Source organism: Taudactylus pleione, unplaced genomic scaffold, assembly GCF_031769625.1.
Source record: "Taudactylus pleione unplaced genomic scaffold, aTauple2 ptg000609l, whole genome shotgun sequence".
NCBI lineage: Eukaryota > Metazoa > Chordata > Amphibia > Anura > Myobatrachidae > Taudactylus > Taudactylus pleione.
The window spans coordinates 8,814,445-8,955,971 of record NW_028285011.1 but is presented as its reverse complement, the minus strand read 5'-3'; the positions used below and the strand labels follow the sequence as shown (position 1 = coordinate 8,955,971).

At 44.6% G+C, this 141,527-nt stretch overlaps 1 protein-coding gene across 4 annotated transcripts; it reads right to left on the bottom strand.

Moving 5' to 3' along the window:
• Positions 1-21,962: 21,962 nt before the first annotated feature.
• FHL2 (four and a half LIM domains 2) lies at positions 21,963-117,190 on the bottom strand. Of its 4 annotated transcripts, none has more exons than XM_088454159.1 (6): positions 117,167-117,190; positions 78,933-79,111; positions 52,407-52,581; positions 49,479-49,648; positions 35,150-35,336; positions 21,963-27,429 (listed from the first exon to the last, which is right to left on the bottom strand). In XM_088454159.1, exons 2-6 carry the CDS (start codon positions 79,086-79,088, stop codon positions 27,278-27,280), a joined length of 840 nt encoding a protein of 279 aa, XP_088310285.1. In that variant the 5' UTR covers positions 79,089-79,111; positions 117,167-117,190; the 3' UTR covers positions 21,963-27,277. The 4 variants fall into 4 exon arrangements, with proteins under 4 accessions (XP_088310285.1, XP_088310284.1, XP_088310283.1 ...); XM_088454158.1 differs by lacking the exon at positions 117,167-117,190 and adding an exon at positions 110,460-110,529; XM_088454157.1 differs by lacking the exon at positions 117,167-117,190 and adding an exon at positions 109,804-109,930.
• Positions 117,191-141,527: the final 24,337 nt, after the last annotated feature.

Here is a 141,527-nt window from a genome sequence, read left to right as displayed (position 1 = left end):
CTGGGTTAGAACATTCAGAGGTTTATTTATCAAGCAGTGACAAAGCAGACCAGTGGAGAAGTTGCCCGTGGCAACCAATAAGCTTCTACCTATTATTTTATAGACTGTACTTAATAAATGTTACTTCAAAGCTGATTGGTTGCCATGGGCAACTTCTCCACTGGTCCGCTTCACTCAGTTTTTCACTGCTTGATAAATAAACCCCTCAGTGATGAGAATGTCAGATTGTACTTCAAAATGTACTGTATTGCAGTTTGTGAGTTACCCTATAGGCCTGTGGTTCTCCATTATCATGAGCTTGAGGTGTAATCCAGTATTGGCAATAATTTACCTTATTCGTATTTGGATGTGAATGTAAAATGCATGTGGGGAAAAAGTCATATGTTGCCACCTATTCTGAGTTGTCTGCAGATGCGAAATGCAACCAACTCTGCAAATGTAGCACATGCGCCTCCTACCCCATGCAAGTGATTGGAGCAGATGTGCCAGGAATACAATAAGATTTGTGGCTGGACTTTCAGTGCAAAAGATGCTGAAAATCGCAGTACAGAACGCATACACATTACAGTAGCTGACCGGAGAGTGCAAATAACATATCCAAATTAACACCACTAATAAACAGCAGCATTCCCCTTCTCAGACAGTAGTATAATATGCTGTTAAATCAGTTGCAAAACTTTACCTTCATTTGCATTAATTGGTGTGACTTAGGGCCACATATATCTCTGGGTGAAAAGACTGGAGAAGTGGAGCAGTGGAGAAGTTGCCAATAGCAACCAATCAGCATTGAAGTATCATTTATTAAGTACATTCTATAAAATGATAGGTAGTAGCTGATTGGTTGCTATGGACAAATTCTACACTGGTCCATTTCTCCACTCTTTTCACTGCTTGATACATCTGCTCTTTAGGCACAGTCCACAAACCAGACATGGCCTGCTGCTGCCTTCATCATCATCATCATCATCATCATTTTGCAACTATCACCAGGGTTTGCGTACCCGCAGGTCATATTATTTTATTTATTTATTTATTAACAGTTTCTTATATAGCGCAGCATATTCCGTTGCGCTTTAAAATTGTAAGCATTAATAGAACAAAACTGGGTAATAACAGACAGATATATAGGTAGGAAGGCCCTGCTCGCAAGCTTACAATCTATAGGGAAATAGGCAGTGATACACAAGGATAGGTGATGTATATTGCATTTTGGTCCAGCCAGAATGCACAGTTTCTTGGTTGGCTGCATGATCCAGTTACACAGGAATATCTCTCCAAATAGATTTTTGCCATCTGGGTTGCAATTTGCATTAGCCCTTACAATTCTTATTCCATTTTTACATGCCCCCTCTAACTCCTGACCAGGACCCCTTGTCATAGGCCACCAAAAATGCTAATTCCCTGGAAAAAAAGATATGCATTAGCACAAAATAAAACAGCAAGTAAATGTAATAAAAATGCTGCAACTAGTACTTATGTACAACTCTGGGATGTAGAAACTTAACTGCTCTTATAACTTTTATAACGTAAGTGGGAGCCAGTGGTGTCTTCGGGAGACATAAGTCGGCACTCAAACATCTGTCACCTCCAGTTAGAAGGAGTTACAGTACATGTCATATACTTGTCAACCAAGAAAAAGACAATTGCTTTGTCAAGAAGACCTTATTCTGTATCCATTAACAGACTGAGGTTTCCAAATCAATTTACTTTTAATTCCTTTCCATCACAGGCAATTTGTTTTCTGAGCTTCGATCTGAACACTCTGTACTCTTGTGCATTCCAGAGGCAAAGTTAACCTCAATAAATTAGTTTACAATAAAGATAAATCATTAAGAATGCTGGCAGCAGTAATGAAGACATTTAGAACACTGAGCATAGCTTTTCTAACGAGCCACCTTTTATTGCAGAGAAATGCAATTCTGCCTGAGTTATTTTCTAATTTGATTGAATATACTCTAATACTAAAACAAAGGGTGTGGAGGGTCCAGGTATAAAATGCTTGTAACCTAAAAGGCAATTGCATCACTAGGGGGAGTGCGGACTACACCGAGTGTCACTCTGCTAGGGGGTGACACCAAAATGCCGGCTCCTACTCAGTGACTGGAAGCTAGGCGCTGCACTGTGATGTTAGTGTGCATTGCTCAGATCCCCGTCTATGAGGTTGAGGTGTCTGTGTGGTGAGAGTCTCTGGGGGCAGCCCGGCATCTCCGAGAATGCTGGTCACGGCCCCAGAGTGATGAAACCAGGGAGGTGCCACGAGGCCACTCCTCATTTTCAGATGCAGGGGGTCTATTCGCCGCACTTAGTGTCACCAACCCCAGTGACGTCACTGCTAAAAGGAGAATGGGCTAAGACCTACTGAAAGTGTGACCAGAATATGGAGATTGATTAGCAAATGTCATAGTTGGTAATAGTGTTTCTGAACTAAGATGAGCCAGTGTAAACCTCTATGAAAAAGGCGAGTATTTAATGACTGCTTTCAAGTTGCAAAACTGGAGGAGACTCTCATTTAGTCAGGTAGGGTATTCCAAAGAAGAGGTGCGATTTTTGAGAAGTCGGAGAAGGTAATTGCAGAACACTATAATATGCTCCAGAGGTTTTGAATACTATCGGGTCTTCTCTTTACTTACCTTTGTGGCATGGTATATACAGCATAAATATATAAATATGTACATGGATAAAAAGAAAAGGAGATGCACAATGGTGAATTACATTTAAAAACATTTACAACCCAATTCTTTACTGAAAACAATTTAGAACCACTCTTGGAAATATTACAAACAGCGCATAAAGAAATAGAACCTCCGGTCATCTCACATCAGCTGGCACCCCTGTTGTCCTCTCCAATCCAACAGTGCATCCTGGACTGATGACGTAATGGAGGAAGTCCTTCGGGATGAAACATGTTTGGGCTTGGCTTATGACGGAGACGATGTGACGTCATCAATGCAGGAAGTGCTCCTAAGGGGGTGAAAAGGGCTAAAATGTTTCCTTCCCCTATGCAATGTCCTGACTAACTGACTCATCGTGGCTGCAGCAAAGTTCAGTATTCAAACACCAACTTTCATCCCAAGTGCTGCCAAACACCACTGGCAGTTGGTGTGGCTCCTCTATTTGAACAGTTAAGGTGCGTACACACGTAACGATTTTTTGACCGATTTATCGTTAACGACGTCGTTATCGTTAAGTCGTTCAAAAAATCATTCAGTTTCAGGGCCAAAACAGTGAACGATAACTACCAATGCACGCTCCCGTTTGTAGTTTGTAGTTATCGTTCATCGTCCATTCTGACTGTCCAACATAATGATCTCAGCCAAGCACAGCCATCTTCATTGCTTAAATAGTTGACAAAATTGTTCATTTCATAACCCAAAATTGTTCTATTTTTCAAGGGAAAATCTGTATGTAAATCTTTAATGAAAATCGTTGCATACACAAATCGTTACGTGTGTATGCACCTTAAGGGAAGGGAATGTGTTACTATACAAGTATGGACAGGAATGTGTTACTACACAGGTGAGAGAGGGGAATGTCAAATGTGTTACTACAGAGTGAAGGAAGGGAATGTGTTACTACAGGGGTGAGTGGGGGTAATGTGTTATTACAGAGGTGAGGGAGGGGAATGTGTTAAAATAGAGGTGAGTAAAGGGAATGTGTTGCAACACAGGTGAGGGAGGGAAATGTGTTACTACACAGGTGAGGGAGGGGAATGTAAAATGTGCTACTATGGGGTGAAGAAAGGGAATATGTTACTACAGGGGTGAGTGGGAGTAATGTGTTACTACAGGGGTGAGCAGGGGTAATGTGTTACTACAAGGGTGAGCAGGGGTAATGTGTTACTACAGAGGTGAGGAAGGGGAATGAGATACTTGAGAGGTGAGGAAGGGTACTCTACAGGTGTAAGGGAGGGATTGTATTTCAACACAGGTGAGGGAGGGGAATGTCGAGTGGTAAAACGTGGGCAAGGCAGGGAAATGTGTTGCTACAGAGGTGAGGGAGTGGAATGTGTTAGTATAAAGGTGATGGAGGGTAATGTCTTACTGTAGCAGTGATGCATTACTATAGAGGTGTTAAGCTGGGTACACACTAATTGACGTATTTACCCACCAATGCAATACACAACCCCCCCGCTGATTGGCCAACATATCAGGCGGTCCATACACACTGGGCAATCCGGTGCCTGACCACCCGATATGCCGACCGATATGCCGACCCACGCTGCATAGCGCTGCAAGGGATCATCAGCCGCATTGCCTGATTTGGCTGCATGTACAAAAAAAACAGCCGATACAGCTGACGACCACGGGAGCACGCACTACACAATGTAGTGCATACACACTGCGGAATGAGTATGTCATACCAGCAGTCGGGTTGCCTCCTGTCAAAATACCGACAGCGGCATCCCGATAGTCAATATCCCAACATGGGTCGGGTAAGTATACTAATCCTTCCCCCTTCTCCCCCTCCCTCCCTTCTTGTAGCCTAACACTAACCCTCCCCACCCCGCACCCTAACCCTTCCTGTTAGTGCCTAAACCCAAGCCTCCCCCCTTTGTGCCTAAACCTAACCCTAACACCCCCCCGGTGATGCCTAACACCCCTAGGGGTGCCTAACTCAAACCTCCCCCCCAAAAAACCTAACCCTAACCCCGCTATGCTGCCTAAACCTAACACTCTCCCCCCCATGGCGAACAGCTAAACGCCCTTGGCTTACCTCATTTGTGATGGCGTCTGTCTGTATTCCGGAGTCGGGATTAAGATAGGCATTGGTTTTTTGACATCTATCTTAAGTCCTGTGCCAGGCTTCCACTGTCGGGATTTAGACTGCCCACAATAACATTTATTTCCACTAATTTCCAGACAATTTTGACCACCTCACAGCTCGCTATATTGTTTTCATCCAGTTTAGGCCCAAAATTTGCACCAAGCAGCTGGCTGACTAAGCTAATCGGCAGCAGTGGCAGTTCAACTTCCAACATGGCACATCAAGAAACAAATGTTTTTATTATTCAAGAGAGGCCTGAGGGAGTTGGAGTATGTATGTAGTTGAAAGTAGGGACAGAAAGGGTTGATTGGTAGTAAATTTTATTTCATTTTTTTATTCCAAAGTAAATTTATGAGGAAGAAGGGGAGGGGAGGCATTTATAAAAAAATATTTTACTCATTCTCATCAGTCCTTGTCCCAGAAGAATCCTTGAGCACCATGCCTGCTGCTGCTGCTGGGAATGGATTTTCTCATCCCAGAAGGGGACCATTATAGTAGTGCTTTCCAAAACAATTGACTTTTAAACAATCCTTTGCAAAGCTTTCACATGAAAAAGCATTTCCCAACCTGTACAGGGACATTAATAAAGACATAGTTAGTTAGTGGCCTCCAAACTGCCATTTAACCAGCACAGATATATGGACAAGCGTAATATTTAAGATTAAGGGGTAAATTTAATTTTCTAAAGTGAGAGTTTTTATAAGTGAGTTTTAGAAGTGATGTTACCGATAGCAACCAATCAGATTCTACTTAACATTGACCTAGCACTTTCTAGAAGATAATAGCTTGAATCTGATTGGTTGCTATGGGCAAGCAACATCACTTCTAAGACTCACTTCTAAAAACTCTCACTTAAGTAAATTAATTTGACCCCTTAAGGTCTTACATTGTGTCTTTCTTGAGAATCCTGGGCCTGCTTCTGCTACTAGGAGTGGATTTTCATCCCAGAAGGGGACCAGGAAGAGTGCTACTGCCTTCCAAAACAATTCACTGCCCTAGTATGGAGTGGACAACAGCCAGCCAGACAGCCCCTATGACAAGTGTGACAACAGCCAGCCCCTATGCAGCAGCCAGCCCCTGACAAGTGACAACAGTAGCCAGCCCCTTAAACACAGTCAGCAACAGCACAGCACAGCCCCCTCCTTCCTCTTCACTCTCCACAGCCAGAATGAAAATGGCGGCGATCGCGGGAATTTTTATACAATCCAAAATCCACGAGAATCCGACAGCGGAAAGATGAAGTTTTGCCTCGTTTTGAGATCCCAGTCAGGCGGGAAAACCTGAGCCAACTCGGATCTGCTTCGTATCTCCTAAGTTCAAGTCGGTTCGGGTCTCTGAAATCCGAACCCGCTCATCTCTAATATATATAAATAAATATATATATATATATCTATATCTATATATCTATATATATATATATCTATATATATATATATATATAATCTTGTAGTGACAACATATCTGCACACCACAATAATATTGCTTTTGAGAAATTGACTAGAGAAGCTCCAAGTGATATTTGCAAATATCTTGGAATGTTCATGGAATGCTGCTGGGAGTAGAGAGTATATACAGATGGAGCACATTTCTGTGAGATGAAGTGCCTGTCATTAAGTGCTTTGATGATGCCTTTTATCTTCGCCATAATACACTGGAGTGAAGAAACTTAGTATATTGTGTCTTCCATAGTTTTAGGGATGTGGGATGCAACAGTTGCTCTGAATAAACATTTCCCATCTGTGTATAGCTCTTTGGTTAAAGTATGCATTTTTTATTTTATTCAGAAATGTAGATGAAGCAAGAATGGTAGAGGCCGCAGTTGGTGAATGGTAGAGGCCTGTACATCCTCCGAGTACAACTACAGTGTCACCCTCCTGTGCCAGCAGTGCATCTGGATGCCTTGCCCGCATACTCTGTACATCATCCGAGTACAACTACAGTGGCACTCTCCTGTGCCAGCGGTGCGTCTGATACCTTACCACAACACTCAGTACAATATCCAAGTACAGAATCCTCGCTAGTGCTTCTTTCAGAAGTACACTCTCCTGGGCCTCATCGGTGTTATCTCCTTCCATTTCCCAACTGTGGGCCATATTCAACTTTACGCTGATTTCTTTGTCGCGGGCCCCGTTTTCGCAGATTTGAAATTGAATACAGGGAATCGCGGGGACGAGCACCAAATTGAATACGGGGATAAGTGAGAATAGCGAAAATGACGTCGTCAGCGACAAAGTATCGCTGATAACGCGTTTTCACTCCAAATTGAATATGGCTCTGTATCAGATACCTGACCAAAGGGCCACGACCTGCTTACTGGGTGCAGCTTAAACCCATATCCCGCTTGGAGGGGTCACTGGTGAACACCTCCCAGCAGGTTAGATTTCACGCCTTTGGTCAGGTCTCGCCAACACCCGATACTTGTGGATGAGGAGGACATACATCCAGGCCCCTCGCCTCCGATTCCTTCCACAACCCGGGACCTCAGCTTTCAGCTCCTCAGTAGGAGATCCTCCTGAACCATTCGTGACAGATAGTTGTGGAAGGTTACAATAGTTAAAGCTAATATGTACAAGAAAAGGGTGAGCTTTAGAGATGTGTTAGGGCAAATGAAAAGTTATTCATTGTTTGGAATTCAAGTTAACATCATAGACAATTATCACCTACTGTCAGCAAGCCAGGATGGTGAATTTGATTATGTAAAAATTAAATTTGGAACATTATAAGGGACCTGGAGGTAGCTGTATTGGGTGTTGGATGATCGATCGACCGCCAATACATAGACAGTCTATTGTGCGACACTGTTAGTTAGACAGAAAATAGCCAGAAATCTACTCAAGACCGACAAATAAAACATAGACAAATGTAACATAATGACAAGAAAAACACCGAAAACACCAACAGTACGATACACATCATTGCGAAGTAATTATGTCCAATGTTTATATGTGAGACATGGAATTAGTCCGACACATATATTAATGACAAACAAAATATCGACATGAAAAAGTCAGACAACATAACAGGTAGACATAAATTACATCGACAAGCTAATGATAGACAAACATATGTTAGACACTTAAAAAGTTTGACATACATATTATTAACAAATAAAATATAGACAATAAAAAGTCAGACAACATAACAGGTAGACATAAATTACATCAACAAGTTAATGATAGACAGACATATGGTAGACACTTAAAAAGTCCGACATACATATTATGCACAAATAAAATATTGACAATAAAAAGTCCAACAACATAATAGGTTGACATAAACTACATCGAAAAGCTTATATGATATATACTGAGAGATTGATAAATAAATGATACTATATTTGAAATTAATGTCAGCCACAATACTGCCTTAAAGAAAGTTCTTAATGGAATTGTGAACAATTGTTCCCCTAGGTTAATAAACAACACATAGATAAACTGTGCTCACATTTATATTTGTGTTTACCGGCGTCAGACTGCCATACTTTTTTTTGGTCTTGGGTGTGTGTATTAATACCCCCCCCCCTTCCCCGCATCCCTACTCACACACGTCTAAATGATAGCAATGTATTTTAACTGCACTATGTCGATTTATATAAAAAACGTCCACATCCAGATCACCCATTTCCCTGATGTCCATCACTACCTAGGTTCCCCAAACCACACCCCTCTCCTCCTTGCCCTAACTGCTTTTGGAGGACTACAGGTCCAAGCAGTCACCTATACCTTCACCCTTTCCTCCCATCATCCCAAAGTTCATTCCCCCAATCACATGAAGCAGGAGTACAATAAACCGTCCACATCCAGACCCCCCCATGTCCCCAATGTCAGTCACTGCCTAAGCACCCCAAACCACACCCCTCTCCTTCTTGCTCTAACTGCTTTTGGAGGACTACAGGGCCAAGCAGTCACCTAAAAGTCTATCCAAGTACCAGTAAGGAAGTTTAATCAATCTTTTGTCAACTAGGACACTTATGTTTTACGGATGTCCCTTGTAGTTCTTCTCCCTGGATGCTTCACCAACGCTGGTATAATTAATGGGTTCGCGGCCAGTCCCGGCCTGGACACTTCCCCACTGCTGGTATTTGCTATTACTAGGGTCGCGATCAGTCCAGCCCTGGGCGCATCCACACTGCTGGGAGTCCAGGGCTGGACTGGCCGCAACCCTAATAATAGCTAATAGCATGCAGTGGGGAAGCGTACAGGGCTGGACAGGCCTTGGCCCTAGTAATAGGTAATAGCAGGAATGGGGAAGTTTCCAGGGCTGTACTGGCTGTGTCCTAATACGATTGACAGTAATTTCATTACACTTTATTATTGCTACCCGGCTAGACTTTTACCTATCTATACTACTAATGTCTACGTTCTATATATGTCCTGTCGATTTTATTCAGGTCTATATATGTTATGTCGGACTTTTACAGTATGTGTCTATCTTTTATTAATGTCTATATATGTGCTGTCGGACTTTTAAGTGTTATTCATGTCTATGTAAGCAATGTCGATCTATATGCTTTCTATATTTTATATTGTCGATCTCCTAATTGTCTAATATTAGTTCCGTCAAACTAAAACTATACGGACTTCTATTAAGTCTGACTAATATATTTCTTTATTTGTGTATGATTACTGTCTAATATTTGCCGATAAAACAAATTTGTCTAACTAGCCGTGTCGGACTGTTACATGTTGAAGTAGACACTGTCTAACCATCGAGACAGGTGCGCAATGTAGTCTATGTGAGAGCTGAAAAATGTCTAATGAGCTGCTACACTAAGTGGGAACTGCAACCCACCGAAACATGTCACAGATATAAAAGAAAAAGGTAGCGCTGATAGGCAAATATAGACAATTTATTACAACACAATGTGCAATAAAACAAATAAAACAATTAGAATCTAATGTTGCAATGCAATAATCTGTAACAGTGCAATAATATGCTCCATTAATACCCCTCTGTGTTCTGGATGCTATATACATTGATTTCCAATGTTTCTCTGTTCTTATGAAGATACATTGCTATGTTCCTGTGTACTGGTCTGGGCGCTCTATACCCTGACTTCCCATTTTGCTGTGTTCTTATGAAACTTCATTGCTATGTTCCTGAGTTTGCCGTTAATGCTCCTGTGTACAGGGCCGGTGCAAGGTGTCTCGGCATCCTAGGCAAACCTTCAGCCTACTGAACTGCCCCCACCCTTTCCCCACCACCACCAAGACACACTTTCCAGCACCTCAGGTGAAAGTGAGGAGGTGGTGACTTAGAAGTTCCACAGCCAACACCTGCATTTAGTACAACAAGACTTTCTCTCTCAGACACATCCTTAATATTGTGATAGGCAGACTCAATGGCACCCACCGATCCCGGCGCTCTTGGCAACTTCCTAATGGTACAGCCGGCCCTGCATGTGTAGGGAGTTCTTGCACTAGCTGTACGTTGCTGGAATAAAAGCCTATTTGTCTTGTAGCATCTCTCCAGTGGTCGCCTGAATCTATCTGCTTACGTTTTAAACATCTCTATAGTTAGTCAAATGTTGTATAGTACTTATTGCTAAAATGGCGTGTAAGGAGGGTGCTGAGGAGTGCATTCATTATTTTGGGGTATTGTCTCAGCAGATAGCGTTAGGTGATACAGAAGCCAAAAACAACATTTTCAGTTTTTGCAGTTGACCAATATAAATGTTGCAAAATATGTTTACACTTATTTACTGTACCATTCAAAGTTACCATCTGCAGGCACTTTTTTGGTACAGTGATTAGCATTGGTGCCCCACAGGGATGGGGTCATGGGTTCAATTCCTGTGAGGGCACCATCTGTATAGAGTTTGTATGTTCTACCCATGCTAGTGTGGGCATCCAGTTGCTACTCCAGATTCCTACCAAGGACTTGGGCATTCACACAGGCAGAATTTTTAGACCTGTAATGGTAGGTATATACAGAATCATCACCGGGTCTGGTGACACCCAGTGCGCACTCTATATCCCCACTGCCGTGTGTGCCCAAAGATGGGTGGTGGCCAAACATAAAGGGGGCGTGGCCTGTAATGTGACAGGAGTGCTGCAGGAGAATGTCACACTGCAGCAAGCAGCTCCTGTCACTGAGGAGGAGCTGCCATTTTGGTGTTACCCCCTGCACCCCTATAGCGATGCCACTGGGTATATAATTGTATATAATAAAATTTTATGTATTTGTGCTATGTAACCATATGGTAATTCTGCTAGATGAAACTATATTTATGTGGACACCACAGTTGGACAATTAGAACACCTGCTGCGGTATGGTATTTTATCATGTGGAAATTCTTATGATTGCCATATAATCAGAAAGGTATGTATAAGCTTGCGAACAGGACCTTCTTATTTCTTTGCCTGCCTGTTATTGTTCAAACTTGTTTTTTTCTGTTTTGTTCCCAATTGTAATTAATATTTACTTGTGTATATAAGTACCGTATACACTCGAGTATAAGTCGACCCGAATATAAGCCGAGGTACCTACTTTTACCCAAAAAAACTGGGAAAACTTACTAACTCGAGTATAAGCCTAGTGTGGGAAATGGCAGCAGCTGGTAGTGCCCCCAGTAGTAATTCCCCCTGGTTGTGCCCCCAGTAGTAATCCCTCCTGGTAGTGCCCCCAGTGGTAAACCCCCCTTTCAGTGCCTCCAGTAGTAATCTCCCCCTGGTAGTACCCCCAGTAGTAATCCCCCCTTTTAGTGCCCCCTGTAGTAATCCCCCACTGGTAGTGCCCCCTGTAGTAATCCTCCCCTGGTAGTTCCCCCAGTGGTAATCCCCCCTTTTAGTGCCCCCTGTAGTAATCCCCCCTTTTAGTGCCCCCTGTAGTAATCCCCCCCTGTAGTAATCCCCCCCGGTAGTGCCCCCTGTAGTAATCCCCCCCTGGTAGTTCCCCCAGTGGTAATCCCCCCTTTTAGTGCCCCCTGTAGTAATCGCCCCCTGATAATGCCCCTTGGTAGTGCCCCCTGTAGTAATCACCCCCTGGTAGTGCCCCCTGATAATGCCCCCTGGTAGTGCCCCCTGTAGTCATCGCCCCCTGGTAGTGCCCCCTGTAGTCCCCCCCCCCCTAGTAGAGAGAGACATGAAAAGAATAAAAAAAAATAAACACTTACCTTAAACTCCCGCTCCTGGTCCCGCCGCTGTCCGCTCCTCCGCTCCCGCCGCTGGCCGCTTTGCATGGGAGAGACGTCGTCATGACGACGTGTCTCCCATCACCCACTGCGGGAGCCGGAAGATGGCTCCCGCAGTGGGAGCAGCAGTAGCTGCTGAGAGTCTGACAGACTCTCAGCGGCTGCTGATTACACCAAACACGCAGCTGCCGAACTCCGTCCGGTCAGCGCTACACTTGACTCGAGTATAAGCCGAGGGGGTACTTTTTCAGCACATTTTTTGTGCTGAAAAACTTGGCTTATACTCGAGTATATACGGTAAATGTAAATAAAATGTTAATAAAATAAATACAAATATAAATCACTGTACCACAATTTACATGGCAACACACGGTTATTGAACTCTCACCAAAGGGTGGACGGCGCCATACGCAGGAGAGGATGCACTGCCAGCTGGGAGTAAACTCAAAGTAGGAAGCCAAGTGGTGAAGCTTGAGGTGAATTCACCACAAGTAAAATAATCAGCCAGGCGGTTATTTTACTCCTCGTTTATGCACACGGACCATATCGCTTATCGGGAAAATGGTGCATAGCGGGATGAAGCGAGCGGCTGAAGCTTGATTTGAATTCACCACAGGTAGTATAAATTACAATAGGTGATTATTCTGCTCCTCATTGTGCAAGCTGACTGTAACGCCCTGTGGGCCGGCTGTGAGGGAGCGCGTGAACGTAGCTCACTGAAAATCGTTCACCAATCGAAATTCTCTAGAAACTGCTAAGCGTTTTCTTAGATAGGTGCTAAGCAGTCTCTGGAAATGGTCGATAATGTGCTGCTAGTGGAAGGGCCGGTTGGTTTGGCCAGGTATATCATGTTTAAAAAGTATGGTGCGTACGCTACGGCGTACTGTGACATATGGGTCAAGATGACCAAGAAATGTAGAACACCTTTTCCTAAGATTGGTAGCTTTGATCCGGAGGTACTGAATAATGTTAGAGACAGTATATGTTTAGTGAAATCTCTAAAGAAAAGGATAAAGTTTAATGATTGTTTGACGTTGTGGCAGCATGAGGGGAGCATGTGGCTTGGTGGTGTGCACGTGATGCAAACTAGTGTCGTGCGCACGATGCAAGGGAGCATGCATGCAATGCTAAATAGCATTGTGTGTACTTGCAAGAGTGCGCGCACATGCACAGCAAGGTGGCGTTTGCAGAAGGTAATGTTAGTAGCGCATGCGCACCACCGCTGCCCTATGCGGATGGGGGTGAAGGTACAGTCGATCTCAAAAATCATAAAAATGTAACAAGTAACTTGCACCCTCTCCTAAGTTACTATAGGGAACATGTTTATGATGCAGATGATGAACCTGTTGTAATGTCAGCTCTTTCCTATGTTGCCCAAATGTTAAATGTACCATCACAGCAAGCACAGGTAACTGCCTCACTAGTACCAGAAATGGAGGTAGCCCCACCTGTGCAGGAAGTATTAATACCACTGTAACAGTAGCAGAGGTTTTTAATACCATACGTAGTAGCAATAGACTGAACCCTCAACCAGGTAGCAAGGCCAAAGGTAGCAGTGTGGCAGGCTACCATCCCATCCGGACAAGAACTGTTGCCAATGGGAATCCGGACTCAAATGAAATAGTGACCACAAGGGATGTAGCGATGCATTGTCCATGGACGAGAGCGGGGCTACATTCTATAATACAGATTTCTCTCACCCTAGGATAGAATTAGCAAAGTGCCAGAGATTTGTAAAGGATTTAGGTAATACTCATGAGCCAACTAACAAAGATTGGCGAATGGTATTACGGGCATGTCTGCCTGTGTATTGGATGGAGATAGTCCCATAACTGATGAAGGTAATCAGGACAACATAACCCACATTGTCACCCAATTGGCTGTATTTTTCCCATTAATAGTTAACTGGAGTAAAATCTTCACAATTAAGCAGAAAGAGAGTGAAACTGCAGCAGATTATTTCACTAGAGCGCTGCAGACTATTACCCAATACACAGGTATAGAAAATATAAAAGACAACACACATCACAGGGAAATGACCATAACGGTGCTCATGGATGGTCTAAGATACACTCTAAAGACCAGGTTTCAGACCTCACTTCCTGGATGGAGGGGAGTTACAGTAGACACACTCAGGGAATCTGCAATTGAACATGATAAAAACATCTCTAGGAAGAGAGAAATGCAGAGCGAGAAACTAATGGCTGTTAGTATTCAAGTTCTGGAAGGAATGCAAGTATCACCGCAGCACTCTTATCACACACAGCCCCAATACACCCGTCCCTCACAACATCCAAACCCATATCCCCATACACAACCACAATCTTTCCACACTCCCCAACCCACACGACAACAACCTTTCAATACACGTCAATCACGAAGGTGTTACATTTGTAACCAGGAGGGATTCATAAGTAGATTTTGTAAAGCTAGAAAGTGGGAAACGCCAAACCAGGGAACACCGACCTACCCACAGAATGGGCACCCACAACAGTTAGGACAGTTCCAGCAAATACCTGCTCACATCGAGGCAGTAAATGCTTTACTGGATGAAGACAGCCAGCTCTAGGGGTCAGGTCACACCTGTAGTAGTGTGGGTGTATGTGACCCTGGGCGCTCCCTGATTGTAAGCAGGCCTAGTAGGTAATGAGTTTTTCTAGTAGGAAAACTGAAGTCAATAGCAAAAAAATGGGTCTTACCTACTGTGGGCGGTAATCAGTTCTAAACCATATGGGAGCATATGAGAGGTATTCAGTTTTAAATGAAACATATATGACATTTATTCATCATAATAGAAAACATGTGATAATAAAAAACACGTGAAGACGTATGAAAACATGAAACATTTAACATACAAAATCATGAATGGGGGGATCCCAAAGATTATGGGTTAGGTCCAAGAATTCATGGGTTTGGGAATCATGGGCAAATGCCCTGACAAAGCGAGTAGATCCAATCAGATTTACCAGCATGTGGATTGAAGCTGGATGGGTGAGTGGGATGGACAAGGGGAATGTCCAGAGTATTCCTTGGGATTGGTGATAGTATAAAAAAATGTCCCACAGGATGGGTAAGTATAAATTTAAATTTTCAGTAAAAAGATGAAACTTGATAACAGGCAGCCTTAAGGAAGAGACCACAAGTCTTGAAACGCGTTGGCTATCTACACCTGTGTCATCACCTGGACCAGAAGGACAACAAACAAAGATCCCCGGACAATTTGGGTACAAACAAGTGGAGCCATTGCAGGGCCACCCGGAATCCCTGCAAACCAACACCCGCTGGCTCCCCACCTCTCCTCCGGTACGACTTTACTTAAATACTTCATGTTATCATTTTACACGGATGGGATTTGTCATAGACAAACTGACGCTGGAGAGCTATGTACAAGTTATGCTGTTATAAATTACGAAGACATCAAAGAAGCCGAACCCCTTGGTCCACCTCGCTCGGCCCAAGTTGCGGAGCTGGTGGCACTAAGAAGAGCGTGTGAATTAGGAAAAGGTAAATCTGCTAATATCTACACTGACTCCAGGTATGCCTTCGGGGTAGTACATGATTTTGGTGCTCTATGGTGTCTTAAGAAATTTTATGACAGCAGCAGGCACACCAGTCGCACACCCAAAACATATAAAAGGACTATTGACAGCAATCCAAATGCCAAAGGCAGTGGCCGTCATTAAGTGTAAAGCCCATACATGTGAGGACAATCCGGTGTCACTGGGCAATAACAGGGCAGACGAAGCTGCCAAATGGGCAGCAGGTTTAAGAGTGAACATACCAATTCAAATGATGGTTTTTCAAATGACTGATATGCAGAAATTAATTGAGATGCAAAATTTGTGTTCCATTCAGGAAAAGGCAGTCTGGAGATCAAAGGGTGTGGACAAGAGTCCTCTGGACTCTGGAGAGATGGACAAGGTAAGCCGGTAGCACCCAAAGCATACTACCCAAGCTTGGCTGAGGCAGCACACTGTCTGACTCACCTGGGAAAGTAAGGTATGTGCAAGTTGGTCAGGTTGTATTGGTGTGCACCAGGTTTCTCTTCGAAAGCTGAAAAGAGGGCAATGTCCTGCTTGACGTGCTTTAGGAAGAACGTTGGAAAAACGATACCAACCGAGCCATCTCACATCCCTCTGACAGACGGACCTTTTCAGGTAATACAAATTGATTTCATCCAATTACCACCCTGCAGGAATCACAAATATGTATTAGTTTGCACAGATGTGTTTTCTAATTGGGTTGAGGCTTATCCAGCTGCCACTAATACTGCTGCGTTTACTGCTAAGAAGATTGTTCAGGAATTTGTATGCAGATACGGTATCCCAGAAAGTGATAGGGGTACTCATTTCACAGGAGATGTCTTCCAGAACATGTGTAAGTTGATGGGTATTAAAAGTAGACTTCACACCCCTTACCGACCGCAAGCCAGCGCCAAGGTGGAGTAAGATCATGGCAGAAACTGGACTAGGATGGCCAGAAGCCTTACCGCTAGTCCTTCATAGGATCAGGACAACTCCCAGACCCTCTCTTAATCTGTCCCTCTTTGAAGTACTGTTTGGTAGACAGCCTCATTTGATTATAAGTCCGCAGGAAGATTTGAAGAGTAACAATGAGGTAACTGTAAAGTATCTTATAACAATGAGTAAACAGTTGAAGCAGCAGCAACAGAAATTTAAATTGTTGTCACCTGATATGCCTGAAACAAACTGTCATGATGTTGAACCTGGAGAATTTCAGGTTGTCTGACAGATAGGTGGGAAGGCCCATATCAAGTGTTGCTGACGAGTACAACTTCCTTGAAAGTGGCAGAGAGAGATACCTGGGTCCATTCCACTCACTGCAAAAAGGTCAACCAACCGGTGGAGATACGAGGCGGAGTCGAGACAGATAACGTAGATCTGTCAATTGCGAGCTTGTTCCAGGAGAGTTAAAAGGTGCAGTGAGACACCTGAGCTAAAAAGAAATTTGTAGATCACTGTTCCAGCAATGGAGTGGTGCGTTGGGGTTATGTCTGTGTCTTCTTCCAGAGTTTTTATCATCCTAGTTTGTTTCGGGATTTCTGGTTTCTGTGAAGGAGGACAGATGATGGAGAGGAGAGCTGATGATGATATCGATGGAGTGGAGTTGGGAGGAGTGCTAAACTAAGCGGGGGAGTATCTGACCAAACTCAGTACAGTAATTGCAAAGAGCTCTGTTAGCCTGGAAACTCGGAGACAGTGTGAAGGTTTATCATCTGAGGAATATTGTATTTGTGAGTTTAGTGGGTCCCTAATTGATGAGAGATGCACACAACGGTGCCAACCTAAGTGTAATCAGTATTGGGGTGGGTATCCTTTAGAGGATTATCATACCATGGTGGGCAAAGTTTTAAACCAAACTGACTGTTGGGTGTGCTCTCACGTGCCTCAGGGACAACATAATGTAGTGTTAGTGCCTTTTCCATTAAATGTCTCTGAGGTCTTTGAATTAAAAACTAGGGAAGATGCTGGATTGAAAATTTCTTATGTCCAAACCATCTCATTTTAAACTCCACCAGTATCAAGTTGATAGATCACTTTTGTGTTTGAACATCACCAACCTCAACAAACCAGGAAGTTGGGAGGTGACTGGGAATAACCAGACGATGACCTTCTCACTAATAGCTGATAATGAACCTATAAATTTTGAACTTTTACTCACAATTAGATTAGGTAGGAGACACTTCCGGTATCGGTATACACGTAGTGACATAAAATAAATGGTTGGTAGGGTACCAGAAAGGTACTATGCCAGGGTTATACAACCAGAAACGTGTGTTAGTCAGATGGGAGAACCTGAGAGAAAAACATTTGCTAGGGAAATGTGTTTAATGATTATGATGCATTCTATCCCTTACGTTCTCCCCGATGATGTGTATTTTATGTGGAAGGAAAGTGTATAAGTGGCTCTCTCCGAGTTCCAAAGGTTTATGTTACCTGGGAAGGGTACTCCCAGAAGTTATGACCCTTACACATGGTGAATTGCTGGGTATTCATAAAAACACACCATCACCATATCTTCACACACAGTATGAACACAGACAAAAGAAATATGATACCTGGTGATGTGCATAAAGCCACACAATTGATTAGCGAAACAACTGGCTTTCAAGTTTTAGTAGCATTGGATCCCACCAGGATCGCTCGGGGTACTTTAAATTTTAGATACAACCAAGATCTTGCTAAATTAATAGATAATATCACCGAGATGTATGATGACACATTCAGATATACAGGTAAAGAGTTACAGGCTTATAAGAAAGAACTGGTGTAACATAGACTAGTATTAAATTATTTAACAGCTGTCACTGGAGGGTACTGTGTGACTTTAGCCACCCAATTTGGTGTAAATTGTTGCACGTACATCACAAATAACACTAATGACCCCAAAAGGTGATAGACCGGTAGATGGACGACATTCTGAAGTGGGAATTTCGGAAGAACCATAATGTTTCAGTGGCTGAAGTAGAGGAAAAGGTAGAAGAGTGGTTCTCTTGGTTGAACCCTGTAAAATGGTTCTCCGGTCTAGGAGAGTGGGTCCAGGAAATGGTTGCTAGTGTAGGTAAACTTCTGATCCTCATATTGGTTGTCATCTTAGTAATTGGCTTATGTGTCAGATGTATTCCTGCTGTGTTGAAGTGTGGAAAATGTAATTCTAAGGTAAACCGTGAGAATGAAATCATGATGGTGATAAGCAATGATAGTATGAATACCAAGATAAATGAAGAACTGCATTACAACCCTGAACTAGAATGTACCATCAGATGATGTATAGATTTAGCCATGCATGAAATGTATTATTAAATGTTATTTTAAACATCCTAAATAATGTAAGTCCCTATCCCCTTCAAGACTTCCTTTATAGGTTAGGTGCATCCCCACATCTTTCCCATGATCTTCCTAGATCCGTGGTGTGCGTATAAGGGTAGTTTTATGCCCCTCTCAGAGACACATTATTGATGGTTTAATGACCGCATTGTGCCATCCCATAAAATAACATTAAATAATATTTCATAGTGTAAGCCTGAATAAACTTCAAGATTAGAGTATGATAGCGTATTGTTTGCTATCAAAGGGTGGACTGTCGAAGCCGGATGGTTGGCTGAGACCTAAATTGTAACAATAATATCTTCACAACGCCATTTTGCATTGTCCGCACGATGCCATTTTGCATTGTCTACACAATACCCCGTGTACAGCGCTATGTTATGATTATTAGCGTTGTGCATCTGCCACTGACCCAGGTTAAAAGTCCTCATTATACAAATATGTAAATTTATTAATACACATAATATGAACAACCCCGCAAAGCACGTACCATGGTGTACTTCACAAACATGTAGACGCACAATGCATACTAGCGTCTTTTCTTAAATATCCCCACACCGACACATTGCATACTTACACTGTAAGGTTCCCTAGCATTAAGGTTAATATTAGAGGTTTTATTCATTATCAATTATGTTGTGAAATGCAGGTATTTGATATCTAGGGTTTAGTACATGATAAGCAGACAATGTTTGGTGACATTCTAAACCACTGTTTATTTGCAGATCTCCGGTTCCATCGGCATGGAGATCGCAACATGCGTCTGCAAGTTATGAATTATAGAGAGTTAGGTATTGAAATGTACTCTGTAATGTAATGTTTATTAGCCAGTTTAGACTTGTTCTTCGGCGGGAAAACACACACAAAGAGCCATTGGAGGGCTGAACCATTACTGTACAAATTGACCTATGAACTACATCGTAACAGAAGAACCAAGAGGAAGAACCAATGGGATTATGCCAACTCATTCCTATTGTATTGCCTACTTTCTGTAAGGGTATATGACGCTCTATTTCAAGTAGTCAGTTATCTTATTCTTTCTTTTGACGGAGGCTTCACCTTTGATGCCGAGAAATCTGGATCCAGAGCGACTGCGTATTTATCAACTGTACCTTGTGATTGTATAACCTTTTGAGCTAATTATATTATAGATCAAGGCATGTAACTATATGCTTTTATGTGAATAATATCTTTTTGTGCTTTGGAACCATACTCAAAGTCTGGAAAGCAATTATTTCTTGTGCGACTTACAACGCTAAATAGCGACATTTGGGTATAAAGACAATTAGGTATTCATAATAAGTATGTGAGCACTACTTAGGGCTGTTATATAAGCATGTGAGCACTACTTAGGGCTGGTATATAATCATGTGAGCACTACTTAGGACTGGTATATAAGCATGAGAGCACTACTTATGGCTGGTATATAAGCATGTGAGCACTACTTAGGGCTGGTATATAAGAATGTGAGCACTACTTAGGGCTGGTATATAAGCATGAGAGCACTACTTAGGTTTTGTATATAAGCATGTGAGCACTACTTAGGGCTGGTATATAATCATGTGAGCACTACTTAGGTTTTGTATATAAGCATGTGAGCACTACTTAGGGCTGGTATATAAGCATGTCAGCACTACTTAGGTTTGGTATATAAGCATGTGAGCACTACTTAGGTTTGGTATATAAACATGTGAGCACTACTTAGGGCTGGTATATAATCATGTGAGCACTACTTAGGTTTGGTATATAATCATTTGAGCACTATAGGTTTGGTATATAAGCATGAGAGCACTACTTAGGGCTGTTATATAAGCATGTGAGCACTACTTAGGGCTGGTATATAATCATGTGAGCACTACTTAGGACTGGTATATAAGCATGAGAGCACTACTTATGGCTGGTATATAAGCATGTGAGCACTACTTAGGGCTGGTATATAAGAATGTGAGCACTACTTAGGGCTGGTATATAAGCATGAGAGCACTACTTAGGTTTTGTATATAAGCATGTGAGCACTACTTAGGGCTGGTATATAATCATGTGAGCACTGCTTAGGTTTTGTATATAAGCATGTGAGCACTACTTAGGGCTGGTATATAAGCATGTCAGCACTACTTAGGTTTGGTATATAAGCATGTGAGCACTACTTAGGTTTGGTATATAAACATGTGAGCACTACTTAGGGCTGGTATATAATCATGTGAGCACTACTTAGGTTTGGTATATAATCATTTGAGCACTATAGGTTTGGTATATAAGCATGAGAGCACTACTTAGGGCTGGTATATAAGCATGTGAGCACTACTTAGAGCTGGTATATAAGCATGTGAGCACTACTTAGGTTTGGTATATAATCATGTGAGCACTACTTAGGTTTGGTATATAAGCATGTGAGCACTACTTAGGGCTGGTATATAAGCATGTGAGCACTTCTTAGAGCTGGTATATAATCATGTGAGCACTACTTAGGTTTGGTATATAAGCATGTGAGCACTACTTAGGTTTGGTATATAAACATGTGAGCACTACTTAGGGCTGGTATATAATCATGTGAGCACGACTTAGGTTTGGTATATAAGCATGTGAGCACTACTTAGGGCTGGTATATAAGCATGTGAGTACTACTTAGGGCTGGTATATAAGCATGTGAGTACTACTTAGGGCTGGTATATAAGCATGTGAGTACTACTTAGGGCTGGTATATAATCATGTGAGCACTACTTAGGGCTGGTATATAAGCATGTGAGTACTACTTAGGGCTGGTATATAAGCATGTGAGTACTACTTAGGGCTGGTATATAAGCATGTGAGTACTACTTAGGGCTGGTATATAAGCATGTGAGCACTACTTAGGGCTGGTATATAAGCATGTGAGCACTACTTAGGGCTGGTATATAATCATGTGAGCACTACTTAGGGCTGGTGTATAAGCATGTGAGTACTTAGGGCTGGTATAAAAGCATGTGTGCCTTTGATTGTTTATTGATCAAGTTACAACCAGCTCTAGAGATTGAAGAGGGGCTCAGAACTACATTCCTTAACACAAGATTTGAAATTAATCTTGCTATATGTGATGAAGCATAATAACTTGCACAAGAACTGTGCAAAAATATGCATGCGATAGAATGGAATTCTTTCTTTCCTTATATAGTCTTCAGCAGGCTTATTATTTACGTTTGGTTCATGTAGAAACATAAATAGACAACCTATTTCTTTTGAATGTTTTTATTTTTCACAGGAATATAATGTAGTGCAATGTAATTACAACTGATATAATACTGACTTTGTGCCTTTTCATATGTTGCACATCACGCCATCTATTAAATCATGCAAAAAAAAAGTAGCAACAAAGAAAACATTTATTGCGAGAGCCAAAACGATTTAATTTAATATACTGTATGCTTATATAATCTATTTCTCTTCTTCTACAGTGATATAAAGCACTCTTTGCCTCTACATTTCACAAGTAAAAAGTATATTTTCAGCTTGACAAAAATTCCCTTATATGTAGCATATTAAGCGTTAATAATTTCACTAAATACGTTACATAGCTCACAATAAAAGTCCTCTAGAGTTTATTAATATTTTACTACCCAGGTAAATCCTGAAAACATGGCCTGTTGGTGCTTGAGGAGAGGATTGTGAAACTCAACACATCTTTTGAAATAACAATGCTATAGGGGTTGCTAAATCCTATTTAAAACCCGGAGCACAACCTACAAGCAGGAAAGCACATTGACACTTGTACTATAGGCAAATACACTGACTAGATTCCTTTAATCTGGTGACATTTTAAAACTTTAGGAAGAATGTGGTACTCTGCCATCAAAAGTGCACCCAAAGTAATCAGTTGGTTGTGTGTAAATATTTAGGTGAATATTCTGTATAATATGTAAAAGTATATTAATACACATAATAAAGCAATGCACAATACAATATCAACCAATCAGATTATGTCAATCATTTTCTAGAATGCAATAGAGAAATGATAGACAGAATATGATTGGTTGCTATGGACAACACCACCACTTCTCTGTTTTAGTAAGCTGTAGTAAATCTAGCCTCTGCAGTGTTTAATATCAGCCTTTGTCTAAATATAGAGTAATGCAATTGTACCTGTCACTATTCCTACCAGCAAAAGTACAGAAGATGCACAAGCTTTCTAACTGAGTCAAGCTGCTGTGCACTTGCATATTCCGCTACCACACTGAAGGGGGCTTTGTGTAGTTTTGGGTTGTAAATACCCCAACAGGGCTTACAACTGAATATCTGTACAACAGGAGGAGAGGGGGGCAGAAGCATTAGAGAAAAATGTTTGGACGGTCAACTTGTTCTTTGATAAGACACACAGTTTTATTTAATCTTAAAAAAATCTAATGCTGGGCATACATTGTCAGATAAAACGTGTGTCACACCGGCAGACATTTTATCTGACAAGCTGACACCTGCAGATATTCTGGCCATACACTGTGAGATATGTCACAATGCATGGCCGGCGGTTCAAATCCCGACAGCAGCTGCTCGGCAAGGGTGAAAATCCCGATCATAAATTAAGGTACATATCGCTTAACTTTCTAACCCCTCTAACCCTAACCCTTCCTTAGGTGTGCCTAACCCCCCTCTAAGTGCCTAAACCTAACCCCCCCTTCCCCGCAGCCTAACCCTAAGTCTCCTGGGGGGGGTGCCTAACCCTAACCTCCCCCCGGGGGTGCCTAACCCTAAACCCCCCTTCCCCTAGCCTAACCCTCCTGGCGAGGGTGCTTAACCCTAAGTCCCCCCTGGGAGCCCCTAACCTAACCCTCCCCACCGCAGCTGTCCATGCCCGGCGCCTGGCTTACCTTCGATTGGGATGCCGGGCTCCTGGCGTAGGTAAAATGACAGGCATCTGGATTTCGACACCTGTCATTAGACCCTTGCCGGGATTAGACAGTCGGGATGCCGACGGTCGGCATTCAGACCGTCGGCATCCTGACTGCAAACCGTATGCATGGCCACGATATCTGCTATCCTACCCTCGGGAGGAGACATTTCCCCAGGGAATATGTCGGGCGGGCGGGGGGGCGGCCATGGCAGTGCATACAATGCAAGATGCGGCAAACTGATGACTGGATCAGTCGGGCATGTTGGAGGATTTTTCATGCCCGACCGTCAAATCATTTCTTATTAGTCACAAATATACACTATGCGCTTATCAGACTGATCCTCCGATAATCTGCAGGATGGGGTGATAATTGCATAATGTATACCTATCTTTAGTCATACCTTTTCTATGAAATCATGATTTAAACTTTTTTTCTCTGAATCATTAGCTACTGTGTCAAATTGCCTTAAAAAATGCAGCATTCTGGGATAGAGTTCAGATCTATGATCTCCTTACAGTAGTAACATAGCAAAAAAGACAGCAGCTGTCACCAGGGGCGCTGAGAAGGTGTGGGAGCGCGTACTACTTACCCGGGCTGGAGGGAGGTAGCACATCGGGCAGGGGTAGAGGAGACTGCTGCTGCTCAGCATTGTACTGATCACCTTCCATGGATCTGCCCCTTGGCAAATTTGCCCCCTTCACCATGCCTCCATGATCTGGGCAGACCCCATACCCCAGGACCCGGGTCCGTCACCGCTCTAGATGGCCCTGGCTATAGCGATCGCAAGAAGGCATGAGTCTAAAGCACAACGGAATACTGTATGCTGCGCTATATAAGAAACTGTTAATAAATAAATGTAAAAAATAAATACATGAGTCTATGTAGTGAGTAGAGATAATAATGCTGTGATTGAAGTTTTGTTACACGTATTATGTTCAGATAACTCCTAGGGTAACCTACAGGAACAATACTGCATCTGGTGAGATGTGAAATGTAGAAATGAATTATGCCCAGTTAAAGTGTCCAGTTTCTGAGTGTGTAGTGGGAGAGGTAGGGATCACCCGGAGTCCGTTACATGGTAGTCCAGCTGCAGTGGGTAAAAGAAACGCCAAAGAGTGGGATAATTGAATGAATAGGTAAAAAGGTGTAGTTTAAGCTACAGCTGTTGTATTGTATGTGGAAAACAAGGCGTAGTGATGGAGTAATGATTTTCAGTGGTACTGGTTTCGGTGGTAATAAATATTTTTAATGCTCAGGGCTCAAGAACTTCGGTTTACTGTATTTCAATAAAAATTCCGTTTCTGTCTCTCCTAGAAATGATGAGTTACAGGATTGAAGGAATAACATTTTGAATATTTAAAACCAGTGGTGTAACAGGGCTTTATGCTGCCCTGTACCTGCTCAGTCCCCTGAACCCATGGTGTCATGTCTGGGGTGCGGGGCCCCTGGCTTTGGTAAGTAGAGCACTGGCTGGAGGAGCACCCTACGACACTCCAGGCAGCTCCACAGATGCACCTGAGCACTACTAAAAATGAGGGGGCTGATGCAGCGTGAGTATTACACCAGTTAGTGTGGCATTGTTTTGTATATTTTTGCACTGCACATATTGCATCACATAAAGTGAATATACACAAATTCGGGATTGGAGAAAGGAAGCATTATGGACCAATCGCTTCTTTTGGTGGAAGCAGTGTTCTCATGTAGGTAAAGTTCAGCAAGGGAATCTTATATTAGGATCATAAGCGTCGGAACGGTGGGGCAAGGGGTTGGCTCACCCCACCAAACATTTGAATGGTACCAGTGGAGCAGGTTCCGCAGGCGGTCAGGGTCTGTGCTCTATAGCAATAGGCTGCACGGCCCCTGCAATGCTCGGAGGAGGTTGTGTAATGTACGGTCTTTAAGTTAAAAGGCCACACATTACACCTCCTCCTCCATGCAGTGCAGGGGCCTATTGCTATCAAGCACAGCCCCTGACCATCCTCGGACGTCGCTCCAGTCTCTACCTCCTGCTGCTCCAATGCCTATGCGCGGCCCAGCAACAGGTAAGTTGGAGGGGGTGGGTGGGGAGCCAAAATTAAATTATATTTTGCCCCCTCCCCCATAAAATCATTCCAACACCCCTGGTTAGGAGGTGTATCCTTTGTGTCTGCTATAGGGCAGGTGCAAATACGTGCTGATAATGATGACTTATTGCTAACTAGGCACCTATGCATATACAGATGTATCCCAAGATATGTAGGCCTCTGCATATCATAGTTGCCGACATTCAGCTCCCTCCTTCCGGGAGGGAGTTGAATGCCTGCACACAGCGGGGGGCATGGTCGGGCACTGATTCTGCATGGGGGCGGGGCCAGGGCATGTCCGAGCAATAGCGTCATCGTGGCCCTGTCCCCTCTTCACAATGACGAAAATAAAGGCATTGTGAAGCAGGTGGCGGGGCTACGATGACGCGATTTGGCGCAAATTGCGTCATCGGGGCCCCCCGCTGCGGGGGGTTTCTAGTTGTAGTCGGGGATTAGGCGGCAGTCGGGAGGCTCGCCTGCCTTTCCGGGGGGTCAGGAGCAGCACCCAATATTCGGAAGGCTCTATGTGTACAAATACAGACAAATTGTGGCATGAATTATTTTTCTTTTCCTTTAGTAATTTACACATATTTTCCTACCAAATCTGTATATCTCTACGATCATAATTAGCTGAGAATAGACAACCTAAAACTGCCGTTAGAAGTTTGAAAGATGGGAAATACAGAATAAACCTGCCAGCGTTCTGGTTGCAGTAATGCTTTCACAGCCAGGGGGCGTTAAGATTACCTAGACCCGGGCTCTGTCGGGGCCTGGGAGTGCAGTGTAGGAGTAACCATCATGTCCACCAATGCAAGCACCACAGTCATATTAAGGGTACGTAGCTGCACCCCTCCATCTGTCATCATACCCCCCAACATCCAGGTCCACCCCTATACTCTGAAGCCCTGTTTACAACCCAATAGCACCCTAAGCAACTGCTAGAGTTCTAGCAAAGAAGCATAGTATAGCACAGACAGCCAAGTCCAGGTACTGCATTTCATTTCTCATGTAGTAATAAGTAATAATTATTTTGGAATATGTTTGCAAGTTTCCAGATATGATCATTTGAAACCTTCTAAGCCTTTACAAACGTCAAAATAAATACAATGAAATATGTGATGAAAGTAACAGGATAGCTTAAGGTGTTGTACAAAAGCCACTAATAATTTATAAATGTTGTAAGAAAATATACTGATTTTAAAATAATAAGCTTACAACATTATGTTTAGAAAGCTACTGTATGATAACAATGTAACGTCAACTAACAATCTGTTCAGATGCTTGCAAACAGTGCTTTCTTTCTAGGAAACAAGTTACCAGCTCTCTCCTGAAGTTACAAATTGATATAAGATGTATGGTAACTTCTATACTCTAGACAAAACCTCAAATTCATATTTTATTCATTTCTCAAATTATTTTCACTCTGTTTACGAAACTAGGTATACAGTAAGAATTCAAATTTACCTTGAGTACAATCAGAAAAAAGCACTGCTTGTAAATATCCATGGACTAACATATCTATAGCTTGTTTAACAGAGCACAACTGAAATGTATTTAATACGTGAATAATATATGTTTTCTTGCTGCTTTTGTCTAATTGTTTGACTTTTATATATCTTTTCCACATTCAGGACACAGGATGTCATCCCTTTCTGTAAGAAATCCTCGACCCACCAAGGAGATTGCACACTTCTTACAATTAAAGCAATCACTGTGCCACTGACGTTCTTCAAAGGATATGTATTTGGTTCCTCCCAGTCCTGAAAAAGATTACAATAATTTATTTTGAATAATAAGCACAGAAATGTTAGCTATAATTAATTTTAATACAGATTAAAGCATTTTTCTAATGACATTTGTCGTTTATAATTGTGGCTAAATATATAATTATATAATAGAGCTCCAGAGATCTCCTGAATACCAATTATAAGTGAATAAAACAATATGGGCCCAATTCAATTAGCTGCAGTAATTTACCGCGTGAAGAAAAGGGTAGTAGTGCCCCTATGCAATACCCATGGTAGTAGTGCCCCCTATACATTGTCCATAGTAGTAGTGCCCTTTTTACATTGCCCACAGTAGTAGTGTCCCTTGTAGTAGTGACCCCTATACATTGCCCACAACAGTAGTACTGCCCCTATACATTGCCCACAGTAGTAGTGCCTCTTGTAGTAGTGCCCCCCTTTACATTGCTCACAATAGTAGCAGGGTGCCCCTATACATTGCCCACAATAATAGTGCCCCCTATATATTGCCCACAGTAGTAGTGCCCCTTGTAATAGTGCCCCCTATACATTGCCCACAGTAGTAGTGCCCCTCATAGTAGTTCCCCCTATTCATTGCCCACAAGAGTAATAGTGCCCCCAATACATTGGCCACACTAATAGTGCCCTTTGTAGTAGTGCTCACAGTAGTAGTAGTAGTACCCCTTGTAGTAGTGCCCCTGGTAGCAGTGCCCACAGTAGTAGTAGTGGTGCCCCTTTTCATACACATAAAGACACACAGACAGACACACAAACATACTTACCTGAAGCTCTGCACTGTGGGAGAAGGGAGAAACGTCATGACGTCTCTCCCAACACCCACTGCGGGAGCCAGGAGGCGGAGCTCAGGAGTGAGCTCCATCCTCCCGCTGCAAGGATAGAGCCACCGGGCGCCCGCTGGTAACATAATCTCAGCGGGTGCAGCAGCGGCTGGCTGGCAACTTTTAGCCTGGGGGACAAATGCATGCAGGTGGCCCTGGCAGAGGAGTAGCGTGTAGCCAGGGTGCCCGAAGAACGTGCGTGCTATGGTGCCCCCCCTCAAGTGTTCCAGGGAGGAGGCGGGTCTATATGGGACTAATGTAACGTAAAAATAAAGATTAGGGGCAGCCCCCTGACGTAGTGCCCATATGCAGTGCCCCCCTGTGCCCCAGGAGAGGACCCCCTTATGCAGGCCTCCAGTAGTGCCCCAGTAGTGATCCCCCCTATGCAGTGCCCCCATGTGCCCCCAGTAGTAAGCCCCTTATATAGTGCCCCCAGTAGTGGTCCCCCCTGTGCAGTGCCCCTTGTGCCCCCAAGTAGTAAGCCCCTTATATAGTGACCCCAATAGTAGTACCCCCTATGCAGTGCCCCTTATATAGTGCCCCCAGTTGCAGTCCACCCCATGCAGTGCCCCCAATAGTGGTAACCCTTATGCAGTGCCCCTTAAATAGTGACCCCAGTTGTAGTCTCCCCCCTATGCAGTACCCCCAGTATTGCCCTTTATATGGAGCCCCCAGCAGTGGTCCCTCGATGCAGTGCCCCCTGTGGTAGTCCCCTCCCCCCTATGTAGTGCCCCTAGTAGTAGTCCCCTCCCCTCTATGCAGTGCCCCTAGTAGTAGTAGTCCCCCCCTTTGTAGTGCCCCCAGTAGTGGTCTCCCCCTAGTAGTGCCCCCAGTAGTAGTAGCCCCCCCTTGTAGTGCCCCCAGTAGTAGTAGTGACCAGTAGTAGTAGTCCCCCCTCCTTGTAGTGCCAGTAGTAGTAGTCCCCCCCTTGTACTGCCCCCAGTAGTAGTAGTCACCCCCTTGTAGTGTCCCCAGTAGTAGTAGTCCCCTCCTTGTAGTGCTCCCAGTAATAGTAGTCCCCCCCCTTGTAGTGCCCCCAGTAATAGTAGTCCCCTCCTTGTAGTGCCCCCAGTAATAGTAGTCCCCCCTTGTAGTGCCCCCAGTAATAGTAGTTCCCCCCTTGTAGTGCCCCCAGTAGTGGTCTCCCCCTCAGAGCCGGCCCTAGGCATAGGCATTCTAAGCAAATGCCTAGGGGCGACTTAAATGCCTAGGCGCATTCAGCTCTGCAGCTCCCTCCCTCGTTCAGAAGGTCCTGTCCACTTCTGCTAACCTCCCTTCCAGTCCCCCTTTCTGCTAACCACCGTTCAGACCCCCTATCCGGTGCTAACCACCGTCCAGTCCCCGCATGGCCACTCATATGAATTGCGTCATGCCGAGCCCAGTGGCGGGCTGTGCCAGGGGGCAAGGTGACATCTGCCCCCTGGGCCGCTACAATTGTAAAGTTAGGGGCCGCCACCTGCATCACATGGCCGGAGGCTGGGAGTCAGAGAGAAGATGCTCCCCGACTGCTCCATTTATGTTATTCATACAGTCAGAGCGGCCGGGGAGCTTCTTCTCTCTGTCTCCCGGCCGCCTGTCACATGCTCTCCTCCTGTGGGCCGGCTCACACTGCTGCTGGGCTGAATGATGGCTGCCGCGATCGAAGCTCAAATGAGCTCCAATCCGGAAGCGGTACAGGGCCGCTCAGTTTGTACCTAAGGTACAATGAATGGCCGCGGGAGGGCTACTGCGCATGCAAAACTGCAGCAGCAGCTCCTCCCATGGCATTTGCGTCGCTCCGAGTGCTCCGGCATCATGTGATCCCCTCCCACCAAGTTCTCCTTCCCATTAATCTCCTCCTCTCTCTTTGCTGTGTCTGACCCCCTCGCAAGTCCCTGGCTTCCTCCTTTATCTATCCTGGCAGCTCCGCCTCCTGAGTCCTGCTTGTGGAAGAAGAAATGTGGACTGTTGTGCAGACAGGAGCGCTTGCCCTGGAACTTGTCATCTTTGTCAATCCACCCCCAGCAAAAAGTAAGTTACATGAGTACTTAAAGATATATAGGGGGGTGATTTGCAAAATACATATATATGAAATGGGAGGTGGTCAGTATAAAATATATAAGGGAAGGAAGATAGGTATAAAATATATAAGGGTAAGGAGGGAATGGGGTGTGGGAGGTGGGCACAAAAGATATATAAAGGGGGTATACAGTGTTATAAAATATATAAGGGAAGGGGTATATGAGGTACAAAATTATGAAATATATATAGGGGAAGGGGTGAGGGACATTTATTACATTAAATGTGTAACATACTAGCGTGTGCCACTATAGTCAAGGAAAGAAACACAATGGGCACTCACTGGATTTCATGAAAAGGATATATAAAGAAAACTTGGGGGTCTATTCATGAAGCAGTAAAGTGTCCTGTTTAGCTGAAAACAGGACACTTACTATATATTCTTGGGGAGAAATGGGCACTCTAAGTAAAATAACAACAGTGGGTGCCAAGATATAAAAGTAGAAAATATAGTAGCAAAGTTGTGGCACTCTTTTGTGTAATTCTCATGTAAAGATGCACCGGTGCCCTCCTTAGTGGTTCTCAGCGTCTTAATGTAAATTCTGTAAGTTTTAATCCAATGCTTTGGGCCGCAGCCCATCATCAGGGATCTAACGCTGCAGGCGTCCGGTACTCATCAATGAAAAATATTAATAAATCTGATATTTCTAATGACACTGCCTTGACCAAGCAGCTTTGTTACCTGGTTATATAAAACCCCTGGGTGCCACCTCTCCCCCTTATCGAGATATATATATATATATATATATATATATTTTATTTATTTTTTTTCTTTTCTGGTAGGATTATCTGCTAGGGACCACCATCCAAAATTTTGCCTAGGGCACCAAATTGGCTAGGGTCGGCTCTGCTCCCCCTTGTAGTGCCAGTCCCCCCCCCCCCCAGTAGACACACATAGTAAAAAGTATAAAAAAAAACCCCACTTAACTGAATCCCCGCTCCCGCCGCAGCCATCTGCTCCTCCGTCTGTCCTCCCAGGCCGGGCCGCTCTGCATTATGGGAGAGACGTCATATGACGTCATGACGCCTTTCCCATTACCCACTGCGGGAGCCGGAAGATGGAGCGGCTCCTGCAGTGGGCGCAGCAGCAGCTAATGAGAGTCTGTCAGAGCTGATCAAAACAAACACACAGCTGCCGGAGCCAGCGGCTGTGTGTTAGTCAGTGTAGCGCTGACCGAACTCCATCCAGTCAGCGCTACACACGCGGTGCAGCCTGTGTCACAGAGACACAGACTGCCCGCGGCCCGCATGGTGCTGCGGCCCGGGGGGCACATGGCACCCTGCCCCCGGTCCAGCCCGCCACTGGATGCCAGTCATATGGAGAAAGCAGCGTCGTTGCCTTCTCCATATGCCTCTCGGCGGCGGGCGGCTCAGTGCTGGAAGTGCCGGTATACCATACCTGGTTCAATTACAACCCCTTTCTTTGCATGGTAAAATTGTGACAGAAATCCGCAGTAAGTGCCTATATCACGGATGCCGCAGATGCATTAACACATAGGCTTCAGGATAGGCTCTCAGGCTCGAACAGAAATCTGAGTTAAGTGCAGTCTGTGGACTTATCGCAGGCTGTATTTTAATAGCCCAGGATGACCAATTAGCCTACGGTTAATTACCGCGGCTACCTGAATCCAGCCCAAGTTGATTAATCCTGAATTGTTTAAGCAATGATGATCACTTGATAGAGAAGCTATACTATACTCCCATTACCTACCATTGGCTCACCCAGGCATCTTAGCCTACTAAGCCTGGCTTTCACAAAGTTTGGTGCTCCTGGCAGACCTACCTCAGCCATGTGAAGCATATCCTGAGCACCCTCTCAATTTCCACTTACAATCTTTTGAGGTTGCAGAAATGTGTAAGATATTCAGAAACAACTGATGTTGTTTCTCATCTGATGTGTCCATTATGCAAAAAGGAGTTCCTACCCTAGGGCAAAACTCCAGAACTATACTGTCAGATGGTCAGATGGGACTATAGGCCCTATTCATCATCGGGGGCTGGATAATGATTATCACCAGAGCAATTTAGCATTGCTCCAGTGCGGGGATAGCCGTCGTGCCAACATCTCAGTTTACAGCACAGAGCAGTTGAACGGGGGTCACAGAGCAGGATTCCAGCAATCAGCTGACCTGTCACAGCAGAGCTGACCGGATCACCGTGCAGGTGTTATAGTAGCTTAGCGGGGGAGAGGTCGGGGGAACGCATGCATGGGGCCAGGGCGGGGGAAGGGGGAGGCAGTGTATTCAAATATCGCATTGCGAATAAGGTGGAATTCATCACATCCCATCAGCATCTGAGATCTGGATTATGATAAATATGCCCCTTATATTGGTGGAAAATTGTTGAAATGTTTTGCTAACAACATTGTTGTAGCGGGTAAGTTCAGACAACCAGGTGCGCCAGCCGGGTGAAGGGGACATGGCCTAATCGCAAGAGGCATGGCCACGCCCCCTTAGAAGAAAAAAATGCCCTCACAGGCATAGGAGATTGCTGCGGCTTCTGTTTAGCAGCTCCGAGCAGTCTCCCAGTGCAGCCCAGCACACAGCAGCGTGTGCTGGGCTGCTGTTATATAAGAGGGAGGGGAGGGGGGACGGCGCCGGACCCCTCCAGCAAGCCTGGGCCCGGGTAATTAGTACCCACTCTTGGCACCCCTGCAGACGACCAATAGGAGAGTAAGCACAGTATTCCCGGCACAGTCATGGTTCAGACGGTCCAGCATAGAGAGAGCTGCTAAAGGTGCAATCTCTCCTTCACATTTCCACTAACTAAACTTTCCAGGTTTTTATACCTTAGCTGGTCTTAATTGAGGTAAGGGTGTGATTCCTCCCTGGATACAGGTAGGTTAACCCTTTCCTCAGAATGTGGGGGAGACCCACTCTGTCACAAGTCCTGAACAGTGGCTCTCCTGAGACCTCTTTACTGAATCTCATCAGGATTCATAAACAGTTTCAGTAACTATAAAATAAAAAATGGGAAATTACAAGTGTTAGATATAGCTTCACAGCCCTCAAAGTTTCTTCCATTAAATGTTAGCTATGATGTTGTTAAAGTGGGTAGGAACGGGGCAGAACTGCGTTCCGTCACTTTTATTTGGAGACGGAACCAGTTCCACCTCCTCCTGCCCACCTCAGCCCGGCGCCACAGGGAGGCTTAATTTGACGGGCACCCGCTGAGATTTTATAACCAGCGGGCACCCGGCTCCCTTCCCGCATCACTCCTGAGCTCCGGCTAACATCACTATGATGTCTCTCCCATAGTTCAGAGGAGCAACCAGACAGACCAGACGGCAGCAGAAGCAGGAGCAGGGCTTAAGGTAAGTATTAGGTTTTTTTTTGTTTTTAAGCGGCTTCAGTATAGAGGGCATTGCTGCTTAGGGGGCACTACTACTGGGGGCATTACTCAGAGGGCATTACTATTGGGGCACTGCTACTGGGGGCATTACTCAGGGGGCACTACTACTGGGGGCATTACTCAGGGGACTTTACTATTGGGGGCATTACTCAGGGGGCAATACTACTGGGGGTATTACTCAGGAGGCATCACTCGGGGCACTACTCCTGGGGGCACTACTACTGGGGGCATTACTCAGGGGGTACATCTACTGGGACATTACTCAGGGGACATTACTCAGGGGGCATTATTCAGGGGGCACTACTACTGGGGGCATTACTATTGGGGGCATTACTATTGGGGGCATTATTCAGGGGGCACTACTACTGGGGGCATTACTATTGGCGGCATTACTCAGGGGGCACTACTACTGGGGGCATTACTTAGGGAACATTACTATTGGGGGCACTACTACTGGCAGCATTACTGTTGGGGGCATTACTCAGGTGGCACTACTATTGGGGGCACTACTACTGGGGGCACTTCTATTGGGAGCACTATTACAGGAGGATTACTAATGGGGGCATTGCATAGGGGGCACTGCATAAGTGGCACCACTCCTGGGGGCACTGCATTAGGGGGGCTCTGCATAAGGGGCACCACTACTATGGGCTCTGCATAAGGGGCACTACCACTTTGGGCACTGCGTAAGGAGCACTACCACTACTGGGGCACTACCACTACTGGGGGCACTGCATAAGGGGCACTACTGTAGGCGGCACTATCACAGGCAGAGTAAAAATGGGGGCATTGTGCAGGGGGCATTGCATTAGGGGCACCACTCCGGGGGGCACTGCATAAGGGGGGCACTGCATAAGGGGCACGACCACTACTGTGGGCTCTGCATATGTGGCACTACTACTGTGGGCTCTGCATAAGGGGCACTACCACTGTGGGCACTGCATAAGGGGCACTACCACTACTGGGGGGCACTGCATAAGGGGCACCACTACTGTGGGCATTGCATAAGGGGCACCACTACAGTGGGCATTATGTGTAAGGGGCACTACTCCTGTGGGCATTGTATAAGGGGCACTACTACTGTGGGCATTGTGTAAAAGGGGCACTGCTGTGTGTCATACATGAATAAGGGACACTACTATGTGGTGTAATGTGAATGAAGATTGTGCTACTATGTGGCGTAATTTGAATTGGAAATACTATTGTGTGACCACGCCACTTTCTTTTGAGACCATGCCCCTTTTTTGCTGTGGTCTCAAAAGCTGTCCCTTTATTGAAAAAGCACCGAGACGGGGGGGGGAGAGGACCACTTTAAGCACTGATGGTACTATAAATCATGTATATTTCCTATCTGGGAGTCCATGGCTTACACTATGCTTTAAGGCTTCTTGTTTTTGTATGTTGCACCTTACTTCCATGTAATATATTTAAGTGCCTTCAAATGATATTTAATGGTTGCATTTAAAAAAAAAAATTAGATTATATACCGCTTATGGGGGTGGTGCATCCAGCGCATTTCTTGGCATACAAGTTGCAAAAGCAATTGAGGCAATAGGCAAACTCATCTCTAGAAGTAAATCGTTGCCCAGACAATGGTTTCTTGCATCCAGTACAAATAAAACACTCCTTGTGCCAGGGCTGATCCCGGTAGGTGACACCTCCTGTAGTGATGGCCTAAAAGAAAAAGATGTATGAATGTATATATTTATCTGCAGTAATTGTTAATTACAATAAATCTTTTAGACATAAACTATAAAGGTTATGAGCATAATCTATGTACAAATATTTAGTATATGTATCTTTATGAGGTGACTCTTGTATTTTGCTTTGCTCTGCATTAATATGAATCGTTCAGTTTTGCAGGCTGAACCAATATTCAACTTGTGAATTCACTAAGAACTTGTGACATCGCTGAGTCAACAAGACAACAAGAGCCTTATGTATCAGTGACTTGTGACATCGCTCAGACAACAAGAGCCTTATGTATCAGTGACTCATTGCTAGGATGAATATTGGTCCCACAACATGATTGTCTGCACTGTGTGGTTCATTTTAAGTGATTAAAGGCCTGATTCAGAGATGGACGCAATCACAATATTTTCGCAATTTTCCGATATAATTACTGCTCATGTGTCAGAGTCACTGTTTGACAGTCAGGGATCATTTTTTGAGGGCACCAAAGGGGGTGGATATATCTCCAACGCAGGCGTATATTTGGGGCATGTCTCAGCCTGCGATGGCTATCACAGATGCAGTTGTAAAGGCTCTAGCTTCTCAGTTTCGATGGCCATTCTGAGTAACTCAGAAGTTTGATAAAGGACTGATATGCATCTGACGGTAAGTCTTTGTACGCAAAGACGCTGGTAAATGTCTCAATACAGATCTAGGCGGCTGTGACATTTGCATATTTTCGCACAATTTTTGTGTACAAAGACGCAGCCGCAACATAATATGGGATCATATCTGAATCAGGCCCTAAGTACAGCAAGTCATGGAATGAAGTGATGACACAGCAGGACCGGTGGAGCACGTTTAGGCAGCCCATGGTTTGCTAGAAACTACAGATGTTGCACTTATTGACTTGTCATCTAACCCAGGGTGATTTCATTCATATTTCACTTTCTGCCACTTTAAGGTAACACATTGCATTGTGTCACATGTTTTTTTCCCAATGTGTAATACTGATGTTCCCGGCAGTAATTGTTTTCTGCCACCAGAGGATACTTCGGGCAAAATGTAATACGTTGCAGGGATTTTTGGGGTTTGAAGTGTTGCAAGATTCCGGCGACTTTGGCCTCAAATTCGCCATATGTAATAGAGGGCAATTTTGGGCCTCATTCTGAGTCAGTCAGATCTGCGGCAACTTTTTCGTCTGGCTATACTGTGCCATACAGTCAGGCGTCTAAACGCAGAAGGCCTGGAACGGCACTGTTCGCACCAATGGGACTTACACCAGCGCTAGGTGCAGAAGATTCAGCAGACTATTGCGTCCAATGTCTGTGATTCTGGTTTCTGGATGCCCACAACACTCCCATGACACTCCAATAAGATGTCCATTAGACAGAGCAGAACTGTGCGTCCGCATGGTCTCCTCCAACAATGCACAATACATTCCAAATTCCAACCGCCAGTCACTCCTGCGTACCTGTATGGCCACACCGTGGGACGCATGTGCAGGACAACATTAAGTACTTTGACACATGTGAAGATGCAAAATATCGATTGATATGTCAACATTGCTGGGTGCATCCAAATCAGAATCAGACCCTTTTTGGTGTACTAAGAAAATCGTCGGCGACATTTACAAACTTTTGGCAGGTAAAAAGAAAGTTTGCCAGAAAATGGCTCTGGCCAGAGAGATGGCTCACACTACATGGATTCTGATCTGTCTGACCAGACAGCACTGGCGTCACTAGGGGGGTGCGGGGCGCACCGGGTGACACCAAAATAGCAGAGCTTCTCTACTGTTTTGGTGTTATCCTGTCAGATGGTGTCACTGAGTAGCCGCAACTTAGCGAGAGGCAGGAGAGAGGCTGTGTACTTCCGCAGCAGCTGCCAGAGCGCTGGGAAAATCCACTGTGCGCTGAGAACGAGGGAGTGACATCGGCACACACACACCTTCGCAGAGCCGGCCCTAGCCAAATTAGTGCCCTAGGCAAGATTTTAGGTGGTACCCCAACCAGTCAGATCCTGAAAAGGGGTGTGGCCTCACTGTGCGGTAGCCCCTTCCCCCATTGTACTGTGCTCCCAGCACACCTCTACCAGCACAGATCACAGCACCAAGCACAGCACTCCTCTCACAGCACAGATCACAGCACCCATCACCCCTATCCCAGCACAGCACCTTACACCTAGCACAGCACCCCTCACCCAGCACAGCACCCCCTCTCCCAGCACAGTGTCAGCACCCATCCTCACCCAGCAATGAGTACAACACCCCTATCCCAACAGAGCACCCCTCTCCCATCAGTGAGCACAACAGCACCCCAGTCCTCTCCCAGTGCCAGACTTACTTTACTTGAGTGCAGCCTGCAGAGCTGCCTGACTTGAGGTACGGCAAGCTGCAGACGGCAGACTTACTTTTCCCTGCTCAGGCTGGCAGGCCGCAGCTGTGTGTGATGATTGCTGGAGGCAGAGCCCGAAGCCGTCAGATGTGACTCACTACTCCAAGCTCCACAGAGGCCCATTGGAGGAGCTGCTGTGGATACAGCAGCCCTCCCGCGGCCATTTACTTATAGTTGTGAATGAGTCACTGCCAATGCAAAGAAGCTCATTCTGATCGCAACCACCACCGGCCGCCATTTCGGTGTGTGCCGCCCCAGAGCTGGTCAATGCTAACCACTAGCCGTCTCCAGGTGCCCCGTCCTCACAAACCACTGCTGCCCGCTCACTGCTGCTCCCGAGCTTGATCGGAGCTGTCAGCTGAGCTCCGATTGTGGATGCTGTGCAGTCGCAGTAGCAGCTGCCAGAATCTCTGCCCACCCAGCAGCAGGTGCCCCGGCTGTGCCTACCCCAAACCTCCACTGGCCTTGGCGGGCCTGGATGCCCCATGGCATTCCAAATGCCCTAGGCATTTGTTTAGTTCGCTTATGCCTAGGGCCAGCTCTGTGCCTTCAGTGCGCACAAGAATTACCATCAGCCGCACCGAATGTCATATAAGTGATGCCACTGCCGGACAGAACATAATAAAGAACTACATTACACATACTGTATATATTTCTTTGTCACTAATTATTTAATACACATATTGATGAGCCATAAGTATTTAAATGATAATATTTACAAATAATATTTACATTTATGTGCACAAAAATACTTTTATGTTAAGTGAGGCCACATAAAATAATGATAGAAAGCGGCACTACAGGGATGAAGTATCCAGTATAGATGTTCTTCTATCATGAATTAAGATGGCCTCAATTAACATAAAATATAATTGACTTCATCATTTAAAATGTTCTTATTTTGTTATCATTATTGCCCCAATACTAAAATAATTAAATAATTTTGGCCCATCAAAATATTATTTTTGGGGGGGTTCCTTAATCAGTGAGAAGGGCTTACCGGTCCTGTGCTGACCCTGTCCCTTGAATGCATGATGTCAAGTGTGGGGGCAGGTCCACTGGCAGGAGAAAGTGTACAGCTGCCTGACGCTCCAGGTGGTTCTACACACTGCAGGGTGCGTGCCAGGGTCCAAGCAGCACTAAGGAAGAGATACTGGCCCTGATTCAGAGCCGGTCGCTCTGACAGAGTGCTCGCTCTGAATTAGGGCCGGTCTTTTGTTTTTTAGAACGGCCTCCTGGCCGCTCGCATAGCTGTGGGTGACCAACCACAGCTATAGCGAGCGGCCATGATGATGGTCGCGATGGTCAAGACCATCGCGACCATCGGGCTTGTGACAAGACTCTTGTGGTAGGGTCTCGTTGCCACAAGCCCCATAACATGCATGCAATTTGAGCAATTTTGCCAGCCAGGGGCACCTATTAAATGTTAATAATAGTTAAATGTTTAATATTATTAATAGTTTAATAGTTAAATGTTAAGTAGAATCTGATTGGTTGCTATGGGCAACATCTCCAGTTCTAAAAATTCTCATCTTAGTAAATTTACATCCAATCTGGGGTCTAATCTTATTAATGGGGGGGAGGGGGCTATGGGTGTCTGATTGTAGGAGCACCAGTGCATTGTTTTTCCCAGGGCCTACAATGCTGTTAAGATGGCCCTGTCCCCCTCCATGAATGAGAAAATAGAAAAAAAATAGAAAATACTTATATATTTTTTTTGATCACAGGGCAAATTTCCTGATCAAAGTGGTTAGGGTAAAAAAAAAACATCCATTCTGTGGTACTGTAGTTCCACTAATGTGTGCTGCCTGTAAGAAGTGACTTCCCTCTCTACTAGGGATGTGCGCCGACCCCGTGTTTTGGTTTTGGATCTGGATTGGTTTTGCCAAACCTTACCTCCGTGTTTTGTTTTCATGTTTTGGTTTTGGATCTGGATTTTTTCTTAAAAAATAAAAAAAACAGCTAAAATCACATAAAATGGGTCTTTTTTTGTTCCTACAGTATTAATAACCTCAATATAATTTATTTCCCGTCATTTCCAATCAATTTTGACCACCTCACAATATTATTTTTTTCATCTAGTTAAGGCCAAAAGGTTGCATCCAGCTAGCTGGCTGACTAAGCTAAGTGCCACAGTGGGCGGCACTAACATATGGCAGTTCAGCTTCCAATTTCCAACACAGATCAGTGTGTTATACAGTGTGGGTTGGATACACCAATAGTGCACTTACTGTGACAGCAGTGTCGGCAGAGCGGGATTATTGACGGTGTCCTCAGTACATGGAATGGCAGTGCTGGCAGTGTCCTCAGTGCAGGGTATTGGCGGTGTCAGTAGAGCGGGGGTGCCAGCGGTGTCTTCAGTGCAGGTTTGCTAGTTGTGTCGGCAGTGCAGGCATTGCTGACGGTGTCCTCAGTACATGGAATGGCAGTGCTGTGGTGCTGGCAGTGTCCTCACTGAAGGGTACCGGCGATGTCGGCAGTGCCAGTGGTGTCTTTAGTGCAGGTTTGCTGACTGTGTCGGCAGTGCAGGCGTGTTCTCAATGCAGGGTGCCGGCAATGTCGGCAGAGCGGGGGTGCCAGCGGTGTCCTCAGTGCAGGTTTCCTGACTGTGTCGGCAGTGCAGGGATGTTCTCAATGCAGGTTGCCGGTGGTGTCGGCAGAGCGGGGGTGTCAGCGGTGTCCTCTGTGCATGTGTGCTGACAGTGCTGGCAGTGCAGGGGTGTTGGTGGTGTCCTCAGTGTGGGAGTGCCGGCAGTGTGGGGGTTGCTGAAGGTGTCCTCAGCACGTGGGGCAGCAGTGCAGGGGTGCCGGCGGTGTCGGCAGCGGGGAATGCTGCCAGTGGGGGTGCTGGCGGTGTCAGGCAGCGTGGGATGGCGGGCGAAATCTTCTTTTGCAACTGTGCATATTAAATGGACTTAACGCTGATTGGCTGAGAGCCGTGACAGATGGCTCTCTCAGCCAATCAGCATTAAGCCTGCTCAATACAAAACCTCGCGACCCGACAGCGGGATCGCAAGGTTTTCCCTCGGGTGAGGGATCCGGGGCAGGCAGGGAGATCCGAGCTTGGCTCAGATCGCCCCGGATCCCCGAAATTCGGGTGGGTTTGGATCTCTACTCTCTACCTCATTTTCTGTGTATCCTAGAAGATGGCTCAGGGACTGAGGAGCGGAAAGAAGCAATAACTCTGTAGTTGTAAAAAGTGCAATTTTATTTGTTTTGACATGGAGGAATTAAGTAGAATAAAGGAAATCATTGCTTTAATGATATTTAGTGCTCTTGCTGCTGCCAAACTACTCTCCCACTATTAAAACATTGACATCTGTGGATTTTAAAATATTAACACCCCACTCAAACGAATATTAAAGAGGGTAATTTAAAAAATATTATCCTTTCTATTTATAAACAGTAGGAAAGCATGTAAAAAATAAGTAGCTGAATGTGGTGATACACACTGTATACTAGTTATCAGAATGGATATATTGTACTTCATGTCGAGCAGGATAGGGTAACGTGTGGGGTAGGAGATAGGGGGATGGGGGTCCCGCAAATGGGTGTGAGGAGTTTGGAGCTGTGAGAGGGTAGAGAGAGCAGCAAGGGGTAACCAGTGTGGGGTACGGGAAGATTTTGGAGTGCTGATGATGAGGGGGGGGGCTTGGAGCTATGTGATGGGAGAGAGAGAAGGAGAGCGGAGCAGGTGTGGAGGGAGGTGGGGGGGTTAGGAGTGCCGTGAATGGGGGAGAGTTTGGAGCTGTGAGGGGAGAGATAGCAGCAAGGCGTAACCTGTGTAAGGTAGGAGGGAGGTTTGGTTTGGGGGGTCACAAATGGGGGGGAGGAGTTTGGAAATGTGTGAGGGGAAAGAGAGCAAGAGAGGGGAACAGGTGTAAGGTAGGGGGGGTTTGGAAGAGCCGTGAATGGGAGGGGAGTTTGGAGCTGTGTGAGAGGAGAGAGCAGGAGAAGGGAACAGGTACAAATGGGGGGGTTGAGCCAGGACTGGCTCTTGGGGTGTTCGACAAGTGCAGTCGGCCCCACCCCATAGAGGACGCACCCCTCCCAACATCCCGATTTCTGCGGGACAGCACTGTCCCACATGTGGGCCGATGTGTCCCGCGGGTGGTCTGGTCGGGAGGTTGGGCACCCCCACCACCGCAGCTGTGTGACAGACACCGAAGTAGCTGAACGGATGCCACGCACATGCGCACGGCATCAATTCAGTGCTGGGAGAGTGCTTGGGGAAGCCCAGCTAGTGATGGATGCTGGACTCACCCCTAGCCTGATGTTACACGGGAGGTGTGCCATGTGGGCACTCCCCCAAATAACGTCACTTAGGGGGCGTGCCCTATGGTAATTAGGTCACGCCTAATTTTCGGTCGCGTTATACCCATCCGGCACAGGGCGCGGTTACCCCTGGAGCCAGCCCTGGGTTGAGCTGTGAGAGGGGAGAGAGAGCAGCAAGGGGTAACCTGTGTGTGTGGAGGGGGGAGGGGTTGGTTGTTGCCACGAATGGGGGGAGGAGTTTGGAGCTGGGTGAGGGGAAAGAGATCAGGAGAGGAAGGATGCGGGCGCTCCGCTAGTAACATCAGAGCAGTGGGTGCACGGCAAATGTAGCTTGTTGTGGCTGCCAGTTCCGTCAGTTATACTTAATACAGATGGAGCTGCGGAACATATTAGACGCCACCTCTGCACTTTCACCTGAGGGAATGGGTGGTGGATTTTGATGGGGAGTAGTAGGGTGAAGTTTTGCCTAGGGTGGCAAGAAACTGGTCCTGTCTTTAGTTTATACATTTTACTGGTAGTATGTCACTGCCAACACCACACTTTTTGTTGTTGTGGCAGGCTATGCAGGATAGCCCTTTTATCCTGGACCTCTGGGTAACTGGTCTAGTTCTGTGCATTTGAAGAGATCAGGATTTCGGTTTGGTATGCTGAATACTAAACTAAAGCTTGATTCAGTGTGTGCTTCTATATTTAATATAATTTAAGAAAATTGATATGGAATAATCACAATTAAAAAAAAAATGTGATGTTACTTAGCAGGAGATTACCAAATTGTTGTGTATCATACAATTCCAAATTATCCCCCAGTTAGTACATAAATTTCTTTAAAGTTTACAGGAATTTCTATAATTTTAAATTCATTTCCTTGAATATTGGGGCTAATTCAGAGATGTGCGCTAACCAATGGTTAGCGCACATCTTCGATTGTGCTGTTTTGCACCGGCGCAAGACTCATAATGCGCATGTGCAGTACGGGTCCTGCGTGATCGCACGCAGAGTGACAGCAGACTGTAGGCATGTTTCTGCCATTGGGGGGAGGGAAGAGGCCAGGATCTCCGTTGGCTGGCCTCTTTTGAGCAACTGCGCTCGCCAGCTTGGGTGACCCCATGGCTCAATCAGCCAGCAGAAGATCACACAGATGTTCCGATGCTACATCCATGGAAGGGATCAGTATGAATGACCGACGGACCTGTGGCTGGCGGTTCAAATCCCGATGCTCAAAGACCGGCACCAATGAAAATCCCGATCAGTAAGTACTCTTACTATACCTAACCCTTCCCCCCCAACCCTCCCTTAGGGGTGCCTAACCCTAACCTCCCCCCTAGTACCTAACCCCCCACATAAGTGCCTAAACCTATCCCCTCCGTCCCCGTAGCCTAAACCTAACCCTGCCGGGGTGGTGCCTAACCCTAACCTCCCCCAGGGGTGCCTAACCCTAACCCTCCTGGGGGGATGCATAACCCTAAGTGCCCCTACGGAGCCCCTAACCGAACCCTCCCCCCCACGGCTGTCCGCGCCTGCCGCCCGGTTTACCTTCGTTCGGTATGCCTGGTGTCGGTTGGGAAGCCGGAGGTCGGCATTTCGACCGTCAGCTTCCCGACTGCATACCCCATGGACACAACCCATGGAGGGTGATTGGAGGGGGATGCGGTTAAGATGCCTGAGGACGGGGTGCCGGACGTAGAAGCCGAAAACCCTCCCAGGGTGGGCTAGGGTTAAGCACCACAGGGGAAGTTTACTTTAGTACTTACCAGCCCCTGTCAGGATATTGAAGATCGGGATGCCGCTGTCGGTCTTCTGACCGCCCCCATCCCGTCTGTCGGTATATCATACCGATTCTGATTGGAGGCGGGTTTAGTGCTAGACATGTGGTTAGCTATGGTATTGCAATTAAAGCTTATCAATTATTTGGTGTATATTGTGCTGTATGGACAATATGAGACAGCAGATTATCACAATGTTTAAAGACAATGGGGCTGATTCTGATTTGCACGCAAGTCACAATTCATGCAGCTCTTAGAGATTTTTCCATACTGTGCACAGGGGCAAAGGATTTTTAAGGGGGGATTTCCATACATTAATTATTTAATAACATTCCACGGGAATATAAACTTCTATCACTTTCTTTTAGGTGAGATGCATTGATTTAAATTGTTACCTGCACAATAAAACCCATGTTTATCCTCATGTATAAATTACACTCATTACAAAGTCATACACAGTTTCCAGTTGTCCTCTTATATGCATACTTACACACCGTATACACACACACTCATACGGTCACACACAAGCAAACTTACACAGAGCTTATATACACACACACATAGACACACAGCATATATACAGTACATACATACATACATACATAGAGACACAGCATACTGTACATACATAGTAGTATGTGTGTATAGTCTGCGCTGCGGCAGCTTCGGGAATGTCATTATGAATGTGATCCTGGTTGTCAGTGTACCCAATGCTTCTGCAGCCCTTCTACCGCTACCGCCGGGGCCCAGGGTGTTTGCCATCATATGATCATGCAGTACCCACTGCCTGCCCATGCCCTGCAGCGACCGCCGGTTCACGCCGCTACCATGGCCGCAGGGGGTGTGTGCACTACCTCTGCCATTTCCCAATTACCTACATCTACCTCACAGCCGCTGTAGTCCATGTGAGCGGAGCTGCTGCTTGCCGTGCGTAGCACCACCCTCTGCCATATCCTGTGCAGAGAGCCAATCAGAGCTCTCTGTCTGAGGAGCAGCAGCCGGCGGCTCCGTCGCGCCCGCAAGCAAGTGGCCCGCGGCCATTACAAACAAACTTGGTCCGTCAGGGGGGGTTTCTGGGTACTCAGAAACCCCCCCTGCGTGCGCGTGTGCTGCATGTACCAAAGAAATGAATTTGCCTATGCACATGCGCTGGATCAGGTATACGCACACATTCCGAGATCACTAGTGCATATAGGGCCTGATTCAGAGCCGGACGCTCTGACCAGAGAGCTCGCTCTGAATCATGGCCTTCCTCCATTAAAAAGGAGCGTCCTCCTGGACGCTCGTATAGCTGTGGGTCACCACCCACAGCATATACGAGCGTCCAAAAAGATGGTCGCGATGGTCTTGACCATCGCGACCATCGGACTTGCGAGGGAAACCCTGCGGTCGGGTTTCCCAGCCACAAGCCCTGGAGTGATTTTGGCTCTATCAGAGCCAAAATCACTCCCACTGACATCACTAGTGATGTCAGTGGGGCCGGCTTCAGACGGTAGGCGTTCCCATGGGAACGCCTCCGTCTGGCAGGCACGCCCCCTGGCACGCCCACCAAATGGGGCGTGCTGTCAATCAACATCGACAGCAATCCCCCTTTGGTGCGAGACCCCGAGCGATGGAAAGCCCGTCACTCGCCGGGTCTCGCGCATGTGCACGACGGAGCTCCCTCCGTCCTGCACATGCGCAGTGGGGAACATCGACCCACTTGCGAGCGTACTGCCGCTCGCGAGTGGGTCTGAATGACCCCCATAGATTGATCTGTATGTTGATGGACTGCACTAACCATGAAATGGGCATTTCTGGGTAGTAACTAGACAGCAACCATACGATCGCAATGAACTCTTCCGTCTTGGTGGAGTGTCATGGGAGCGACCTGGGTGTTTCTTCCAATTTCCGCGCTCAATCACAGAGTGCGGACGGAAATGCGGACGATATTTTGCATCCTGCATGGGGCTGGTGTAAATCTAGATAAAACCCCAAAGAACAAAAAAGTGTTGTCCTGTTTGGCGCACTAATTAATAAAATGTAACCTTTATTAAATACAATTAAAATATGTAAGCTAAATCAGTGAAATATTTAAAAACAACGGTAAGTGTATAAAAAGGTGAATAAAGTGATAAAAAAACAGATTGACCCACTGTGTGTTTATTTGTTGTTGTACATTAGCAGCATCTGTTTTATATTTGGGGTTGATTAATTCAATGCTGGTAATCCAGTTCAATAATAGTATGTTGATATATTACACCCAATAAAGATTGTTATTCATATGAGGGCTGGCTACATTACACGACATACTATTGTAGCAGATTCTCCTCCAGCAAATTTCACAGTATAGGGCCGTATTCAATTAGTTTCGCACTTGCAATACTTTTTCGCATGCCGCACTTTTCGCCAACTTTGCGTGGTTTAGCTGTGGAAACTTATCATGCGCGCCCCCGCTATTCGCCGTATTCAATTTCATAGAACGTGAAAACGCATCCCGGCAAAACTGTAACAGACGAAAAGTGTTCGCAGAATTGGGTAATTCAGCCTGACACCCCCCAAAAGATGCACTAACATTGGGAATCAACGTAGATGTCCCCGATTAGTCTTACTGAAGCTATTTGGGGTACTTAAGTGCTGTCAATTGCTCCCAAATAGCGGCTTTGCACAAGTGTTGAAGAATAACATTAAGCATTTTTTTGGGGGGGTGAAAATAAGTAGTCCTGTCAAATTTGGGGTAGTTGAAAATGGGTGCAAGCATATTTAAAAATCGCTAAAGTCAAGTTTTAAGTGCTGCAAAAAACGCACCTTCAGCAAACACCTGCAATAAAAAAAACACCTCCCCCATATTATAAGACTCCCCCCAAAAGTATATTTTGCTAGTTTTTGCGTTCGTGCCCCACTTTGTACTTTTTCGCCCTCATTTACAATGTGCTTTTTTGTTGTGCTCCTCTTTTTTTCTTTTTTTTGCCGCAGTTATCCTTTTGGGGGTCTGTCCAAAGGGTGCAGAGTGGTTTCCGCACCCTTGCACCCCAAAACCGCAATTCTGCACTCTTTTCCAGCGGCTATTAAGAGGCGAAATTTTTTCACCGGCTACATTGTATTGACTTTCCGCACTGGCGAAAAGACAAGAATTGAATAGGCAGAAACGTTCCTTCTCGCAAAATGACATCACTCGCGATACTTTACCGCGGTGTCGAAGCTGGATAATTGGCTGAGACAGAATCTGCTAAAATTAAAATCTGCACAATGCCATTTTGCAAATGGCAACAAGACGCCATTTTGCGAATGGCCGCCCAGTGCCATTTTAGCGAAACTCACACATTATAAGTACATACGGCGATGCTATTATTTAGCGATGTGTGATTCCCACGCAATAGAACATTGGGCCTGATTCAGACCCACTCGCGAGCGGCTGTCCGCTCGCAAGTGGGTCGATGTTATGCACTGAGCATGCGCACGACGGAGGGAGCTCCGTCGTGCGCATGCGCCAGACGCGACGAGCGAAGGAAAGTCCTTTGCTCGTTGTGTCCGATCAAAGGGGGCGTGCTGTCAATGTTGATTGACAGCACGCCCCCTTTGGTGGGCGTGCCGGGGGCGTGCCTCCCTGACGGGGGCGTTCCCACGGGAACGCCTCCCGTCAGAAGCCGGCCCACTGACATCACTAGTGATGTCAGTGGGAGTGATTTTGGCTCTGATAGAGCCAAAATCACTCCGGAGCTTGCGGTTGAAAACCTCAACCGCAGGCTCCGGCTCGCAATTTCGATGGTCGCGATGGTCTCGACCATCGCGGCCATCAAAAAGCACGCTCGTATAGCCTGTGGGTGGTGACCCACAGCTATACGAGCGTCCAGGAGGACGCTCCATGAAAATGGAGCCCGGCCCTCATTCAGAGCGTGCGCTCTGCTCAGAGCGTACGGCTCTGAATGAGGGCCATTGTTAAAAGTCTGCATTATATAAATACATACATTTACTAAAACATATAAAATATCCAACCCAGCAAAACACGTACCACGGTGTACTTCACAAACACGTAGACGCACAACGCTAACTAGCGGCTTTTCTTAATATCCTTACACTTACACACTGCACACTTACATTAAAAGGTTTCCTAGCATTAAGGTTTATATTCAAGGTTTTATTTATTAAGTATGTAATAAAGTGACTGTATTTAAGATCTCAGGTTTAGTACATGATAAGCAGACCGTGTTTGGTGAAAATCTGAACCACTGTTTATTTGCAGATTCCGGTTCCATCGGCAAGGAAATCGCAACATGTGTCTAAATGTACTCTGTTCATGTAATGTAATTAGCCAGTTTAGACTTGTTCTTCGGCGGGAAAACGAACACAAAGAGGCTGAACTATTACAATACAAACTGACCTATGAACAGTATCGTAACAGGAGAACCAGGAAGAAGAACCAATGGGATTATGCTAACTTGTTCTATTGTATTGCCTATCTCTCCAAGGGTTTATATGCAACCACCCTGAATCTGCTGGTCAGTCATCTTTTCTTTGCTGTTGACGGAGGTTTCATAGTTGATGCCGGGAATCTGGATTCAGAGCGCATGGGTATGTATTCTACTGTACCTTGTGATTGTATAATCTGTTTGCGCTAATTGTATTGTAACTATCTGCTTTTTGGTGAATAATATCTTTTTGTGCTTTGGAAACACAATCAAAGTCTGGAAAGCAATTATTTCTTGTGCGACTTATAACACTAAATAGCGACATTTAGGGTGTATAGATAGGTAGGAATTCATAGGGGATTCAGACTTTTTGCCTGGAATTGAATACGGGTGTATGTGTCATATGTGTATTAAATTCAGATAATAATGACTACTGCGGCAGCAAGAATGGGTGGAACAGACTAGGGTGGAGGCTGCAGCTCTGAGGCGGCGGGAAGGGGGGGTCAGGGGTTTGGGTGGGACAGACGGAGAGGTTGGCCAGGGTGGGTGGGTCCTCTCTCTTCTCTTTTCTCCTGCTGCTTCACTTTACAGTCTCTTTGCAGCCTGTCTGCGAACTGCGCATGTGAGTCCTAGAAGACCAAAGCAGCAGGAGAAAAGTGCCCTATTCCGAAAAGCTGTCTCTGCAAAAAGAGCAGCTTTTCGGAGCGAGTTCAATCCTTAATTATCACTGGGCATATCTTTATCATAATGAATAGGGCCCTAAATTTTATCATAGGGGCCTATTCATTATTGATAAATGGCCCGGTAACTATGCGGAAATGCTATTTACCGGGCCATACACCAGCAGGGGTCCGGTAGGACCACCTGAAATTCAGCAAACTCCAAAAACTGAAAGTTTGCTCCCGAAGGGGGCAGCCAGGATGTCGGTAAGTATAGAGTTTTTAGAAGTGGAGATGTTGCCCATAGCAACCAATCAGATTCTAGCTATTATCTTATAGAAGGTGCTAATTAAATGTTAAGTAGAATCTGATTGGTTGCTATGGGCAACATCTCCACTTCTAAAAACTCTCACTTTAGTAAATTTACTCCACTGTGTCTCTCTGGCTCAAGGTTAAAGTATAACCCACAGCTGGAAACATCACTATGTAGTCTCTGGTGTGGTATATTATGTAGACATTAAGCATGTCGACACTGATGTAATGTCGATATTGTTGAAATGTCAACAATGTGTTTTTTCAGTAGTTCTATTTCTAACGTTAACTCTAATTACTGTAAATACGCCCCAGATCTCCCCATTGTGTTACTCATACCATGGCTGCCACCTACCTTCTTGCACTGGATGCAGTGCATCGCAAACTGCTTCTCATGACATGGAATACAAAAGCTCTGGTTGTCTTTGGGGATAAAGCTTTTTGTTCCAATTGGCTGCTGGCAGCGGGAACAGATGAAGCAGGTCTCATGCCAGCTGTTTCCCTTATATTCCATCTTGCGTGTTCCTGTATGGCAGTAAAACATTATAACAGTTACAGTAGGTCCTCACTGCAAGGTGTATCACTGTAGTTTCTTTGTTATCCCCCATAGTGCGCTGCAAAGTGCTTTGTCTCTCTGTGATCCATGTTATTAACAACAATGTGACTACAGAATAGAGATTGCACAAAACAGATGTGATGTATGAAAAGGATTTGTATAGGGATCCGGGCGCACACAATGCCGGTGCTCAGAATCCAGATGCCGGAACACCGACTGGTTTCAAATACCGACACCTGTAGGTAAGTACTCTAACCTTACTCCTAACCCTACCCCTAAACCTGCTCCTACCCCCCACAGCCTAAACCTAACCCTCCCAAAGCGTAAACCTAACCCTATCCCCCGCAGCCTAACCTTAACCCTCTCCTCACAGCCTAAACCTAACCCTCCCCTCACAGCCTAAACTAACCCTCCCTCACAGCCTAAACCTAACTCCTCTCACAGCCTAAACCTAACCATCCCAAAGCCTAAACCTAACCCTCTCCTCACAGCCTAAACCTAACCCCCCACAGCAGCCTAACCTTAACCCTCCCCTCACAACCTTAAACATAACCCTCCCCTCACAACCTAAACCTAACCCTCCCCTCACAACCTAAACCTAACCCTCCCCTCACAGCCTAAACCTAACCCCCCACAGCAGCCTAACCTTAACCCTCCCCTCACAACCTTAAACATAACCCTCCCCTCACAACCGAAACCTAACCCTCCCCTCACAACCTAAACCTAACCCTCCCCTCACAACCTAAACCTAACCCTCCCCTCACAGCCTAAACCTAACCCTCCCCTCACAACCTAAAGCTAACCCTCCCCTCACAGCCTAAACCTAACCCTCCCCTCACAGCCTAAACCTAACCCTCCCCGCAGCCTAACCTTAACCCTCCCCGCACAGCCTACACCTAACCCTCCCCTCACAGCCTAAACCTAACCCTCCCCTCACAACCTAAAGCTAACCATCCCCTCACAGCCTAAACCTAACCCTCCCATCACAACCTAAAGCTAACCCTCCCCTCACAGCCTAAAACTAACCCTCCCCTCACAGCCTAAACCTAAGCCTCCCCGCAGCCTAACCTTAACCCTCCCCTCACAGCCTACACCTAACCCTCCCCTCACAGCCTAAACCTAACCCTCCCCTCACAGCCTAAACCTAACCCTCCCCGCAGCCTAACCTTAACCCTCCCCTCACAGCCTACACCTAACCCTCCCCTCACAGCCTAAACCTAACCCTCCCCGCAGCCTAACCTTAACCCTCCCCTCACAGCCTAAATCTAACCTTCTCCCCCACAGCCTAAACCTAACCCTCCCCTCACAGCCTAAACCTAACCCCCCCCGCAGCCTAACCTTAACCCTCTCCTCACAGCCAAACCTAACTGCCCACCCCCGCAGCCTAACCTTAACCCTCCCCTCCCCTGCTGACTAACGTTAACCCTCTTCCTAGTGCCTAACTCTAACCCTGCCCCTATTACTTACCATCATTATCCCTGAGCCAGGATTCTGACTGTTGTTGGAATGCATTCTGAGCGCCGGCATCCTGACCGTCGGGATACCAACTATATCCCGAAAATCTTTTCTTTGTTTCGGATGTCTTCCAAACAGCTCGCAGGACATAACATCAGCATTTCTGGCAATTCTTTACCCTTTATACTTTATATGAAGAAAGAATTGACAGACATTTTGCAAACAACTTTTTTCCTTTGAAATGTATATTTTTGCCATCCTTAAATATTACCTTTCTCTGATCTAGGACTTCTATCTATCCTACTTTTCCCATAACAGTTCCCCATTTGCACTACAATAGGCCAAGAAAGAATGAGCAAATAGAAAGAATTGTATTTAATAAAGTGGTGAACAAGGATTTGGGGAATTATTTTACTTTTGTTGTAATGGCTACCATTCTTTAATCACAGGGGTGGTAAAGTTTCCACAGAGGACTCTTTTCAGGCTCTGGTTGAGGTGGAACTCTTCTTTTTGTGCCCTTTCATATAGAAGCAACAGCCCTACACTATGTAGCCTGGGGCTGGCTCTCACTATAGTAGTTATAGCGGAAAGCTGCCCAGGCTGTTTAGTGCTGGGCTGGCCGAGGTTTTATTATTATTTTTAAATGTATTTATTACTATTTTTTTACACAGGGCTCTGAACATGGGGAATGCGCCAAACGGGTTCCATTAATGGTAAAGACTTGAACGACTCTGAGCACTGTCATAAAACGTTTTGTGTACACAAAATTGAAATATGTAATAAGAATAGTCCTGATGTCCCCTCACTCTTTTCCTTTACACCAGGTTAAACTAGGTATGTTACGAGAACAACACAAACATTCTTTCAATTGAATGATATTAAAGGGGTAGGAGATTGGATTTGATGTGATGTTTATAATGATGTCCACCTAGAGGCGCAATGTCAGCTTGACGAGGCTGAATGGGGTGTGGACCTAGGAACTAGGGTGTACTGGCTTTCTAAAATAGGTCTTCAGTTTAGTCTCTGGTTCTATGTTTATAGCAAGGTATTTCCTGTTATGTACATTCAATAAAATGTACTCATTATAATACTTAATAATTTGTATGCATGAGTGCTCAGTTCCATCAAATGTATAACAGACTATGCAGCACTAAAAAGGACAATGCTAACAACCAGTTATGGCAGAATTTCCATGTCTCCTGTATGATAGGTTACGCCCTAGTGATGGTGTATCTGCATATCCCCCCCTCCTGATTTCCAGCTGCCTCTAACCTGGCATGATTGTTTTCTTGCACGCATTGCATTTGGAAGAATATTCATTAGAGTAACATTCAGTACATATGAGGTGTTCATCCTTTGCGGCAAATGGCTTGTCCACCAATGAGCGCTTGCACTGGAAGCAGAGAAAGCAGGATTCATGCCAGTGACGATCCTTGTACGAGAGGTCCTGAAAAAGAGAATACTTTACTGAGCAGGACACATTGCTGTGCACAGGAATGAGTTGTAGCTGACAACTAAGTAAGAATACAGTATGTCTATCTGTGATATTTTAATGCATGGAAAAACAAGCTCTATGGAACAAGTATAGGAGAATGTATATTGAAAGTTCAAAGCCCTAACAACTTTCATTAGAACATAGAAGCCGCATGCACACTATCATTATCAGCTTCACTTGTTTCTATCATGACTTTTAATGAGTAACAAAAATGTCATTAAGACCTGAAGTGCGCACAAAACAATGCTGTCTCATGGGCCGGACTGCCCATCTTGCACTTCTGGCAAATGCCAGAAGGTCCGAGAGCCGCCAGATGGGCCGGTCCGGCGTCAAACCCCGGCCGAGCAGTTCTGCCTCCCGACTCTCTGCTCGGCTGGGGATACTGAAAGACGGAGGCTTGCCGCGGGCAGCCCCAGTCCGTCCCTGGTTATTGGTGTGGCAGTAAGCACAGCTGCTTTCGCAAACGCAGATCTGCAGCCACAGAGGCCATGTTTAGTTGGAGCTGAAATGGAGACACAGCACCGGCCAAAGGCTGGTGAAAGTGTCAATGGCTGGTGCGTGCCAATGGTGGTTGGAGCCACAGGCAGATATGAATTGTACACAGGCAATGAAAGTGGGCATCTCAGGGCTTGCAGTGTCCGGTACATGCTAATACACAAGGGGGAGGCTGAAACTAGCATTTGCATATTACCGCCACTAAAACTCTGCAAAAAAAAAAAGCAACTGCAGAGGAATTAGCTTCCACCTCTGAATCAGGCCTTAAGTCTCATCCATAGACTTTTACCTATGATCCAATAATGCTTGTGTGCTGCACTCTGTGGGGCTGATGCAGAGCACTGCCGTGACTAGGGGGGTGTGGGCCGCACCTGGTGACACCATCCAATGGGGTGCCATCAAAATAGCAGAGCTGCTCTGCTATACTGGTGTCACCCCATCGGTTGGTGACACAGAGCGCTGGGTAAGCCCGCTGTGTGCCGAGAACGGGAGGCAAGATATGCGGTTACGCCCCCAAGATTGACACACATAAGGTGGCGTGGCTTAGCAGAGCAAGGCCACGCCCCCTTGTACGCGCAGATTCATACCACAGCCGCACCGGGTGTCACCAATGTAAGTGACGCCGCTGATGAATAGTTTGAGCTCTGAAGTAAAATGGGAATCAAATTGCCTATTTCCCCACATATGCAGAGCTGTACATATCTCGAGATTTGTATGCCTATATATCAGCAACATGTACTCATTTATGGCAAGTCATAATCATTAGTCTAGTTGGTGTAAGAAGTACACCAACTATATAGCATACTTGTGTATTTTTTAATTGCCCCTCTGGGCGGTGCAGGCTAGTAGGTGGCATGGAGGGGGGTTTGTGTGCAGACTAGCGACCAGCATGGGGGGGGGGAAGGGGCTTTCTGAGCATGTGCAGAGCAACCTACAGTACACTAAGCAAACTGGCTTAGTACTAAATCTGCATCAATCCCTGTGCTTCTATTGATTGCTCTCTGCCAATCTATTCACGTCTCAGCTCTGTTCATCTTCATCATTTCATTTGTAAAAAGCAATGGACCTCAGGTGGTAAAAAGTTTGGGTGTAGAATAGCATGTATATATTTTGTATAAAGTATTACACCTACTTGATACCCTCCAATTACCTGCTATGCTGTTACATTACACTATATCAAGTATGTACTTTAGGGGTCTATTTATCAATTAATATAAAAAAATCCCCTGATGTCTGCTGCGGTCACCAGTTTTCGGTCCCCCGGTAGCTAACGCCATCTCCATATTGCGCAGTGTTCATCAAGGAATTTCTATTTAGTTTTAGTCTTAGTTGTGTATTTAAAATTTTACTTGGATTAAAGTTACATTTTCCTCTTTTTTTTTTGCTTCGTTTTAATCAAAATTTAGTCAGCTGAACTTACATTTTAGTCTAATTTTGGTAAATGTTTTAGGGGCCTATTCATCATAACTAAAAAATCGATAGAGGTAATTAGGTTTAGAACTCGCATGGAGTTCTACCTAATTACCGGAGGAATTCATCATTCCTCCTCTCCATCAGTATCTATTCTGAAAAGCTGTAATTTTTTGTGATGACAGCTTTTCAACAAGTAGATACTTTTCCCTATCTACTGTAACTTACCGCAACTGGAATCAGTGCTGCGCATGCGCCGTTACATCCACAAAATCGGGGCATACGCAGCACTGCCTACAGATGGGGTAATGCTATGTCACCACCTAGCGATGATTCATTTCTTATAGCCGCGTATAGTGGTGATAACAAATTATAATTATCTTGTCTAGGACCTGATAATTGATAAATATGCCTCTTAAGGTGCATACACATGTTCAGATCAGGCAACGATAAAGATATCATTGTCTGATGGTCCTGCATGTGCTGGATGATCGTTATCGAACATCCAGCACTGCACCTAACCCCCAAACGACTAAATGATCGTGGGTCCCTATAGTAACCTGGTCGATATCGACTAGGTTGGATTGCATGCACAGGCGAGGGTCGTTATCGACCATCCGTGCACGCACATCGTCCGTCGTTTGGGGTTTGAAAGGGGCCATAAAATGGACGATACTAATGATATAATGATAAACGATATTGTTATCGTTTATATACCGGTAGTCCTAAAATATCTGACCATGTGTATGAACGATTAGAGAGCAAGTAAAAGACAAACATTCTAATCTATCTTGCTAAAAAAATTAAGCATGTCTATAAAATAAATCTGTTTTTTGGTATAATTCAGCAAGGGCTGCCAGGTCACATGATCAAAATAAATCGGTCACATTATACGTTTCATACAGACTCTGAAGAAAACTTGGCAAGCTTAGCACTAAAACTAGAACGTCCATAAATAATAGTGAGTAACACAGGATATTTCTCAATTTGGTGCGATGTCTAATAGCCCGGTGGAGAGTATACAGTAATTCTGGAAGTATTAAGGTGCCTATTCATCATCACCAGTAGGCCCGTTACACAAGCATAAACGCTAGTGTCTGCATGTTTTTTGTAATGGGCCCATTCATTATTAGGAACCTGATGGGGCTGCCTGGTTTTTAGCAAACTCCAGAAACTGTACGTTTTCGGCATTTGCTTGCGCGAACCATCGCCATCTTCTGATGGCATTGATTCTTGGAGCCCCACACAGGAAGGAGGTCCGGAGTTGTTCCCTTCACCACCTTCCAACTCTTATCCTGAGATCTTGGGCATGTTTGTGAACTCAGGTCACGCATGGGCAGCCATAACAGGTAACAATGCTACTTCAGTAGCAGTGTTAGGGTACGAGAGGACAGCTGCTTTTCCGATTGAATTGCTCCGGTATTTAAGTATCTACCGCCATAACTCGTGATGAGTTGGTTACTTAATGGGGCTACCCGACCATATTAATGAATAGGCCCCTGAGAATGAATTATACCTGTACTCTCTAATGCAAAAATAACTAAAAATAAACCATATGTAAAGTATGCTAGCAGCTAGCAGGGGTTTTACATTCTGCATTTATATATTTATATTATTGTACAATGTACATTGTAGATCAGTTTAATCAGCTATTTCAAATTGTGAATTTGACCTCGTTGGGGAGGCGTCTTCAGTTTAAGCCCCGACACATTTGCCTCAATTATATAATAACTGTAAGTTCAAATAAAGCTCAAAAGTAAAACATTCAGGAAGACACACAGGGTCTGATTCAGAGATGGACGCAGTGGCAATGTGTTTTGTACTGCGTATGCGTCTAAGTTGCACCACACATGCATCCTGATTGCGCTAACAGGGGTGTTGAAGCCAGTGTGGGCTTGCCACGGGCAGGTACTGTAGCTGAAAAGATGGATCTTGCTAGTGTTAATGAATAGGATGGACTAGGTTCTTACAACTGTTTTATAACCCACAGCAAGTATAAAGTGACTGTTATGCCCGAGAGAGAGAACAGCCTTTCAGTGAAGCGACCATTTCTGGAATGAGGGGGTTTTCTGCTATGTGCTCCCTTGAGGTGCCCCAAACTCCTTGCACTATAGACTACAGTCTGATATGCCTTTTGGTTGATCAGGTGCTGGTAGCTTCTTACATGTGCTGCTCCCGCTGGTGGCTGATCCATATTTGTAATTGTCTGCGGCTATGATGCGTGTCTATGTTGTAGTAGCCCAGCATCACATGCTGAAGAATTGAAGAAGCCACCCCACCCCAGCTCCACACTAGGTAAAAAGTGTGAGGTAAGGTGATGGCAATAGGTAGGGGAGTGGTTGGGTCAGTGCCTGGAGGAAGGGGGGGGGCAACCTTGGGATCCCACAATCCATGCACCAGTCCTGAGTGCCAGTATTTGTAATCAGTACCTCCAATGTGACAAAGTGGAAAAATGGTGCAGATTTTGCATTACCAGTGTCCATAATATGAAGATTAATTTTTTTGACTAGAAGCCTGCAAGCCTATCACTCAGGCTTGGCTGAGGCCATGGTATCTCCAGTGCTTTCTTATTCTTGCTGCACATTGATCTACTATCACAGAATTTGGAATAGCCAGCTACTTCTTAAAGGAGTGTATGTACAGTATAATTCAGGCATCATATTGGTAAAACTGTAATTAGGTGACTGTGGCATTGTGTAATGCGTTGGGATGGTGCAGATATCAATGAGCTGGATTAGGATATTACTGCAACAAAAGTCCATTTTTTTTTGCTAAGGAGACTCTATTCTTCACTGTGCAACACAGAATGGCTTGGTGCCGTACTACAGACATCTGCATGGTCTCATTAAGGTTCAGATTTCAAACAGATTAAATTCATTTAAGAGGAAGGACGTTTGTACTGCATGAGCCCTGAACCTCTGAGAACAAACAAGCCTGGCCAAAAACAGTTTAAAATGAATATTTTGATACAAACAATTCATCCTCTGTTCAGAAACCACTGTCCAGAATAATATTTATCTTTCAACTCAAATAAATTAAATGGAAGCTTACAGTGTCCCAGTTCTCATATATGTCTTGTACTGAACTTTTTACATCCACTTTTACCCCGCTTAATGTAATCCAAATCATAGTTTATATGGCTACAAACTGCAAATATGAACAAACAACAACTAATAGGATTAGGCTTGTAATATGCTACTGCCAAAAATGTCAAACTGATAAAACATATGGTGTTTTTATGGAGTGATGATCCCCTTTTTCGTATACATACAGCTATAAATTCTACCATGGACCTCACACAGCAAATCCCCAAATAGAGCTCAAAACATACATGCAATTATTCTCACATTACAAAGTGTCAATACTGTACCTAAGCGGTAATATTTTGTAAGTATTTTACCTGGATAGAACTGAATAGCTTTTTATATTTTAGGTGACTTAGGACACTATTCATTATGTTAATTATTGGGTTTCTGAGCAGACCCAAGATAGTTAACATTCCAACTCGCTGCAAGCGCCGAAACAATTCATCATTGCTCCGGCACAGAGACATCTTATCCGAAAATCAGTTGTCTCCCTGAATATTCTCACTGCTCCTTTCAGAGCAGTGAGACTTAGTACTGCCAAGTCTGACTCGGTAGTGCTAGTGCGCCTGCGTGACCTAGAGTTTATGCAGGCGCACAAAAGCCCCGGTGTCCGGCAGAAAGAACTGGACAGGGGCAGAGGGATCCGTGACTCCATCCCATCGGGGTGTGCGCCGTGAGTGGGAGCAAAAGCCATCTGAAGATGGGAATGCTCCCGCAGTTAAGCTCCATAAATATTGTACTTTAGGAGCTTGATGAATTTCTGTTCCCATTCTAGTGTATAGGGACAGCGGGCCATATCGTGAGAGAAAGGTAGGCAGGAAATATATCTGTGATATCTCCTGCATTATCTTTTTGATGAATGGCCCCAAAGCTTAATTTCTATAAAATCAGTTGAAAATTTCTGCAAAAGCAGGTGAAAATTAAAATTAAGTGATAATGAATGGACCCCTAAGATACATTTATATCAAATGGAGAAGAATTAAAGTGAAATAGATTTTAAAGCATCAGACTTCACATGTAACTACTACTTCTGGAGGTAATGATCCATTTGTAAAGTTTTAGACATGAAGAAGATCCAGAGGGATAAAACAACTGGTAAGGCACCATATTTGAGAGAGAAAGAGAGGGGGGGGGTGAATATGACGTACCATGACCCCAGGCCAGCCAAAGAGGCACAACCATGCTCCCACTTGGGGTCTGATTCAGATGTGGATGCAAATGCCATCGCAGCTGAGATCTTTTACGGATTTGCCATTGTGAAAATATGCTGATGAGCCACTCGCCATCCAGTGTTTAGAGACACCCACTGAGAGTATCTCACACCTGCCACTCACACACAAAAGCGGAAACATTGAACGCAAAGCAGGCAGCCATCACCCTTATGAGTAAGTCTAAGTCGTCAAAGACATAGGGGGGCTCCTGACACACTGAGGGCTTTCCTACTGCAAGCAAGAACGCAGTGGTTAATGGACACCCAGCCCAACATGCCTGTGTTTCTCTAACCACCTCTAGTTAACTTCCCCAAGTGCTAACTACCTGTCACTCACTTTGTGGGTGAATCCTCTGTGTGAGAATAATCACAATTCAATTGCTGCATGCGTGCAGTGCGGCTTACATGCATGACCAATGGCTAACAGTCGCTCAGTCTGCGTTAATATCTGCATTGTGTCCACATCTGCATCAGGCCCATAGTGTTGCCACACCCCCTTTGGCGGCAAAGCATCTACTGATGGGACCCAAAATTCACAATGCAGCAGGACCATACCCTCTTCATACATTTGTCATGGCATCCCTGTTCTCATATCTCTCAGTACCATCACTTTACCATAAAACATGATATTCCAAATAAGATAATGTTTAATATTGCTTTCTTAGCTGTGATTTCAATTTCACACTTTCATAACTATAGTTATAAAGCTAGACAGGATTTTGGTGCGTATATATAGTTAATAAGGTTGGCACAAACTGTGTGAAATTTTCACAATTCAAATGACATGGGTATTATAATGGGAATTATAATGTTTATAGCAGTCTATGCAGAAAAGGAATTCATCTCTCTGCAGTGTTCAGTCACAATGTTTGACTGTCAACATCCAGTGACGTCAGTGGCGATTTTATGTTCTTCCCAGTGCCATTCTGATATCACCAAGCATTAAATTCCCCCAATAATTGTAGCAGATGTAAAGGAGCAATATATAGTGCTATTTTTTTATAAGTATACACTTTTGTGTGGCTATGGTCAGGTCATTAAAAATTGAAAGCAGACACACACTTTATATAATGCATTTTTTTTTAAGGCTAGTATATTATTGCCATAACTATTAAAGTCAGTAGCAGGAGGCCCAGAAAAACTGCCATTAATAACTTAAACATATAATTAAATAGGTCAATAAAAACCCTGAATCAAAGCTGCAGAAAATTAATTTCCAGACAAACGAATAATATAGTCCAGAGGTTCCCAAACACGGTCATCAAGGCTCCCCAACTGTTCAGGTTTCAGAGACAAACCCGATGGTTGAGCACAGGTGGTTATAGTCAGTGTCTGTGTACACAGTATCTTATGATAACTAATGGTGCATACTGCATACACACGGTCAGATTTGTTGCCAGATATGAACGATAACGATTCTAAAAATCGTTCAATCGTTCATATCTGAAAGAAACTCTGACATGTGGGCCTGCAACGATGAATGATGCGCGTTCCCGCATGTCAGATAAACATATCTGACATCGTCTGTGTTTGCAGTCAGATTTTGACAATTTCATTCACTTTAATATTGTCTGAAATCGTTTAATCGTTTAAATCGTTGGTAAAATCGTTCAATCGTTCATCTGACAGATCTGACTGTGTGTATGCACCATAAAGAAGCGTAACTTGTATTGCTCTGGCTGGATTTTACAGTATCAATAGAATACACATTGAATAATATTGTTAAAATATACAAAGTGTCAAATGGAGCAAAGAATTGATTCAATATTATAATATCTAGGGCCTCATTTATTAATGAGTTTTATCACCAAAACGAGTGATAAATGTCACTGTGAGTGTGTATGATAAATGGTGCTCCAGCCAATCAGCTCCCAACTGTCAACTGTTAGAAAAATGACAGTTGGGAGCTGATTGGCTGGAGCATCATTTCTGCTTGCTTTTTGTAATGAGCCAATTCATTATTAGGGACCTGATGGGGTTGAAAGATTTTGGAGTTTGCCGGTGAGAACCAACACCAACTTCAGATGGCGTTGATTCATGTAGCCTTGCTCCTACCTATGGGAAGGAGGTCTGTGGTTGCGAAGCCACCTCCACACTGTGAGACCAGCGACCTGTGCATGCATGAATTCAGGTCACGGATGTGCAGTTGGCCTGGTTGCAGTGGTAATTATCACTTCTGTAGCCGTGTTAGGGATCATGAGGACAGATGCTTTTCGGAGAAGCTGTCGCAGTAATTAAGTATCAACTGCTGCAACTCACCTCAATTTGCCCCCGATGAATAGGCCCCTAGGACTGCTCACACTTTCATTTACATTTTCTTTTAGAAGAAGCATTACATTCGCAAAATGGAAATTTGGCCATCTTTGCAAATGCTTAGACAACAAAGCTGATCACGAAGATGGCGATATTGGTAGATACACTTTTCGAACTTTTATATACAATAGGTGGCACGGGGGAAGTTCAATAGACATTACTTACTGCTTGGATATATTATGACAATTGCAGAAAACAGGCAACATCAGTATGTTTGATATTTGAGCTCAAAGCACAAATGAATAGAACTGGAAGTGTCTGGGAAAAGTCAGGGAAATTCCTTCATGTGCATCCGTCACATAGATTTTGACAGTACTGAGGTGCTCATGGGTGTGTGTAATAGGTTGTCCTTTCCTCTAACTTCAACTCAGTTTTCAACTTATTATTTCTTGGTAGGTAATCATATCAACATGTCATTTATTTCCTTTGACGTCCTACACCCAGTGAGGGAAATTCCGTGAATATGGACATGTCTATCCGACCCTCAGCAAGTGACACTCTGGTCATAAAGATTTGTGTTTCCAGGAATCCACAGGAAAGACTATTGTGGACAGGGTACAACTCTTCTGGGGTGGGTGACAGGGCTTAGGCTTTGACAAGCTGAGATTCCTTTTCTTTACCTTGGGGATGTGCAGTTAGTTGTATAAATGTAAATCCTGCAAACATACAGATTCCAGGACTGAGTGCATTTTTCTCTAATTTGTCCCAGATCATTTTACCACGAAATATGCAAGCATTTGTAATCTACTCACTGCTTTCACAAACAATAACTTGAAATGATTACATGTAATGTGGTGGCCTTGTTCCAACTATGTTATTACTACCACATGCAGTTGCTAACAGCTAAGGGACAGCAAGATGACTTAATAAGCTATTCTACATTTTATTTAAAAATGTTCCCAATCTTACAAGGTAAATCAACTTCATTGTATTATTATTGAGTCAAACATCAGTATCAGACAGTTATGTGGGTGTATTTGTCTGGAAAACAGCTTATGTCTCAGGCACATTATACTGGCTGGCAGCAGGGCTGGATTAAGGTCTGTGGGGGCCCCTGCAGGGGCCCCCGAGAGGGGGGGGAGCAGGTACAGATTACAGGGCCCGGGCTTCCTGAGGGGCCCGGGTCCGTTGCCGCTCCCCCTCCCTCACAGCAGCCCAGCACACAGCGTGTGCTGAGATGCAGTGGAGACTGCTCGTGGCTGCAGAGCAGCAGCCACAGCAGTCTCCTAAGCCTGTGGGGGGGAGCGATTACACTGATCGCGCCCCCCCTGGCTTTGAGAGGGCTGAGGGGGCCCAGAGCACCCCCCCTCCCCAGCGCTGCAAATCTTTTTTTTTCTTCTCGGGAAGGGGGCGTGGCCACGCCTCCCGCAATTAGGCCACGCCCCCTATTACCCGGGCCCACCACGGCTCTCAGCGGGCCTAGGCCCCTGGGCAACATGGGAGGACCCCTATTAAATGTGGACAAACTGGGGGTATGCGCAATGGGGACCTCCTGCAGAGCCCCCAGTAGTGCCCCGTATGCAGAGCCTACAGTAGTGGTGCCCTCTATGCAGTGTCCCCAGGAGTGGTTCCTCTTATGCAATACCCCCATTAGTAGTGCTCCCAGTAGTCATGCCCCCTGTAGTCATGTCCCCAGTAGTAATGCCCCCTGTTGTATTGCCCCAGTAGTAATGCCCACCAGCAGTAATGCCCCTAGTGCCCCCAATAGTAATGGTCCCTGTAGTAGTGCCTCAGTAGTAAAGCCCCAAGTAGTAATGTCCCCCAGTAGAAGTGCCCCCAATAGTAATGCCCCCCCCAGTAGTCATGCCCCCTGTGGTAGTGCCCCCAATTGTAATGCCCCCTCTAGTAGTGCCCCCTGTATAAATGTCCCCAGTAGTAATGCCCCCGAGTATTGCCCCTGCTAGTAGTGCCCCTGCATAAATGCCTCCAGTAGTAATGCCCCCTGAGTACTGCCCCCAGTACTAGTGCCCCCTGTATAAATGCCCCAGCAGTAATGCCCCCTGAGTGTTGCCCCCAGTACTAGTGCCCCCTGTATAAATGCCCCAGTAGTAAACTTTATTTTTCTTTTCTGCAAGCGGCTTTACTACTGGGGGCAATACTCGGGGGGAGTATTGCCGCCAGTAGTAAAGCCACTTGCAGAAAAGAAAAAGAATATCTAATACTTTCCTTGAGCCCCGCTCCAGCTGCCGTCTGGTCTGCTCGGCTGCCCACCATATAGTACAGAGTGTTGCAGTGATCACCATATAATACACAGAATACCACAGTCACCGCCATATAATACAGAGAGTGCTGCAGTGCCAACCATATAATGCAGAGAGTGTCGCAGTCACCTCCATGTAATACAGAGTGCCGCAGTCACTGCCATATAATATAGAGAGTGCCGTAATGACCACCATATATTTACAGAGTGCCGCAATGACTGCCATACAGGGGCTGGCTGGCAACTTTTAGCCTGGGGGGCAAATGCATGCAGGCGGCCCTGGCAGAGGAGTAGCGTGTAGCCAGGGTGCCCGGAGCATGTGCGTGGTACGGCGCAACCCCCCCTCAAGTGTTCCAAGGTGGAGGCAGGTCCATATGGGATTAATGTAAAGTAAAAATAAAGATTAGGGGCAGCCCTCTGTAGTGGTGCCCATATGCAGTGCCCCCCTGTGCCCCAGGAGAGGACCCCCTTATGCAGGCATCCAGTGGTGCCCCCAGTAGTGATCCCCCATATGCAGTGCCCCCAGTAGTGATCCCCCCTGTGCAGTGTCCCTTGTTCCCCCAGTAGTAAGCCCCTTATATAGTGCCCCCAGTAGTGGTCCCCCTGTGCAGTGCCGCTTGTGCCCCCAGTAGTAAGCCCCTTATATAGTGCCCCAGTAGTGGTACCCCCTATGCAGTGCCCCCAGTAGTGGTACCCCCTATGCAGTGCCCCTTATACAGTGCCCTCAATAGTGGTCCCCCCTGTGCAGTGCCCCTTGTGCCCCCAGTAGTAAGCCCCTTATAGAGTGCCCCCAGTAGTGGTACCCCCTATGCAGTGCCCCCAGTAGTGGTACCCCCTATGCAGTGCCCCTTATATAGTGCCCCCAGTAGCAGTCCACCCCCCCATGCATTGCCCCCAATAGAGGTAACCCTTATGCAGTGCCCCTTAAATAGTGGCCCCAGTTGTAGTCTCCCCCCTATGCAGTACCCCCAGTATTGCCCTTTATATAGAGCCCCCAGCAGAGGTCCCCCGATGCAGTGCCCCCAGTGGTAGTCCCCTCCCCCCTATGCAGTGCCCCCACTGGTAGTCCCCTCCCCCTATGCAGTGCCCCTAGTAGTAGTCCCCTCCCCCCCAATGCAGTGCCCCTAGTAGTAGTCCCCTCCCCTTGTAGTGCCCCTAGTAGTAATCCCCCCTTGTAGTGCCCCCGAGTAGTACCCCCCTTGTAGTGCCCCCAGTAGTAGTCCCCCACCTTGTAGTGCCCCCAGTAGTGGTTTCCCCCCTTGCAGTGCCCCCCCCGGTAGACACAGGTAATTAAAAAAAAAAAAAACACTTACCTGAAACCCCGCTCTCGCCGCCGCCATCCGCTCCTCCGTCTGTCATCCCAGGCCGGCCCGCTCTGCATTATGGGAGAGACGTCTCTCCCATTATCCACTGCAGGAGCTGGAAGATGGAGCGGCTCCGGCAGTGGGCGCAGCAGCAGTCTGTGAGAGTCTGACAGACTCTCATTGGCTGCTACTTAAAACAAACACACAGCTACGGGGCCGGCGTCTGTGTGTTTGTCAGTCACTGTGTAGCGCTGACCGAACTCCATCCGGTCAGCGCTTCATGCGCGGTGCAGGCAGCTGTGTCACAGAGACACAGACTGCCTGCGGCCCGGGGGGCACATGGCACCCTGTCCCCCGGCCCAGCCCGCCACTGCTGCCATATAATACAAAGGGTGCCGCAGTTACCGCCATATAGTAGAGAGTGTTGCAGTACCTACCATATACTGTAGATAGTGTTGCAGTGGTCGCTATATAATACAGAGTGTCGTAGTTCAAGTGATATAATACAGAGAGCATCAGTGACCCACATATAACACAAATATGAATACACCCTTTACACACAAACAATATTAATACACCCCACTCAGACACACACATACATTAATACACTGTCATAAACAATATTAAAACACAGCATCCCCAAGAAAAAAACTAATCCTCCCATCCCCCCCATATACCAACCAGCTTAGATAACACTAAAACATTTTTCACACCACCAGTCACACTTACCTGCCCAGTGGGAGGACGTGTCTCTCAGTATTGGATGGACCTGGCTCCTCTGCTCTGTGTATGTGTGCAGTGACTTGTGAGCACCTGCAGCAGCCTCGGCTCCTCTCCTACTGCTGATTGACATCACGGGGGTATATGGTTAGAACCGGGTTTACCTGGAAAGTGTGCGGAGCTTCAGCAGCCCGCGGGTGGGTGGAGCTTCATTGGGCATGGGCGGTGCTTCAGACTGCCGGGGGCGAATAGGCAAGGTCTGGAGCTTCACTCGCCCATTGTTAGGCCCTGATGGCAGCGTATCCCCCCTCGTTCACGGCCCGCTAAGCCCCGCTCCCTCACTGAAAGGGGCATGGCCACAATGTACTGGGACCAACCAAGGAATTACCCAAATCCCCGGCACCCCAGGTCCAAGCCTGAGCATGACCGTGGCGAACATTACGCGAATTTGAACCCAGAACATACATTACGTACAGAAAATGCTTTGCTAGATAATGGCTAGATCATATGTTACTACGACGGAATCGGGTAATAAAAGATGTGTGTGAAACATAACCGGCTAAGCCACGCCCTTTTATGGTTTTTTTATTATAACATTTTGCCAGTTTGTAAGTGCGATTATATATTTGGCCATGGACTCTGAAGAAAAAATTCCCTTATACTGTAGATGCAAAATTATAATGCACTGCTACTCCACCTCACCGTCTCCCAGCCTCCCGCCAATCAGCAGCTGCCGGCAGCTCTCGTGGAAAGCAGAGAAATGAGGCGTTGCTTTCAAGGTGCAAATCGGCGCTGATTGGCTGGGAGTTCCAGCCTGGAATCGGCGTGTTTATAGATTTGGTCATGGACCGTTTCCAGGAGGTATTGCAAGCTGAGCCCTTATAGATGCAAATGATAATGCACTGTTACTCCTCCTCAGCGTCTCCCAGCGTCAAGCCAATCTCATGGAAAACAGAGAAAAGAGGCATTGCTTTCAAGGCGAAAACCCGGTGCTGATAGGCTGGGAGTTGTAAGCCTGTAATCGACGTGTTGGAGAAAGTAGGTGAGAGTAGAGTGCCCCCCTACTGAAGCAACCTCACGTGTTGTGCCACTCACGCGCCCTCCCTCATCATGTAATAGCAGCCAGACGACAAATCAGGAGCAGCGGGTCCATGTGAGAGCACAGACCACCAGTAGTGCATGAGAACAGCAGCCAGCGGCAGTCACCCCTTTCCCGCTTTCCCATGGTCACTGTGCCAGCTCTGTGTTCTGGTAGTTTTCGCAACATTTTCAAGTTAGCGATACCAAAGCATTTATTATGGTTTTTGTTTATATTTTTCATAACATTTTATACAGTTTTATTCCAAATTCTGTAATTTATTACTGATTGAAATCCGTTGCAAAAGAATAACATTAATATCTTAATTAGTCATTGAGATATTCAAATTCAACGAGCATTCCGGACAAAGGGACTAAGCAAATTATATATAATTATAAGATATATATATTAATGCCAGCATGTATGCAATGAGTAGCGAGATGCATTGCATGCAAAATGTGATGCTTGATATTAAAAAGAAAAATAGACATATAAAATGGTAATAATTAGATTGTAAAAAAAATGCATTTTATCAATCAAAAAAAGGTTTATGTTACTAACAAAGCATTTTTACCTTCATCTGTCCTTTCAGGATCTAAGGCATACTTGCCAACTCTCGCTGAAGACTCCCTGAAATAGTAGCAATCGCCCTGACTCCCTGAAGAGTCTAGCAATCTCGGTGATTGCACCTTACCCCCCTTATGTAACTGTTATATACTTGGGAAAATAAATATCATAGATACAGTATATACATTCAAATGTTAAATCAGTGCCATTTCCCTGCTTTGGTTTTAAGGCACAATGATCACTACGGCTACACACATTTTCAGATAAGGTTTCTCTTGGCCATTTATATGGAACCCATTGTAATTCACAATACATGAGCAAGCCCTGAAAAGTATCAGTCTGTTTTCATCATCGAGTAGAGCTTACTAACTGCTTACGTTTGAATGGAAGTTAGTTTTATGATACGCTTCTCAGATGTAGCAGTACATATCCACTTTACCGCTACGCTCATAGGTGTTGCTTTCATGGTGTTGCTCACAAACCAATGTGTGCAATGCCGTTTGAAAATGCATACGAATCGCTAACATTTGGGAACGGGTGATCGCAGAAATGAGCCGTTTCATGGGTATGTTATGGGTGTCACAAACCGTGCTAGAGACCTCCGGATGAGACCCCTGCATCTCCCCTTGCGCTTATGTCATTGCGGCTTGCTGAGTCGCCGGCCGCCTCTGTCAGTGGAATCCAGAGTGGGGCTGTTTCCTAGGTGTCCCAGCCGCACTTCCATGCACTTCAGCGTGTCAGACCTACGGATCATGGGCGCAGCCATCTTGGATCAAGTCAGGTGGTCCAGACCCATCCAGTCAGCAGTGCTCTCCTGTTGTTCCAGCCAATCACCATCCGACCAGGGATATAAAAGCCCTTCCCTGACTCTGTCTCATTGCCAGTACAATAGTGCTCTTTGCTACAGCAAGACCTATGTTCCTGTGCTCCGCTGTTCCTGCTCCAGTTTGTTTGTTCCTAGTTCCTGTGTACTCCAGTCGGGAGTACTCCTGTTCCCAATCCAACACACTCCATCCCGCAGTCCTATTCAAAGTGCTTCACCCAATCCAGTATACTCCATCCCGGAGTCTGACTCAAGTTAATTTCCCAGTCCTGCATACTCCATCCAGGAGTCATTCAATTTCCCTCCAGTATTATACGTAGCTTCAAGTTCTACAGCATTCAACCTTACAGTTCTTCTCCGCAGTACCCCCTGAACCTCAGAGACTTTTTACCTTTGTTTTACAGTGTCTACAGTTGTGCATCCCTGCACTAAGGACTATATTTTCCATCTCTCATTAGTTCTCATTTAACTGTATGCAATGGAATTATATTAAACCATCTAAATTCCAACTCTCTCCTGGTCCTGGTGTCTCTGTACCACATCCCAGTTCGGGTTCACCCCTTCCAATACTTCGAGCCGTGACAATGGGATTGTCACAGGCGTGTAGAGGAGAGTAGCTAGACTAGTCCCTAGGCTACTACAAATATCCATGGTGTGACCGATGCTGCTCAATGTTTGTGTGTTTACAATCTCCATCTCTATAGAACAGACCACGTACCCTGAAAGTGGGAGTCTCACCACTCGTAGACTCCATCGCACCATCCAGCACAAAGGGAAGATAGAGATTAGTATTTGCATATTCCCGTAACCACTACTGCAACTGTGGCTGCATTACCAACCTCCTCTGTGAATCAGGCCCATATACCATACTTGCCAACATTCTGGTTGCCCCTTCTGGGAGGGAACAGCCAGATTGGCATAGCAGGGGGGCGTGGCCAGCATAGGGGGAGCGGGCGGCCATCTTACCTGACATTTGTGAGTGGAATGGGGGCGTGGCCACATGAATGCATCATTTTGGGCCCACCCCCGCTACACAATGCCAAGATTACCGGCATTGTGAAGCAGGGGGCGGGGCCAAAATGATGCAATTTTGTGTGAATCGCGACATTGGCTACTTTTCCGGGGGCCAGGTGCGGCACCTGATTTTCGGGAGGCTCCCGGCCCAATCGGGAGAGTAGGCAAGTATCTGACTGACAGCTGCACAAAGCACCCTCCTCTGTTAGGTCGGCCTTGCAGTGAAGATGTCTTCCAGGATCAGCAGGAGCTGAATTATATACTCATTATAATTTTCATTTGCATTTTATCTATTAGTAATACAAGGGAAACCTGGAGCAATCTGTGATAAACTGGAAAAACATATTTCAGTGTCATTTTCTGATTTTGTAAAAGTAACTATAAAAAAGAATCAATAGAAAAGTAAAATTGTTTTTTAAATTTTTGCCTGTTTTACCCTAACTAACTGAAGTAAAATAAAAAGACATCTAGTTTCATATGCTACAAAGAGAAAATCCCTATATTTCACAAAAATAAATATAAAATTTGCTTGGGTATAATCAGAGGTTAAAACGTAAATACCAATTAACCTCTTTGGGCTATATTTGCAAAGCCAACACTTCTCTGCAGGTTTCCCAGCATCAGCCCAGCATCCTTTACACTGAATGTTAGTTATGCTTACATTTTTCAGCTCCAACCTGTAGAGAAGCGGAAGCTTACAAACGCCGCTACTCCATAAATATAGCCCCTTGTCTGTTTGTTATTTACTAGCCTTGTTTTACTACACTGTTTGTCCCCAACTGTAAAGTGACACAGAACAGTCTCAAAGAAGCAGAAAAATCAATCTGTTCTTTAGCAAGCTGCAGTTCTTAAGAGTTATACAGAAGTGAGGTAGTAAGTATGCATACCTCCCAACTGTCCCGCATTCAGCAGGACAGTCCCATTTTTCTGGGACTGTCGCGCTTCCCACCCGTGGGCCGCAGTGTCCGCGGTGAGGGGGAAGCAGAGCAAGAGCGAGAATAGATGCCGTGCGCATTCGACCAGCATCTATTCACAGTGCAGGGGGAGCCCGGGGGGCAGCCCAGCATCTCGGAGATGCTGGGCACGCCCCTTAGTGATGCAAATGGGGGCGTGCCATCAGGCCACACCCACTTTACTATCAGGTCATACCCCCTTTTCGGGCGTGCTCCTCCGGCCCGTGGAAGTCCCAATTCATCTGGGACAAATGTTGGGAGGTATGGGTAAGGTTGTTTTGATGTTAACGCTTATTTGTTGTTTTTTATTTTATTTGTCAGTTGGTAAGGTTTTATATTAGACTAAAAAACATTTATTTACAACAGTCAGGGCCTGATTCAGAGATGGACGGAGGAGCCGGACACCTCCTCCCTGTTTGTGCAATCCCAGCACTGCGACCAACGCAATGGTTGTTCCTTTGGTCAGGCTGTGGTAGCTGAAGCTTCCCGCAGCCTGTCCGGTGCCTGGTCACACGAGGCTAGGAATCTGTGTCCGTTGACCCTGGCCTCGCCCCCCCTGTAAAACGGGTAGACACGCCCCCGTTTCCTGAACAGTGACTAGGCACGCTTTCGTTTCGCTCTCCAAACGCTGCAGTATGTCAATCATATTGTGGCTTGGGGGATCTGCGGGCAAGATCGCAGAACACGTTCTGCCCATGGGGAAAACGGATCCTACACAGGAGCAGGACTCTAAACATCGGAGATGTACATTCATCATCAGATGAATTTTGACTCAGGCCCTTAGTTCATTTGAAAATTGTACGTAAAGGATATATAATTATGACACAATTTTAAACATTTATTGTATTATTTTCTTTTATATGAAATTATCAGTATATAAGAATACTTACTGTACACAATTGTCCCCTACAAAAAAATCATTTGATTAAGTTTAGATTTGAAGAATAAATGTTATTTTATTACAAGGGTAGTTTTCTGGCAAGAGAAATAATTATTAAAGAAATTCATCTGTTATTTGGAGTATGTATCAAACAGCTGCCAATGTTATTTCTTCCAATTTGTGGGAAAAGCAATCCTTAATATTGCAGCCTTTTATAGGTTACAAAGTTATGTCAGATGCATGATATGTGATCATGCTAGAAAGGAGTAAGTTGTATTGGGGAGGAGTGAGTTGTATAGGGGGGAGTGAGTTGTATTAGGAGTAGTGAGCTATATGGGAAGGAGTGAGTTGTATGGAGAGGAGTGAGTTATATGAAAAGGAGTTGTATGGGGGGGGAGTGAGTTGAATGGAGAGAAGTGAATTGCATTGGGAAGAGTGAGTTGTATGACATTACAGACTCTCCATTAATCTGACTGCGTACTAAGCGCACATTCTTATATATGATGTGTACAGATTAGCCAATAAATAAAAACCTTCCCATGTTAATCAAGTCCTCTTTTAGGATATGACTTGATAATATTTGGTGTTAGGCATAAGTAATTATCATCCAAAAACTCAGTAGGATGTAGTTATCCTCAGTGGCGTATTAGAAGGGAATCAGTATGTAATGCCACCGGATCTATGCCTGGCAGATTAAATACCGACACCGGAAGGCCGAAGCATGAAGATCCCAACTGGGGCAGGTAAGGACCCTAACCCTCCCCTCCCCCCCCTAACCCTCCCTTAGTGGTGCCCAACCCTAAAACTCCCGGGGTGGTGCCTAACCCTAAGACCACCTGGGGTTGCCTAAACCTAACCCCCCTCCCCACACCCTAATCCTAACTTTCCCGGGGCAGTGCCTAACCCTAACCTCCCCTGGTGGTGCCTGTGCCTAACTCTAACCCCCCTCCCCCTAGCCTAACCCTAAACCTCCATGGCGGGTGCCTAACCCTAAATCACCCCGGGGGTGCCTAAACCTAACCTTTCCCTCCCGTGGCTACATGCTACGATTCCACGCTTACCTTCGTTCGGTATGCCGGCTGTCGGGATTTCGGCACCTGGGTAAAGATAGACGTCGGGATTTAGACGCCTATCTTTAGCACCAGGTCGGGTTGCCAGCGTCGGGATTCCGTCAGCCGGCATTCCGGACACCGGTAATTCAACTGCATCCCACTAGAAGGCCCCAGAGCAAAAGTTTGTAAGGGCCAGCATTTACCACCCAATGATAAAAATGTCTACAACAAATGTAACTTTGACAAGGAAGATGGACCACCCTCAGCTCTGGGCCCAACAGCATCTGCACCCCTCACCAACACAGCACTGCACACAGTAACAGAATAGGGATAAGAAAATCCTAATACCAGTTTGTAATGACCAACTGGCTTCCAAAGACCTTTCTTTCCATATAGGGAGCTCTTATATTTATTATAAAAGTATTGTGTAATTAGTAATACATATAAATGATTTTATAGTGACCAATAGCCTCTCATCTATAGTAGTCCTCATGTAAGTGTCGGCTTTTGTGAGGTTTGTTGGAAAGAACTTTAGGAGCTCTTGAGAAGTGGCAATAGTCATCTGGCAACAGTATCATCATGACTTTGTTTGAGAAACATAGAAACATAGAATTGATGGCAGATAAGAACCAATTGGCCCATCTAGTCTGCCCTTTTTGAGATGAGGCAGAAGTTTCGCTTGCTGAGGCAGAGAGACACCAATGGCTTCTGACATCTTACCACCTTGTTCTATCGTTCTATCCTTACAGAGTAATGAACTGTAGCGTAAGATGCAATTAATTCTTCAATGAGCAGAAACACAAAAAAATACTAGTGTCACACTTAAAACGTTATCAAACTTCATCTATATCATTAGCAAGATGTATGTCACATATTTCATGTTGTCTTTATTCTAAGGTTTTTGTACAGTATGCTACTAGGAAGGCTTGAGCCAAGTTAATGATCGTACTGTGAATGTGCATTAAAGTTTCTGATAGGCAAGAGCAAATTACTACATATAACCTGGGCTCAACTAGCGTAATTTTCAAGACTCTTGTGTACGAGCCCTATCGAAGCTCAGCTTTCTTTCTCTGCATTTATATTTGATCAGATTTCTATGTTTGTCCTTATCTCCAGACAGGCAGGTACTCGGTAAAGCAGTGGCTTTTAATGGCAGCAAACATTGCACCTTAGCATACGTGAGCATAGGCCTGGATACACACAGGCACATAACAGAAAATAAGCAAATAAACATAAAAGTAAATGTTCCAGCAATATCTGTGGACTTTCCAGGTCCTGGCACCCTAATGCTAACCACCACCCATGGCCTTTCGCCTGGCCAGCTTGTCCGGCATCAAGAGCAAGGAGCATCATGTGTGTGAGAGTTTTAAACCCTTCCTGTGCTACTGACTTCCTGCAGGCTCTGGGCGACCGTTCCATATCTCCACTTTGAGCTGTGCATCCCAGAAAACCCGGAATTCCAAACTTCTATTGCAGCTGCAGAATGTGCCGGTCTTGTTTTCCTCTTCCTTGGAGGGAGCTGACCCCACCAGAATGTGGGCAATTCAGGTGAGAGACCACCCCTCTCACCACAGGACTAATTTAAACAGCACAAGAGCAGTATAAGCTAAAAAGTTACGTGAACGAGATGTAATATAATATTGCCTACTTTTTGGGCATCTTTATCTGCATCTTTTTGCATTGATATACTGTTAATTTAAAGGAAAAGTACTAAAAAGTAATTCATGTTCTTGAAATGAATATACAAAACATCTTGGGCCACTTAATAGGACTGACAAATAAGGGATACAATAGAGCTATATATTTTTTATTGTCAAATGTACACTAACTAATTCCTCTAGTTGTCATTTTATAGCCTCATTAAATAATCTGATAACTAGGAATCTTTTTCTCTAAATAGATTTTGGAAATACTATTTTATTGTATGAAATAACAAATCCATAAATTTGAGTTTAAAAGTTCATAATGATTCATTCCTAAATATTTTCTGACCCTTTTGTATTTACTTCCTTCCAACTTTAGAAATTTCTAATGTCCCTTGAATGAAAAATGGGACACAGCTCTAGAGCTTAATTTATTGCTTCTTTTTACGGAGGAATAAAAGATGTAAGAGATGGCTGCTATAAAAATTCATATTCAACTATTATTTCAAAATGATGGTTTGTTGATAAAAAAAACCTATATGAAATAAACGCACAGTTTGGTGTCACAGTACAACTGATATAAAACATAAGTCATTTTCTAGATTTCTGCAGCAGGTTGATAACTCGCCATTTACTTGGACATGCCAACAAAAAGAGAACGCAGTGTTTTTTCTTTCACTAGGCCTAATTCTCAGTCGAATGCAGCTGCATTGTCGGACGCAGTGGAGCAATGTTTTCATCTGTGCACGCGTCTGAGTCGCACCTTGCATGTGTCCCGATTATTGTGCATGCGGCATAGCAGTACATATTTACAGGACCGCCAAGAGCTGTGGCGGGCCCCGGTAATAGGTGGCGCGGCCTAATCGCGGGAGGCGTGGCCACGCCCCCTTGCTGACCAAAAAAAAAAAAGATTTGCAGCGCCGAGGGGGGGGTGCTCTGAGCCCCCTCAGCCCGGCGCAAAGCCAGGGGGGGCGTGATCAGTGTGATCGCTCCCCCGCACAGGCATAGGAGACTGCTGTGGCTAGCCCGGGCAATCTGTACCCGCTCCCCCCCCCCCTCTCGGCGCCCCTGCATATTTAGACACACTGCAGCAGAAGTGTTTTGGAAATGTATGAGACGTTCCTGGGCAGTTACTTGGTGGTAATAGGGGGGTGGCTAATCAGACATACAGAGATTTGCACCTGATGTGAGTGTAACACACGTGTTGCTGATAGTGGTTGCATACAGATTTGCTGAATCATTTGCATAGGAAGACCACATTCACACGGTTAAACTGCACCTGCTATAGGACTGTTGCAAGTCTCTATGGTGCTTCCTATTGTGAGACTAAAGATGCACCAAGCATAATTACCGTGTGAGAAGATACTCAAAGTGCACATTAGGATGCACGGTTGGACACAAAGGAAGGGCTCTGTAGCAACCTCAGATGCAACTTTGGCAAAAGACGTACTTATTGAAGTGTGACAACATTCTTACAATACAATAGCATGGTGGTAGGTATTCTATGCTATTCATATTGGATGGGAATGGACACTTTTGGACAACCTCTCTTATTTTTACCAGCCATCTGTATAACAAATAGGTGTCCCCCCATGATCGCCAGGGGCGCCGAGAGGGGGAAGGGGAGCGGGTACAGATTACCCTGGCCGGGCTTCCTGAGGGGCCAAGCGCCGCCCCCCCCTCCCTCACATCAGCCCAGCACACAGCGTGTGATCGCGACCCCCCTGGCTTTGCGCCGGGCTGAGGGGGCTCAGAGTGCCTCCCACGATTAAGCCACGCCCCCTGCTACCCGGGCCCTCTGTGGCTCTTGGCGGGCCTGATGATCGCACACATAAACTGAAGCTGGGACAGCTGAGTAGTGAAATTCCTCTAGTGATCTTCACTAGAGCTCCAGTTTGTGCCATGGCGCTATTGGTGTCGCGGCTTTAGATGAATGGGTACTGCAGGTCAGAGCCATAACTAGACTTTTTGGTGCCAGAGAGAGCATTGGTGCCCCCCTATTTTTTAAATGGGAAATAGCACACCCGAAAAAGGGACATGGCCTTATGGGGTAGGGCCAGGGAAGAGATAGGGAGGCCAGGGGATGCTGGGGATAAAATAAGAGGAAGCTACAAGTGAGAATGCTAATAAACAGAAAAGTGTCAGGCCCAAACAGCGCCCCTGCCCTGCGGTGCCCTGTGCCATGTCACAGGCTGCACTATCCTAGTTACGGCCCTGCTTCAGGTAGCATCCCCTATATTCTACATGTTGAATCCAAGATTAATGTGGGTTGTGCAAAGAGTCTATTTTTATTTGCAAACATAATATATTTTGATATAAGATAAAGAAACTGAACCATAGGGTACATGTTTCATATACTCTCTAGTATGTTATATCTAAGGAAAACATTGATATAAGAATCTGGGATATTGCTGCAACATACTGTAGATACGTTGGGTCTATTTTGCACATTTAAAAAAAAGTCTCCGTTAGGGCTCTCACCATTCCTAGCATCCTGCATTCCGTAGCTTATTTGTATGGTATAATTTTGGCCTGAAAGCACGTAGGAGGAGATGAACCATAGTGGCTGATATAACTCTTCCTACTTCGCCTCTTATCAAGGCGTAGCAGGGGAAGCAATAACGTTGAAATGTATTTATATCTCTGTTGCTGGAGTGGGGGAGAGAAAACTGCCCCCTCCGGCAATTCGTGTAAGACCTGCAGCTCATCAGCCTAGTGCTGATACTATGGGGTATATTTACTAAGTGTGGGTTTTTAGAAGTGGAGATGTTGCCAATAGCAACCAATCAGATTCTAGCTATTATCTTCTAGAAGGTGCTAGATAACTGTTAAGTAAAATCTGATTGGTTGCTATGGGCAACATCTCCACTTCTAAAAACCAGCACTTTAGTAAATATATCCCTCGAGAGCTCAGACACAGTCAGACCCATGGATGCTGCTGCACCACTGTGGCCACGCCATTCTTCGCTGGTGCGCGGCTTAGCCGCGCATACTCTGTCCCTCCCTGCATCGGTTGTCACCGCAGGAAGGGGCGCAACTGGCTTCCGCTGTTAAGTTCGTGCAAGAAGAGAGAGGACTGACTGCTGCTGCAGCAGCCTCTCTCCCCAGCCCAGCACACATGCTGCTGTCATGCTGTTTGCTGGGCTAGTGAGAGAGGCTGTTGCAGCAGCAGTAGGTTCTCTCTCTCACTGCATTATATGCTGGACGGGGGTGCGAATGCACCCCCACCCCCGGACACCTCTGCCCCCAGTGTGGCGCGCGTGCATATTGATTTTTGCTTTTGTAAGGGGAGGGTTTGGCCACACCTCCTCATTTGTCCACGCCCCCTCCCTGTACCTGGGCCCGGCAGAGCTGTCGGCAGACCTGGCCACTACGGGGGAGATAGGACAAACTTAAGAGAGGAGGACCAGCCACTGGGGTAAGTATGAGAGTGGGAGTGTTGTGACTGGAGCTTCTTGCGGGAGGAGCGATGGTGGAGGATTGGGACAGAGGGCCTGATTCAGAGCCGCTCGTAAGCGGCCGCTCGTTCGCTCCGAGCAATGTTCGCACAACTGCGCATGCGTATGGGTTGTAATACGCATGCGCGAACCAGTCATTGCGGTTGGAAATTGTGTGCTCGCAAAATGGCGAATGCCTGCTAATTTGAATGGCAGAATGAGGCGTTTGTGGGTGGTAACAGGGGAAGGTGCTTGAAAACGGGGAGTGGAGATCCGAATGCAGGCGTGCCAAACGGTCAAAATGGGCGTTTTAAGGGTGTGCATAATTAACAAAGCAGCGTCATCGACCACGTCACTTGGTTGTCTCTTAACCTGAACTGCTCGCATGATTGCGGTAGGAAAATCCTACCACAAGCACTGCGACCAGTTCAGACGCCTTTCGATGTACTCGATTAATCTAATAAATAGCAGAGATGACGTAGGATGCGAGCGGCCAGGGGGTGTTTTTTAAAAAATAGCGAGCGCATGTTTCGTTCGCTCGTTCAGACATAGAGGCGTCAGACCGCAAAGAGCGAGTCCTCTATTTAAATATCCGGCCCCTTTTTCAGAACGAGCGAGAGCAAATAGCGTCCGGCTCTGAATCAGGCCCAGAGCTGCTATGGGAGGAGAGGGGGGGCAGCCATGGAGGGAGCAGGGCCGAGCAGGGGTTGGAGACTGCGATGAATATGCAGAACGGGTCCTGAGTGATAGAAGGGGCTGCGTGCTATGCCTCTGCCTGACTGACAGGCACAGAGGATCAGCACAGAGGGGCCTATTCATCAACACTAAAATAACGTTTTTAAGGACATTTTCCTTAATTAACATTATTGTAGTATTCATGAAGATACTTAGCACAGGAGATAACACTGATATCTCATTGCTAAGTCCCCCTGCGTTAATTTCCACACTCCCCATACATTAGTATGGGGATATGGAAATTATGGTATTCATCAAATTCCGAAAATTATGTATTTTCGATATTTGATGTAGTTACTATTCGCCACTGTGAGGTGGCGAATAGCAGGTAACACTTACCTGTGTCAGCGTGTGCAGGTTCCCTGACATCTCCCTCCGGCGCTCTGGTGCGTCCTCTGGCTCCGTCTGCTATGCGGTCATGTGTTCTACCAGCAGAACACAATAAAGTTTTGAAAAAAATATATATATTTTTTTTTTTTCTAAACAGTACTGTGTGCTGCTGGGGGACCACATGACCGCATAGCAGACGGAGCCGGAGGCTGCTGCACGAGCAGTTAAGTGATGAAAGGGGAGAAGGTGAGCTTGGGCAGGTGAGCGGAGGGGGAGACACAAACTTACCGCATCTGTAGGCAGTGCTGCGCATGCGATGGTTTTACAGATGTAACCGCGCATGCTCAGCACTGCCTACAGCTGTGATAAGTTAGAGCAAGCTGGGATAACTATCTATTTCCCGAAAGCTGTCATCGCAAAAATGACAGCTTTTCGGAATAGATAGTTATATGGAGGAGGAATGATGAATTCCTCCGGTAATTAGGTAGAACTCCATGCGAGTTCTAAACCTAATTACCTCCAGGGAAAGTTTAGTTATGATGAATAGGCCCCCGAGACACTTAAACATCTGTAAAATCTGTATCTCATGTGCCTATGACGGTGACAAGCACTATATTATGTTGCTGTATGGGTATTTTATCTTTTGTTTTGTATTGTTTGCCTTTGCACCAGCTGTACTTGAAAAGTGTTATATGTGTTTTTGAAACTTAATGGCAAATGTATATTTTGCAGTTACAACAAATAGTTAAAACCAGAATGTAATTGTATGTAACGTATGCCTGATGTAAAATGGGCATATATGCTTCTGGGGCAGAAAAGCATGCATCATGTGACAATTGTTTAAGTTTAGATTTTCTGTGGCCAGTTCATCAAAATTGTCAGCCACAGGTCCAGTATGACTACAGTATAGTAGTGCTTTGCAGTGACTGTAGCAACAACATACTGTACTATGAAAACATGATACTAATTCTGAAGCAACTACTAGTACATCTATTTGGAATTAAAAGACACTGCATACTGGCAGCAGCAGATAAACCAGTAAACTCAGCATACCTTGCCATCACAGCCAATGGGTTTCTTGCATTCTTCACAAGAGTTGGAGTAGAGACTCTCATAGCACTTTACACAATATGGATTCTCCTCCCTCAGTAGGTACTTTTTGCCGAACAGAGACTCCTTGCAGTAATGACAGTCAAATCGCTCAGTCATTTTCAATGTTGCCCGGTCCTAGCCTATAAGAAATGAAACCTTTTATTATTTTGTTTATTGCTTAAAAATTACTTTTTGTTATTAAAAACTATAGAATACTAAGTGGCTCATACGGAGTATGAATGAATCAGTGTGCAGGAGGCAGACACATAGGATCAGAGGTGGATGTGATGGGCATCGCCGCTGTGTCTTTGGGCCTGATTCAGAGATGGACACTAATGCAATCGCAGCTGCGATTTTGTACGCAATGCAGCTGGGAAAATATGCCAAAGCACATCAGCATTAAGACGCCCACTGCTGCCTTCTTACATGCCTACAACGTTGCTTACCTGTGTAACTAGGTATCAGGACTATATATAGACATTAAAAAGGTCGACAATTTCTAGATAGACACCAACACCGGGATGTACTAAAGTGGAAAATCTGGTAAAACCCCAGAAACTAATAGAAGCATATGGGCTTCCTACCGGGACGCTTACCCTGAAAGGGATCCCTCCCATCACCCCCCACATGCGCAGAAGGATGCCAGAGGGACTTCTGGATGTTAAACACAGAAGTCCCTCTGTCTGGGGGCATCGCAAAGGACAGCTCTATCGAGAGAGCTGTCCTTTGCGATGTAAATCACATTTCTAGGTAAATACCACGGTAATTAACCACGGTATGTACCTGAAGACAAGCAGGATGCGATGCTTAGTACATCCTACCCTTAATGTTAAACAGGTAATATGTTGACAGGGACAAAATGTTGACGGGTACAAATTATAGACAGTGTCAAAAGGTCGACACAAAAATGGTTGACATTAGGGTCAAGCACCTACCCTGTTGGTTAGGGTTAGGCACCAGGAGGGAGGGTTAGGTTTAGGCACTTAGGGTAGGGTTAGAAAACAAAAAACAAATGTGTCGACCATTTGTATGTCAACCATTTTTGTGTCGACCTTTTGACCACGTTGACCATTTTTATGTCGACCTTCTTGTGTAAATATCTGTAACATCGAAGCGCATTGAGCGGTTATCGTTCCCTTGCAGAAGGACTGACATGCCTCAGACACGGCTGGTCTCCGGACATCGGGCGGCCATCAGACATCTGAGTAACCCTCAGGTTACTCAGGATGTCCGGCAAACAACACTGCCGGGGCCAGTGTGACCATTGAAACAGCGTCCATCTTAGGCCCAAAATGCATGCATTAAACAATAAACAATTATATATATATGCTAACCTGGAAAAAAGCCATTCAAGTCAAGGAGGTGGACATAATGGCACAGGATGGGGCTTAGCAATGTGGGGGTGGGGCTAGGCTCTGTGGGCCTTTGTGTCAATAAAAAAACAAAAACATTGGCGCCCTGTATACCATAGATTGCTGTGAACTTTCAGCTTCAGAGGAAAAGCATCATCATCATCATTAGCATGCTTTTGGATTAAGCATGCAAGTGATACAGCTGCTGACAGGAGTATCTCTGCTCAGTCTAGGATGGTCATTGATGCTTTATGAATCCACACCATCAATGTTTGTTTCAATGGTTGTGTTTTATTATTTAATGGCGGTTTTCTGATGGTCCCCACCATCAAATGGTGTTAAAATACAGCTGAATTCAACCAGTATGCTGACTTTTAACATCAAGCACTGCTGCAGGTCACTACTGCGCATACACAAACTAGTCTTCTTGCTCATTTGCAAACCATCGCAATGTTTCCTCTATCAAATTCTTTTGATGCAAAGGCTAGTTACAATCGTATTACAAGATTCTATGGAAGAAGCCCAGCCATCATTTGATGGCAAATATCCAATGCCAATCTCTATCTCAGTTTAAGTCAAACAAACACACCCTCACTGTACTGGTTCCGCCCCTGCCCTCCCCTGTCCAGCCTCTCTAATCATAATGAAGTGCTAGTCAGTAGTTCTGCATATGGATGTTGGAGTACACTTTTTTTGTGAATATACAAATAATCAATATTGGTTCATTATTAGCAGAGGTATACACCAACTCATCATCAGTCCCTTATGGTAGACCTCTATATCTGGGAGAGGGATGGCTAGAGAGTGTACCCAGTATATTCCTTTCAGGATAAACCAATCTCCAGCCCTTCCCTGATAACCTTCTGCTTCACACCAGCACTTTCACTTATCTAGAGTGCTGGCATAAAGCAGACAAGTATCAGTGGCTGCAATAATCACATTATACATCCTGATTACCATGCCATTGGTCTGACCCAGCATTTCAATATGCTGTATTTAATAAAAGAGGACCTGTAACACAATGGACTATTGGTAGCATGTGATTAGCTGGCACTGATACTGATTTTCATTCCAAACTTCCAGCCAGATCACCAGAAATAAAGCTTAGACATTTTATCAAGTACATCACTGGAGGCCATGGCAAAATATAAAATAATTGGTGATGTAATATCAACAAATACCTAGGAAAGGGACATTGCAGCAGGGCCATAACCACTCTCACACCAACGCTACCTCACGGTCCCTGCATCTGGCTGGCGGGGTGCCTGGAATGGCACCCTGCAGTCAGTGTCACTGCTGGAATGTCCATTGGACACTCCAGACATGCAGTCGGTAGTCTGTACAGCACCCCCTTACAAACATGATCTCATGACATCATTCAGTCAGGGGGCGTGGCTGGAACATGGTGCCGAAAAGCCATTACAGGTCTGCCGATATGAAGGTTGGCAATAAAAAATTATGTACCGCCAGGATGTAACAAAAAACAGAGATATATTTACAGGTACTCCCAGGATTTTCTTTTTTAATAGGAGGATTTATGGTAGAAGGGAACACACATTGAAAATGAAGGAAGACTGAAACGTAACATAAGGATGAACCTTTTTTACTGAAAGGGTAAACAACACGTGAATTAGTTTCCCATACCATTAGTCTGTGGTTGAGTTGCACTAAAATAATTCAAGAATGCATGAGGGGAACATATGACTTGCTAAAATTTAAGCCGCACATCCACTACCCGACTCTGGAACGACAGTACGATTACGACATCATAATCGTACATTCGTTCCTGATCCCCTGTAGTGCCTACACTGAATGATATGTCATTCAGTGTAGGCACCCTCCCTCATCCCCGACCATGGCCAATCTGTCGTTATCGGAAGATTGACAGGCATGTTCAGGTGATGGTTGATGTCGGAAACGACCAGCGGGAGAGCGCATCACTGGTCGTTTCCAACATTTTAGTGCCCGATTCATGCACGATTAATGAACGTTATCATTATCATTCAATCAGTCATTAAAATTGGCAAGTGGATACGCAGCTTTAGATGTGAAATCTAAAAAATAAAACTCTTAAAAACAAAAATGAACACATTTGGGGCAAAAAACAGAAACTATGGGGCCTGATTCAGCAAGGATCGCAACTACTAAAGCGTATGCAGATGGTCGAGTGTTGCGTACTGCGCATGCGTATACATTGCAGTGCGAGTGCATCACTGTGATCGGGACTGCGATCGCAGTGAGTACGAGGAGCCATTGCAGAGTGATTGACAGGAAGCACCATTTGGGGGAGGTGACGGGGGGTGGTCGGAGAAATGCAGGTGTGCCAGTGTGTTTGAACGCTGTTGCGGGGGCGTGCATAAATTACCCACTGCAATGGCATATGCAGCTTGAGCTATCACTGCGTGCAAGAAAGTTAACAATTTAGTGGTAGGGTCAGACCTGCCTTAAATGTGCGAGTGGCTCCGATGTACTTCGATGTTACCAATGTGTTAGCTGGATTGCAAGGTGTTACGGATGTGCGAGAGGGGAAGTGGGCGTCTGCCTGTTGTCCGTGCGAGTGCTTTGCAGTAGCAATTATTAGCATACTTTCGCAGCGTGCACGATTGCAGCCATGATCGGATCAGCGATTCTTGCTGAATCAGGACCATGGTACACTAGCTGGAACTGCTGCTTTATGCAATACAATTCTAAGTTTCTATGGGGTCTATTCATCATCACTTGATTGCTACAAAAGCAAATGAACATTTTCACCTGCAATTGTAGAAATTAAGTGTCCGGGCCATTCATCAAGAAGGTAAAGCAGGAGATATCACAGATCATTTTATACAATATTTTTAATAATTTTACGTATCAAAAAAAGTTTGTGTACTTACATACTGTACATGAAATTCATTTATGTTTCATATACACCTTTATAATTTTGTGCCTGAAACAAAGTCTGTGTACATTGAACCATAAGAAAGCAAAGATTTCACTATCTCAGTCATGCTAAACATATTCCGTATTTCAGAATATTTGGATATGGGAGACGCAACCTGTAATATAAAATATTGCATCACTGCTAGGACAGATAAGCAAAGCAGAATTAAAGTTGAATTATAGTGTTACAAATCCTGGTGTTTTACCTTGACATTTCAACTTGTATAGAATAAACTTTCTTTGTTATTTAATTAGTTGTGGTCAGCTTGAAAAATGCTATTCAAGACAAATTGGTACCAAGCCAAAGCAAAGTTGAGGGGCTGGCAATTCCAAGGACACCAATGCGAACATTAACATTACGGTATATGTGTGGCATTTGTACTTTATAAAGGTGGGTACACACCTGACACATACAGTATATCTGCAGATGGAATGATCTGCAGATATTATAAAGGTTTGGTGGTGATAGTGCGCTACTTAGGAATGAGGTGAATGGGTTACGTGGACTAATGTTGCAGCTATAGACACTGGTGGTTTCCCGATATCACCAAGAGAGAAATGAGAGATGTGGTAGTGTGTCTATTTGTCAGCGCAATATATAATGATTCGATAAAGTGAATAAAGTTATACATTGTTTAATACAGTTTAAACTAAAACATGTCACATATGGAAAAAATACATGTTAATATGAAAAATTTACAGAAACGTAAAATACAGTATATACAATACAATGGAGCTATTTCAGTTGTATTGAACAGATGTCTGTCTATAGGACAATAACAAAATGGAGTATTAAGATGGGACAAATTAAAAAATAGAGTTAAAAGTGAAAATAATAAAAAACAGAAAAATAGAAAGTCAGCTGAAATGGTGCAGAACTTTGGTTCAAACGGTAATCATATTTACTTCTGTAGCCATATGTATTGGTTCATGTCTATGTTAAGAATACAGTAACAGCTGATGATGGTTGCTGTGTTTGATTCACTGTAGCAGATTCTGTGAAAAAAGTCTTTAGGTACATGCACCTCCTACCTCTTCCTGCTGTGCGGATAGCTTCTTTAGTGTTTGTTTGGCACAATCGTGTGCCGCTATGAGTATGTAGCCTCCTGGTCCTTGTCTGCGCTCCGGTTCCCCTTGGGCGCAGTAGCCGCTGATACAGATGATGGTCGTTCATACACACTGAATGGTCATCATTTGCTTCTGCCCTCGGGTCCCGGCAGCCGGGGGGCGTGACCTGGAGGGAGGTGGGTGGGTCGGGGGCATGTCCCGCCCCCTCCTCTCGGCTGCCGCTGTGTGTGTACGGGCAGTCTCCCGACCGCTCTTACACACCTGCCGATGGACAGATATGTCTGCAGACATATTGCATTGGCTGTGCTGCACAGCTGATGAACAGATATGTCGGCGAACGACGACATTCACCGACATATCGCGGGTACACACTGGCCGACGTGCAGCAGATATATTGGCCGATCAATTGATCGCCCAATGTATCTGTCAGTGTGTACCCAGCTTTAGTCATTATATTATAAGAGAATATATTAAGAACTTAGAAATATTATTTGATTTAAAAAAACAGGCATAGATGGCTTCTATTTAACATTTAGCTGATGCAATCATTATGGAATGTTAACAAGCAGGTTTATTTCTGCAACAAATTAAAATATTATCTTTTCTGATGCAGCTACTGAATTGTTATTGTTAGCACGCGGGTGTCTGCCAAGGATTTTCTCAACCACAAGATGATAATACCCAAGGCTGAGAACAACTAGCGTTGGCACTAAGGATAAACAAATTAATATGCACTAAGCTAAAAGATGATGACTGACCACTTCCAAGAAAAATAAGCCAATAAGACCAATCATAGACATGCAGTTTTACATAATGAGATATTTGTAATTGAGGCATATCTCTTTAAAGGCTGATATCTGTCGATGTCTCAGAATTGTAGTGACGTGCTATAGTTATGAATACGTATTAGCCTAGATAGTTTGAAGTGAAAAAATATCGAGTGAGTTATGTTAGTTTTTCGGATTGAAGCCTACGTTGGGCATGCCCATGCTGTGATACATACAGAGCTGGCTTGCATGCTGTTATAATTAAATTATGAACACTTTAAGTAAAACTTTTAATTACTTCAATCTCAGTTGTCAGACTATATTTCACTATGATAGTAGGGAGCCTCAGGATGGTTGGTGGTCTCCTTAGGAGGAAATGATTTAAGCAATGATTTATTGACCTCATCCTGCCATTATGTCAGATCTGTCTGGGGCAAGTATATGTGGGTGGTAGTTCAGGTTCAGGTAGTATAGTCCAATAATGATCTTGGGCATTTTTGGAGGTGTTACTTGCTCTAAGTTGCAAATACAGGTCCAATGCATGCACAGTTTGCTTAAAAAATAAATAAATAAAATTAAAATAAATGTGAGACCTATACATAGATAGAATTGCGTAAAGACAGGCCTGAAATCTTTTATTTTAAGGGTTTTCAAAAGTAAGCTATATCCAAATGATGGTATACAGTCTGTACTCTATATGCTGTCTGCTGTCCTGGTTTCCTGCAAATAAATAGCTAACATCTTGAACTTGTATATATATATATTTTTTGTGCATACTTGTATATTTCAGCAAATTAATTCCCTTGCATGTAACACTGAGCCAATTGTTCCACATGATTACTCTGAACTTCTTTTTTGTTAAGACCATCAATGATTTGGAATATTTCACATTTTTCCCAGAGAGGAGATGAAAGTGTAATCAGAAAAGAAAATATCCAAGACATGCTGTTACAGGAAGAGGAGATTTGATTCCTTATTTCAGTAGGACTGTTAGGTGAAGCTACCACATCATGCATTTTTCTGTCCATTTTAACAGGAAATATATGTTTAGATAATAGATTCCTTCTAGGACTTATTTCATTACTGTAATATCTATAAGCACCTCACACTGTTGTATATTATTTTATCATTTAAAATCAATTAATTATCAACACATCTATTCTGGATTCCGTAATTTTCCACACTTACTAATGGAATATAAACATTTGCTTGTCAGCTAAAGTCATACCTCTCTAATAAATATTTACAGTAAGGACATACAGATGGAGACTAGCGCTGTCATAGTTGTATGAGTATGGCTCGGAGTTACTAATCCACTTAACAACTATTTATTTTAACACTTGAGTATTAACACAGCCTAACTCATTTGATTATATGTTTAAAGGTTAACATGGGTCAGTTGTCCCTGTTCTGTCTTGATAAATGTAAAACTGTCTAGCGCATTTAATGATTAGGTATACTAATATAATGTAATTCATTGAATCCTAGATATAGTATTTGCAGAGCTCCTATGATGATTTGAAGCAGAAACCCCAAGAATGCAGCATGTAAGTATCTCAGCCAAGGACTATCCCATGCTTCCTTTCAGTTTTGGAACTAATAACATTCTGTAAAGTAATGCTGGGTACCAGTGGCGGCTCCAGGGGTGGAGCTGCAGTACAGTCCATAATACAAATAGGGGAGGCACACCAACCGCCAGTGAGTCCCAGTCATCTATGGGTCGTATTCACTTAGAAGCAAAAAGCCGAGATCCGCGAAAAAGTATAGCCGATTGCGACTTTTCGCCAGTAGGAAACATCTCCGTATTCAATTCCAAATGCTTTTCGTGTACGCAGAAACTCCATGCAATGTAATAGGCGAAAAAGATTCGACTCTGAATAGAAGGAGAAAAGAAATGCATTTTTGTTATTTTGGGGAGCAAAGGAGGGGAAACCACTCTGACCCCTTGGAATAGCCCCCAAAGGATAACTGCATCAAAAAATCTATTAAAAAAGTGAGGAACACCCAAAAAAAGTAATTTAAATTTGGGGGTGAAACAGTTCAAAGTGGGGGTACAAACTTAAAAACTAGCGAAATTGACTGTTTGGGGGTCTGCAAGTATGGGGGAGGAGTTTTTTGTTTGCAGGTGTTTGCTTTTAATTTAAACTTCACTTTAGCAACTTTAAAATATGCTAGCACCCATTTTCAAGTACCCCAAATTTGTCAGGACTACTTATTTTCACCAAAAAAAACTGCTTTATGGCATTCTTCACCACTTGTGCAAAGACGCTAATTAGAGGCAATTGTACCAACTTAAGTACCCCAAACAGTTTTATTAGGATTAATCGGGCACTACTAAATTGATCCCCAATGTTTCTGCATCTTTTTGGGGGGTTCAGGCTGATTTCCCCGAATCAGACACCAGTTTTCGCTTGTTCTGACTTCGTGTGTCGCCGCTTTTGCTTCTTTTGGAATTGAATACAGCGAATAGCGGGGATGCTCACAATAAGCTTCCGAGGCCAAAAGACGCGATTTAGGCGAAAAGTCCGGTAGGCAGAACTTTATCGCGGGTGCAAAACTAAATGAATACCGCCCGATGTTTGGCAGCATTTGAAATGGCAGTTGGTGTGGTTTCCCTATTTGAATTGTGGACTGAATTTGTGGAGCTGCCACTGCTGGGTACACACTTAACGATGTGTACCCAGCCTCATGTCTCATGCGGCGGGTCCCGGTGGGAGTGCCGGCATCGGCAAGTGCGTACACAGTTGCCGATGCCGGGAGCGACGGCGTGACAGCGAGGTGCCATGCTGCATGGCCCCCGCTGATGATATCACATGTCGGACCTGCATGCAGGTACCCCAGGGTGCTGCGGCGCACAGTTTGAGAACCACTGGTCTAGTGTGTACCCAGCTTTAGTCTGATTGCAAGGATAGTTTGTGATTTCATATAATCCAATCACTCCATCAGTGCCCAAATGTTTTTTTATTTTCCTTTGCTCAATCCAGTAATTACTTTCAAGTTCTATAAGTATTTGAATGCTTTACTGAACTACAGTGCTCTACTACATTGCCACAGCCACCTGGCAGGATATGCTGTGGGAAACAGTGCGATATAGCTGAGTGCCAAGGACTGTAACTACACAAAGTACAAATCTATATTAAACTGTGTTTTTGTGGCAAATATATTCTTAAAAGGACATTATGTAATATACGCCACCAGCTCATGATAAACCTGTACAATTGCGTCCAGTCGTCAATTATAGCAGCCCCTATTTACTATACAGTACTATGTGCTCATGGATACTGAGTTGCCCTCTATATAGTATAGGTTTATAATAGATTGATCCATATAAAATGAAAAGAATAGACTAGGTACCTGAGCAGAGACAACTAAATATGCCAGGTACACAATCACAAGTAATACAAACAGCAGGTATTGTTACATGCAATCCAAAATGGGCAGGTTCATAACAGAACCGTTGAGATTATGATGGGTGGCAGAAAAGGAAAAACCTAAACAAACAGGTGTCACTATGGATGGCAGACAATTAATGCTTAGAACAAGAAGAGGTCAGGGCAGGTGGCAAGGAAGAATTGTAAAATGAGTAGCGTCAAACAAGCAGACTTCACACACAGACACAATGCCCAAGTGAGCTAACGTTAAGACAGGCAATCAGGGCCGTAGAGAGCGCCGCCGGGCCCAGGTAAAGAGCGGGCATGGCCTAATCGTGGGCGGCATGGCCACGCCCCCTTGAGATAAAATAAACACTTTTGCAGCGCCGCTACACGCTGGGGAGGGGGTGATGTAAGCCCCTCAGCCCGGTGCAAGGCCAGGGGGGGAGCGATCAGTGTGATCGCTCCCTACCTCAGGTATAGGAGATTGCTGTGGCAGCTGCGAGCAATCTCCCACTGTATCCCAGCACGGGCTGCTGCGAGGGAAAGAGGAGGGAGGGGGGACAATGCCTGGCCCCTCTGGAAGCCCGGGCCTGGGTAAATTGTACCTGCCCCTCCCCCTCTCTTGGCGCCCCTGCAGGCAATTAGTAAATTTTAACCTTAAAAGTCAGCAGTGCATCAATCAGCTCTTTCAGCATTGATAATTATGCTAAAAATCTGAGTGTCAGAGAAGATAAGCAATTTAATAGCAACCAGTGTAACAGCAGAAACAGACTAATGCCGGGTATCCACTACCCGATTACATAGAGCGATTGCACGTTTATAACATCGTAGTCGTGCAATAGTTCAGTAATCGGGCAAACATTGGGGATGTAAATGTCGGAAATGACCAGCGGTCCCACTGGTCGTTTCTGACATCAACCATCGGCCAAACATGCTGGTCAACCTGACGATAACCTCAGATTGAGCATGTTAAGGGATGATTGATGTACCTACACTGAACGACTGATGCCTCAGTGCAGGCACAGCACAGACTGTGAAACGACAGCATGATTACAATGTCGTAATCGTGAAGTCATTTCTATTTCTGCTAGTGGATGGGCCCCTTAAGGGCCTGAGTCTGAGATTTACGCTAGTGCAATTGCAACTGCGATCACTTATAGATAACATTTGCGAAAATATGCCAATGTCTTCCAAATCTTACCCGAGCATAGGGACGCTCACTGCTGCCTTCTCATATCCATCCAACGGCGTGCACCAGTGGTGTAAATATCAGGAACATCAACACAGATCGGGCAGCCACGCAGCTTCTGAGTGAAGTCTGAAAGTAATACACGATACAACAGCGCAGTGGGTATGTCTTAATACTAAGTAATCACAAATATGCCAAACTGCGCTGTTGAATTGTGAATTACTTTCAGTTTTTGGGAGTTTGCCACCAGTTGTCAACAGCAGCGGGGTATTGTCTATATATCTATTTATTCATTTATTATTATTTTGATTGGAGTTCCTTTCAAGTGCATGCGGCTATTTTGTTGTTTTTTTCTGAGTGAAGTCTGACCTGTCTCTAAAGGTGGGTACACACTAGGACGCGTATGTACTAGGAACGGGGTGGAACTGGGGGCCTAATTCAGACCAGCTGGCGAGCGCTGAGCGCTCACAAGCGGGTCGATGTTGGGCCAGTGCACATGCGCATGATGGACCTGGCTCCGTCGTGCGCATGCGCGAGACCCGGATAGCGACGGGCAAGCCGTCGCTATGGGTCTCGCTACAAAGGGGGCGTGCTGTCGATGGTGAGTGACAGCACGCCCCATTTGGTGGGCGTGCCGGGGGGCGTGGCCGGCCAGACAGAGGCGTTCCCATGAGAACACCTACCATCTGAGGCCGGCCCCACTGACATCACAAGTGATGTCAGTGGGAGTGCTCTCGGCTCTGATAGAGCCAAAAGCACTCCAGGACTTGCGGCAACGAGACCCTACCACAAGGGTCTCGTCGCAAGCCCGATGGTCGTGATGGTCTTGACCATCGCGACCATCTTTTTGGCTGCTCGCTATAGCTGTGGGTGGTCACCCACAGCTATGCGAGCGGCCAGGAGGCCGCTCTAAAAAAAGAGAAGGACGGCCCTGATTCAGAGCAAGCGCTCTGTCAGAGCGTCCGGCTCTGAATCAGGGCCTGAGTTCCGTCACCTTTAATGGTAGGTGGAACTAGTTCCAACTCCACCAAGTCCCTGCACAGAAGTCCCATAGACAGAGAGCCACTCACTGTCTGCCTAGGGAGGCTCAATTTCTTCAAAGAAACCAGCATAGAGGTAAGGAAAGAATCAAACGAAGGCAATACATAGGGGTTGCAAAAAACATTGGGCATCCAAGTGACATAGATTAGTTTGTGGGGACCCCTTGACAAAAACTCAGAGGCGCGGCTGTGCGCTCGCAAGCGCGTCTGAATCAGGCCCAGAGTGTACTATGACAAATATACATAGCGGATTGTGCTTAGTGTAGTAGCCCTCCAGATATGGAGCTAAACCCAGGTAAACTTGTATTGGCCAATATGCTGATGGCATAGTTTGTGTAACGCAGGTGTTGGTGCTGGTGGTGGTTAGACCACATGTGATATGCTTAACTAGTTCTTAGATTTATTGTAATCTGGCAGAAGTGCAGGTAACATAAGACACAGGGATATCACAGGTGTAATGGGATGCGGTGAGCATCCCGACAAGTGGGATGCCATCTGCCGGAACTTCGGCATCTGAATCCCGAACACCGGCGCCGATATCCCGACATGACTCAGGATGCCGACGTCTGGATCCCAGCAGACGGCATCCCGATCGTAAGTACACCTTGGGGGGGGGACTTGGGTTTAGGCACCCCGGGGGGTGTTATGGTTAGACTGTGGGAGGGGGGACTTAGGGATAGGCTCCAGGCAGGGGGGGTTAGGTTCAGGCACCACCTGGGGGGTTTAGGGTTAGGCACTAAGGGGTGACCTGAATACGATTGAGCATGCATTTCACTTGATGAAGACAAAACTGAAGGGAAAATGCCCCAAGAACAAGCAGGAACTGAAGACTTTTGCAGTGGAGGCCTGGCAGAGCATCGCCAGGAATGAAACTCAGCGTCTGGTGATGTCTATGCGTTCCAGACTTCAGGCTGTAATTGCCTGCAAAGGATTTGCAGCAAAGTATTAAAAAGCGAAAGTTAGATTTAGGATTGTTTAGTTTGTCCCATTACTTTTGGCCCCTTAAAAAGTGGGAGGCACATATAGAAACCGTTGTAATTCCTACACCGTTCACCTGATTTGGATGTAATTATCCTCAAATTAAATCTGAAAGTCTGCAGTTAAAGCACATTTTGTTTAATTTCAAAGCCATTGTGGTGGTGAATAGAGGACAAAATATGAAAATTCTGTCAATGTCCCAATATTTATGGACCTGACTGTATACAGTAAGAAATCAAATTTACCTTGAGTACAATCAGAAAAAAGCACTGCTTGTAAATATCCATGGACTAACATATCTATAGCTTGTTTAACAGAGCACAACTGAAATGTATTTAATATGTCAATAATATATGTTTTCTTGCTGCTTTTGTCTAATTGACATTTATATATCTTTTCCACATTCAGGACACAGGATTGTGTGACCATTGTGGTGGTGAATAGAGGTCAAAATATGAAAATTCTGTCAACGTCCCAATATTTATGCACCTGACTGTAGGGCCTGATTCAGACCCGCTCGCAAGCATGTCGATGGTGGCCCAGTGCGCACGCGCGGCGTACGCGAGCCCCGGAGCGAGCGCAAAAACCACTCGCTCCGTGGCTCACTACAAAAGGGGTGGCTGTCGATGTTGATCGACAGCTCGCCCCGTTTTGTAGGCGTGGCCGAGGGGTAGGCTTCACAAACGGAGGCGTTCCCAAGCAAACGCCTGCCGTTTGTGGGCGGCCCCACTGACATCACCAGTGATGTCAATGAGAGAGCTTCCGGCTCTATTAGAGCCAGAAGCTCTCTGGGGATTGCAGCCATGAGACCCTACCACAAGGGTCTCGTCGCAAGCCCATTGGTCGCGATGGTCTTGACCATCGCGACCATCATCCTGGCCGCTCGCAATAGCTGTGGGTGGTCACCCACAGCTATGCGTGCGGCCAGGAGGCCACAACTAATTAACATGTTAAATAGAGCCCATGGAAAAGTACATTGTGCTGCTATAGTCTATACATTTCTGTGTAACTAGAAATTATTGGGCACCTTAGCAAAATGTTTAAAGACTTCTCCTCTCACCTCTCCCTTATAAAGAAAATAGAAGCTAAAGAATGTGGGGAATCATCATCTTTTCAACATAAAACAGGGTGATTAAAAGTACATATTAAATACAAGTCAGTGCATCCTTATAGAGGCAACAGGCTGCAAGCTGAGTGCCTTTAAATTGAATTGAAAGGTAACTAATAATAATAATACATATATAACTTCATCAACAATATAATATAATGTACATTATTATACAGTACATTATTAAGCAAAGTTTGTTCTATGCTATACTAATATATAATATTATATATATATATATATATATATATATATATATATATATATATATACATACCCCGATGACGATGTAATATTACATTACAACATGGAAACGTTGAAAGCTGTGCCTCCCTTCTTGTGTGGCTATTACGCCAAGTGCCGCTGCAAGTGAGATTGTCTTTGGGACTCCAACCTAGGAATTACTAATCGGAGGGCATCGGTATTAGTGCTGTATGATATACGGGAGGAGAGAGAGAGAGAGAGAGTCACTACTTACACTATACACTGCACAGACTACACTAATCTGCAGGAATGTTGCACAGAGACAAGCAGGGGACCAAGCAAGAACGTGTAATCCAGTTACTTCAAGGTCTGTCTTCTCTCTTGGATCTGCAGTTGAAGAGCAGTAACGAGTGTTGATTCTGCACCAATCTAACTGAAAATAAAGGTTAAACACACATGGCACCCCCTCTCACCATTATAAGTTATATTAGATGGCACTTCTAATGTTAATATATGTTTTAATGTTTTAACCACTATTTTTAAATGCTGCCAGATGATTTTTGCTTCCCAATACTGTAATTTATACTATGCAATCTAAACAAGCTATTGTCACTTGATTGAGGTCCTCAAGTTACTCGCTCCAAAGTGAATGTTAGTATATTTCAAAGGAAGAGCCAATTAGGCTGCAGTCCAGACGTACTGATGTCTGATGTACTGATATCGGGTGCAGTAGTTGTCCAGGTTCCACTGCTGTCCAGGGGCAAACACAGTATTTCTAGAGAGGGTGTGCCAAATTTTAGATTTCACAAAGAGCAAAATAAAAACAACTTGTTGCAATAAGTCAGCAACAGACACTTTTTTTTATTTCTTTGGTCTGATTTATCCAGTAATGAATCACATTTTTCCGCATAATTTTAGGTATCGGGGCTACAATATGTAACAATATCCTAATGCAGGAGATATTCCAGATATCTTCTACAAAAGACTAATTAGTGCTTCCTTCCGCAGTCCCTATTATTCTCAAATGGGACTGTATTCTGGCCTGTATGTACTAAACTCCAAAATGTGCGACATTAACCTTAGGTTATTGTCATCTTCGGGTGGTGTTAACTGATTGGCGCCTGTAGAGGCATTCCTGCAGTAGTTGCACTGCAGTCATGTTGTTTTCCTTGGATATGGTCAATAATTGAAAAAAAAAAAAACACTTGATAGTCACCAGACAGTAACCGGCTTTCAGGTAATCTGTACCCTTCTTCCTGTGCTCCTGGTCATATGATTCAATTATAAGACAAGGCAGCAGGAAGGATCGCCCATGGCACTCTGTGAGCATGTAGCAGTTGGGCCAGCATTAACTCTTAAGACACTGGCCTATCAGCATCATCTTCATTCTGACCACAACAGGGAGGAAGGCGAATGGTGTTGGTCACTCAGTGGTGCCCGTCAGGTCCTGGAACCTAGGCAGCTGCCTAATGGTAGAACCAGGCCTGCCCCGGGCAGCCTCATAAACAGAGAGATGACCACTACCCACTGTCCTGGAAATAATGTTAAACTTCCCCAGTTGGATGCACATGAACAGCACATACATTCAGCTAGATTGGCTAAAGGGACAGGAGCTTGATTATCCCCTGCTGTATTCTGTGCCAGAACTGTATAATAGAAGGGCTCTATTAGCTCTGAACTTGCTACCACGGCTGCTAACATAGTAGCAGCTGCGATAACTCTAATATGGGAATGCAGCAGGAGGCATCACGCCTCCTGCATGCATTACTGATCTGAGCTGCATCCAAGGATGTAGCATCATATCATCTGTGATCCCATGGGGTAATGCAAACCGGCCACCACAGATGAGTAAAAGTGGCCAGGAAATCTCAACCAGTTGACGAAGGCCTGGCCTTTCCACTCCGACCGCCTGGTAATTTATGATTGGTGGAGGCTCCAGAGGTGGGGCTGCCGTACAGTCCAAAATTCAAATAGGGGAGTCACACCAACTGCCAGTGAGTCCCAGCCAGTGATGTTTGGCAGTGTGTGAAATGACCGTTGGTGTGGCTCCCCTATTTGAATTTTGGACTGCGCTGCAGCCCCAGCTCTTACCAGGGCAGTCCAGGCAGAAAGGGGGGAGTTTACCCGCACAGATATTATTATATAAATAAACGTATATATTTTAAGTCCTTCCTTATCCTAACAAATATCATAAACCATATCATGTGGTGGACATAATGTCTTTCAAGTTTCACTACTATTTTGAAAGGAGGTGCACCCAGGAATATGTATCACAATCTAGCTAAACCAAAGAGAAAAAGATAACTCCTTTTTGGGGCACTCACGGACTAAAAATCTGGATCAATTGATAGTAATAATATTAATTGAATTGAGGAATTGTCATGCAATTTTAAAATGTAACTTTTATTAGTACTATTGATAAAAAAGTTTTAGAAGTAGTCCGCGGAATATAATATTACAATACAAAAACAAAAATCATACTAATAAAATTGTGTTGCCACCAAATTGTACTCTGTATTTATTATATGCTATTATACTACCTCTAAATGGTCATATATCTAGGTGTCTGTAACAATGGGGACATAATCATTATTCACTTATCTCATGATAAATTGGATAATGTCCCAAGGGTCCATGAGACATTAGCATGTACCTTTATAATCATGAAAAATATTTTCTTGGATGGAATGTGAATAATACTCGTTATCACAATCTCCAATACATCTGAATTATCAGGTGTATAGTAGTAATAAAGATGATAATAGACTGCCACTATTGAGTACCCATAGGTAAACTCCTAATTATGCCAGAATTAAGTCACCTCTTGCAAAAGTGTCTGGAATAAATTACACCCACTGATATACTAATGTAGGTGCAATCATCTATCATGTAATATGATTAGACCAGATACATCCACATAATCCCAGCAATAAAAGGAAGTTTATTAGTATTCCTTCAAGTGCCGTCTGAAACCAGCGGCTTATGATAGATGTTATAATATATAAAGAATCAATATCATAAATATCTTTGGGTGATTCACAGGTTTATATAATATTGACAGAGTTCAAATACAATATTGCGCTTTATTAGGTATGTTCATTCTTTCATGGTGGTTAAACAAACACAAACATATAACACATATAAAATGAATACACACGGGACAGCGTGCACCACGTGTCTCCTGGCACGCATTTCGCTACAACTGCTTAATCATAGGATCAACCCGTATCGCAGGCTGACAGTTCCTTTATTGGATTCACTGGCCAAACAGAGTCTCATTCAGTTTGATGGTTATCCGCAATAGCCAATCACCATCATTCATATTGCGGGACTACTATCTAGACCAATAAGAGCAGACTGTCAGCTCCCCTATTGGTCAGATCTCGTATCTCTCTACTGGTACCCAGACAGAAGTGCCTGTCAGCTCTCCCACTGGTCACACACACAAACCCATAGAAGGATTATGCTCCATTATTTATATGTAATAGATCGACAATCATATAAGCAGATTCACACCGATGCAAATACATACACACTACATCAAAATACCTAATCCATTAAATAGGAAAATAAAAACTATATAAAGAGATATGAACTCCTAAAACTATGTATTACTTATTATACCTCTCTTACCCTATTGAACCTCAACAATGTGGTGACTGCATGTACATCAAAAAATAGTATGAAACTCAGTGAGTGCCCCACAAAGGAATTATCTTTTTCTCTTTGGTTTAGCTAGACAGGGCAGTCCAGGACCAGAGCATTGTGTCCATCCTGGAGAGGCTCATGTTGAGAGGTATGCATGTACAGTACCTGGGTCTGGCACTTGTGCAGATTACCGACCATCAGAAATCTGCGGTCAGCAGTGCATTAGCATGCACTGCTATATCACCCCCTTTGGCAATAAGAATTACAGAAAATGTGGCACAATATGTTTTTAAGATATTGATATCAGGTGAATAGGCCTGATATCAAAGTACCAAAATTGAGAGGAGAGAAAACTGCTGGATATTATATTGAAAAAGCTCATCAATACGGTTATCTATCACTGGATAAATTATAAATAATACTTTAATAACTAAAATTCATAAAACCTGTGAAACACTATGCAAAGAATAACATCACATTCTGATCACATACAATATAGATGTAATATGTAATTAAATAGACCTCTGATATCAGGACACAGCTATCAGGGTATGTGAGACAATGTGAGGCCCCCAAAGGAGATAGCTGCAGGACAAGTGGTGTCAGCAGGGGCGTATCTATAATGGGTGCAGGGTGAGCGGGGAACACGGGCCCCTGGGTCCAGGGGAGCCCCGCACCACACATCCTGCACCCATAATATTACTTACCTCTCCGAAGTCCCAAGTCGGCGCGGGCGTGCGGCGCTGTAAAACGACTGGAAAATTGCAGTGGCGGCCATTTTCCCGTCGTATGCGCAGTACAGGGAAATGGCCGCCGCAGCCATTTTCCCGGTGACCTGTGAATACACTGTAGACTTTGGGCACACTCTAGTACCCAGAGTCTATTACTCCAGCGCTGGCCGCGCACAGCTCAGTGCGCTGCCGGCCGCCGGGCAGAGAGGAGGGGGCCCATGTTGGAGACTGCACACGGGCCCCCTCCTCTCTAGAAACGCCCCTTGGTGTCAGATGGGTAAATCCAGGATTTGGTGATGGCTATGTTGGAGATGAAGCTGTCATGGATGGAGTAGTTGCTTATAATGCTGAAGCAGGGTGTTGGCAAAAGGTGTGTCCAGGTTATAATGACAGCAGGTGGCTGATTTGCAGGGTGTCCAGAAGCTCAGAAGATCCTTTTTAATCGGTTACCAGTTGTAGAAATGTATTTTTAAATGTTGTCCTTCTGTCTAACTCTTTCAATGATGCTGTTCATGTAATACCACTTAGAAAAAAAAAACTTTGAAATTAAAACCTATGCAGCCAGGGCAGGCGCAACCCCGCTCAGCAGATCCTGAATTGCAGGGATGCGCCAGGCTGGAGAGGCGCTCTCCCTGCAGTGCTTCTGAGTCTTCTGTTGCTACAGAGACGTTCCCCTCCTCCTAGCCGGGGATCCCCTTCTTCCCCTGCCCGTTCCTCCTTGCTGAGCTGAGCCTTACCTGCTGTTGAATGACAGGCAGGCTCGGCGAGCAGCTCCTTAACACCTCCGCTGGACCGCAGCTTGTTCCTGCCTGGCTGAACGGCTCCTCAACACCCCCGGTGGGCGGCACCGCCGATCTTGTATGTCCAGGTCCTCCCCTTCCTCCCCTCTGCCTGTACTGTCAAACTGAATGACAGCCAGGCAGCTGGATGAGCCTCAGCAGCTCTTCTGCGGCGGCACTGCTGCCCTTTTTCCTCTGCTGGGTCCCGTCCTCCCGAGTCCCCTCCCCACCTGACCTGGCTCTCCTCCCCTCCCCTCCCCACCTCACCTGGCTCCCCTCCCCACCTCACCTGGCTCTCCTTCCTTCCCCACCTGACCTGGCTTCCTTCCCCACCTGACCTGGCTCTCCTCCCCTCCCTACCTGACTTGGCTTCCTTCCCCACCTGACCTGGATCTCCTCCCCTCCCCACCTCCAGTGCTGTCTTCTATCTCTCCTCTCCCCTCTGCTCCATTTCTTCCCCTCCCCTCTCATAACAGGTCGGGACTAGAATGAAATAGAGCCCAGCCGAAGAGGAGCATCAAGAAATTGAAAAAGAGTGAAGAGAGAAGAAGCACACAGTTGCAGAAAAAGGTAAGTGTTTTATTTTAAATGTTTATAATATAACTATTTAACCCTGCGTCAGGCACACCTCTGGGACTCCCAGGTTCGGGCGCAGGCGCCTGTTATAAAATTTTCATTAGCACCTAATTAACTCAATTCTAATGCTCTTAAAATGATCAGTGACCTTCATTAGGATGTACAAAGAGAATATATGGAAATCTGATTCACAAAACCACATTTATTAACCCTAAAGCGAGTAAAACAAAAAATACAAAATTTTAAGAGGCGCGGTGTGGCTAAGAGTCCACCCTGGACAAACCTACATATTTCCACAAAATACCCACAACCTTTGTAATTTTCATTCATAAAATACACAAAATTGTGAGAAAATAAAAAGAAATGCGTACCTTCAAAAGTCGGACGAGTTTGGGCCAATGAGCGTGAGAGGCCAGGAAAGTCACTACTGCACTCCACGCAGGCGGCGGGAAAACTGACTAGGGCAGTTTCAAACAGCACCTAGAGATAGGAAGGTACTAGGAGGAACAGGTCCCTGCATCCCCTTGGGGCGGAGAGGTGAGCGAAAACAGCTTTGTGGCGTCTGTCAGGCCAGCTGTGCCCAACGCAGGGTTAATAAGGTAATATATAATGAAGTAAAAATATATTGGCTTATAGATAATAGTAGAGGGTGGGACGGGGTATATGTGTATTAATATAATAAACAATATATTTCATATTTTAAATGCAATATGCACAGCATATATTTCATTTAAAATATGAAATATATTATTTATTAGGGATGTGGTCATAATCCCGATCGCGAGGATTCTGGCGGTCAGAAACAGATGCCGGAATCCCGGCACTTATCAGAATACTGGCGCTGCCATCCCGAAGGTAAGTACTCTGGTAAGGTGGAGGGTTAGAATTAGAGGATCGGAGTAGGCACTAAATGGTGGGTTAGGTTTAGGCTGCGGGGGGGAGTTCAGTTTAGGCACTGGGAGGGGGGAGTTAGGTTTAGGCACTGGGAGGGGGGAGTTAGGTTTAGGCACTGGGAGGGGGGAGTTAGGTTTAGGCACTGGGAGGGGGGAGGTTTAGGAACAGGGGGGAAGATTAGGTTTAGGCACTGGGGGGGGGGGAGGATTAGGTTTAGGCACTGGGAGGGGGGAGGATTAGGTTTAGGCACTGTGGGGAGGGAGGATTAGGCTGATGGGAGGGATGGTTAGGTTAGGCTTACTTACCTGTAAGCATCAGGATTGTAACCTGGTTGGGATGCCGGCATCAGGATTCTTATTTCCCGGGATCCCGAACACCAGCATCCCGTACCCAACCCTATTTAATATATTGATTATAATTCAAATATTATCTTGTGCCCTGTAGGTATTGCTGCACGGTGAGGACCTTCTATCGCTGCTCTTTGGCCGACTCATTGGAGTCAAGTGATTGTGAGGTAAGCTTAAGCTGGGTACACACTATATATTGGAGCACTTGTCGTTTTGAGGCAGATCGTAACAACAAATTGTCCACATCATCCAGTGTGTACGCACTACTGTGCGCTCCCTGCTTCATTTATCACATCTTCAGATTTCCCTGCAGTGCAGACAGAGCTCAAGATCCGGCGGCCAAAATCATGCTTCTGAATGTGACAGGGGAACGAACAGTGTATCGGTTGGTTGTACACCTGATGGTGCAGTGTGTACAGACTGCCTGATATATTGTGCTGTCATATCTGCCGTTGCTGGGTACACACATCATCTAGTGTGTACTCGGCTTTAGATTTCTTTTTTTGCTCTATTTTTTATTCTTATTAATGTAGTTTCCTACTGACTGTCACTTACTGACTTTTCCTGCCAATCACCCTCTTCCCTTTCCCTGTCACTTCTCTCTCTCCTGTCAACCTCTCCCCATCACGCTCTCTCTCCTTTTCTCTCTGTTACCCTCTACCTCCACTATCACCCTCTGCCCATCACCCACTGCCTCTTCCCATTACCCACTGTCTATCACCCTCTCCATGTCATAAACATATTATTTTGTGCATTGTAGATATTCACACATGGAGAGGACCTTCTCTCGCTGTTCTTTGACCGATTGGAGTCAGGTGATTGTGATGTAAGCTTAGATTTCTTTTTGCTATGTTACGATTTTTTTTTAATAATGCATTTTCCCACTGACTGTAAGCCACTGCCTTTTCCAGGCTGTCATCCTCTCCCTGTCACTTCTCCCTTCTTTCACCCTCTCCCTGTCACCCTCTATCACTCACTGTCACCTTCTGCCTTTCCCCGTCATCCACTGCCTCTCGCCAGCGTCACCCTCTGCCTTTTCTCATCACCCACTACCTCTCCCTGTTATCCTCTACTCTGTATACACAAAGGAGGAGAGCAAGGCTGTAACTAGGGTGGTGCGGCCAAAGTGTATAGAATGGTAAAAGGTAAAACAGGGGGATGCATTTTTTTTAACATCTTTTTATTAGAGGAATAAACTAGGTGAGTACAGAACAGGAGTCAAACCACTAATTTTACAATACATTGTACATTATGGGCCTGATTCAGAGCCGGACGCTATTTGCGGTCGTTCGTCCCGAAAATAGGGGTGGCTATTCAAATGAACCGTTCGCTCTTTGCGGTCTGTTCACGCCTCTATGTCTGAACGAGCGAACAAAACTTGCGGTCGTTTTTTGGATAACTACGCCCCCTGGCCGCTCGCATCCTACGTCATGTCCGCTATTTATTAGATTAATCGAGTACATCGACCAGGGTATGAGCTGCTCGCTATTCTTGTGGTTGGTTTTTGCTACCACAATTTTGCGAGCAGTTCTGACTATAAAATAACCCAGTGACGTGCTCAATGACGCTGCTGTTTTAATTATGCACACCCATAAAACGCCCGTTTTGACCTTAAGCACGCCTGCGATCGGATCTCCACTCCCTGTTTTCAAGCACCTTCCCCTGTTACCACCCACATACGCCTCTTTCTGTCACTCAAATTATCAGGCATTCGCTATTTTGCGAGCACATGAATATCGACCGCACAGACTGGTTCGCGCATGCGTATAACGATCCGTGCGCATGCGCAGTTGGGCAAACATCGCTTGGAGCGAACGAGCGGCCGCTTACGAGCGGCTCTGAATCAGGCCCTATAATTCAAAATATGAAACATTGTAAAGAAACACGTCAAGCGGACATATTTGTAGGAGGACGCAAATTTATAGTTTGCAGGGGGGGTGCCGAAAAACCTAGCACTGACTCTGTATGCAGCCTTGAAACAGACTGCAGCCTGTGCCCTACCAAATCTATAGTGAAGCATACATGTGTAGTAACTGAGTGCACCCCACCCCCAATAACCTCACCCCACACCAAATCATAGTTGCCTACCATTGGCTTCTCCTCCCAGGGAGAAGCCTTGGTAGCAGAAAAAAAGGTGGGCAATAATGGGGGCGGGGCCTGATGGGTCACGTCATTAAGCCCTGCCACCTTTGCCGCAAATTGCCGCGATTGGCTTAAATTTAAGTAGGGGGCGGGGTTAAATGACGCGATTCACTGAGAATCGTGCCATTAAGCCCCGCCCCCTACACGGGGACCCGTGATCGCCGCAGAAATTCTCCCCATTCTACCCACTTCACTAGGAAGTGGGCAGAATGCCGGAGAAGTGCCTACCCTTCTGGGGGTGTGGGGGGGTTACCCGAAAAATCGGGAGCCTCCCGCGAAAACTGGGAGGGTTGGCATGTATGCACCAAATGCAAGTCATAAAATTCTAATACAAACAAACAGAGCCTAAACAGCATCCCATGTATCTAGGAGATAATATATAGCCAGTCCTTAAAACACTCTGTATTACAATAAATGTTAAAGCCGCTTGGCATCCCCTTTCTCCACATAATTGTGCGCAAGCGCAGGAACACAATCCCATGCATGAGCAGAAAATAGCAAACTTGATGGCTTCTAGGGACTGCATCAGCTGGAAGCCCTAGAAGCTAGTAAGAGCTGCTGTAACAGCAGGGGAGTGGAAGCGCTCTCTGCTATTGCAGTCTGAACTGGCAGTCCCAGGGGGAGGAAACACCATCCCCATGAACTGCCAGTTTGGCTGTGTTTAGCAGAGAGCACTTTCAATGGGAAGCCACTGCCACTGCTAGGCAGACCCTGCGGGTTGTGGATTTTACTGAGGGGGGAAGGGGGTCTGTAGCCCTGAAGTTGTTAAGTGTTGTACTATGATCTTATATATCACCTTCTGTAGATAGTTTCCTCAGCATATCCCATAAAGGATTGACTATCACTTTCAAGCACTGGGGTACCCAGCCGACCAGAGGCACCCCAACGGCAGTGTGTTTGTTTTGGCAGCCAGTGAGAGTCAGACACACTCTCATTGACTGCTGCGCCCACTGCTGGAGCCAGGCTAGAGCTCCATCTTCCGGCTCCTGCAGTGGGTGATGGGAGAGGCATCATAACGTTTGTCTCATAGTGCAGAGCAGGCTGGCCCGGAAGGACGGAGGAGCGGACGGAGGAGCAGGGATTCAGGTATTTTAGGGGGGACCACAACTTGGGGCACTGCATAGTGGGGACTATTACTGGGGGCACTATATAGGGGCACTGCATAGTTGGGACTGGGGGCACTGCATAGGGAGGACTACTACTGGGGGCACTGCATAGGGAGGACCACTACTGAGGGCACTGCATAGGGGAGACTACTACTGGGGCACTGTATAAGGGGCACTGCATAGGAAGGACTACTATTGGGGCACTGCATAGTGGGGACTACTACTGGGGCACTGTATAAGGGGCACTACTGGGAGCACTGCCTAAGGGGGACCACTGCTGGGGCACTATAAAAGGGGCACTGCATAGAGGGCACTGCATAGGGGGACCACTACTGGGGGCACTGTATAAGAGGCACTGCATAGGGGGGACCACTACTGGGGACACTGCATAGGGGGGCCACTACTAGCGGCACTGTATAAGTGGCACCAGTGTCGGACTGGGTCATGAAGGGCCCACCAGGGAATACAGTGGTAGGGGCCAAGCTTAAGCGGTTTGACAGTCTCCAGAGGGACTTGGCCAACCATTAGAGAGGATATAGTCAGCCTGCAAAACACATGGCCCCTTTATGAAGAAGGGGACAAGGGTGTGTCAGGAACGCCCACTTTGATTGACAGAAGGGATCATTTCGAACCAGGCACCCAATATCTGACTTATGTAATTTAAGTTCATAATCAAGAACCTGACCCCAACAGGATGGAAGGAGGGGAGGGGGCCCTCAGTCACCGTGGCCCACCGGGGATTTCCCCTGTACCCCTGTCGGCCAGTCCAACCCTGAGTGGCACTATTGGGGGCACTTTATAAGGGTGCATTACTGGGGGCACTGTATAAGGGACACTATATAGGGGCACTACTACTGGGGACATTGCATAAGGGGCACTACTACAGTGGGCATTGCAAGAGGGGAACTACTACTTGGGGCATTAAGGTACATATGGAATAGAAAGGAACGTTCCCAGAGTGATGAGAAATGGTGGTGTGTCATGTTGCCACGCCCCCATTTTTCAGTGGCCATGCCACTTGTGACATGTCACCACGCCCACTTTTTTGGCGCGCACACCTATTTGGGTGGGGGCTCCGTTTTCTAACTTGCCATCTGTAATTGCTCCCATTAGAGCTGGTGTAAGACAAAGCCAGCAATAAGTGGTGTAACCAAAACCATATAGAAATTGCTGAATAAAGATAAGGGTTATTTCATAGGTGGCATCAGTTGCATGAAAGTAAATAATAAAACAATTCTAAAATATCCATAAATGAAAAAGATATTTACTTGAATATGGTACCTAAAAACAAATTCAATTCAGTGGACTATGCTGCCCAACATCACTGCCATGTTCGACTCCCACTATGATCATATTTTCTTTCAAATCTTCATATTTTATCATGTACAATTTCAAAAAGATTATTGGTATAACTGCTTATTTGCTCTTCATCAGCTTAGGAAAAGGTCGGTGATCTGTTCTACAACCGGCTGTGTATGATATATTCAGAATAAAAAAGAGATGAGATACCAAAACAAAGCTTCATGTGTACTAAAATATTACTGATAAGCTTGCTAATATGGAACAAACATAAATACATTTTGAGTCTCCCATATCCAAAATGTTTGGGACCAGAAGTATTTTGAAAATCTGATTTTTCCGTATTTTGGAATATTTGCATATCATAATGAGATTTCTAGGGGAAGGAGCCCAAGTCTAAACACAGATTGCATTTATGTTTCATACATATTTTCTATACATAGCCTTAAGGTCATTTTATACAATATTTCTAATAATTATGCGCCTTAAACAAAGTTTCTGTACATTGAACCATCAGAAAGCAAAAGTGTCCATATCTCAGTCATGCTAAAAAAAAAATGTATATTGGAATATTCTGTATTTCGGAATATTTGAATATGGGAGACTCAACCTGTATGTATGTCCAGCAATACAGATGCATGCCTATATTTTAAAATCGTTGTGATCGTAGAGATTTGGTAACTTTGGTTCTGACTTAAAAAATAATGGCACACCCAAAATATAATATGGGGAGTGGGTTCAGGTGAAAGGAGAAGAAATACACAATTTGCTCTGAGCCAGCTGGCCATTGCTAAATACAGTATGCTTCAGTTATAATAGATATTTTTTTTTACCTTCATCTGAACTACATGACCTGAACCTTTTATTAACATTTGTGCTATGAACAAAATGTAAAATGACTTTTCTGCATAGTGGATATCAGAGATCCAGGTTGAGTACTTTATCCCTGTAATCATAGGAAGCAAGTATCTAGTGTTTATAGTACTGGGGAATACACATTCAAATTACAGTGGGTAAGGAAAAGTTTGGATTCGGAAACCAAAACAACAGCCTTAACCATCTGAAAAATGAGACTGTGGAACGGGTCCAGATGTAGTTTTAACTGCAAACTTTGTGACATAATTGAGTAACTGGATTGTTTGCTTTGGAAATGGTACAGGAGCAGTTTAGAAAAGTTGCGTAACTTGCTGAATCTGCACTTTTTTTCTTAAGAAGAATGTAATTAATAAAAGTAATACAGAAGAGCACAGATGTTGGTATGTTAACAATTCATGGTTTAACTTATGAGGGGAAAGTATAAAGTCAGTTCCCTTTGCACTGTGTAAGTAACTATGCAGGGGTTACTATTTTATGGACTGTCACATGACCATGCTGCATTCCACAGCCTAAGGTATGGCTGTACAATGCAGGCTTTGTAATTCCTTAGACACAGGACATCAATGTCTGCATTGCCATTTACAGAAGTGTTCTATGTATGACATCATTTATGTCTTAAGAAATGTTTGTGAGATGGGCAAGTAGTAGAGTTGGAGCTGTAGACAATGTGGATATTATTATTATTACCAGTTATTTATATAGCGCACACATATTCCGCAGCGCTTTATTTATTTATTTATTATTTATTAACAGTTTCTTATATAGCGCAGCATATTCCGTTGCGCTTTACAATTGGAAACATTGATAGAACAAAACAGGGTAATAACAGACAGACATAGAGGTAAGAGGGCCCTGCTTGCAAGCTTTACAGAGATTATTTGGCCATTCACATCAGTCCCTGCCCCAGTGGAGCTTACACTCTATATTCCCTATCACATGCGCAAGAAAACACACACGGGTTAATTTGTGTTGGGAGCCAATTAACCTACCAGTATATTTTTGGAGTGTGGGAGGAAACCGGAGCACCCGGAGGAAACTCACGCAAGCACAGGGAGAATATACAAACTCCACACAGTTATTAGAACTTCATGTGAACAATTAAACTGTATCTACTTTGGTGCCATTGTATAAATGAAAGTTACTAAATGTGCACAAAGAGAAGCTGATGTAGAGGTGGAGGCACTGTAAATGCAAAATGCTCCTGAAAAGGGTATTATGTGTGCCACTTTAACACCTAGGGGCAGATTCAATTACCTGGGGTGTTTACTGCGCAGTTAAAGGTCCAAGTTTAACACCTGGAGCTATTGAACTATAAGCCAATTTTCCCATGCGGTAAACCTGCGGGTAGCGCACATTAACCCATAGATGCCACATGTTGGAAGCTATGGGCTTCCCTGTGCATTACATTTATCACAGACTTTCCCCGCAGCTCCTTGGGGAATGGGTATGTAATGCCGGCTGTCGGGATGCCTCCTGTCAAAATACCGACAGCGGTGTCCCGATGGTTGGTATCCCAACAGGGGTCAGGTAAATATACTTACTCTCCCCTCTTCTTCCGCTAACCCTCCCTTCTTGTAGCCTAACCCTCCCCACTCCGCACCCTAACCCTCCCAGTTAGTGCCTAAACCTAAGTCTCCCACCTTTGTGCCTAAACCTATCCCCCCCCCTTAGTGCCTATCCCTAACCGCCCCCCCCTAGTGGTGCCTAACCCTAACCCCCCCATAGGGGTGCTTAACCCAAAACCTAACGCCGCTATGGTACCTAAACCTAACCCCCCCGCGGCTAACAGCTAAGACGCCCCAGACTTACCTGGTTCGGGCTGGCATCTGTCTATGTTCCGGTGTCGGATTAAGATAGGCGTCAGTATTTCAACACCTATCAAATCCCTTGTCGGACTTCCAGCGTCGGGATCAGACCGGCGGCATGCCATCAACTGGTCTGCTAACTACATCCCTCCTGACACTGTGAGGAAAAATCTGCATTAAGTGCACCCTCTGGGGCCTAAAATGCAAGTATGCGGCACTTAATTGAACATTTCAGCATATACAGTGTTCTTAATAAATACTACAGTCGCTTTCACCATGTAAAATACAGTTAAATTCACAACAATTACAAAATAAAAGTGCTAATTCAATTAAATACAAACAGATTTTTCCCTCCAATTTAAGAAAATCAAAGGGAACATTTCTTTTGTGCCTTGAACTGATTGCAAAAATGAAATAATGAAAATAGAGCGTTCATACTGATAAAAGTAATAGTATCAGTGGGGAGGATTGAGACACACTCAGCCAATCATAAACTGCTGCCGATCATCATTATAATCTGTGTATATTTTGCACCAAAGGCATATATGCATTTTTGTTGTGGTCTGTATTAGTACCATTGGGTGAACATGCCCTTACTGTATTGGTCTATGCTGGCATGCCCCCTTCTCCCCAATTTATCCTCTATAAGCTAAAGGAAACATGCAACCTAACCTGCACAATAATAATACATTTGCATCCAACTCCATATACCACATCTTTCCTGTGCTGACAACAGGCTACGCCCAATATTATTATTATTATTAATAATATTTTCTTATATAGCGCAGCATATTCCATTGCGCTTTACAATTGGAAACAACAATAATAGAACAAAACTAGGTAATAGACAGACAGAGGTAGGAAGGTCCTGCTCAATATGTGTGTTTGATATGTTTTTATTAAAATGTCTGGCATGTAATTATATTTAATAAGGTGTCAAGCAAAGGAATGCCTTTAGGACCCTAGAACATAGGGAAGGTAGGATTCATAATAATCTACTGGCAGGATAGATTCACTTTTATATCGACCATTTAAGGAAGCACATTATAAATGACAGGTCCTCTATAAACACTTATGCTACGTCACTTATTTGAAAGGTTGAATGCAACTTATTACATTCCATAATGAGAAATCCCATAAAGATGCCATGATCAAATAAATGAGAACTTTTCTGACAACATCTAGTTTGTGGAGGCATCTTCAAGAGTGAGAATATCTGGATGTGCCCTGGGTGGACCTTGCATTTTGTCCTGTGCATCCAGTGAGCTTTGGAAATGAGGTCTACTGTTGGCTCACAGACACCATTTGTAGATCTATACATACAGTACATAAAAACACCTATGAAACAGATGTAGATTATAGGGAAAACATAAATTTTTTGGGGAAAAAACTCCCTACTATATTGTTTGCATCCCTATGTAGAAAAGAAATAAGGGGGCTCCTCTTTTACATGAACCTGAAAGCTGGAACAAGTTCTCTGAGCAGAAGATGGTGTTGTTCACAGCTCTTCCTCTGAAACACTCTAGTAAGCACTTTGGGAGTTGAATATGGATCTCTCCCCATATTGCCTGACAGTGTCTTTCTAACATACAGTAAGACCTATGGATGCTAATGTCTGCCTATGGAGGGGACCATATTAACATTACTCTAGGCATATTGGGTGAAACCATCCAATATTAGTATTAATTGTGCACCCTGCCTGCTCATGTTCCTCTACCCAGCATTCTGTGATCCCTTATACTTACAGGGGCAGAAAATGTAAAAGGGAATAAGAAGAAAATGAAAAGATAAAGCTGTACATTTAAATAATTGTAAAACCCCTTCTCTGCTGCTTCCTTAACAGTGCTGCGCTAGACTTGTGCCTGGTTTGCCTGTAATGTGAATACAGGCTTTTATTATAAATCACATTAAAGCATTACAACTGAATTGTATTCGTAAAGGTGCCCTAGTATGGATATAACGATGTTAGTGATTAAGTAAATTAAACAAGTCCTGATATATTTTCTACTGTTTAATTAGTAATCTGTAAATTTTAAAAAGCAAGAATCACATTTCAGGTAGATGAATGCCTCCAGCATAAAATCCAGATTCAATAAACTTCTGTTACTACCAAATAAGTGGCTGAGTGATGTGTTGCTGGATTTTGTATATAGCAACCAGCAAATTACTGATACAAAGGAATCTGTAAAGCTATAACTGTGAAGATGATACATCCAGCAACTTGAAATAAAAACATCTATTTGCACAAATCAAAATAGTAATACTTACTAAAGAGCATGCAAACAATATAAGTGGAAGCGACATAACTAGACTTGTGTTTCTTTTTATGTTCATATTGTTCTCAACACTAAACTATTTCCAGAATGTAGTATTTAATTCTGACAGTAAATCATTATAATGCCGTGGTACATTCCCCTATATGTAACATACAGTAGAGAGAGATGGTGAAATAAGGTAGAGCCGGGCTGCATTCTAAGCCCTCAGATAGCACAATACACATGGTAGCAGTACCATCCATGATACTGACTGCATGGCTACAGTGTGTCCCAGCACAGCATCTTATCAGGCAGCAAGGAGAGCTATCCCTGACAACAGAGAGTGATAGTGAGTACCTGTGTGTGATATCTACTTACAGAGCAGCCAGTGAGTGCACAGTATTCCTCCGAGGGCTAGTGATGGAGAGCAAGTCACACATCCAGTGGCAGCCAGCAGTACTGTCATACAGCTGTAAGACTGGAGGATCCCAGCAGCCTGCTGTCAGCTCTGCATCCCGGATTGTGTGGAAACAGGCTCCCTTCACAGCACAGTGAAACCCCTTCATATCATTTTACCATATAAGGAGACAAAAGCATCCTACACTCTCACTCTTTTACACTGCAGCTGGCATCCAACACTTTCTCTTTTCCAGAGGTTGTGGCTTTTTTTCTCATATTTTACAGATAAATGTCTTTGTTGGAATGTTTCCTGCAATCAAACTGAGTCCGTTTTCCTTGTAACCTACTTAATCAAATACTTCACAATCACATTGCAACACTCCATCACATTGAGAAGAAACAGTGTATCCAGAATGCACGTTATCTGCCAGGTCAGCAGCCAGACTCAGGAATAGCTGTCACTCATTGTCTGTAATCATAATAATAAATCAGAGGAATTGGCCAAAAACCTGGTAAAACAGCTACATACACCCCAAAGACAATACAAGTAGCACTGAAACCACCACAGAAAACTGGTGAAAACCTGACTGAGCTTTTCAGGTATCAGATGCTGCATTTTATGGTATCTTATATACCTGTCAGCGACACCGGGAGACAGATTGTGTAGTTACTGATCCGAGCTACTCAGTGTGATGGATAAGGACAGTCCGGAGGAAAAAGAAAACATGTTGGTGTTCCTCTGAGGAACACACCATTTGCCAGCTGATGTCACTGTGACCCAGCATGTTATTACTGGACAATGGTGAACATGCAGAACTAATAGCTAAGGAATTGCAAAATGCAACACTTGTTTGAAATGTAAAGTAATGTGTGTATGTATGTATGTATGTATGTATGTATATATATATATATATATATATATATATATATATATATTGATAATAATGTGATTCATACAAGTTATTAATTACATATCTTACTATATAGTGCCAAAGAGATACAACAACACAACATGTACTGTAGTGTTGGTATAGCAGAACCACAGAACAAAATAAAGCACAGGAGGAGCTGATTTAGCAAAGACATAACAGCAGTTTAGCAGATTTGTGTTTGCTTCTTCAGGTTAGGTTTTTGTATTATTTTTTCTCCATTTTGCCACAATCAGAGATACATTAAATTTATATAAAACTTACATATGTAATAAATCACCACTTTTGTTGGTTTTTGGGAAGGACATCTACAATCACCTATTTTCAGAAAGAGCACCACATTGTATTTCTCATGTGTGTAACATAAATAATGTTATAGACATATAAAGCAACAGACACACCTACTGTATATTTGTACCCTACAATAGACTATGGTCACAGCCTGTATTTACAATACAAGGCTACTATAACTCATAACATTACCATAAATGCTTAGATGGAGGGGGAAAAAGTGTTAAAATGCACAGTTAGAGCAAAGTAATACTGTTATAATTTGACACAAGGATCAACTTGTAGCTGGTTCTGGACCGTGCCAAAGAGGTATTCACAACCCCAGGGGCGATCTATTAGTCTGTCTCAGTACAATACTCTTTGATGTGTATTTAAACATAGATTTCTGCATCACACAAAGGAGAGTTACTGCAAGAAAATATGGGCAAGAGTCTAAACATAGCATAGCTCATAAAGCTCAGCATAAGCAGTATAAATATAGCACAAACCCCGTAACATTATAAACACCACCACAATGCATAACATTACAGTATTTGACCTCATTTGTGAAAAGTAAATGTTATATAAGAAATATGACCTTAAGAAAACATATTCCATGTAAAAACAGAGTGGCCAACAAGGTATTTACAGTAACTACAGTATGGTGCCTTGCACGAGATCTTGCATATACAGCCTGTCTATTTATACTTTCCTGTTGTTCCTTTCATCCAAGAGGGAAAAAGGGAAAGTACGTGATGAAATGATAGAAAAACGCAGAATAAATGTGGGGAAAACCTAATAAAATCATATAAAGGCCTGAGCACAAAAACAATGTTTTCATCATTTTTTTATGTTGCTTTTTTTGTAGCACAAGACACCTTAAAAAATTCCATAGGCCAAGTATTCATTAGTCTGTGCTGCCAAGTACATTTGTGATTTATTCTTAGTGAAGACTGTAAGCGGACATGACAGTTATAATGGGAGTCTGCTAGTCTGGTAGCAGCAACTTTTTGAAAAGATAAACAGCTTTATTATTTCAGTTAGAAATGTAGGAGCTCATGCAGAGGTGGCCGAACAATCCATACATCCCTGTGTAGGCTTTGGCATTTCTTATACTTAGGATTCCTTATGCCTGGAGAAGCAGAACAGCGGAGGAAGGGGTGGACAAGCATAGACTCTGTATAATAAGGGTTTGTTCATGTAAATTGAATTCAAGTAAATCTGGATGCAGACACAGAAGTGTATCTTTGGTAAGTGTTGGAAGGCTGGTGCAATGATACACAATGATGAGGACTATTAGCCACTTCTGATTGGTTGATTACATACTGCTCCTCCAGCTGATAAACAATTTATTAGTATTGTGGCTACATCATATATGGTCATGTATATCTATTCGCATTACTTAAATGAAATTTCTATTTTGACTGCTTCAGGAAGGAAGATTCCCATTTGATCTTTTTAAGGGTAAACAATAGAAGTGAGCCTAGCATAAACACAATAGAGACGAAGGCTCCACCCATTCCCTCCTCTGACATCTCTCACTGGCTGGCAGGTCATACCCTCTCCTGCAGCTAACCAACGCACATGGTGACAGACCTGAGCACAACAGCATCTCTTCTACCCCCGAAATATCCCCCCCCCCGTGCTGAGTAGATAGCTGTGCACCACCCATCCTTCCAAAGAAGGTCCACAACCCCCCTTCTCTGCCAATGAAGGTCTTAAACTGCATTTTCCCCACTGCTATCTGAGGAAGGTTCCAAACTGACCCCCACCCTCCCTCAGTGCCAGAGGAGAAGGTCCCAACCTGGGCATGCCCACTACAGTTTCTGACTGATGAGAATGTTTCCCTCTCGACACCCAGGCAAGGGGATAAGACCACTCTCCTGGCTGTACACAGCCTCAGATTCACCAACTCCCCTGAAGTACAGCCTGGTACCTGCCCTGACCTCCAGAATAGTGGCTGCCCATATAACATGCATGCTGTATCACAGGGATGGCCATCGGTGGGTTAACCATCAATGGTCACCATCAATGTGCTATCATTGATTAACATTGATGGCATGCAGCCATTGACATTGAACTATTGATGGCAAGCAGTAGGCTTCCCCCCTCTTAGTGCTGCAGCTGGAGGCAACAGGCCAATCAATAAAGAGGGTAGGGTTTAGTGGAATGGCCATGGGAAGAGCTACACTCTGTTCCTCTGCACCAGGGCAAAAAAATAACATTGCAAGCTCTTTGCCATCAATGAAGGAGAACCATTGGAGAAATAAGGAGGGTGGGGACAGAGATGATAAGAATAGGGGGAGACATGGGGTAGAAACAAAGAGATTCTAGGAATAGATGAAGACGGAGACAGATAGAGTTGGGAGGAATAGGGGGAGATAGGGTGGCAGGGAGAGAGTTTGGAGGAATAGAGGAATTCGAGGCAGGGAGAGAGAGAGAGGCAATTGGGAGGAATAGGGGGAAATGGATTCAGTATATTATGTCGGCATTCATCATGTTGACACTCATCATGTTAACATGTCTAGCATGTCGACAATGACCACATCGACATTCATTATGTCGACACTAATGAATACCAATAATATTTGAATGTTGACAAAACATTCCTGGTAGTTCAGTGGTGACTTACCTGGTTTGGCGGGTCCGGTGTTAAGCTAACGGTGACTTACAGCTGTTCCTGGGGCGGTTCCGGTAGTATCGCTAACACCTAACCCTTATCCCTCCCCTAGTGCCTAACCCTAATGATCCCAAATGCTGCAGTCTAACCCTAACTGTCAGCATTCTAAGAATGTCTGCATTTCACATTTCAGATGTGGACAATGTGAACATGTCTACATTCTGCATAACTGTCAACATTGTAGTGTCAACATTATAAATGTTGACATAATGACTGCATCCCGGGGGAAACATGGGGATATAGAAAGATGAGAGAGAGAGATGGGAGAAATAGTGAGAGACAGGTTGGCAAAGAGAAAGAGATAGAGAGAGCAAGAGAGATGGTAGGAATGGCAGGAGATGGGAGAGAGAGAAAAAAATCCCTGCTAGTGAATGACGGGTTCAAAATTCTAGTTTCATTTAGTTCACATTTGTGTTACGTTTGTTTGTAATGACATTTTGGGGTAGATTTACTAAGCGGCGACTTTTTCAAGTTGCCAGTTTACAAAAAAATGCAAAACCAGAAGTATTTTACATGTTATATTATTACCATTTAAATATTGGGGTCAAATCTATAAAGAAATGGTGGCTTGCAAAAGCTGCCGCTTAGAAAATCGAGCTCTTTATGTGGAACAGGAGACTTTCCAATTCATAAATTCATAAATAAAACCGTTCGGGCACAATTCTTCTGTGTATATAACAATTTACTACAATATTATATTGTGTACAAAATAGGGTAAAGTGACTTACACACTTACTACTAACATTTTCAAGCCAAATCTCTATGCTTTCTGGGCCTGATTCAGACCCGCTCGCAAGCGGGTCGATGTTGCCCAAGTGCGCATGCGCATGACGGAGGCGGCTCTGTCGTGCGCATGCGCGAGACCTGAATAACGACGGCCAAGCCATTGTTATGGGTCTCGCACCAAAGGAGGCGTGCTGTCGATGGTGATTGACAGCACGTCCCCTTTGGTGGGCGTGCCGGGGGCGTGACTACCCAGACGGAGGCGTTCCCATGGGAACGCCTACCGTCTGGGACCGGCCCCACTGACATCACTAGTGATGTCAGTGGAAGTGCTTTTGGCTCTGATAGAGCCAAAAGCACTCCAGGGCTTGTGGCAGCGAGAACCTACCACAAGGGTCTCGTTGCAAGCCCGATGGTCGCGATGACCTCGCTGTCATGTATGTCGCTTGTAAATGTGTCCATTACAATAAATAGAGAAGGGGTCTCAGGGCCTGATTCAGCAAGGAACTCAGGGCTCGATTCAGACCCGCTCGCTAGATGTGTTCGCACGCACCCAGCATAAGGCAGGCAATCGCACGGCAAGGCATTAGCACACCCACTATGTCTTAGCGTGCGATCGTTCTGTGTATGCAGACGCCCACCAGCCTGTCTAAGACGCCCACTTGTGCATGTCATCTCCAGGAAGTGTATGCAACCAAAGTAACATTGAGTACCATCGGATGCGATCGCAGCACTTGTGGTTGACCATACCCTTCCGCAAGCACTGCGAGTGATTCAGTGTGATTTTCAACCATGTGACTTGTATTATGATGCTGCATCTTAATTATGTACACCTCTGAAATGGTGTTAAGATGCTCAGGCACGCCTGCGTTCGCACCATCACTCCCCCATTTTTCATGGACCATCCCCTGTCACCACTCACAAATGGCTTCTCCTGTCACTCTAGCTAGCGAGCTGTCTATGCGCAGCGAGCAAACGCTTCCCGATCGCATGGACTAGTTTGCACACGTGCTCTGTATGCGTACGCATGCGCAGATTGCAAAAATCGGCTGACTGCATGCGAACGTAGCGTAGCGAGCGGGTCTGAATCGGGCCCTCAGTATCTGATACGTACGCAATTATTGCGTACTGTGCAGGCGCGAACCGTCCACTGTGATCGGAATGACTATGCAGAGTGATTGATAGGAGGTGCCGTTTGTGGGTGGTGACGGCTGAACTCAGGTGTGCTAGTGTGTTTGAACGCCATTACAGGGGTGTGCATAAATTAGCCACTGAAATGCCCTACGCAGCCTGAGGCCTGATGGCGTGCGATGAAGTAGCAATTTCTGAGTAAGGTCAGAGCTTGTGCAAGTATGCTTGAAACTGCGATGGTACTCGATTGTACCGAAGTTTTCGCAGTCTTGCTAAGCATTATGGGTGTGTGTAAGGTAAAGTGGGCATCCTTATGTAGTGCTGCAGCAGCATTGCGATAGCAATGAATTAACATACTATCGCAGTTGAACTGCATGCATAATCGCTGTTGCATTCACAGTTGCATTCCGTAATGAATCAGGCCCTCAGTCATCAAGGGACAGGAACAATTTTTGGAACATAAGCCAAGCAAAAATGATTGTGCTTGTAAAACGAGAAATGAGTTTTTATGCTGATAATGTCATATTGTCACATATATACTGGATGTTATTATATTTTCTTTGTTACATATACAATATTCACAAAACTTATATCTCTTGCATATTATTTGTTTGTTTGCATGTTGCCACTACGGAGCAGCCTAAAATTCCTGAGCCTTCACCAGTCGATCAAAAAGACAGAGGTTATTCCTCCAAAAGAGGATGAAATAATTTGTATATGTACATTTTTCTACAGTAATTGCCCAACACGTGCTTTGAATACCAAGGGACAGATATAGAGTTGAATGTTAAAGTTGTCCAATTGCATACTTGCAAATATGTGTTACTGTATACACTGATGTTTTACAAGTCTGCATTTTGTGTTACACACAAAATAAAATACATGGCATCTAGAGTAACTTTAGTGTACACTCTATAGATACATGTAGAGAGCAATATATGGCAATCAACTCAAAAACTAGAACATGTACATGTAATTCAAAATAAGTATCTTGCATAGGAAGGGCTGCAGGTAATGTGTTGGATATAAAGGTTTTTTTATGCGATTGCAAATGTACAGTAATTGTGTCCAACATTAAATCACAATGCATAAAGCATTGACTGAAAAGATAGCCAAATAAATGATGTTTCCCAGACCTGCTAAGTAGGAAATACTTATTTATATGAAACACAAAATAGATTTTCACATACTGTGAAATATATAATTTCAATAGAATGCATTAAAGTTGTAATTACTATTAAAATCTCACTTCATGTATTTCTGTTATGTCTCGGTCACACAATATACCTGTGGGCCAGTCTGCCCATATACCTTTTCCATATGTTGTCTGATAGACTGAGGAAAGGCGTAAGGGACACTCCAGCTCACGAGGAAGCAAACAGTATTACAGATGTATAACCAATAAATACAAATAAATGAAGGTGTCAGGTGTAATGTAGAGAAACCCATGTGTCCAACAGTGCCTGTCTTGTAAACATCAAAAATCATTTTTCATTTGTTAAAGTAACTTGGTTCAACATTCAAATATATATGATTGTTCTTAGGCAATAGGTTCATAGTTTATAAAATAATGGCTATTGTAGTCACATAACAAGTACCAAACACTCACCTGCTGTATGCTGGGTGTCTGCTCTAGACAAAGTGAGCCAGAGTGACCGGGAAGGGGTAAGTAGTCAGGAGTTTTGATTGCCTGGATTAGTCAAACAATAGCACTGTAACTAGGAAGATGACATTCTTCAGCCTGTTCAGCTATTATTACAGTATCTTTTGTCTATAGATAAGGGCCGCAACACCTCAGAGGCAGCATCCTTTTAAGGCATCAAAGCAACAGAAGTACAAGGCTTCTGAAAGATACAAAGCACTTTACACACTGATTAAGAAAGCATTAGCTGTATGTTGTATAGATATGTGAAACAACTATTTACACTATGCTAGTATTTCAATATATAGTTAATATTTCTAGCATTGCTCTGAAAACAATTTTTCTGAAACCTGAAGGAAGTTTGTAGCCTCAGTTTTAAATCTTTGTAAACTACTACAGCATACAGACAACAACCCAAAGCTTCCGTTTATTTTACTACTTTTTTGTGTTACTGTGGCCTTGATACTATTGTATTTTTTTTTATTTTTCAATATTCCATCTTCAATTAGTACTTATATGTCATGACTTGCACCATGAAGCTCATGCTGAGAAGAACTGGTGGCTTCTCTGGACATACATGTACAATGAATAGCAGAGCTGGAAGGGGGCAAACATCTCAGCACCGGCCCTGGTTTGTGCCCTGCAGGCCCGGCAGCAGGAGAGTGCAAAGGGGTCACTTGTGTTAGGCCCCAAGATTTCAAGGAATATCGGGATTCCATATCATGTATCCCCCTTGCCTGTGCTGCTGCAGTGTTCAGTAGGGCACAGCCACAGGCAGAAATAGAGGGAGCCTGGTACAATAAAGTTTTTGTGTGTCAGCACAGCATGCATGACGTCATGACGTTGCTCCACTGGATCAGATATAAGCCGAGCCTGACCCTCCCACGAAGAGGAGCAGCAGCCTCAGCAGGTAGCAGGAAGTTAGGGTAGGCTGGGCTGGGCTGTAGAGACATGAGTTGGGTGGGGGTTTGGGGGGATGGGGATGAAGTGACACAGGGGGGATGGAGTTGAAGACACAGTGCTAGGCATTCGCACACGCAGGGGGGTTTTCTGAGTACCAGTGGGGGTGTTCTTTAATAACTGATGCTGTACTTGTTTGCCTGCACTTATGTTTTTTGTGAAAGAGGTGTGTGTATGTCTCTATCCATGTCAGTGTGTCTGTGTTGGTGTGCGTGTCTGTGTGTAGTCTTTGTGAGTGTCTGTCCATGTCAGAGTGTGTCAGTATGTGTGTGCCTGTTAGCATGTCTGTATCATTGTGTGTGTAATGCTGAACTGACAGTCCATCATCCAAATATATATATATATATTACACACAGTCAGATGCATAAATATTGGGACATTGACAGAATTTTCATATTTTGGCCTCTATTCACCACAATGGATTTGAAATGAAACAAACAAGATGTGCTTTAACTGCAGACTGTCACGGCCAGGGTGTTTCAGCATGGCACTAGGCGGGTGTTACCTGTGAGGTCGTTGTGGTACGGGCTGTCTGGTGGCGGAGCTGGTGTCTGGCGGGGGGCTTTGGCTGCGCGCGTTGTTGTACGGGCCTGTTGTCGCTATGCGCTGGTAGGGCCTGGCAGCGTCTCCGTTCCGTGTGGCATGGGCGCCGCCATTTTGCCTTCTGGCCATGTGATGCGGCTGGCCAATCCTGGTGAGTCACATGTTCCCTATGGCCAGTAACAGCACGGCATGGGGTATTTAGGAAGGTTCAGTGCCTTCCTTCTTTGCCAGTGCAATGTGTATCTCAGCCTAGCTGAGAGGGAGTTCTCTGTGCTTATCCTGTTCCTGTGTATTGCTGTCTGCCAGTCTGCCTGTCAGCATCTAGCTTCCGCTGGACTACCCCGCTTCCTCCACCACCCTTGCCCATACCTGAGTGCCTGAGCCTGCTGACATCCTGCTCATTTGCCTTAGTTCACTACCTGCATACCTGCCTTATTATTTCCTGCATCACTACCTGCATACCTGGTTGATTATTCCAGTCTCACTACCTGCACACCTGGACAGTTCTAATTGTTTCTACTTGGACATTAACCCATTACTCCCACCACAGAACTCTAGTGCACGTTTATATATACCTGGACTTTTATTTCCTGCCATATTTTATGTCTACTCCAGCACTTATTAAAAAAACCTAGTTTTATGTTCAAACCCGCTTCTGTGATCGCTCCTGCTACCACCCCGGGTCCACAAACAACCCAGAACATAACAGTTTGAACTGGCCCCATGGAGCCGGCCACGGATCAGGAGTCAGGAGTGGATTTGTTCCGGTGCATTTCTGGTCGTTTAGAAAATCTGGAAAACATGCAGCATCAGATGGCTCAATTTTTGCAAGAGATGTCTAAGCGACAGGATAGTTTACAAACTTCCTTTTCTACCCCTGGGGTACCAGCAACTACATCCGCATCAGCATCTGGGAATACAGGAGGCAGATCATCTCCCCGCTTACATCTTCCTTTACCAAGTAAATTTGATGGCAACCCACAACTCTGCCGAGGAATCCTAAATCAGTGTGACATACATTTTACCCTGCAGCCTGACAACTTTCTAACTGCAAGAACTAAAGTGGCTTATATAGTCTCTCTGTTATCCGGCCAGGCCTTGGAATGGGCTTCCCCACTCTGGGAGTGCTCAAATCCGCTGCTGGATAATTACGCAGACTTTGTGTCATCCTTCAGGAGGATTTTCGATGAACCTGGGCATGCTGTATCAGCATCATCAAACATCATGACACTGAGACAAGGGGTCTGTCCTGTCAGTCAATATGCCGTGCAATTTAAAATTTTAGCATCAGAGCTCAAATGGAATGAGGAAGCCCTCACCTCGGCCTTCTGGCATGGGTTGTCAGATGATCTAGTCACTCGAGAGCTTCCTGCTAATCTGAACGACATTATTTCATTGTGTATCAAAGTTGACCTATGCTTCAGGCTGAAAAACACAGAACTGGCCAGCAAAGGTCATTTGCCCCCTCCATTTCTACCCGTCCCATTCCTTCTCCTACTGAAGAGGAGCCTATGCAGGTGAATCATATACACCTCTCCAAAGAAGAACGTCAGAGAAGAATGCAAAAGAACCTCTGTCTGTACTGAGTCCGGTCACCTGCTGATCTCCTGCCCCCGTAAACCGGGAAATGCCAAATCCTAACTGACCCTGGAGACATCAAGTTAGAAGTTATGAGCCCGTCTCCAAGAATTAAAGATTTCACGATTACCCTAGCTTTGGATCTTAAACCCAAACCTGTCTTTGCTACTGCTCTACTTGACTTGGGAGCAGCCGGAAATTTCATAGCGTCTAGTTTCATAGATAAATTTCAGATTCCTTGTTTGTCTCTCAATCATGCCTCTGACCTCTATAGACAGACGTCCTCTAACTAACGGGATAGTCACCAAGGAGACTCAACCAGTATTGGTCCGAATTGGGGCACTTCATTCTGAGTCCTTAAAATTCCTGGTGATATCAGAGGCCTCTCAAGAAATTATTCTCGGTCTACCCTGGTTGCGTCAACATAATACCAAGATCGATTGGAGTTCTATGCAGATTCTTTCATGGGGTATGGACGGTCAGAAATCCTGTCTTCCAAAAATTCAACCTGTAAGAAAGACAGTTCCATTAGTTTATTCTGCCATTCCCAAGGAATATCAGATGTTCGCTGACGTGTTCTCTGAGCAGCAAGCAAATATCTTACCTCCTCATAGGGAATGGGACTGTCCAATTGATTTGATACCTGATAAGATACCACCTCATGGTCGTACCTATCCACTATCCTTACCTGAGACTCAAGCCATGACCGAGTACATCCGGGACAACCTGGCTAATTGGTTCATTCACCCCTCTACTTCACCTGCCAGAGCTGGGTTTTTCTTCATTGGCAAGAAGGATGGTGGTTTAAGACCATGTATCGATTATCGAGGCCTTAATGACATTACTGTAAATAATCGATACCCTCTTCCCATGATTACTGAGTTGTTTGATAGGGTCAAGGGCTCTATCATTTTTTCTAAATTAGATCTGAGAGGGGCTTACAATCTCATTCGTATTTGAGCTGGCGATGAATGGAAGACCGCTTTTAATACCAGAGGTGGATATTTCGAATATTTAGTAATGTCTTTTGGATTGTGCAATGCCCCTGCTGTCTTTCAGAGTTTCGTTAATGAGATTTTCCGGGATCTGTTATATGTTTCAGTTGTTGTCTATCTGGACGATATACTGATTTTTTCACCCTCTGTGGCTAAACATCAAGAACATGTTAAAGAAGTTTTGACCCGTTTGAAAGAAAACCACCTTTACTGCAAACTGGAGAAGTGTGTCTTTGGAGAGCCCAGTGTACCTTTTCTCGGCTACGTTATTTCTGGCTCCAGTTTGGAAATGGACCCCAAGAAGGTACAAGCAATTCTGGATTGGACCCGACCTCAGACACTGAAAGCCATCCAGAGATTGTTGGGCTTCGCCAATTATTATAGAGGCTTCATTAAGGGATTTTCTACATTGCTGGCTCTCATTACAGCCTTGACCCGCAAAGGTGCTAATCCTGCAAAATGGTCACCTGAGGCAGAGTCTGCTTTTCATCTTCTAAAACAGGCCTTTATCTCAGCACCAGTTCTTAGACAACCAGATCTGGACAGGCCTTTTAAGTTGGAAGTAGACGCATCATCTGAAGCTGTGGGAGCAGTTCTATCTCTTCGTTATGAGGACAATCGAGTCCATCCTTGTGGGTTCTTTTCTAAAAAAATTATCACCTGCAGAAAGGAACTACGCCATAGGTGAGCAAGAACTACTAGCTGTAAAGTTGGCGTTGAAGGAATGGAGATATTTACTAGAAGGTGCTAAGTTTCCATTTACTGTATTTACGGACCATAGAAATCTCCTATTTCTCAAAAACTTTCAATATGTGAGTCCTCATTTAGCCCACTGGGCAATATTCTTTGCCAGGTTTCAGTTCACCCTGACCTTCCGGTCTGGAGCACTTAATCAGAAGGCTGATGCCCTATCGAGATCTCTCCTCTGTGATGATCAGTCTGAAAATCAAAGCAATACCCCTATCTTGGAATCAAGGCCCTCATTCAGAGCCGCACGTTAACAACAGTACGCTCGTTGCGTTCCGATGTTGACTAACCGCGCATGCGTCGGTGTTACACCGCGCATGTGCGTACGGCAGATTGCGAGCTTTTTTTCTATCGTTCCTAAAATAGCGTACAGGAAGTGACATGTCAAATGTGATTGACAGAACAGGGCGTTTTTGGGTGTTGACGGGGGTGGAGATGAAAAAACGCAGGCGTGGCGAGGCGTTTTTGGGGCGTACATACATTAGCAGATGCGAACGTCAAATGTGTTCGGACCGTCTCATACGTCACTGAAACATCCGCTTTCCCTTCAAAATGCTCGCACAGCTTAGGGTCAGGATTACTCGACCACATTGGCGATGGCCTTCTCCTCCGTCCCGGGACTCCACGATGGTGCAGCGATTAATCGTGGCTGGTCAGTAAAGTAATTAGTGTTGGATTGAAATCCGGCTTGGTATGTGTTTGGAAAGCAGTTTATTGGGATAGCACAAAAGCGTACGCAGGTGGAAATCAGAGCTGCTAATGTCATGATTACATAATCAATTAGCGTACATTTTTGGGCTTTTATTTTGGCCACAATTTGGTGGTTATGGCCTATTGTAACAATAATGTCATCATCTTTTAATTAGCTCCCCTTTTTTTTGGTTTACTGTGGAATTTGCATCGCTATGTGTTTTTTTAAACGTTCCTTAAAGAGGCCTTTTTTTTTAAAAAAGAGGGTCAGTTTTTGCGTTTAAGGCCAGGATTAAATGTAACCCATTTGTACAATAATGTCACAATACAATGTCAGTGTTTTGTTTTTAATTTATTGTTTACACACAAACAAATTGGCATAATATTGTATTGCCTTTTTTTGTGGCCAAGATATTTGATCAAAAAAAAAAAAAAACATAACTACTAACATAAGCGTAAATACAAAATTTAAAAACATTTCACAAGAAAGGAGAGGGAAGTTTTGACCAGAAAGGAATATGAGCCAAGCACAGAAGGAAAGTGGGAAAAGTCGCCATTGCTGTCACCGTTTTCTCGCCCGTTTGGCTGGGTGAGGGTGGGCGCCAGACCGGGTCCGGGATGCCATCGGGCTGGCCTGTCCAGAGGCAGATGTTGTGGCCTCTGGACTAGGCACAGGGCTAGGCACATTTGGAGGATTGCCTGATGTTGTGCCAGAGGTAGAGGATCTGGATGTTCCGGCAGGAAGGGAGGTCGGCTCCACCATGTGCTGGCGAACGAGCTGCTCCAGGGCATCGGCGATGCGGATGTTGGCCCTGGTATTTTCCGCCAGGGCCTGAGCAATGGTCACGTTGGCCGCAGCATTTTGCTCCAGGGCCTCAGCCACCCGTATCAGACTGGCGTCCATCCTCTGCAGAATCTCCGTATGGCAATCCGATTTAAAATTGAGTTCTGTGAGGAGGCCCACTGCCTGCGAGGGGGCACGCCCTGGACTGGCTTCTGCAGGGTCCTCAGCCGGATGTACTGGTTCCTCCCCTGCAGAGTCAGCAGAAATTCTGCGGCCAAGGCTCCCCTCTGGAGCAGACTCATCCGCCTCTGTCTCTGTTAGGAAATTGGAGAAAAGACTCACATTAGAATCTACATATTGGCACAATAGCATTTCTGAGTTGGTGACATCACAAGACTTACCTTGGCCAACATGAGGAGCCGCAAAGTCTGGCATGTCCGTATCCATGTTGGACATGCCAAACACCTCCACAGCCTGCACACACCCCTGTGCCATCTCTTCTAAGTCTGTCAACTCCAATGACACAGGGGTGGGACCCCCACCTGTCCCCCTTGCATGCCTAGCCCTGTCGGCAAGTTTTTGTTTTAGACGATATTTGAAGTCTGCCCATCTGTGGAATGAATTTGGAACCATTATCCTTTTTTTTACAATGGGGTTTGTTTATAGGATGGGAAAGTGTTTACTTACCGCCGTTTGACATCCCGGGCTAGACGGACATAATCACCCACCCTATTGACAGCAACGGCGACCTCCTCCCACATTCTCCACTTCTGGCTTTGGCTCATATTCCTGGCTGCCTGGGGCAGGATGTCAACGCACTTCTGGATCAAAACCTCCATCTCCTTGCTTGTGAAATGTGGCTGCCTTTTTTTTTTTGCAGCTTTGGCGGGTTGACTGGGGCCAGCAGTCTCTTCCATGTCATCCTCCTCACCTATTTGGGTAAATATGCAGATTTAGCCACTTCACAACTTGCACAATATTATGTTTTAAAATACTCATTGACACAAAATGCATGAAGGCCTTACCGCCGCAATTTTGACCATTGTTTCCCTGGTTTGAAGCCATGTCTCTGCTTCCAGCATGAAATCATCCAGAAATTCTATGTGATTTCGTGACGTATTTATACATGCGTCGTTAGTTTGCGGCCGCATCATTGATTGTGCGTCCCTATGATTCATCCTTAATTTGTGCGGGAAAATAAACACTATTTATGGCTTGGTGTGTGTGGATTCGAGGTGGGGTTGTTGGAGTGTTGTCGGTTAAGTGGTTTGGATTTGGTTGGTTGGTTGCGTTTGGAGGATTTTGGAGAGTTGTTTTTTTGTTTGTTTTTGCTACATTTCTTTGGTTTTTCCGTTCGCATTTTTTTAATTTTTTCAACATCCTTTCCTGATTTGGTAAGTTTTGTGCATTCAAATTTGTGGCCAATTGGTGTATTCTTCTGTTTTGTGGTTAGTTAATTTGTTTAACACTCATTTCATCTTTTTTAGTTTTTTTTTGTTTTCGGACCCAAAGAAGTTTTTTGAGGACATCTTATATATTCGAGTTGGGTAAGTCCATTTTTTGTCTTGCATTTGCGAATGAATTACGGCATTTTTGACTGTTGGTGTAGCGCCTTGCATTTGCGAATGAATTACTGCATTTTTGACTGTTGGTGTAGTGACTTGCATTTGCGAATAATTTACCGCATTTTTGACTGTTGGTGTAGTGACTTGCATTTGCGAATAATTTACCGCATTTTTGACTGTTGGTGTAGTGACTTGCATTTGCGAATAATTTACCGCATTTTTGACTGTTGGTGTAGTGACTTGCATTTGCGAATAATTTACCGCATTTTTGACTGTTGGTGTAGTGACTTGCATTTGCGAATAATTTACCGCATTTTTGACTGTTGGTGTAGTGACTTGCATTTGCGAATAATTTACCGCATTTTTGACTGTTGGTGTAGTGACTTGCATTTGCGAATAATTTACCGCATTTTTGACTGTTGGTGTAGTGACTTGCATTTGCGAATAATTTACCGCATTTTTGACTGTTGGTGTAGTGACTTGCATTTGCGAATAATTTACCGCATTTTTGACGGCTTATTCATCATATAATCCAGTTTTGCTTTTCCCTTTTCCATTTTTTGGGTCCATTTGAACCCTATTTGACGTACGGTGTGCAATGTAGTTTTCATCGATGGCCAAATGTGTTTTTCCGCTATTTTCTGTGTTGGCTTGCAACAATTTTTAAACAAAAAAAACACCCTCTAAATTTTTGAAGTCTCATTGTTGCCTTTTTTACAGTTTATACGTATCATGACAATACCCCGGCATGTAAGCAGCTATGGATGGTATCAGAAAGCTAAGTTGTTTTTTCTTACTTTTGGGGTGGGTCAAAAGCCTTACATTGTAAACTTTGAATTTCAGGTAGATCTGGGGCGAATTGTTCTGGCCCTGCTCCCGGAAGACGACCAACCTCAAACTCGTCCCAGGCGTAGGCATCGTAGGCATGCAAGGCCCCAGATATTTCGAACACGTGTCACCCTTTTTGGAATGCCCGATGATGAGGTTTTAAGACGCTACCGTCTACCTCCCAAAATCATCATAGACACTCTCTCATTAATAGAAAGTGATCTTGAGCGGCAAATTGACAGTCCAACAGCAATACCACCACTGACGCAATTTATGGCGGTGTTACATTTCTGTGCCTCAGGATCGTTTCAAACAACGGTGGGAATAGTGGCGGGCATCTCCCAATCCTCCTTTTCCCGGATCCTGAGGGCAGTGATGGAGGCACTTTTCAAGCACCTCCATCATTTTATTAAAATGCCTTTGGATATGGGTGCCCTTAGTGTGGCCAAGGCCAATTTTTACCAAATAGCTGGCTTCCCACACATCATAGGGGTTGTGGATGGTACTCACATACCACTTCAGCCTCCAGCACGGCTGGAGGCAATATTTAGAAACAGGAAACACTATCACTCCCTGAATGTAATGGTGGTATGTGATGCCTCCCTCCAGATCCTGTCCCTGAATGCTAAATTACCAGGAAGTGCACATGACTCCTTCGTCATCCGGCAATCAGGGATATGGCAGAAATTAACCAACCTACAAGCTGGTGATGCGTGGCTTCTGGGTAAGTGGAGACCTTTAGTACATAACAATGTTAAGCTTGATACACAGTGTTCCTGATGTGGTCTATTTTTGTTCACAGGAGACAGTGGATACCCTTGCATGTCCTGGCTGCTCACTCCTTATTTGGCTCCCACACCAGGGCCACAAAGTGCGTATAATTCCGCACTTACAGCCACCAGGCAAGTGGTGGAGCGCTGTATCGGCCTTTTAAAAGGCCGATTCAGATGCCTCCACCGCTCTGGTGGCGAGCTCATGTATGTGCCGGATATGGTGTCTAAAATTGTGGTCCTGTGTGGGATATTTCACAACATTGCCATAAGGAGTGGTGTCCCAATGCAGCCAGAGGATGCCTTACCTGAGGATGGCCCCCCCGAGGTTGGTCGAAGGTCAGTATGTGGGGGGGCCATACGCGATGATGTGGTGGCCAGATTTTTTAGGTAAGTTTGTTCAAAACTCCAGTGTTTATACCTAATGTGTTTGTTTTTTTTGGCAAACATCTAATTTATTTTTAATTTTCTCACCATCTTCTGTTTGTTCACATAATCTTTGGCACTCCAACGCTCACTACTTCCTGCTACCCTTACCAAACCTGGATCTGGTCCTTTTGGGCATATATTCTGGAACCCATATCGCAACGCCATGTTTGTGGAATCATGTTGGCATGGTCCTTCGTCAACCAGTTCTTGATTTTGTGTTTTTATTTATTTTTTTCTTGGTATGTGTTGGATTTGAATTTATCACTGTGTATTTTTTTTGGGAGTGACCACTTTGTTTTCTCTGTTATGTGGTGAATAAATGTTTGAAGAGTGAAATGGTCTTCCTTTTTTGGGACGTTAACAGCAAGTGTAACCAGGTTAACACAAGTTACATTTGACTAAGGGGTAAACCAGTACTGACGCCAGTTGAGCAAAACTGAAATATGTTTTCAGCTTTCCAATCCACACCAAAAGGAAGCCTGGCCCAACCTTGGGATTTGTAAGATTGGCCTAAGCAGCTTGCGCACCAAGTAGGAACCTGGAAAATGTAGAAATCTGAAATTGACACTACACCCAAAAAGGGAAATTACATTGTTACTGTTATGTGTTTCTGGTGTCTGTTTGACATACAAAGACAAAACACAATCTAACTTTTAAAAAAGGGAAATCCTTGCAGGAACTTATGTCAGGCTAAACTATCTTGGTTTTGGTTTTTAAAAATGAGCCACAACGTATATTTGTCTTTAAAAATTTATTTGGCAAATACAACAACAAAAAAAAAACTAATGCCGAAGGAGGCCAGACAGCCGGTCGAGGGCCACCAGAAGGCCGATTACATGGTGGCGCATCTGCCCCACAACATCCGCCACCTCTTGCCGATGCCTCTGTTCCTCTGTGGGTGAGAAAAGTGTGTGGGTTAATACAACAATAGGGACTCCACAGAAAAACATAAAAAAAAAAACAAATCACTCCTAAACCCAAAAACATAAATAAAAAGGGTGGGCTGGCAAAAATACAAGGCCTAGGTACAAATTCCCACAGGTATGATATGTGTATGCTTAAATCACCAGGAAGAGGTAAAGGCAAACCTTCACAATCAACAAAAGTCAAGCCACAAAAACACGAAGAAAGGCACGACACATGATTACATACAAACAGTTTGTGCTTTAAAAAAAAATAATAAAAAACATACCGGGAAACAAATCGGGAGCTCCGGCAAAACCTCCATGATCCTCCTCGGAGGATCCGTCATTCCCCAAAGAATGGGGCGGAGTTATGCTGGACTCCGGGGAGGGGGTAATTGGAAGAGGGGTGGGTGGAGGAGAGGGGGAAGTGGGACGGAGGGGAAGGAGGCCCGACATTTCCGGGAGAGGGTCTGGGAAGGATGGGGAGGAGTGGGGAATAGGCGAAAGATTTGGGGTGGAGTGTTGGATGGGGGTTGGGGAGAGTGGGCGGGAACGCCGACGTTGACGGCGGAGTCTTGGCTGTCCCCCTAAAATATGTCAAATAAATTGCGTTTAGTTTATGGACAAATCCGGGCAAACAAACAAAAAAAAAAAAAGAAAAAAGAAATAAAACCAAAAAAAATAGCAGTAGAATTAAAAATTCATAAAAAGAGGGAAAACATGCAGACGCAGATATGAGTACAAATAATAAATAGAACAGACAGGAAAACATGCAGACGCAGATATGAGTACAAATAATAAATAGAACAGACAGGAAAACATGCACACGCAGATATGAGTACAAATAATAAATAGAACAGACAGGAAAACATGCACACGCAGATATGAGTACAAATAATAAATAGAACAGACAGGAAAACATGCACACGCAGATATGAGTACAAATAATAAATAGAACAGACAGGAAAACATGCACACGCAGATATGAGTACAAATAATAAATAGAACAGACAGGAAAACATGCACACGCAGATATGAGTACAAATAATAAATAGAACAGACAGGAAAACATGCACACGCAGATATGAGTACAAATAATAAATAGAACAGACAGGAAAACATGCACACGCAGATATGAGTACAAATAATAAATAGAACAGACAGGAAAACATGCACACGCAGATATGAGTACAAATAATAAATAGAACAGACAGGAAAACATGCACACGCAGATATGAGTACAAATAATAAATAGAACAGACAGGAAAACATGCACACGCAGATATGAGTAAAAATAATAAATAGAACAGACAGGAAAACATGCACACGCAGATATGAGTACAAATAATAAATAGAACAGACAGGAAAACATGCACACGCAGATATGAGTACAAATAATAAATAGAACAGACAGGAAAACATGCACACGCAGTTTGCCCCACAAACATTAAAACCACAATACATAACACTTACTTGCCAGGATCTGCATGCGAAAGCATGCCAGCAAGCGGGGCGTTCGCCGTTGCAGGTCGGACCACCTGCGCTCCAGCTGCCCGATGTTGCGGCGTGATCCGAAGGACCGCAGGCGGGACCGTACCTCCGCATACGCGGAGCGCTTCTGCCGGTTGGTCATGGGTTCTGGCTGGCTGGTGATCCGGCGATCCATGACCTCCGTAAGCACCAGCAGCTCACGCCTGGTGAATGCGGAGGCTCTCATGATGGCAATGGTGTTTTTCTTAAAAATCATTTTTGATAAAGTGTGTAAAAATTTTCTGATTGGCTAATGTATTTTGGAAATTAACAGGAGCAATTTTATTGGTTAGTGTATGAGTCATGTGTTCGACAGGGCCAGAAATCTCTGGAGAGTTAGGATAGGCTTGATGCAGTGACATGCGTAAGCAAATTTAAATAAAGAAATGAACCCAGGGAAATATGCGGGGATACACAGCAATAGTACAATTGTTTAATTGTGGTTCACATGTTTTTTAAACAATAAAAGCGAATGTTTCATCCGTACGTATTCTGCGGGTAAACACAAACACAGACAAGAGTAAAGTTTCTTGCATTGTGTTGAAAAAAAACAAACAATTAAGCTAATTGATACATTGATTGGCATGATACGATTGATGGAGGTAGGCAGAATAAAGGAGCAGGTAATCGACATCTGACAAGGCCACTTCCTGTTTATACTTGTGCGTGCGTTCCTTTCAAGCCATTTCGGGGATGTACGCTCGCTATTTCGTACGCTCGTTAGTTAGAGGAGGGGTCGTCAGAGTTTAGGGAGGAATTTTAGATGCGAACGAAAATACGAGCGAGCCATTGAATTTAAATATTTTTGTACGTACGCCTAACGTACGTGCGCCCGCTTGCGTGCGGCTCTGAATGAGGGCCCAAGAGTTTTACCGCATTACAGGTTCAGCCTCCTACAGGAAAATCGTTTGTGGGCCCGGAATTAAGGAAGTGGCTTCTCACTTGGGCACATTCCTCTCGCTTCGCAGGGCACTCAGGCACTTGGAAGACTTTGGAGTTCCTGAAAAAACACTATTGGTGGCCTTCTATGAAGGCAGATATAATGGATTTTATCTCTTCCTGCTCCTCCTGTGCCCAGCATAAATCATCACGACAAGCTCCAGCTGGGGAATTGCTTCCAATACCCACTCCATCACGTCCATGGACGCATCTCTCCATGGATTTCGTCACAGACCTGCCAGTCTCTCAAGGCTTCAATACTATCTGGGTTGTAATAGACCGATTCTCTAAGATGGTCCACTATATACCTTTGAAGAAGTTACCTTCTGCTCCTGACTTGGCACATTTGTTTGTCCAACACATATTTCGTCTTCATGGCCTTCCTGCTGAAATTGTCTCTGACTGTGGTGTGCAGTTTACTGCAATATTCTGGAGGGCTTTGTGTTCTGTTCTTCAAGCGAAGGTAAACTTGTACACGACCTACCATCCGCAAACAACGGCTCCACCGAGAGAGTTAATCAAGATCTAGAGACTTTCTTAAGAATTGTTATGACATCTTCCCAGGACAATTGGGCTGCCTTGCTGCCGTGGGCAGAGTTTGCACATAATGCTTCCTACCACTCGTCAACTAACCAAACGCCATTTCAGGTTGTTTATGGTCCTCATCCTCGTGTTCCCGAATTCCGAAGCCTGCCTGTTTTTGATGTTCCGGCCGTGGAGGACATGGTGCGGAATTTTGCTGCCATCTGGACTCAAGTACGGTCTGATTTTCTGAAGGCATCCTCTCGCTATAAGACCCAGGCCGATAGGAAGCGTAGAATAGTTCCACGCATGCAAGTTGGAAGCCAGGTCTGGTTGTCCACACAGAATCTTCATCTGAGAGTTCCTTCAATGAAATTTGCACCACGCTTCATTGGGCCCTTCACCATAACAGAAGTCATCAATCCTGTGGCCTATCGTCTACAGTTACCCCATACCTAAAAATCCCTAATTCCTTCCATGTTTCCTTATTAAAGCCCCTAGTTCTGAATAGGTTCCTGCTTCTCCTTGAGTCCAGACGGAGAGATGGAGAGAGGAGTTGAGTTTGAGGTCGCCCAGGTCTTGGACTCTCGTCTACGCAGAGGTCATCTACAGTATTTGCTAGACTGGAAAGGTTACGGTCCAGAGGAACGTTGCTGGACCGATGCTCGTGATATCCACGCTCCACGCTCATCAGGAGATTTCATTCTGCCCATCCGGAGAAGCCTGGTGAGTGTCCTGAGGCCACCCCAAAAGGGGGGGTACTGTCACAGCCAGGGTATTTCAGCATGGCGCTAGGCGGGTGTTACCTGTGAGGTCGTTGTGGCGCGGGCTGTCTGGTGGCGGGCTTTGGCTGTGCGCATTGGTGAGCAAACCATTGGTGAGCCTCAAAAACAGGAAGACCAGATTAGAGATTGCCAAACAACATCTAAAAAAGCCATTACAGTTCTGGAACAACATCCTATGGACAGATGAGACAAAGATCAATTTGTACCAGAGTGATGGGAAGAGAAGAGTATGGAGAAGGAAAGGAACTGCTCATAAACCAAAACATAGCACCTCATCAGTGAAGCATGATGGTGGTAGTGTCATGGCGTGGGCATGTATGGCTGCCAATGGAACCAATTCCCTTGTATTTATTGATGATGTGACTGCTGACAAAAGCAGCAGAATGAATTCTGAAGTGTTTCGGGCAATATTATATGCTCATATTCAGTCAAATGCTTCAGAACTCATTGGACAGTTCTTCACAGTGCAGATGGACAATGACCTGAAGCATACTGCAAAAGCAACCAAAGAGTTTTTTAAGGCTAAAAAGTGGAATGTTATGCAGTGGCCAAGTCAATCCCCTGACCTGAATCCAATTGAGCATGCATTTCACTTGATGAAGACAAAACTGAAGGGAAAATGCCCCAAGAACAAGCAGGAACTGAAGATATTTGCAGTAAAGGCCTGGCAGAGCATCACCAGGGCTGAAACTCAGCGTCTGGTGATGTCTATGCGTTCCAGACTTCAGGCTGTAATTGCCTGCAAAGGATTTGCAGCAAAGTATTAAAAAGTGAAAGTTAGATTTAGGATTGTTTAGTTTGTCCCATTACTTTTGGCCCCTTAAAAAGTGGGAGGCACATATAGAAACCGTTGTAATTCCTACACCGTTCACCTGATTTGGATGTAATTACCCTCAAATTAAATCTGAAAGTCTGCAGTTAAATCACATCTTGTTTGTTTCATTTCAAAGCCATTGTGGTGGTGAATAGAAGCCAAAATATGAAAATTCTGTCAATGTCCCATTTATGCACCTGACTGTATATAACAATGTGAATAACAAGTGGTTCCCATAAATAACAAGTGGTTCCCATAAATTTACTGGCCCGGGTGCCCTCCATGGAAACAACGCTGCGGTTGTCACAATCAATATAGTGGTGGTGGTAACAGCGGCACTCCGGTCATACAGAAGAAATTACAATAGCGTTGATATTTGGTTCAATGTTTCAGCGCTTTATTAGCGCCTTCATCAGGAAGCAGCATAATAATATTATGCTGTTTCCTGACGAAGGCGTTAAAGCGCTGAAACATTGAACCAAATATCAACACTATTGTGATTTCTCTTGTTTTGCATGACCAGAGTGCCGCTGTTACCATATATATATATATATATATATATATATATATATATATATATGATAGGGAGAGATGTATATAGAGAGATATATAGAGATATATATATATATATATATATATGATAGGGAGAGATGTATATAGAGAGATATATAGAGATATATATATATATATATATATATGTGGTGACAGCGGCACTCCGGTCATGCAAAACAAAAGAAATCACAATGGTGTTGATATTTGGTTCACCGTTTCAGCGCTTTTGTAGCGCCTTCGTCAGGAAACAGCATAATATTATATAATTATATATGTGTGTATATATATATATATATATATATATAGTCAGGTCCATAAATATTGTGACATTGACAGAATTTTCAGATTTTGGCCTCTATTCACCACCACAATGGTTTTGATATGAAACAAACAAGATGTGCTTTAACTGCAGACTTTCAGCTTTAATTTGAGGATAATTACATCCAAATCGGGTGAACGGTGTAGGAATTACAACGGTTTCAATATGTGCCTCCCACTTTTTAAGGGGCCAAAAGTAATGGGACTATCAACTCAAAAGCTATTTCATGGACAGGTGTGGGCTAGTCCCTCGTTATTGCATTATCAATTAAGCAGGTAAAAGGTCTGGAGTTGATTCTAGGTGTGACATTTGCATTTCGAATCAGTTGCTGTCAACTCTCAATATGAGATCCAAAGAGCTGTCACTATCAGTGAAGCAAGCCATCATTAGGCTGAAAAATCAAAACAAACCCATCAGAGAGATAGCAAAAACATTAGGTGTGGCCAAATCAACTGTTTGGAACATTCTTAAAAAGAAAGAATGCACCGGAGGGCTCACCAACACCAAAAGACCCGGAAGACCACGGAAAACAACTGTGGTGGATGACAAAAGAATTATTTCCCTGGTGAAGAAAAACCCCTTCACAACAGTTGGCCAAATCAAGAACACTCTCCAGGAGGTAGATGTATATGTGTCAAAGTCAATAATCAAGAGAAGACTTCACAAGAGTGAATATAGAGGGTTCACCAGAAGATGCAAACCATTGGTGAGCCACAAAAACAGGAAGATCAGATTAGAGTTTGCCAAACAACATCTAAAAAAGCCATTACAGTTCTGGAACAACATCCTATTGATATATGAGACAAAGATCAACTTGTACCAGAGTGATGGGAAGAAATGAGAAGGAAAGGAACTGCTCATGATCCAAAACATACCACCTCATCAGTGAAGCATGGTGGTGGTAGTGTCATGGCGTGAGCATGTATGGCTGCCAATGGAACTGGTTCCCTTGTATTTATTGATGATGTGACTGCTGACAAAAGCAGCAGAATGAATTCTGAAGTGTTTCGGGCAATATTATATGCTCATATTCAGTCAAATGCTTCAGAACTCATTGGACAGCGCTTCACAGTGCAGATGGACAATGACCTGAAGCATACTGCAAAAGCAACCAAAGAGTTTTTTAAGGCTAAAAAGTGGAATGTTATGCAATGGCCAAGCCAATCCCCTGACCTGAATCCGATTGAGCATGCATTTCACTTGATGAAGACAAAACTGAAGGGAAAATGCCCCAAGAACAAGCAGGAACTGAAGACATTTGCAGTAGAGGCCTGGCAGAGCATCACCAGGAATGAAACCCAGCGTCTGGTAATGTCTATGCATTCCAGACTTCAGGCTGTAATTGCCTGCAAAGGATTTGCAAGAAAGTATTAAAAAGTGAAAGTTAGATTTAGGATTGTTTAGTTTGTCCCATTACTTTTGGCCCCTTAAAAAGTGGGAGGCACATATAGAAACCATTGTAATTCCTACACCGTTCACCTGATTTGGATGTAATTACCCTCAAATTAAATCTGAAAGTCTGCAGTTAAATCACATCTTGTTTGTTTCATTTCAAAGCCATTGTGGTGGTGAATAGAGGACAAAATATGAAAATTCTGTCAATGTCCCAATATTTATGGACCTGACTGTATATGTATATATATATATATATATATATCTATATATATATATATAGCAAAGGAACGGACCGGCACTCTGCTGGACCACGGACAAATTGCTCCTGTGCCAGCTACATAAGTGCATAAACGTACCAGGAGAAAGCGGCACTAGGAGTCTGTCAAAAAAGATTTAATTGTGATCCTTCACAATATCAAAGCCAACGTTTCGGGGCTATGTGCGCCCCTTTGTCAAGATTTTTTTTGGTATTTGGAAACCCCCCCTTCAAAATCCTGCACTTGCCACTGCCAGGGAGACATGGGGATGTGCTGTAGAGACAGGATGATGGGGCTGGGAAACACGGGGGGGATAAGGTTGAGAGACATGGTGGGGTGAAGCTGAGAGACAGGAGGGGATGAGGCTGAGAGACACAGTGTGAGAAATGAAGCTGAGAGACATAGGGATGGATAGGGAGGGATGAGGCTGGACAGACATAAGGGGCATGAGGCTGAAACACAGGGATGGTGCTGGAGCGGCACAGGTGAAGTTGAGGCTGGAGCAACACAGGTTAGGATAAGGCTGGAGAGACACAGGGGAATAAGGCTGAGAGACACAGATGGGGATGAGGCTGGAGAGACACAGGGGGGATAATGAGCCAATGACCGACCAGTGTGTACCTACTGGGAAGTGATAGGGGGCCCCAAAAACATGATTGTGTAGGACCCCAAGATTTATGTTGCTGGCCCTGGTGCCCTGGCATAAGTCTATAGGCCGAGGGCGCCACCAGACATTGAGAGAGTGCAGTAGACACCACTGTGTTTATAGTCAGCGTTGTAGCAATATAGCACCTTGGGCAGCCCCGCCTCCATCCCACACATGTGACATCACAACATCATGAAGAGTAGGCAGAGTATTGTATGGCAGTTGTAGTCTTAATCCAACTCTGATACAAACACTACCTATATTAAAAGTAATCTACTTGCAATTATGGGTTGTAAAAGATGCACTACCATCCCAATTGCAGCCCCAAAACTCAGCAGGCCCAGTCTATGCTTGTGCCAGTGGTGCGGGCCACACCCGGATGTCACCCACTCAGGGGTGGCACCAAAGTGTCAGTGGCAGGAACCGGATACTGCACTGTAGCATTACCTGTAGCACTCGGCTCCTGACACAGTGAGGGAGCCGGCACTGCATACAGACTGGTCCCCGGGGGCAGTCCGCATCTCCGGGACCCCTGGTGACTAAAACAGAGGTTTGGGTTGCGAGGCCACGCCCCTACCTACTAGGCCCCGCACCCTTTTTGCCGCCGCGCTGCATCACTGCGCGCACTACAATCCTATCTGCACCAGGTGTCACCACAGGGAGGGACGCCACTGCTCGTACACAGGTGACTTAATTAGTGCTTCAGTCAATTTGATTTAACCATCTGGACTCAAGCATGGATATCCTTAATACCTGGAGTTTGGGAAGCTCTGATGTAGGTGGTAATGAGGCTTTAACTTTACTGATTGTACATGTATTTCATGTTTTAAAGATCACAAAATAGAGATGACGTTTCCACTTTACTTTAAGCTTTTTAAGTATTAAATACATTACAATGCACATAATTTCTGGTCTCAGTAGGAAATCCATTAAAATATATAATAATTAGTTACAACATCTCAATAGGGTCGGGATGTACTATATATAGTGCAAACTGTGGTAAAACCCCCGAACATACACTTTTATGGGGTATTACCACATTTTCCACATGTAGAAAGCACCTGAATGCGATATATTCCGGTGCTACGTCCCGGTGGGTAACGCCATCCTCAAGTGGCATTACCCAATAAAACCATATGGGCTTCTTATCAGAACGCTCCCCCTGAGAGCTTCTGCGCATACACAGAAGCATGCCAGAGGTCGTTCTGGGTGTTAAACCTGGAGGTCCCTCTACCCGGTGGCATCGTACAAGACAGCTCTTATTGGGACCTGCTCTTAATCAACCGCGGTATGTACCCGATGAGAGGCAGGATGTACTGCATTGCAAATGCTTAGTATATCCCGCCCCATACAATAAATTCACTGTTGAATGTCCGCAGTATCAGTTTGTTAGGCTGGTAAATATTATTGTCTTACGAGTAGCCAATATACAGTACTTGGCAATATTTTCATACCTCATCATCCATTTATTTAATTCTCTGATTTGTCTGATCCTCTGTTGCAGACTTCTTGGTAAGAGGTTTAGTTGACTCCATAAAGGTCTGTGTAAGTGTTGTTCTGTTCTGTTAATAACACTGTGAAATATGAACTGGCCTCAGCTAGATAATTGAGTCAGACTGAGAAAAGTTTCTGATGAAAATGGAAACTAATCCGCTTGAGGTTATTTGTGTGCTCTGTAGAATACCATCTCAGGATATTAATAACTTTTAGGTTTAATTAGCTTTTCCTGTAGGAGTTCAACGATTCATCGATCTTAATACATATAACATATACCTAATATGCTTAATGAGTTCTGAATAACATGGTTGTTATCAAATAGAGATATACATTGGGAAAAATACAATTCTGAAATCCTCTTACCTGTGGCATATATATAATGGATGCAGGTTGTACGTTGCACACGAGCCATCAGTCAAGGGAGACCCCGTGCCACACACACACTTGCAGAGTCTTACCAGCCTGCTCTTGGTGACATATTTCTGGTTATATCTTTGGGGCCTATTCACCAGGATAATTAACATTCTAACTCGCCGCGGCAAGCAATTCATCATTGCTCCGGCGCGGTGACAGCTGATGCAAAATCTGCTGTCCCCGCGAGCAGCTTCACTGCTGCTTTTTGCAATTGTTTTTATATCCCCAGAGGGAACATGCAATTAATCGCTGATGGGGACAGGGTCAGGCATGTTACATCATTAGACACTGCCCCCCCCACAGCATAATGCTGTGATACACAGATCTATGAAGAGGGGGCAGGACCAAAATGATACAAATCTCATAGTATCTCGTCCAATTGGCTCTGCCACTCCTCATGCAGCCACAATTCTTAGCATTATGCTCCCCTTTCACCCCATTTAATTAGGAAGTCTGCAGAATGAGAGAGGGACACCTACTCCTCTGGGAGTCTGAAGGACTTTCCAAAGATTCGGGAGTCTCCTGGACATTCTGGGAGAGTGATACTTCTTTCACATCAGTATGCTGGGTCGCACCTGGGATTTTGTTCCTGCACCCATCTCAGGTGCGACCCGGTCGAGACCCTTTTCAGACTGGCAGCACGACCCGGCACTAATGCCGGGTTGATGCCGTCACCGTCATCAAGTGGTGAGCCGACTCTTGGAGATGATCTCATCTTCAATCGCTGGCACCTTCTATGCAGTGAATGGGTCCCAGGTCGCATTGACCCAGGTTACCCGTTCATACTACACCGTAAGCCAGGTTGAACATGCATTAAACCCTTCTCGTGACCAGGGTTGAAATGTCCGGTCTCTCGACCCGGCTTATTTCAACCTGTCCCTTTCACACTGCACAGTAACCCGAGTTATTGCTTGTAGTGTGAAAGTGGTATAAGTTTGTATGCAGCAAAGATAACTAGCACAGGATACAGTAGCTGAAAGTTTTATTATTGCATATGGTGCCTGGGATAATTGCATGCTACTTAACTAGCACTACAGTGGAGATTAGCAGGTTTATGTAGGTCTACTGAGTTTTTATAACATACCACTGATACATACAAGTCAGTCTGTCCATAGCCTCTAATAACCCTTTCACACAGAGATTTGGACCCGGTATAGATTACCAGGTCCTTTCTCTGTGTGAAAGAGTCTACCTGGGTCCGAATTGCCGAGGAATTGACCCTGGTCACTACCAGGGTTATTCCCAGGACCGACCCAGATCGCCTGCAGTGTTAAAGGTGCAACCAAATAAAAGTCTATTTCTTATGACACACACTGTTTTGCAGAGCTGACACGGGTTCTGTGTGAATGGGGTCGACCCGGGAATAACCTGAGACCAAGGTGCAGTGTGAAAGGGGTATAGGAGTGGTGACCCAGCTCCAACCACTGTTCAATAACCCAGGAAAAAGCAGGGTCTAATGGTGGCCATACACGGTGCGATGCCCCATGTAGGGCGACTGCCGATTGTCGGCAGACGGATCGCGCTGTCCCCGCTGACAATCGCGTGGTTCCCGCTGACCGCATGATATGCCAGCTCCCCCCTCCACCATATGAATGGGATCGTACATCGCATCCCAGATCATATGAACCTGCGGGAAGATCTGGGGGTGCAACTTACGATCCCGCGGGAGCACGTAGCATGATATGAGGTACGATATCGTGCCCATACATGGCACAATATAGCACCTATATTGTGCCGTTCCGTCGGATCGGCGCGTATATCGTGCCGTGTAATCCCACCTTAAGACCCGGCTTTAGTCTGAAGGTGGTATACTTGAAGCCTATAATGTACATTCAGTTACTGTACTGAATTATGTGCTAAAAGAAAAGTACCCCCATATAAATGGCATGGACAAAGTATTTAAAATTGCTTAGAAAACTGCACATTACTAAGCGCATTGTACAAGAAAGGAGCAAGGCCAGTGAAAATGGTAACAAAGCAAAGTGGTGCTGATATAGCCTCATCAAAAGGTCAGTCGAGGTTGTCAGGGAAATAAAGCACAGAACACCGGCCCCAATCTAATATATGAAGAAGCATCAAATCTCTTTTGGATGATATATGTAAGACCTGAGAAAGCACATGGCAGTTCCAAAAATAAATGCTAATTTTAAGATAATGTTGTCCTTGATAATAGCAATGTAGGTGATGATGATGATGCACATGTTATTCCTTCTTCATCTAAAGCTCTACCTGATGACAATTGTGAAGTGGAAACTGTGTGTTCACAGTCATTGTCACTTAATGTTTGTAATAAATACATGGGAAAATTCCAAACCAGCCACTGCTATGACTGTAAGCCATCACTGCTGGAACTAATAAACAGTGCTAAAAAAAAGTACAGCCACAAACCAACAATAAATTAAGGACCTGATTGAGACCCGGTCGCTAGCAAGCGTCCGCTCGTTGCTGCCGATGTTCGCTAATCTGTGGATGCGTATTGTTCGCAGTGCGCATGCGTGAACTACTCCTAGCGATTGGAAACCGCTCGCTCGCCCCGCAAAGACAGCCCAATGTAATGAGTGACACGAGAGGCCGTTTGTAGGTGGTAACAGGCACAGGAGAGTAAAAACGGGGGAGTGGAGGTGCGAATGCAGGCGTGCCTGAGTGTTCTAACGCCGTTTTAGAGGCGTACATAATTAACAGGCAGCGTCATAGTACAGGTCACTAGGCTGGTTTTTACACTGCAGACCTCGCAGTGCTTGCGGTAGGGTATAGGGAACCACAAGCGCTGCGATCGCATCCGATGGTCCTCGATGTACCAAGACACTTCCTGGAGATGACGTGCGCTAGTGGGCGTCTACATACACAAAGTGATCACTCGCCAAGACATAGTGGGCGTGCTTATGCCTTGACGAGCGATCGCCTGCCAAGCCGTCACTTAGCCGAATTTGCATACGCAGGGAGCGAGCGTCACCATCTAGCGACCAGGTCTGAATCAGGCCCTAATGTGGTGCTGACTTGTTGTAAAACCTCCTCCCATCATTTCAGTGTTATCAGTAATACCAAAAATTAGAAAACAGAATGTTGAATGAAGAAAGAGGTTCTCCCTTTAGTCGTTATATTCCAGTATTGCTAAAGTGTTACTTTAGCTATTTTGAGTACTCTTACTGGGGTATTTGAGTACTCCGCTCCTTTGTCAGGTAACAAAAACTTGTTTCTTCATGTGAATGAGTTACTGCATTTTGGTTCTTTTTGTACAGTACTACCAGACACATACTAGAGCAATCTCCTTAAAAGTGCAAAATTAATAGGTTTACAAATTATTATATTTAAGTCAATTGAATCATAATTTTGACAATTAATTCCACAGAACCAAAATTAAGTATCTAGTCACTATTAATATACCAGCTTTACATGCCTACACTAAGAACTCCCACAATTTATAACTTTTAAATATTGTACCATACTTAACATTTATTTACTATGTTGTGCTGTCTGAGCTTGTATACAACTTATAGGATGTGATCAGGATGAATCTGCGATAAGGTGCTTATGTAGGAATAGCGCTGCTACTGGAAGACAAGAGGAGGAGACTTATCTGGACAATGGCATCATTGGATCCAGCACAGGTGGAGTTGACTCTGGTGATACCACTGTATCCATCCGGGAAGCAGGAGCTAATTGTGGGGATGTCGTTGGTGACAAGTAGCACTGGTATGTTTGGCATTGGGGACCCTAAATCTGTGCAGATTCAACTTTGATCAATCAACAGTCAGGAAGGTGAACCAATCTGTATTTGCTAAGTCACTAGCTCCACCACCTGTTGTTTGTTGGCTTATATTAGCCGGTTGCAAGCGGGACTGCAGAAGCCAAAAGATTGCCAAG

Excerpts from the sequence above, each read along its gene's own strand:
- FHL2 (XM_088454159.1), bottom strand. The coding sequence starts at position 79,088 with ATGACTGAGCGATTTGACTGTCATTACTGCAAGGAGTCTCTGTTCGGC. Across the intron at positions 49,649-52,406 it reads CAAGAAAACAATCATGCCAG|GAACACGCAAGATGGAATAT; the intron begins GTTAGAGGCAGC and ends ACTGCCATACAG. Across the intron at positions 27,430-35,149 it reads ATGCACCACCCCCATAAGCG|GACTGGGAGGAACCAAATAC; the intron begins GTATATAATCTA and ends AATCTTTTTCAG.